Source organism: Symphalangus syndactylus, chromosome 16, assembly GCF_028878055.3.
Source record: "Symphalangus syndactylus isolate Jambi chromosome 16, NHGRI_mSymSyn1-v2.1_pri, whole genome shotgun sequence".
NCBI classification, from domain to species: domain Eukaryota; kingdom Metazoa; phylum Chordata; class Mammalia; order Primates; family Hylobatidae; genus Symphalangus; species Symphalangus syndactylus.
The window spans coordinates 105,908,386-106,052,564 of NC_072438.2; positions in this window are offsets into that span (position 1 = coordinate 105,908,386).

A 144,179-nucleotide genomic window follows, 5' to 3' on the forward strand; every position below is an offset into this window, starting at 1 on the left:
TTTTGATTGAGCCGTTCTGAAACACTCTTTCTGTAGAAACTGCAATTGGACATGCTAAGTGCTAAGAGGCCTACATTGGGAAAAAGAATATCTTCAAATAAAAACTACACAGATGCATTCTGTGAAACTTATTTCTGATCTGTAAATTCAGTTAACAGAGATAAAACATATTTTTGATTGAGCAGTTATGAAACAATCTTTTTGTAGAAAATGCAAGTGGAGATTCGGAGCGCTAAGAGGGTAATAGTGGAAAAAGGAATGTCTTCAAATATAAACTACACAGAATCATTCGGTGAAACTTGTTTTTGATCTGTGCATTCAGCTAACAGAGTTAAACCATACTTTTGATTGAGCAGATCTGAACACTCTTTCTGTTGAAAATGCAACTGGACATTTGGAGCGCTAAGAACGTAGTAGTGGAAAAAGGAATATATTCAAATATAAACTACACAGAAGCATTCTGTGAAACTGCTTTCTGATCTGAGCATTCAGCTAACAGAGTTAAACCATACTTTTGATTGAGCAGTTTTGAAACACTCTGTCTGTAGAAAATGCAACTGGACATTCGTAGCGCTAAGTGGGTAATAGTGGAAAAAAGAATATGTTCAAATATAAACTACACAGAAGCATTGTATGAAACTTCTTTCTGTTCTGTGCATTCAACTAACAGAGTTGAACCTTACTTTTGATTGAGCCTTTCTGAAACACTCTTTCTGTAGAAACTGCAATTGGACATTCTGAGCGCTAAGAGGCCTCTATTGGGAAAAATAATATCTTCAAATAAAAACTACACAGAAGCATTCTGTGAAACTTATTTCTGATATGTTCATTAAGCTAACAGAGTTAAACCATACTTTTGATTGCGCAGTTCTGAACACTCTTTCTGTAGAAAATGCAAGTGGACATTCGGAGCGCTAAGAGGTTAATATTGGAAAAAGGAATATATTCAAATATAAACTACACAGTAGCATTCTGTGAAAATTCTTTCTGTTCTGTGCATTCAACTAACAGAGTTGAACCTTACTTTTGATTGAGCCGTTCTGAAACACTCTTTCTGTAGAAACTGCAATTGGACATGCTGAGCGCTAAGAGGCCTATATTGGGAAAAAGAATATCTTCAAATAAAAACTACACAGATGCATTCTGTGAAACTTATTTCTGATCTGTAATTTCAGTTAACAGAGATAAAACATATTTTTGATTGAGCAGTTATGAAACACTCTTTTTGTAGAAAATGCAAGTGGAGATTCGGAGCGCTAAGAGGGTAATAGTGGAAAAAGGAATGTCTTCAAATATAAACGACACAGAATCATTCGGTGAAAATTCTTTCTGATCTGTGCATTCAGCTAACGGAGTTAAACCATACTTTTGATTGAGCAGATCTGAACACTCTTTCTGTAGAAAATGCAACTGGACATTTGGAGCGCTAAGAGCGTAGTAGTGGAAAAAGGAATATATTCAAATATAAACTACACAGAAGCTTTCTGTGAAACTTATTTCTGATCTGAGCATTCAGCTAACAGAATTAAACCATACTTTTGATTGAGCAGTTTTGAAACACTCTGTCTGTAGAAAATGCAACTGGACATTCGTACCGCTAAGTGGGTAATAGTGGAAAAAAGAATATGTTCAAATATAAACTACACAGAAGCATTGTATGAAACTCCTTTCTGTTCTGTGCATTCAACTAACAGAGTTGAACCTTACTTTTGATTGAGCCGTTCTGAAACACTCTTTCTGTAGAAACTGCAATTGGACATTCTGAGCGCTAAGAGGCCTATATTGGGAAAATGAATGTCTACAAATAAAAACTACACTGAAGATTTGTGTGAAACTTCTTTCTGTTCTGTTTGTTCAACTAAAATAGTTGAACCTTAGTTTTGATTGAGCCGTTCTGAAACACTCTTTCTGTAGAAAATGCAAGTGGAGATTCGGAGCGCTAAGAGGGTAATAGTGGAAAAAGGAATGTCTCCAAATATAAACTATACAGAATCATTCTGTGAAACTTCTTTGTGATCTGTGCATTCAGCTAACAGAGTTAAACCATACTTTTGATTGAGCAGATCTGAACACTCTTTCTGTAGAAAATGCAACTGGACATTTGGAGCGCTAAGAGAGTAGTAGTGGAAAAAGGAATATATTCAAATATAAACTACACAGAAGCATTCTGTGAAACTTCTTTCTGATCTGAGCATTCAGCTAACAGAATTAAACCATACTTTTGATTGAGCAGTTTTGAAACACTCTGTCTGTAGAAAATGCAACTGGACATTCGTAGCGCTAAGTGGGTAATAGTGGAAAAAAGAATATGTTCAAATATAAACTACACAGAAGCATTGTATGAAACTTCTTTCTGTTCTGTGCATTCAACTAACAGAGTTGAACCTTACTTTTGATTGAGCCTTTCTGAAACACTCTTTCTGTAGAAACTGCAATTGGACATTCTGAGCGCTAAGAGGCCTCTATTGGGAAAAATAATATCTTCAAATAAAAACTACACAGAAGCATTGTGTGAAACTTATTTCTGATATGTTCATTAAGCTAACAGAGTTAAACCATAGTTTTGATTGCGCAGTTCTGAACACTCTTTCTGTAGAAAATGCAAGTGGACATTCGGAGCGCTAAGAGGTTAATAGTGGAAAAAGGAATATATTCAAATATAAACTACACAGTAGCATTCTGTGAAAATTCTTTCTGTTCTGTGCATTCAACTAACAGAGTTGAACCTTACTTTTGATTGAGCCGTTCTGAAACACTCTTTCTGTAGAAACTGCAATTGGACATGCTAAGCGCTAAGAGGCCTACATTGGGAAAAAGAATATCTTCAAATAAAAACTACACAGATGCATTCTGTGAAACTTATTTCTGATCTGTAAATTCAGTTAACAGAGATAAAACATATTTTTGATTGAGCAGTTATGAAACACTCTTTTTGTAGAAAATGCAAGTGGAGATTCGGAGCGCTAAGAGGGTAATAGTGGAAAAAGGAATGTCTTCAAATATAAACTACACAGAATCATTCGGTGAAACTTCTTTCTGATCTGTGCATTCAGCTAACAGAGTTAAACCATACTTTTGATTGAGCAGATCTGAACACTCTTTCTGTTGAAAATGCAACTGGACATTTGGAGCGCTAAGAGCGTAGTAGTGGAAAAAGGAATATATTCAAATATAAACTACACCGAAGCATTCTGTGAAACTTCTTTCTGATCTGAGCATTCAGCTAACAGAGTTAAACCATACTTTTGATTGAGCAGTTTTGAAACACTCTGTCTGTAGAAAATGCAACTGGACATTCGTAGCGCTAAGTGGGTAATAGTGGAAAAAAGAATATGTTCAAATATAAACTACACAGAAGCATTGTATGAAACTTCTTTCTGTTCTGTGCATTCAACTAACAGAGTTGAACCTTACTTTTGATTGAGCCGTTCTGAAACACTCTTTCTGTAGAAACTGCAATTGGACATTCTGAGCGCTAAGAGGCCTATATTGGGAAAAAGAATGTCTACAAATAAAAACTACACAGAAGAATTGTGTGAAACTTCTTTCTGTTCTGTTTGTTCAACTAAAAGAGTTGAACCTTAGTTTTGATTGAGCCGTTCTGAAACACTCTTTCTGTAGAAAATGCAAGTGGAGATTCGGAGCGCTAAGAGGGTAATAGTGGAAAAAGGAATGTCTCCAAATATAAACTACACAGAATCATTCTGTGAAACTTCTTTCTGATCTGTGCATTCAGCTAACAGAGTTAAACCATACTTTTGATTGAGCAGATCTGAACACTCTTTCTGTAGAAAATGCAACTGGACATTTGGAGCACTAAGAGAGTAGTAGTGGAAAAAGGAATATATTCAAATATAAACTACACAGAAGCATTCTGTGAAACTTCTTTCTGATCTGAGCATTCAGCTAACAGATTTAAACCATACTTATGATTGAGCAGTTTTGAAACACTCTGTCTGTAGAAAATGCAACTGGACATACGTAGCGCTAAGTGGGTAATAGTGGAATAAAGAATATGTTCAAATATAAACTACACAGAAGCATTGTATGAAACTTCTTGCTGTTCTGTGCATTCAACTAACAGAGTTGAACCTTACATTTGATTGAGCCTTTCTGAAACACTCTTTCTGTAGAAAATGCAATTGGACATTCTGAGCGCTAAGAGGCCTATATTGGGAAAAATAATATCTTCAAATAAAAACTACACAGAAGCATTGTGTGAAACTTATTTCTGATATGTTCATTAAGCTAACAGAGTTAAACCATACTTTTGATTGTGCAGTTCTGAACACTCTTTCTGTAGAAAATGCAAGTGTACATTCGGAGCGCTAAGAGGGTAATAGTGGAAAAAGGAATATATTCAAATATAAACTACACAGTAGCATTCTGTGAAAATTCTTTCTGTTCTGTGCATTCAGCTAACAGAGTTGAACCTTACTTTTGATTGAGCCGTTCTGAAACACTCTTTCTGTAGAAACTGCAATTGGACATGCTAAGCGCTAAGAGGCCTACATTGGGAAAAAGAATATCTTCAAATAAAAACTACACAGATGCATTCTGTGAAACTTATTTCTGATCTGTAAATTCAGTTAACAGAGATAAAACATATTTTTGATTGAGCAGTTATGAAACACTCTTTTTGTAGAAAATGCAAGTGGAGATTCGGAGCGCTAAGAGGGTAATATTGGAAAAAGGAATGTCTTCAAATATAAACTACACAGAATCATTCGGTGAAACTTCTTTCTGATCTGTGCATTCAGCTAACAGAGTTAAAGCATACTTTTGATTGAGCAGATCTGAACACTCTTTCTGTTGAAAATGCAACTGGACATTTGGAGCGCTAAGAGCGTAGTAGTGGAAAAAGGAATATATTCAAATATAAACTACACAGAAGCATTCTGTGAAACTTCTTTCTGATCTGAGCATTCAGCTAACAGAGTTAAACCATACTTTTGATTGAGCAGTTTTGAAACACTCTGTCTGTAGAAAATGCAACTGGACATTCGTAGCGCTAAGTGGGTAATAGTGGAAAAAAGAATATGTTCAAATATAAACTACACAGAAGCATTGTATGAAACTTCTTTCTGTTCTGTGCATTCAACTAACAGAGTTGAACCTTACTTTTGATTGAGCCGTTCTGAAACACTCTTTCTGTAGAAACTGCAATTGGACATTCTGAGCGCTAAGAGGCCTATATTGGGAAAAAGAATGTCTACAAATAAAAACTACACAGAAGAATTGTGTGAAACTACTTTCCGTTCTGATTGTTCAACTAAAAGAGTTAAACCTTAGTTTTGATTGAGCCGTTCTGAAACACTCCTTCTGTAGAAAATGCAAGTGGATATTCGGAGCGCTAAGAAGGTAATAGTGGAAAAAGGAATGTCTCCAAATATAAACTACACAGAATCATTCTGTGAAACTTCTTTCTGATCTGTGCATTCAGCTAACAGAGTTAAACCATACTTTTGATTGAGCAGATCTGAACACTCTTTCTGTAGAAAATGCAACTGGACATTTGGAGCGCTAAGAGAGTAGTATTGGAAAAAGGAATATATTCAAATATAAACTACACAGAAGCATTCTGTGAAACTTCTTTCTGATCTGAGCATTCAGCTAACAGAGTTAAACCATACTTTTGATTGAGCAGTTTTGAAACACTCTGTCTGTAGAAAATGCAACTGGACATTCGTAGCGCTAAGTGGGTAATAGGGGAAAAAAGAATATGTTCAAATATAAACTACACAGAAGCATTGTATGAAACTTCTTTCTGTTCTGTGCATTCAACTAACAGAGTTGAACCTTACTTTTGACTGAGCCTTTCTGAAACACTCTTTCTGTAGAAACTGCAATTGGACATTCTGAGCACTAAGAGGCCTATATTCGGAAAAATAATATCTTCAAATAAAAACTACACAGAATCATTGTGTGAAACTTATTTCTGATATGTTCATTAAGCTAACAGAGTTAAACCATACTTTTGATTGCGCAGTTCTGAACACTCTTTGTGTAGAAAATGCAAGTGGACATTCGGAGCGCTAAGAGGGTAATAGTGGAAAAAGGAATATATTCAAATATAAACTACACAGTAGCATTCTGTGAAAATTCTTTCTGTTCTGTGCATTCAACTAACAGAGTTGAACCTTACTTTTGATTGAGCCGTTCTGAAACACTCTTTCTGTAGAAACTGCAATTGGACATTCTGAGCGCTAAGAGGCCTATATTGGGAAAAAGAATGTCTACAAATAAAAACTACACAGAAGAATTGTGTGAAACTTCTTTCTGTTCTGTTTGTTCAACTAAAAGAGTTGAACCTTAGTTTTGATTGAGCCGTTCTGAAACACTCTTTCTGTAGAAAATGCAAGTGGAGATTCGGAGCGCTAAGAGGGTAATAGTGGAAAAAGGAATGTCTCCAAATATAAACTACACAGAATCATTCTGTGAAACTTCTTTCTGATCTGTGCATTCAGCTAACAGAGTTAAACCATACTTTTGATTGAGCAGATCTGAACACTCTTTCTGTAGAAAATGCAACTGGACATTTGGAGCGCTAAGAGAGTAGTAGTGGAAAAAGGAATATATTCAAATATAAACTACACAGAAGCATTCTGTGAAACTTCTTTCTGATCTGAGCATTCAGCTAACAGAGTTAAACCATACTTTTGATTGAGCAGTTTTGAAACACTCTGTCTGTAGAAAATGCAACTGGACATTCGTAGCGCTAAGTGGGTAATAGTGGAAAAAAGAATATGTTCAAATATAAACTACACAGAAGCATTGTATGAAACTTCTTTCTGTTCTGTGCATTCAACTAACAGAGTTGAACCTTACTTTTGATTGAGCCTTTCTGAAACACTCTTTCTGTAGAAACTGCAATTGGACATTCTGAGCGCTAAGAGGCCTCTATGGGGAAAAATAATATCTTCAAATAAAAACTACACAGAAGCATTGTGTGAAACTTATTTCTGATATGTTCATTAAGCTAACAGAGTTAAACCATACTTTTGATTGCGCAGTTCTGAACACTCTTTGTGTAGAAAATGCAAGTGGACATTCGGAGCGCTAAGAGGGTAATATTGGAAAAAGGAATATATTCAAATATAAACTACACAGTAGCATTCTGTGAAAATTCTTTCTGTTCTGTGCATTCAACTAACAGAGTTGAACCTTACTTTTGATTGAGCCGTTCTGAAACACTCTTTCTGTAGAAACTGCAATTGGACATGCTAAGCGCTAAGAGGCCTACATTGGGAAAAAGAATATCTTCAAATAAAAACTACACAGATGCATTCTGTGAAACTTATTTCTGATCTGTAAATTCAGTTAACAGAGATAAAACATATTTTTGATTGAGCAGTTATGAAACACTCTTTTTGTAGAAAATGCAAGTGGAGATTCGGAGCGCTAAGAGGGTAATAGTGGAAAAAGGAATGTCTTCAAATATAAACTACACAGAATCATTCGGTGAAACTTCTTTCTGATCTGTGCATTCAGCTAACAGAGTTAAACCATACTTTTGATTGAGCAGATCTGAACACTCTTTCTGTTGAAAATGCAACTGGACATTTGGAGCGCTAAGAGCGTAGTAGTGGAAAAAGGAATATATTCAAATATAAACTACACAGAAGCATTCTGTGAAACTGCTTTCTGATCTGAGCATTCAGCTAACAGAGTTAAACCATACTTTTGATTGAGCAGTTTTGAAACACTCTGTCTGTAGAAAATGCAACTGGACATTCGTAGCGCTAAGTGGGTAATAGTGGAAAAAAGAATATGTTCAAATATAAACTACACAGAAGCATTGTATGAAACTTCTTTCTGTTCTGTGCATTCAACTAACAGAGTTGAACCTTACTTTTGATTGAGCCTTTCTGAAACACTCTTTCTGTAGAAACTGCAATTGGACATTCTGAGCGCTAAGAGGCCTCTATTGGGAAAAATAATATCTTCAAATAAAAACTACACAGAAGCATTCTGTGAAACTTATTTCTGATATGTTCATTAAGCTAACAGAGTTAAACCATACTTTTGATTGCGCAGTTCTGAACACTCTTTCTGTAGAAAATGCAAGTGGACATTCGGAGCGCTAAGAGGTTAATATTGGAAAAAGGAATATATTAAAATATAAACTACACAGTAGCATTCTGTGAAAATTCTTTCTGTTCTGTGCATTCAACTAACAGAGTTGAACCTTACTTTTGATTGAGCCGTTCTGAAACACTCTTTCTGTAGAAACTGCAATTGGACATGCTGAGCGCTAAGAGGCCTATATTGGGAAAAAGAATATCTTCAAATAAAAACTACACAGATGCATTCTGTGAAACTTATTTCTGATCTGTAATTTCAGTTAACAGAGATAAAACATATTTTTGATTGAGCAGTTATGAAACACTCTTTTTGTAGAAAATGCAAGTGGAGATTCGGAGCGCTAAGAGGGTAATAGTGGAAAAAGGAATGTCTTCAAATATAAACTACACAGAATCATTCGGTGAAAATTCTTTCTGATCTGTGCATTCAGCTAACAGACTTAAACCATACTTTTGATTGAGCAGATCTGAACACTCTTTCTGTAGAAAATGCAACTGGACATTTGGAGCGCTAAGAGCGTAGTAGTGGAGAAAGGAATATATTCAAATATAAACTACACAGAAGCATTCTGTGAAACTTCTTTCTGATCTGAGCATTCAGCTAACAGAATTAAACCATACTTTTGATTGAGCAGTTTTGAAACACTCTGTCTGTAGAAAATGCAACTGGACATTCGTAGCGCTAAGTGGGTAATAGTGGAAAAAAGAATATGTTCAAATATAAACTACACAGAAGCATTGTATGAAACTTCTTTCTGTTCTGTGCATTCAACTAACAGAGTTGAACCTTACTTTTGATTGAGCCTTTCTGAAACACTCTTTCTGTAGAAACTGCAATTGGACATTCTGAGCGCTAAGAGGCCTCTATTGGGAAAAATAATATCTTCAAATAAAAACTACACAGAAGCATTGTGTGAAACTTATTTCTGATATGTTCATTAAGCTAACAGAGTTAAACCATACTTTTGATTGCGCAGTTCTGAACACTCTTTCTGTAGAAAATGCAAGTGGACATTCGGAGCGCTAATAGGGTAATAGTGGAAAAAGGAATATATTCAAATATAAACTACACAGTAGCATTCTGTGAAAATTCTTTCTGTTCTGTGCATTCAACTAACAGAGTTGAACCTTACTTTTGATTGAGCCGTTCTGAAACACTCTTTCTGTAGAAACTGCAATTGGACATGCTAAGCGCTAAGAGGCCTACATTGGGAAAAAGAATATCTTCAAATAAAAACTACACAGATGCATTCTGTGAAACTTATTTCTGATCTGTAAATTCAGTTAACAGAGATAAAACATATTTTTGATTGAGCAGTTATGAAACACTCTTTTTGTAGAAAATGCAAGTGGAGATTCGGAGCGCTAAGCGGGTAATAGTGGAAAAAGGAATGTCTTCAAATATAAACTACACAGAATCATTCGGTGAAACTTCTTTCTGATCTGTGCATTCAGCTAACAGAGTTAAACCATACTTTTGATTGAGCAGATCTGAACACTCTTTCTGTTGAAAATGCAACTGGACATTTGGAGCGCTAAGAGCGTAGTAGTGGAAAAAGGAATATATTCAAATATAAACTACACAGGAGCATTCTGTGAAACTTCTTTCTGATCTGAGCATACAGCTAACAGAGTTAAACTATACTTTTGATTGAGCAGTTTTGAAACACTCTGTCTGTAGAAAATGCAACTGGACATTCGTAGCGCTAAGTGGGTAATAGTGGAAAAGAGAATATGTTCAAATATAAACTACACAGAAGCATTGTATGAAACATCTTTCTGTTGTGTGCATTCAACTAACAGAGTTGAACCTTACATTTGATTGAGCCGTTCTGAAACACGCTTTCTGTAGAAACTGCAATTGGACATTCTGAGCGATAAGAGGCCTATATTGGGAAAAAGAATGTCTACAAATAAAAACTACACAGAAGAATTGTGTGAAACTTCTTTCTGTTCTGTTTGTTCAACTAAAAGAGTTGAACCTTAATTTTGATTGAGCCGTTCTGAAACACTCTTTCTGTAGAAAATGCAAGTGGAGATTCGGAGCGCTAAGAGAGTAATAGTGGAAAAAGGAATGTCTCCATATATAAACTACACAGAATCATTCTGTGAAACTTCTTTCTGATCTGTGCATTCAGCTAACAGAGTTAAACCATACTTTTGATTGAGCAGATCTGAACACTCTTTCTGTAGAAAATGCAACTGGACATTTGGAGCGCTAAGAGAGTAGTAGTGGAAAAAGGAATATATTCAAATATAAACTACACAGAAGCATTCTGTGAAACTTCTTTCTGATCTGAGCATTCAGCTAACAGAGTTAAACCATACTTTTGATTGAGCAGTTTTGAAACACTCTGTCTGTAGAAAATGCAACTGGACATTCGTAGCGCTAAGTGGGTAATAGGGGAAAAAAGAATATGTTCAAATATAAACTACACAGAAGCATTGTATGAAACTTCTTTCTGTTCTGTGCATTCAACTAACAGAGTTGAACCTTACTTTTGACTGAGCCTTTCTGAAACACTCTTTCTGTAGAAACTGCAATTGGACATTCTGAGCACTAAGAGGCCTATATTCGGAAAAATAATATCTTCAAATAAAAACTACACAGAAGCATTGTGTGAAACTTATTTCTGATATGTTCATTAAGCTAACAGAGTTAAACCATACTTTTGATTGCGCAGTTCTGAACACTCTTTGTGTAGAAAATGCAAGTGGACATTCGGAGCTCTAAGAGGGTAATAGTGGAAAAAGGAATATATTCAAATATAAACTGCACAGTAGCATTCTGTGAAAATTCTTTCTGTTCTGTGCATTCAACTAACAGAGTTGAACCTTACTTTTGATTGAGCCGTTCTGAAACACTCTTTCTGTAGAAACTGCAATTGGACATGCTAAGCGCTAAGAGGCCTACATTGGGAAAAAGAATATCTTCAAATAAAAACTACACAGATGCATTCTGTGAAACTTATTTCTGATCTGTAAATTCAGTTAACAGAGATAAAACATATTTTTGATTGAGCAGTTATGAAACACTCTTTTTGTAGAAAATGCAAGTGGAGATTCGGAGCGCTAAGAGGGTAATAGTGGAAAAAGGAATGTCTTCAAATATAAACTACACAGAATCATTCGGTGAAACTTGTTTTTGATCTGTGCATTCAGCTAACAGAGTTAAACCATACTTTTGATTGAGCAGATCTGAACACTCTTTCTGTTGAAAATGCAACTGGACATTTGGAGCGCTAAGAACGTAGTAGTGGAAAAAGGAATATATTCAAATATAAACTACACAGAAGCATTCTGTGAAACTGCTTTCTGATCTGAGCATTCAGCTAACAGAGTTAAACCATACTTTTGATTGAGCAGTTTTGAAACACTCTGTCTGTAGAAAATGCAACTGGACATTCGTAGCGCTAAGTGGGTAATAGTGGAAAAAAGAATATGTTCAAATATAAACTACACAGAAGCATTGTATGAAACTTCTTTCTGTTCTGTGCATTCAACTAACAGAGTTGAACCTTACTTTTGATTGAGCCTTTCTGAAACACTCTTTCTGTAGAAACTGCAATTGGACATTCTGAGCGCTAAGAGGCCTCTATTGGGAAAAATAATATCTTCAAATAAAAACTACACAGAAGCATTCTGTGAAACTTATTTCTGATATGTTCATTAAGCTAACAGAGTTAAACCATACTTTTGATTGCGCAGTTCTGAACACTCTTTCTGTAGAAAATGCAAGTGGACATTCGGAGCGCTAAGAGGTTAATATTGGAAAAAGGAATATATTCAAATATAAACTACACAGTAGCATTCTGTGAAAATTCTTTCTGTTCTGTGCATTCAACTAACAGAGTTGAACCTTACTTTTGATTGAGCCGTTCTGAAACACTCTTTCTGTAGAAACTGCAATTGGACATGCTGAGCGCTAAGAGGCCTATATTGGGAAAAAGAATATCTTCAAATAAAAACTACACAGATGCATTCTGTGAAACTTATTTCTGATCTGTAATTTCAGTTAACAGAGATAAAACATATTTTTGATTGAGCAGTTATGAAACACTCTTTTTGTAGAAAATGCAAGTGGAGATTCGGAGCGCTAAGAGGGTAATAGTGGAAAAAGGAATGTCTCCAAATATAAACTACACAGAATCATTCTGTGAAACTTCTTTCTGATCTGTGCATTCAGCTAACAGAGTTAAACCATACTTTTGATTGAGCAGATCTGAACACTCTTTCTGTAGAAAATGCAACTGGACATTTGGAGCGCTAAGAGAGTAGTAGTGGAAAAAGGAATATATTCAAATATAAACTACACAGAAGCATTCTGTGAAACTTCTTTCTGATCTGAGCATTCAGCTAACAGAGTTAAACCATACTTTTGATTGAGCAGTTTTGAAACACTCTGTCTGTAGAAAATGCAACTGGACATTCGTAGCGCTAAGTGGGTAATAGGGGAAAAAAGAATATGTTCAAATATAAACTACACAGAAGCATTGTATGAAACTTCTTTCTGTTCTGTGCATTCAACTAACAGAGTTGAACCTTACTTTTGACTGAGCCTTTCTGAAACACTCTTTCTGTAGAAACTGCAATTGGACATTCTGAGCACTAAGAGGTCTATATTCGGAAAAATAATATCGTCAAATAAAAACTACACAGAAGCATTGTGTGAAACTTATTTCTGATATGTTCATTAAGCTAACAGAGTTAAACCATACTTTTGATTGCGCAGTTCTGAACACTCTTTCTGTAGAAAATGCAAGTGGACATTCGGAGCGCTAAGAGGGTAATAGTGGAAAAGGGAATATATTCAAATATAAACTACACAGTAGCATTCTGTGAAAATTCTTTCTGTTCTGTGCATTCAACTAACAGAGTTGAACCTTACTTTTGATTGAGCCGTTCTGAAACACTCTTTCTGTAGAAACTGCAATTGGACATGCTAAGCGCTAAGAGGCCTACATTGGGAAAAAGAATATCTTCAAATAAAAACTACACAGATGCATTCTGTGAAACTTATTTCTGATCTGTAAATTCAGTTAACAGAGATAAAACATATTTTTGATTGAGCAGTTATGAAACACTCTTTTTGTAGAAAATGCAAGTGGAAATTCGGAGCGCTAAGAGGGTAATAGTGGAAAAAGGAATGTCTTCAAATATAAACTACACAGAATCATTCGGTGAAACTTCTTTCTGATCTGTGCATTCAGCTAACAGAGTTAAACCATACTTTTGATTGAGCAGATCTGAACACTCTTTCTGTTGAAAATGCAACTGGACATTTGGAGCGCTAAGAGAGTAGTAGTGGAAAAAGGAATATATTCAAATATAAACTACACAGAAGCATTCTGTGAAACTGCTTTCTGATCTGAGCATTCAGCTAACAGAGTTAAACCATACTTTTGATTGAGCAGTTTTGAAACACTCTGTCTGCAGAAAATGCAACTGGACATTCGTAGCGCTAAGTGGGTAATAGTGGAAAAAAGAATATGTTCAAATATGAACTACACAGAAGCATTGTATGAAACTTCTTTCTGTTCTGTGCATTCAACTAACAGAGTTGAACCTTACTTTTGATTGAGCCTTTCTGAAACACTCTTTCTGGAGAAACTGCAATTGGACATTCTGAGCGCTAAGAGGCCTCTATTGGGAAAAATAATATCTTCAAATAAAAACTACACAGAAGCATTGTGTGAAACTTTTTTCTGATATGTTCATTAAGCTAACAGAGTTAAACCATACTGTTGATTGCGCAGTTCTGAACACTCTTTCTGTAGAAAATGCAAGTGGACATTCAGAGCGCTAAGAGGGTAATAGTGAAAAAAGGAATATATTCAAATATAAACTACACAGTAGCATTCTGTGAAAATTCTTTCTGTTCTGTGCATTCAACTAACAGAGTTGAACCTTACTTTTGATTGAGCCATTCTGAAACACTCTTTCTGTAGAAACTGCAATTGGACATGCTAAGCGCTAAGAGGCCTACATTGGGAAAAAGAATATCTTCAAATAAAAACTACACAGATGCATTCTGTGAAACTTATTTCTGATCTGTAAATTCAGTTAACAGAGATAAAACATATTTTTGATTGAGCAGTTATGAAACACTCTTTTTGTAGAAAATGCAAGTGGAGATTCGGAGCGCTAAGAGGGTAATAGTGGAAAAAGGAATGTCTTCAAATATAAACTACACAGAATCATTCGGTGAAACTTGTTTTTGATCTGTGCATTCAGCTAACAGAGTTAAACCATACTTTTGATTGAGCAGATCTGAACACTCTTTCTGTTGAAAATGCAACTGGACATTTGGAGCGCTAAGAACGTAGTAGTGGAAAAAGGAATATATTCAAATATAAACTACACAGAAGCATTCTGTGAAACTGCTTTCTGATCTGAGCATTCAGCTAACAGAGTTAAACCATACTTTTGATTGAGCAGTTTTGAAACACTCTGTCTGTAGAAAATGCAACTGGACATTCGTAGCGCTAAGTGGGTAATAGTGGAAAAAAGAATATGTTCAAATATAAACTACACAGAAGCATTGTATGAAACTTCTTTCTGTTCTGTGCATTCAACTAACAGAGTTGAACCTTACTTTTGATTGAGCCTTTCTGAAACACTCTTTCTGTAGAAACTGCAATTGGACATTCTGAGCGCTAAGAGGCCTCTATTGGGAAAAATAATATCTTCAAATAAAAACTACACAGAAGCATTCTGTGAAACTTATTTCTGATATGTTCATTAAGCTAACAGAGTTAAACCATACTTTTGATTGCGCAGTTCTGAACACTCTTTCTGTAAAAAATGCAAGTGGACATTCGGAGCGCTAAGAGGTTAATATTGGAAAAAGGAATATATTCAAATATAAACTACACAGTAGCATTCTGTGAAAATTCTTTCTGTTCTGTGCATTCAACTAACAGAGTTGAACCTTACTTTTGATTGAGCCGTTCTGAAACACTCTTTCTGTAGAAACTGCAATTGGACATGCTGAGCGCTAAGAGGCCTATATTGGGAAAAAGAATATCTTCAAATAAAAACTACACAGATGCATTCTGTGAAACTTATTTCTGATCTGTAATTTCAGTTAACAGAGATAAAACATATTTTTGATTGAGCAGTTATGAAACACTCTTTTTGTAGAAAATGCAAGTGGAGATTCGGAGCGCTAAGAGGGTAATAGTGGAAAAAGGAATGTCTCCAAATATAAACTACACAGAATCATTCTGTGAAACTTCTTTCTGATCTGTGCATTCAGCTAACAGAGTTAAACCATACTTTTGATTGAGCAGATCTGAACACTCTTTCTGTAGAAAATGCAACTGGACATTTGGAGCGCTAAGAGAGTAGTAGTGGAAAAAGGAATATATTCAAATATAAACTACACAGAAGCATTTTGTGAAACTTCTTTCTGATCTGAGCATTCAGCTAACAGAGTTAAACCATACTTTTGATTGAGCAGTTTTGAAACACTCTGTCTGTAGAAAATGCAACTGGACATTCGTAGCGCTAAGTGGGTAATAGGGGAAAAAAGAATATGTTCAAATATAAACTACACAGAAGCATTGTATGAAACTTCTTTCTGTTCTGTGCATTCAACTAACAGAGTTGAACCTTACTTTTGACTGAGCCTTTCTGAAACACTCTTTCTGTAGAAACTGCAATTGGACATTCTGAGCACTAAGAGGCTTATATTCGGAAAAATAATATCGTCAAATAAAAACTACACAGAAGCATTGTGTGAAACTTATTTCTGATATGTTCATTAAGCTAACAGAGTTAAACCATACTTTTGATTGCGCAGTTCTGAACACTCTTTCTGTAGAAAATGCAAGTGGACATTCGGAGCGCTAAGAGGGTAATAGTGGAAAAGGGAATATATTCAAATATAAACTACACAGTAGCATTCTGTGAAAATTCTTTCTGTTCTGTGCATTCAACTAACAGAGTTGAACCTTACTTTTGATTGAGCCGTTCTGAAACACTCTTTCTGTAGAAACTGCAATTGGACATGCTAAGCGCTAAGAGGCCTACATTGGGAAAAAGAATATCTTCAAATAAAAACTACACAGATGCATTCTGTGAAACTTATTTCTGATCTGTAAATTCAGTTAACAGAGATAAAACATATTTTTGATTGAGCAGTTATGAAACACTCTTTTTGTAGAAAATGCAAGTGGAAATTCGGAGCGCTAAGAGGGTAATAGTGGAAAAAGGAATGTCTTCAAATATAAACTACACAGAATCATTCGGTGAAACTTCTTTCTGATCTGTGCATTCAGCTAACAGAGTTAAACCATACTTTTGATTGAGCAGATCTGAACACTCTTTCTGTTGAAAATGCAACTGGACATTTGGAGCGCTAAGAGAGTAGTAGTGGAAAAAGGAATATATTCAAATATAAACTACACAGAAGCATTCTGTGAAACTGCTTTCTGATCTGAGCATTCAGCTAACAGAGTTAAACCATACTTTTGATTGAGCAGTTTTGAAACACTCTGTCTGCAGAAAATGCAACTGGACATTCGTAGCGCTAAGTGGGTAATAGTGGAAAAAAGAATATGTTCAAATATGAACTACACAGAAGCATTGTATGAAACTTCTTTCTGTTCTGTGCATTCAACTAACAGAGTTGAACCTTACTTTTGATTGAGCCTTTCTGAAACACTCTTTCTGGAGAAACTGCAATTGGACATTCTGAGCGCTAAGAGGCCTCTATTGGGAAAAATAATATCTTCAAATAAAAACTACACAGAAGCATTGTGTGAAACTTTTTTCTGATATGTTCATTAAGCTAACAGAGTTAAACCATACTGTTGATTGCGCAGTTCTGAACACTCTTTCTGTAGAAAATGCAAGTGGACATTCAGAGCGCTAAGAGGGTAATAGTGAAAAAAGGAATATATTCAAATATAAACTACACAGTAGCATTCTGTGAAAATTCTTTCTGTTCTGTGCATTCAACTAACAGAGTTGAACCTTACTTTTGATTGAGCCATTCTGAAACACTCTTTCTGTAGAAACTGCAATTGGACATGCTAAGCGCTAAGAGGCCTACATTGGGAAAAAGAATATCTTCAAATAAAAACTACACAGATGCATTCTGTGAAACTTATTTCTGATCTGTAAATTCAGTTAACAGAGATAAAACATATTTTTGATTGAGCAGTTATGAAACACTCTTTTTGTAGAAAATGCAAGTGGAGGTTCGGAGCGCTAAGAGGGTAATAGTGGAAAAAGGAATGTCTTCAAATATAAACTACACAGAATCATTCGGTGAAACTTCTTTCTGATCTGTGCATTCAGCTAACAGAGTTAAACCATACTTTTGATTGAGCAGATCTGAACACTCTTTCTGTTGAAAATGCAACTGGACATTTGGAGCGCTAAGAGCGTAGTAGTGGAAAAAGGAATATATTCAAATATAAACTACACAGAAGCATTCTGTGAAACTTCTTTCTGATCTGAGCATTCAGCTAACAGAGTTAAACCATACTTTTGATTGAGCAGTTTTGAAACACTCTGTCTGTAGAAAATGCAACTGGACATTCGTAGCGCTAAGTGGGTAATAGTGGAAAAAAGAATATGTTCAAATATAAACTACACAGAAGCATTGTATGAAACTTCTTTCTGTTCTGTGCATTCAACTAACAGAGTTGAACCTTACTTTTGATTGAGCCGTTCTGAAACACTCTTTCTGTAGAAACTGCAATTGAACATTCTGAGCGCTAAGAGGCCTATATTGGGAAAAAGAATGTCTACAAATAAAAACTACACAGAAGAATTGTGTGAAACTTCTTTCTGTTCTGTTTGTTCAACTAAAAGAGTTGAACCTTAGTTTTGATTGAGCCGTTCTGAAACACTCTTTCTGTAGAAAATGCAAGTGGAGATTCGGAGCGCTAAGAGGGTGATAGTGGAAAAAGGAATGTCTCCAAATATAAACTACACAGAATCATTCTGTGAAACTTCTTTCTGATCTGTGCATTCAGCTAACAGAGTTAAACCATACTTTTGATTGAGCAGATCTGAACACTCTTTCTGTAGAAAATGCAACTGGACATTTGGAGCGCTAAGAGAGTAGTAGTGGAAAAAGTAATATATTCAAATATAAACTACACAGAAGCATTCTGTGAAACTTCTTTCTGATCTGAGCATTCAGCTAACAGAGTTAAACCATACTTTTGATTGAGCAGATTTGAAACACTCTGTCTGTAGAAAATGCAACTGGACATTCGTAGCGCTAAGTGGGTAACAGGGGAAAAAGAATATGTTCAAATATAAACTACACAGAAGCATTGTATGAAACTTCTTTCTGTTCTGTGCATTCAACTAACAGAGTTGAACCTTACTTTTGAATGAGCCTTTCTGAAACACTCTTTCTGTAGAAACTGCAATTGGACATTCTGAGCGCTAAGAGGCCTATATTGGGAAAAATGATATCTTCAAATAAAAACTACACAGAAGCATTGTGTGAAACTTATTTCTGATATGTTCATTAAGCTAACAGAGTTAAACCATACTTTTAATTGCGCAGTTCTGAACACTCTTTCTGTAGAAAATGCAAGTGGACATTCGGAGCGCTAAGAGGGTAATAGTGGAAAAAGGAATATATTCAAATATAAACTACACAGTAGCATTCTGTGAAAATTCTTTCTGTTCTGTGCATTCAACTAACAGAGTTGAACCTTACTTTTGATTGAGCCGTTCTGAAACACTCTTTCTGTAGAAACTGCAATTGGACATGCTAAGCGCTAAGAGGCCTACAGTGGGAAAAAGAATATCTTCAAATAAAAACTACACAGATGCATTCTGTGAAACTTATTTCTGATCTGTAAATTCAGTTAACAGAGATAAAACATATTTTTGACTGAGCAGTTATGAAACACTCTTTTTGTAGAAAATGCAAGTGGAGATTCGGAGCGCTAAGAGGGTAATAGTGGAAAAAGGAATGTCTTCAAATATAAACTACACAGAATCATTCGGTGAAACTTCTTTCTGATCTGTGCATTCAGCTAACAGAGTTAAACCATACTTTTGATTGAGCAGATCTGAACACTCTTTCTGTTGAAAATGCAACTGGACATTTGGAGCGCTAAGAGCGTAGTAGTGGAAAAAGGAATATATTCAAATATAAACTACACAGAAGCATTCTGTGAAACTTCTTTCTGATCTGAGCATTCAGCTAACAGAGTTAAACCATACTTTTGATTGAGCAGTTTTGAAACACTCTGTCTGTAGAAAATGCAACTGGACATTCGTAGCGCTAAGTGGGTAATAGTGGAAAAAAGAATATGTTCAAATATAAACTACACAGAAGCATTGTATGAAACTTCTTTCTGTTCTGTGCATTCAACTAACAGAGTTGAACCTTACTTTTGATTGAGCCGTTCTGAAACACTCTTTCTGTAGAAACTGCAATTAGACATTCTGAGCGCTAAGAGGCCTATATTGGGAAAAAGAATGTCTACAAATAAAAACTACACAGAAGAATTGTGTGAAACTACTTTCTGTTCTGATTGTTCAACTAAAAGAGTTGAACCTTAGTTTTGATTGAGCCGTTCTGAAACACTCTTTCTGTAGAAAATGCAAGTGGAGATTCGGAGCGCTAAGAAGGTAATAGTGGAAAAAGGAATGTCTCCAAATATAAACTACACAGAATCATTCTGTGAAACTTCTTTCTGATCTGTGCATTCAGCTAACAGTGCTAAACCATACTTTTGATTGAGCAGATCTGAACACTCTTTCTGTAGAAAATGCAACTGGACATTTGGAGCGCTAAGAGAGTAGTAGTGGAAAAAGGAATATATTCAAATATAAACTACACAGAAGCATTCTGTGAAACTTCTTTCTGATCTGAGCATTCAGCTAACAGAGTTAAACCATACTTTTTATTGAGCAGTTTTGAAACACTCTGTCTGTAGAAAATGCAACTGGACATTCGTAGCGCTAAGTGGGTAAGAGGGAAAAAAGAATATGTTCAAATATAAACTACACAGAAGAATTGTATGAAACTTCTTTCTGTTCTGTGCATTCAACTAACAGAGTTGAACCTTACTTTTGAATGAGCCTTTCTGAAACACTCTTTCTGTAGAAACTGCAATTGGACATTCTGAGCGCTAAGAGGCATATATTGGGAAAAATGATATCTTCAAATAAAAACTACACAGAAGCATTGTGTGAAACTTATTTCTGATATGTTCATTAAGCTAACAGAGTTAAACCATACTTTTGATTGCGCAGTTCTGAACACTCTTTCTGTAGAAAATGCAAGTGGACATTCGGAGCGCTAAGAGGGTAATAGTGGAAAAAGGAATATATTCAAATATAAACTACACAGTAGCATTCTGTGAAAATTCTTTCTGTTCTGTGCATTCAACTAACAGAGTTGAACCTTACTTTTGATTGAGCCGTTCTGAAACACTCTTTCTGTAGAAACTGCAATTGGACATGCTAAGCGCTAAGAGGCCTACATTGGGAAAAAGAATATCTTCAAATAAAAACTACACAGATGCATTCTGTGAAACTTATTTCTGATCTGTAAATTCAGTTAACAGAGATAAAACATATTTTTGATTGAGCAGTTATGAAACACTCTTTTTGTAGAAAATGCAAGTGGAGATTCGGAGCGCTAAGAGGGTAATAGTGGAAAAAGGAATGTCTTCAAATATAAACTACACAGAATCATTCGGTGAAACTTCTTTCTGATCTGTGCATTCAGCTAACAGAGTTAAAGCATACTTTTGATTGAGCAGATCTGAACACTCTTTCTGTTGAAAATGCAACTGGACATTTGGAGCGCTAAGAGCGTAGTAGTGGAAAAAGTAATATATTCAAATATAAACTACACAGAAACATTCTGTGAAACTACTTTCTGATCTGAGCATTCAGCTAACAGAGTTAAACCATACTTTTGATTGAGCAGTTTTGAAACACTGTGTCTGTAGAAAATGCAACTGGACATTCGTAGCGCTAAGTGGGTAATAGTGGAAAAAAGAATATGTTCAAATATAAACTACACAGAAGCATTGTATGAAACTTCTTTATGTTCTGTGCATTCAACTAACAGAGTTGAACCTTACTTTTGATTGAGCCGTTCTGAAACACTCTTTCTGTAGAAACTGCAATTGGACATTCTGAGCGCTAAGAGGCCTATATTGGGAAAAAGAATGTCTACAAATAAAAACTACACAGAAGAATTGTGTGAAACTACTTTCTGTTCTGATTGTTCAACTAAAAGAGTTGAACCTTAGTTTTGATTGAGCCGTTCTGAAACACTCTTTCTGTAGAAAATGCAAGTGGAGATTCGGAGCGCTAAGAAGGTAATAGTGGAAAAAGGAATGTCTCCAAATATAAACTACACAGAATCATTCTGTGAAACGTCTTTCTGATCTGTGCATTCAGCTAACAGAGTTAAACCATACTTTTGATTGAGCAGATCTGAACACTCTTTCTGTAGAAAATGCAACTGGACATTTGGAGCGCTAAGAGAGTAGTAGTGGAAAAAGGAATATATTCAAATATAAACTACACAGAAGCATTCTGTGAAACTTCTTTCTGATCTGAGCATTCAGCTAACAGAGTTAAACCATACTTTTGATTGAGCAGTTTTGAAACACTCTGTCTGTAGAAAATGCAACTGGACATTCGTAGCGCTAAGTGGGTAATAGGGGAAAAAAGAATATGTTCAAATATAAACTACACAGAATCATTGTATGAAACTTCTTTCTGTTCTGTGCATTCAACTAACAGAGTTGAACCTTACTTTTGAATGAGCCTTTCTGAAACACTCTTTCTGTAGAAACTGCAATTGGACATTCTGAGCGCTAAGAGGCCTATATTGGGAAAAATAATATCTTCAAATAAAAACTACACAGAAGCATTGTGTGAAACTTATTTCTGATATGTTCATTAAGCTAACAGAGTTAAACCATACTTTTGATTGCGCAGTTCTGAACACTCTTTCTGTAGAAAATGCAAGTGGACATTCGGAGCGCTAAGAGGGTAATAGTGGAAAAAGGAATATATTCAAATATAAACTACACAGTAGCATTCTGTGAAAATTCTTTCTGTTCTGTGCATTCAACTAACAGAGTTGAACCTTACTTTTGATTGAGCCGTTCTGAAACACTCTTTCTGTAGAAACTGCAATTGGACATGCTAAGCGCTAAGAGGCCTACATTGGGAAAAAGAATATCTTCAAATAAAAACTACACAGATGCATTCTGTGAAACTTATTTCTGATCTGTAAATTCAGTTAACAGAGATAAAACATATTTTTGATTGAGCAGTTATGAAACACTCTTTTTGTAGAAAATGCAAGTGGAGATTCGGAGAGCTAAGAGGGTAATAGTGGAAAAAGGAATGTCTTCAAATATAAACTACACAGAATAATTCGGTGAAACTTCTTTCTGATCTGTGCATTCAGCTAACAGGGTTAAACCATACTTTTGATTGAGCAGATCTGAACACTCTTTCTGTTGAAAATGCAACTGGACATTTGGAGCGCTAAGAGCGTAGTAGTGGAAAAAGGAATATATTCAAATATAAACTACACAGAATCATTCTGTGAAACTGCTTTCTGATCTGAGCATTCAGCTAACAGAGTTAAACCATACTTTTGATTGAGCAGTTTTGAAACACTCTGTCTGTAGAAAATGCAACTGGACATTCGTAGCGCTAAGTGGGTAATAGTGGAAAAAAGAATATGTTCAAATATAAACTACACAGAAGCATTGTATGAAACTTCTTTCTGTTCTGTGCATTCAACTAACAGAGTTGAACCTTACTTTTGATTGAGCCTTTCTGAAACACTCTTTCTGTAGAAACTGCAATTGGACATTCTGAGCGCTAAGAGGCCTCTATTGGGAAAAATAATATCTTCAAATAAAAACTACACAGAAGCATTGTGTGAAACTTATTTCTGATATGTTCATTAAGCTAACAGAGTTAAACCATACTTTTGATTGCGCAGTTCTGAACACTCTTTCTGTAGAAAATGCAAGTGGACATTCGGAGCGCTAAGAGGGTAATAGTGGAAAAAGGAATATATTCAAATATAAACTACACAGTAGCATTCTGTGAAAATTCTTTCTGCTCTGTGCATTCAACTAACAGAGTTGAACCTTACTTTTGATTGAGCTGTTCTGAAACACTCTTTCTGTAGAAACTGCAATTGGACATGCTAAGCGCTAAGAGGCCTACATTGGGAAAAAGAATATCTTCAAATAAAAACTACACAGATGCATTCTGTGAAACTTATTTCTGATCTGTAAATTCAGTTAACAGAGATAAAACATATTTTTGATTGAGCAGTTATGAAACACTCTTTTTGTAGAAAATGCAAGTGGAGATTCGGAGCGCTAAGAGGGTAATAGTGGAAAAAGGAATGTCTTCAAATATAAACTACACAGAATCATTCGGTGAAACTTCTTTCTGATCTGTGCATTCAGCTAACAGAGTTAAAGCATACTTTTGATTGAGCAGATCTGAACACTCTTTCTGTTGAAAATGCAACTGGACAGTTGGAGCGCTAAGAGCGTAGTAGTGGAAAAAGGAATATATTCAAATATAAACTACACAGAAGCATTCTGTGAAACTTCTTTCTGATCTGAGCATTCAGCTAACAGAGTTAAACCATACTTTTGATTGAGCAGTTTTGAAACACTCTGTCTGTAGAAAATGCAACTGGACATTCGTAGCGCTAAGTGGGTAATAGTGGAAAAAAGAATATGTTCAAATATAAACTACACAGAAGCATTGTATGAAACTTCTTTCTGTTCTGTGCATTCAACTAACAGAGTTGAACCTTACTTTTGATTGAGCCGTTCTGAAACACTCTTTCTGTAGAAACTGCAATTAGACATTCTGAGCGCTAAGAGGCCTATATTGGGAAAAAGAATGTCTACAAATAAAAACTACACAGAAGAATTGTGTGAAATTACTTTCTGTTCTGATTGTTCAACTAAAAGAGTTGAACCTTAGTTTTGATTGAGCCGTTCTGAAACACTCTTTCTGTAGAAAATGCAAGTTGAGATTCGGAGCGCTAAGAAGGTAATAGTGGAAAAAGGAATGTCTCCAAATATAAACTACACAGAATCATTCTGTGAAACTTCTTTCTGATCTGTGCATTCAGCTAACAGAGTTAAACCATACTTTTGATTGAGCAGATCTGAACACTCTTTCTGTAGAAAATGCAACTGGACATTTGGAGCGCTAAGAGAGTAGTAGTGGAAAAAGTAATATATTCAAATATAAACTACACAGAAGCATTCTGTGAAACTTCTTTCTGATCTGAGCATTCAGCTAACAGAGTTAAACCATACTTTTGATTGAGCAGATTTGAAACACTCTGTCTGTAGAAAATGCAACTGGACATTCGTAGCGCTAAGTGGGTAACAGGGGAAAAAGAATATGTTCAAATATAAACTACACAGAAGCATTGTATGAAACTTCTTTCTGTTCTGTGCATTCAACTAACAGAGTTGAACCTTACTTTTGAATGAGCCTTTCTGAAACACTCTTTCTGTAGAAACTGCAATTGGACATTCTGAGCGCTAAGAGGCCTATATTGGGAAAAATGATATCTTCAAATAAAAACTACACAGAAGCATTGTGTGAAACTTATTTCTGATATGTTCATTAAGCTAACAGAGTTAAACCATACTTTTAATTGCGCAGTTCTGAACACTCTTTCTGTAGAAAATGCAAGTGGACATTCGGAGCGCTAAGAGGGTAATAGTGGAAAAAGGAATATATTCAAATATAAACTACACAGTAGCATTCTGTGAAAATTCTTTCTGTTCTGTGCATTCAACTAACAGAGTTGAACCTTACTTTTGATTGAGCCGTTCTGAAACACTCTTTCTGTAGAAACTGCAATTGGACATGCTAAGCGCTAAGAGGCCTACAGTGGGAAAAAGAATATCTTCAAATAAAAACTACACAGATGCATTCTGTGAAACTTATTTCTGATCTGTAAATTCAGTTAACAGAGATAAAACATATTTTTGATTGAGCAGTTATGAAACACTCTTTTTGTAGAAAATGCAAGTGGAGATTCGGAGCGCTAAGAGGGTAATAGTGGAAAAAGGAATGTCTTCAAATATAAACTACACAGAATCATTCGGTGAAACTTCTTTCTGATCTGTGCATTCAGCTAACAGAGTTAAACCATACTTTTGATTGAGCAGATCTGAACACTCTTTCTGTTGAAAATGCAACTGGACATTTGGAGCGCTAAGAGCGTAGTAGTGGAAAAAGGAATATATTCAAATATAAACTACACAGAAGCATTCTGTGAAACTTCTTTCTGATCTGAGCATTCAGCTAACAGAGTTAAACCATACTTTTGATTGAGCAGTTTTGAAACACTCTGTCTGTAGAAAATGCAACTGGACATTCGTAGCGCTAAGTGGGTAATAGTGGAAAAAAGAATATGTTCAAATATAAACTACACAGAAGCATTGTATGAAACTTCTTTCTGTTCTGTGCATTCAACTAACAGAGTTGAACCTTACTTTTGATTGAGCCGTTCTGAAACACTCTTTCTGTAGAAACTGCAATTAGACATTCTGAGCGCTAAGAGGCCTATATTGGGAAAAAGAATGTCTACAAATAAAAACTACACAGAAGAATTGTGTGAAACTACTTTCTGTTCTGATTGTTCAACTAAAAGAGTTGAACCTTAGTTTTGATTGAGCCGTTCTGAAACACTCTTTCTGTAGAAAATGCAAGTGGAGATTCGGAGCGCTAAGAAGGTAATAGTGGAAAAAGGAATGTCTCCAAATATAAACTACACAGAATCATTCTGTGAAACTTCTTTCTGATCTGTGCATTCAGCTAACAGTGCTAAACCATACTTTTGATTGAGCAGATCTGAACACTCTTTCTGTAGAAAATGCAACTGGACATTTGGAGCGCTAAGAGAGTAGTAGTGGAAAAAGGAATATATTCAAATATAAACTACACAGAAGCATTCTGTGAAACTTCTTTCTGATCTGAGCATTCAGCTAACAGAGTTAAACCATACTTTTGATTGAGCAGTTTTGAAACACTCTGTCTGTAGAAAATGCAACTGGACATTCGTAGCGCTAAGTGGGTAACAGGGGAAAAAAGAATATGTTCAAATATAAACTACACAGAAGCATTGTATGAAACTTCTTTCTGTTCTGTGCATTCAACTAACAGAGTTGAACCTTACTTTTGAATGAGCCTTTCAGAAACACTCTTTCTGTAGAAACTGCAATTGGACATTCTGAGCGCTAAGAGGCATATATTGGGAAAAATGATATCTTCAAATAAAAACTACACAGAAGCATTGTGTGAAACTTATTTCTGATATGTTCATTAAGCTAACAGAGTTAAACCATACTTTTGATTGCGCAGTTCTGAACACTCTTTCTGTAGAAAATGCAAGTGGACATTCGGAGCGCTAAGAGGGTAATAGTGGAAAAAGGAATATATTCAAATATAAACTACACAGTAGCATTCTGTGAAAATTCTTTCTGTTCTGTGCATTCAACTAACAGAGTTGAACCTTACTTTTGATTGAGCTGTTCTGAAACACTCTTTCTGTAGAAACTGCAATTGGACATGCTAAGCGCTAAGAGGCCTACATTGGGAAAAAGAATATCTTCAAATAAAAACTACACAGATGCATTCTGTGAAACTTATTTCTGATCTGTAAATTCAGTTAACAGAGATAAAACATATTTTTGATTGAGCAGTTATGAAACACTCTTTTGGTAGAAAATGCAAGTGGAGATTCGGAGCGCTAAGAGGGTAATAGTGGAAAAAGGAATGTCTTCAAATATAAACTACACAGAATCATTCGGTGAAACTTCCTTCTGATCTGTGCATTCAGCTAACAGAGTTAAACCATACTTTTGATTGAGCAGATCTGAACACTCTTTCTGTTGAAAATGCAACTGGACATTTGAGCGCTAAGAGCGTAGTAGTGGAAAAAGGAATATATTCAAATATAAACTACACAGAAGCATTCTGTGAAACTTCTTTCTGATCTGAGGATTCAGCTAACAGAGTTAAACCATACTTTTGATTGAGCAGTTTTGAAACACTCTGTCTGTAGAAAATGCAACTGGACATTCGTAGCGCTAAGTGGGTAATAGTGGAAAAAAGAATATGTTCAAATATAAACTACACAGAAGCATTGTATGAAACTTCTTTCTGTTCTGTGCATTCAACTAACAGAGTTGAACCTTACTTTTGATTGAGCCGTTCTGAAACACTCTTTCTGTAGAAACTGCAATTAGACATTCTGAGCGCTAAGAGGCCTATTTTGGGAAAAAGAATGTCTACAAATAAAAACTACACAGAAGAATTGTGTGAAACTACTTTCTGTTCTGATTGTTCAACTAAAAGAGTTGAACCTTAGTTTTGATTGAGCCGTTCTGAAACACTCTTTCTGTAGAAAATGCAAGTGGAGATTCGGAGCGCTAAGAAGGTAATAGTGGAAAAAGGAATGTCTCCAAATATAAACTACACAGAATCATTCTGTGAAACTTCTTTCTTATCTGTGCATTCAGCTAACAGAGTTAAACCATACTTTTGATTGAGCAGATCTGAACACTCTTTCTGTAGAAAATGCAACTGGACATTTGGAGCGCTAAGAGAGTAGTAGTGGAAAAAGGAATATATTCAAATATAAACTACACAGAAGCATTCTGTGAAACTTCTTTCTGATCTGAGCATTCAGCTAACAGAGTTAAACCATACTTTTGATTGAGCAGTTTTGAAACACTCTGTCTGTAGAAAATGCAACTGGACATTCGTAGCGCTAAGTGGGTAAGAGGGGAAAAAAGAATATGTTCAAATATAAACTACACAGAAGCATTGTATGAAACTTCTTTCTGTTCTGTGCATTCAACTAACAGAGTTGAACCTTACTTTTGACTGAGCCTTTCTGAAACACTCTTTCTGTAGAAACTGCAATTGGACATTCTGAGCGCTAAGAGGCCTATATTGGGAAAAATAATATCTTCAAATAAAAACTACACAGAAGCATTGTGTGAAACTTATTTCTGATATGTTCATTAAGCTAACAGAGTTAAACCATACTTTTGATTGCGCAGTTCTGAACACTCTTTCTGTAGAAAATGCAAGTGGACATTCGGAGCGCTAAGAGGGTAATAGTGGAAAAAGGAATATATTCAAATATAAACTACACAGTAGCATTCTGTGAAAATTCTTTCTGTTCTGTGCATTCAACTAACAGAGTTGAACCTTACTTTTGATTGAGCCGTTCTGAAACACTCTTTCTGTAGAAACTGCAATTGGACATGCTAAGCGCTAAGAGGCCTACATTGGGAAAAAGAATATCTTCAAATAAAAACTACACAGATGCATTCTGTGAAACTTATTTCTGATCTGTAAATTCAGTTAACAGAGATAAAACATATTTTTGATTGAGCAGTTATGAAACACTCTTTTTGTAGAAAATGCAAGTGGAGATTCGGAGAGCTAAGAGGGTAATAGTGGAAAAAGGAATGTCTTCAAATATAAACTACACAGAATAATTCGGTGAAACTTCTTTCTGATCTGTGCATTCAGCTAACAGGGTTAAACCATACTTTTGATTGAGCAGATCTGAACACTCTTTCTGTTGAAAATGCAACTGGACATTTGGAGCGCTAAGAGCGTAGTAGTGGAAAAAGGAATATATTCAAATATAAACTACACAGAATCATTCTGTGAAACTGCTTTCTGATCTGAGCATTCAGCTAACAGAGTTAAACCATACTTTTGATTGAGCAGTTTTGAAACACTCTGTCTGTAGAAAATGCAACTGGACATTCGTAGCGCTAAGTGGGTAATAGTGGAAAAAAGAATATGTTCAAATATAAACTACACAGAAGCATTGTATGAAACTACTTTCTGTTCTGTGCATTCAACTAACAGAGTTGAACCTTACTTTTGATTGAGCCTTTCTGAAACACTCTTTCTGTAGAAACTGCAATTGGACATTCTGAGCGCTAAGAGGCCTCTATTGGGAAAAATAATATCTTCAAATAAAAACTACACAGAAGCATTGTGTGAAACTTATTTCTGATATGTTCATTAAGCTAACAGAGTTAAACCATACTTTTGATTGCGCAGTTCTGAACACTCTTTCTGTAGAAAATGCAAGTGGACATTCGGAGCGCTAAGAGGGTAATAGTGGAAAAAGGAATATATTCAAATATAAACTACACAGTAGCATTCTGTGAAAATTCTTTCTGTTCTGTGCATTCAACTAACAGAGTTGAACCTTACTTTTGATTGAGCTGTTCTGAAACACTCTTTCTGTAGAAACTGCAATTGGACATGCTAAGCGCTAAGAGGCCTACATTGGGAAAAAGAATATCTTCAAATAAAAACTACACAGATGCATTCTGTGAAACTTATTTCTGATCTGTAAATTCAGTTAACAGAGATAAAACATATTTTTGATTGAGCAGTTATGAAACACTCTTTTTGTAGAAAATGCAAGTGGAGATTCGGAGCGCTAAGAGGGTAATAGTGGAAAAAGGAATGTCTTCAAATATAAACTACACAGAATCATTCGGTGAAACTTCTTTCTGATCTGTGCATTCAGCTAACAGAGTTAAAGCATACTTTTGATTGAGCAGATCTGAACACTCTTTCTGTTGAAAATGCAACTGGGCAGTTGGAGCGCTAAGAGCGTAGTAGTGGAAAAAGGAATATATTCAAATATAAACTACACAGAAGCATTCTGTGAAACTTCTTTCTGATCTGAGCATTCAGCTAACAGAGTTAAACCATACTTTTGATTGAGCAGTTTTGAAACACTCTGTCTGTAGAAAATGCAACTGGACATTCGTAGCGCTAAGTGGGTAATAGTGGAAAAAAGAATATGTTCAAATATAAACTACACAGAAGCATTGTATGAAACTTCTTTCTGTTCTGTGCATTCAACTAACAGAGTTGAACCTTACTTTTGATTGAGCCGTTCTGAAACACTCTTTCTGTAGAAACTGCAATTAGACATTCTGAGCGCTAAGAGGCCTATATTGGGAAAAGAATGTCTAAAAATAAAAACTACACAGAAGAATTGTGTGAAATTACTTTCTGTTCTGATTGTTCAACTAAAAGAGTTGAACCTTAGTTTTGATTGAGCCGTTCTGAAACACTCTTTCTGTAGAAAATGCAAGTGGAGATTCGGAGCGCTAAGAAGGTAATAGTGGAAAAAGGAATGTCTCCAAATATAAACTACACAGAATCATTCTGTGAAACTTCTTTCTGATCTGTGCATTCAGCTAACAGAGTTAAACCATACTTTTGATTGAGCAGATCTGAACACTCTTTCTGTAGAAAATGCAACTGGACATTTGGAGCGCTAAGAGAGTAGTAGTGGAAAAAGTAATATATTCAAATATAAACTACACAGAAGCATTCTGTGAAACTTCTTTCTGATCTGAGCATTCAGCTAACAGAGTTAAACCATACTTTTGATTGAGCAGATTTGAAACACTCTGTCTGTAGAAAATGCAACTGGACATTCGTAGCGCTAAGTGGGTAACAGGGGAAAAAGAATATGTTCAAATATAAACTACACAGAAGCATTGTATGAAACTTCTTTCTGTTCTGTGCATTCAACTAACAGAGTTGAACCTTACTTTTGAATGAGCCTTTCTGAAACACTCTTTCTGTAGAAACTGCAATTGGACATTCTGAGCGCTAAGAGGCCTATATTGGGAAAAATGATATCTTCAAATAAAAACTACACAGAAGCATTGTGTGAAACTTATTTCTGATATGTTCATTAAGCTAACAGAGTTAAACCATACTTTTAATTGCGCAGTTCTGAACACTCTTTCTGTAGAAAATGCAAGTGGACATTCGGAGCGCTAAGAGGGTAATAGTGGAAAAAGGAATATATTCAAATATAAACTACACAGTAGCATTCTGTGAAAATTCTTTCTGTTCTGTGCATTCAACTAACAGAGTTGAACCTTACTTTTGATTGAGCCGTTCTGAAACACTCTTTCTGTAGAAACTGCAATTGGACATGCTAAGCGCTAAGAGGCCTACAGTGGGAAAAAGAATATCTTCAAATAAAAACTACACAGATGCATTCTGTGAAACTTATTTCTGATCTGTAAATTCAGTTAACAGAGATAAAACATATTTTTGATTGAGCAGTTATGAAACACTCTTTTTGTAGAAAATGCAAGTGGAGATTCGGAGCGCTAAGAGGGTAATAGTGGAAAAAGGAATGTCTTCAAATATAAACTACACAGAATCATTCGGTGAAAGTTCTTTCTGATCTGTGCATTCAGCTAACAGAGTTAAACCATACTTTTGATTGAGCAGATCTGAACACTCTTTCTGTTGAAAATGCAACTGGACATTTGGAGCGCTAAGAGCGTAGTAGTGGAAAAAGGAATATATTCAAATATAAACTACACAGAAGCATTCTGTGAAACTTCTTTCTGATCTGAGCATTCAGCTAACAGAGTTAAACCATACTTTTGATTGAGCAGTTTTGAAACACTCTGTCTGTAGAAAATGCAACTGGACATTCGTAGCGCTAAGTGGGTAATAGTGGAAAAAAGAATATGTTCAAATATAAACTACACAGAAGCATTGTATGAAACTTCTTTCTGTTCTGTGCATTCAACTAACAGAGTTGAACCTTACTTTTGATTGAGCCGTTCTGAAACACTCTTTCTGTAGAAACTGCAATTAGACATTCTGAGCGCTAAGAGGCCTATAATGGGAAAAAGAATGTCTACAAATAAAAACTACACAGAAGAATTGTGTGAAACTACTTTCTGTTCTGATTGTTCAACTAAAAGAGTTGAACCTTAGTTTTGATTGAGCCGTTCTGAAACACTCTTTCTGTAGAAAATGCAAGTGGAGATTCGGAGCGCTAAGAAGGTAATAGTGGAAAAAGGAATGTCTCCAAATATAAACTACACAGAATCATTCTGTGAAACTTCTTTCTGATCTGTGCATTCAGCTAACAGTGCTAAACCATACTTTTGATTGAGCAGATCTGAACACTCTTTCTGTAGAAAATGCAACTGGACATTTGGAGCGCTAAGAGAGTAGTAGTGGAAAAAGGAATATATTCAAATATAAACTACACAGAAGCATTCTGTGAAACTTCTTTCTGATCTGAGCATTCAGCTAACAGAGTTAAACCATACTTTTGATTGAGCAGTTTTGAAACACTCTGTCTGTAGAAAATGCAACTGGACATTCGTAGCGCTAAGTGGGTAACAGGGGAAAAAAGAATATGTTCAAATATAAACTACACAGAAGCATTGTATGAAACTTCTTTCTGTTCTGTGCATTCAACTAACAGAGTTGAACCTTACTTTTGAATGAGCCTTTCAGAAACACTCTTTCTGTAGAAACTGCAATTGGACATTCTGAGCGCTAAGAGGCATATATTGGGAAAAATGATATCTTCAAATAAAAACTACACAGAAGCATTGTGTGAAACTTATTTCTGATATGTTCATTAAGCTAACAGAGTTAAACCATACTTTTGATTGCGCAGTTCTGAACACTCTTTCTGTAGAAAATGCAAGTGGACATTCGGAGCGCTAAGAGGGTAATAGTGGAAAAAGGAATATATTCAAATATAAACTACACAGTAGCATTCTGTGAAAATTCTTTCTGTTCTGTGCATTCAACTAACAGAGTTGAACCTTACTTTTGATTGAGCTGTTCTGAAACACTCTTTCTGTAGAAACTGCAATTGGACATGCTAAGCGCTAAGAGGCCTACATTGGGAAAAAGAATATCTTCAAATAAAAACTACACAGATGCATTCTGTGAAACTTATTTCTGATCTGTAAATTCAGTTAACAGAGATAAAACATATTTTTGATTGAGCAGTTATGAAACACTCTTTTGGTAGAAAATGCAAGTGGAGATTCGGAGCGCTAAGAGGGTAATAGTGGAAAAAGGAATGTCTTCAAATATAAACTACACAGAATCATTCGGTGAAACTTCTTTCTGATCTGTGCATTCAGCTAACAGAGTTAAACCATACTTTTGATTGAGCAGATCTGAACACTCTTTCTGTTGAAAATGCAACTGGACAGTTGGAGCGCTAAGAGCGTAGTAGTGGAAAAAGGAATATATTCAAATATAAACTACACAGAAGCATTCTGTGAAACTTCTTTCTGATCTGAGCATTCAGCTAACAGAGTTAAACCATACTTTTAATTGAGCAGTTTTGAAACACTCTGTCTGTAGAAAATGCAACTGGACATTCGTAGCGCTAAGTGGGTAATAGTGGAAAAAAGAATATGTTCAAATATAAACTACACAGAAGCATTGTATGAAACTTCTTTCTGTTCTGTGCATTCAACTAACAGAGTTGAACCTTACTTTTGATTGAGCCGTTCTGAAACACTCTTTCTGTAGAAACTGCAATTAGACATTCTGAGCGCTAAGAGGCCTATATTGGGAAAAAGAATGTCTACAAATAAAAACTACACAGAAGAATTGTGTGAAACTACTTTCTGTTCTGATTGTTCAACTAAAAGAGTTGAACCTTAGTTTTGATTGAGCCGTTCTGAAACACTCTTTCTGTAGAAAATGCAAGTGGAGATTCGGAGCGCTATGAAGGTAATAGTGGAAAAAGGAATGTCTCCAAATATAAACTACACAGAATCATTCTGTGAAACTTCTTTCTGATCTGTGCATTCAGCTAACAGAGTTAAACCATACTTTTGATTGAGCAGATCTGAACACTCTTTCTGTAGAAAATGCAACTGGACATTTGGAGCGCTAAGAGAGTAGTAGTGGAAAAAGTAATATATTCAAATATAAACTACACAGAAGCATTCTGTGAAACTTCTTTCTGATCTGAGCATTCAGCTAACAGAGTTAAACCATACTTTTGATTGAGCAGATTTGAAACACTCTGTCTGTAGAAAATGCAACTGGACATTCGTAGCGCTAAGTGGGTAACAGGGGAAAAAGAATATGTTCAAATATAAACTACACAGAAGCATTGTATGAAACTTCTTTCTGTTCTGTGCATTCAACTAACAGAGTTGAACCTTACTTTTGAATGAGCCTTTCTGAAACACTCTTTCTGTAGAAACTGCAATTGGACATTCTGAGCGCTAAGAGGCCTATATTGGGAAAAATGATATCTTCAAATAAAAACTACACAGAAGCATTGTGTGAAACTTATTTCTGATATGTTCATTAAGCTAACAGAGTTAAACCATACTTTTAATTGCGCAGTTCTGAACACTCTTTCTGTAGAAAATGCAAGTGGACATTCGGAGCGCTAAGAGGGTAATAGTGGAAAAAGGAATATATTCAAATATAAACTACACAGTAGCATTCTGTGAAAATTCTTTCTGTTCTGTGCATTCAACTAACAGAGTTGAACCTTACTTTTGATTGAGCCGTTCTGAAACACTCTTTCTGTAGAAACTGCAATTGGACATGCTAAGCGCTAAGAGGCCTACAGTGGGAAAAAGAATATCTTCAAATAAAAACTACACAGATGCATTCTGTGAAACTTATTTCTGATCTGTAAATTCAGTTAACAGAGATAAAACATATTTTTGATTGAGCAGTTATGAAACACTCTTTTTGTAGAAAATGCAAGTGGAGATTCGGAGCGCTAAGAGGGTAATAGTGGAAAAAGGAATGTCTTCAAATATAAACTACACAGAATCATTCGGTGAAACTTCTTTCTGATCTGTGCATTCAGCTAACAGAGTTAAAACATACTTTTGATTGAGCAGATCTGAACACTCTTTCTGTTGAAAATGCAACTGGACATTTGGAGCGCTAAGAGCGTAGTAGTGGAAAAAGGAATATATTCAAATATAAACTACACAGAAGCATTCTGTGAAACTTCTTTCTGATCTGAGCATTCAGCTAACAGAGTTAAACCATACTTTTGATTGAGCAGTTTTGAAACACTCTGTCTGTAGATAATGCAACTGGACATTCGTAGCGCTAAGTGGGTAATAGTGGAAAAAAGAATATGTTCAAATATAAACTACACAGAAGCATTGTATGAAACTTCTTTCTGTTCTGTGCATTCAACTAACAGAGTTGAACCTTACTTTTGATTGAGCCGTTCTGAAACACTCTTTCTGTAGAAACTGCAATTAGACATTCTGAGCGCTAAGAGGCCTATATTGGGAAAAAGAATGTCTACAAATAAAAACTACACAGAAGAATTGTGTGAAACTACTTTCTGTTCTGATTGTTCAACTAAAAGAGTTGAACCTTAGTTTTGATTGAGCCGTTCTGAAACACTCTTTCTGTAGAAAATGCAAGTGGAGATTCGGAGCGCTAAGAAGGTAATAGTGGAAAAAGGAATGTCTCCAAATATAAACTACACAGAATCATTCTGTGAAACTTCTTTCTGATCTGTGCATTCAGCTAACAGTGCTAAACCATACTTTTGATTGAGCAGATCTGAACACTCTTTCTGTAGAAAATGCAACTGGACATTTGGAGCGCTAAGAGAGTAGTAGTGGAAAAAGGAATATATTCAAATATAAACTACACAGAAGCATTCTGTGAAACTTCTTTCTGATCTGAGCATTCAGCTAACAGAGTTAAACCATACTTTTGATTGAGCAGTTTTGAAACACTCTGTCTGTAGAAAATGCAACTGGACATTCGTAGCGCTAAGTGGGTAACAGGGGAAAAAAGAATATGTTCAAATATAAACTACACAGAAGCATTGTATGAAACTTCTTTCTGTTCTGTGCATTCAACTAACAGAGTTGAACCTTACTTTTGAATGAGCCTTTCAGAAACACTCTTTCTGTAGAAACTGCAATTGGACATTCTGAGCGCTAAGAGGCATATATTGGGAAAAATGATATCTTCAAATAAAAACTACACAGAAGCATTGTGTGAAACTTATTTCTGATATGTTCATTAAGCTAACAGAGTTAAACCATACTTTTGATTGCGCAGTTCTGAACACTCTTTCTGTAGAAAATGCAAGTGGACATTCGGAGCGATAAGAGGGTAATAGTGGAAAAAGGAATATATTCAAATATAAACTACACAGTAGCATTCTGTGAAAATTCTTTCTGTTCTGCGCATTCAACTAACAGAGTTGAACCTTACTTTTGATTGAGCCGTTCTGAAACACTCTTTCTGTAGAAACTGCAATTGGACATGCTAAGCGCTAAGAGGCCTACATTGGGAAAAAGAATATCTTCAAATAAAAACTACACAGATGCATTCTGTGAAACTTATTTCTGATCTGTAAATTCAGTTAACAGAGATAAAACATATTTTTGATTGAGCAGTTATGAAACACTCTTTTTGTAGAAAATGCAAGTGGAGATTCGGAGCGCTAAGAGGGTAATAGTGGAAAAAGGAATGTCTTCAAATATAAACTACACAGAATCATTCGGTGAAACTTCTTTCTGATCTGTGCATTCAGATAACAGGGTTAAACCATACTTTTGATTGAGCAGATCTGAACACTCTTTCTGTTGAAAATGCAACTGGACATTTGGAGCGCTAAGTGGGTAATAGTGGAAAAAAGAATATGTTCAAATATAAACTACACAGAAGCATTGTATGAAACTTCTTTCTGTTCTGTGCATTCAACTAACAGAGTTGAACCTTACTTTTGATTGAGCCTTTCTGAAACACTCTTTCTGTAGAAACTGCAATTGGACATTCTGAGCGCTAAGAGGCGTCTATTGGGAAAAATAATATCTTCAAATAAAAACTACACAGAAGCATTGTGTGAAACTTATTTCTGATATGTTCATTAAGCTAACAGAGTTAAACCATACTTTTGATTGCGCAGTTCTGAACACTCTTTCTGTAGAAAATGCAAGTGGACATTCGGAGCGCTAAGAGGGTAATAGTGGAAAAAGGAATATATTCAAATATAAACTACACAGTAGCATTCTGTGAAAATTCTTTCTGTTCTGTGCATTCACCTAACAGAGTTGAACCTTACTTTTGATTGAGCCGTTCTGAAACACTCTTTCTGTAGAAACTGCAATTGGACATGCTAAGCGCTAAGAGGCCTACATTGGGAAAAAGAATATCTTCAAATAAAAACTACACAGATGCATTCTGTGAAACCTATTTCTGATCTGTAAATTCAGTTAACAGAGATAAAACATATTTTTGATTGAGCAGTTATGAAACACTCTTTTTGTAGAAAATGCAAGTGGAGATTCGGAGCGCTAAGAGGGTAATAGTGGAAAAAGGAATGTCTTCAAATATAAACTACACAGAATCATTCGGTGAAACTTCTTTCTGATCTGTGCATTCAGCTAACAGAGTTAAAGCATACTTTTGATTGAGCAGATCTGAACACTCTTTCTGTTGAAAATGCAACTGGACATTTGGAGCGCTAAGAGCGTAGTAGTGGAAAAAGGAATATATTCAAATATAAACTACACAGAAGCATTCTGTGAAACTTCTTTCTGATCTGAGCATTCAGCTAACAGAGTTAAACCATACTTTTGATTGAGCAGTTTTGAAACACTCTGTCTGTAGAAAATGCAACTGGACATTCGTAGCGCTAAGTGGGTAATAGTGGGAAAAAGAATATGTTCAAATATAAACTACACAGAAACATTGTATGAAACTTCTTTCTGTTCTGTGCATTCAACTAACAGAGTTGAACCTTACTTTTGATTGAGCCGTTCTGAAACACTCTTTCTGTAGAAACTGCAATTGGACATTCTGAGCGCTAAGAGGCCTATATTGGGAAAAAGAATGTCTACAAATAAAAACTACACAGAAGAATTGTGTGAAACTACTTTCTGTTCTGATTGTTCAACTAAAAGAGTTGAACCTTAGTTTTGATTGAGCCGTTCTGAAACACTCCTTCTGTAGAAAATGCAAGTGGAGATTCGGAGTGCTAAGTAGGTAATAGTGGAAAAAGGAATGTCTCCAAATATAAACTACACAGAATCATTCTGTGAAACTTCTTTCTGATCTGTGCATTCGGCTAACAGAGTTAAACCATACTTTTGATTGAGCAGATCTGAACACTCTTTCTGTAGAAAATGCAACTGGACATTTGGAGCGCTAAGAGAGTAGTAGTGGAAAAAGGAATATATTCAAATATAAACTACACAGAAGCATACTGTGAAACTTCTTTCTGATCTGAACATTCAGCTAACAGAGTTAAACCATACTTTTGATTGAGCAGTTTTGAAACACTCTGTCTGTAGAAAATGCAACTGGACATTCGTAGTGCTATGTGGGTAATAGGGGAAAAAAGAATATGTTCAAATATAAACTACACAGAAGCATTGTATGAAACTTCTTTCTGTTCTGTGCATTCAACTAACAGAGTTGAACCTTACTTTTGACTGAGCCTTTCTGAAACACTCTTTCTGTAGAAACTGCAATTGGACATTCTGAGCGCTAAGAGGCCTATATTGGGAAAAATAATATCTTCAAATAAAAACTACACAGAAGCATTGTGTGAAACTTATTTCTGATATGTTCATTAAGCTAACAGAGTTAAACCATACTTTTGATTGCGCAGTTCTGAACACTCTTTCTGTAGAAAATGCAAGTGGACATTCGGAGCGCTAAGAGGGTAATAGTGGAAAAAGGAATATATTCAAATATAAACTACACAGTAGCATTCTGTGAAAATACTTTCTGTTCTGTGCATTCAACTAACAGAGTTGAACCTTACTTTTGATTGAGCCGTTCTGAAACACTCTTTCTGTAGAAACTGCAATTGGACATGCTAAGCGCTAAGAGGCCTACATTGGGAAAAAGAATATCTTCAAATAAAAATTACACAGATGCATTCTGTGAAACTTATTTCTGATCTGTAAATTCAGTTAACAGAGATAAAACATATTTTTGATTGAGCAGTTATGAAACACTCTTTTTGTAGAAAATGCAAGTGGAGATTCGGAGCGCTAAGAGGGTAATAGTGGAAAAAGTAATGTCTTCAAATATAAACTACACAAAATCATTCGGTGAAACTTCTTTCTGATCTGTGCATTCAGCTAACAGAGTTAAAACATACTTTTGATTGAGCAGATCTGAACACTCTTTCTGTTGAAAATGCAACTGGACATTTGGAGCGCTAAGAGCGTAGTAGTGGAAAAAGGAATATATTCAAATATAAACTACACAGAAGCATTCTGTGAAACTTCTTTCTGATCTGAGCATTCAGCTAACAGAGTTAAACCATACTTTTGATTGAGCAGTTTTGAAACACTCTGTCTGTAGAAAATGCAACTGGACATTCGTAGCGCTAAGTGGGTAATAGTGGAAAAAAGAATATGTTCAAATATAAACTACACAGAAACATTGTATGAAACTTCTTTCTGTTCTGTGCATTCAACTAACAGAGTTGAACCTTACTTTTGATTGAGCCGTTCTGAAACACTCTTTCTGTAGAAACTGCAATTGGACATTCTGAGCGCTAAGAGGCCTATATTGGGAAAAAGAATGTCTACAAATAAAAACTACACAGAAGAATTGTGTGAAACTACTTTCTGTTCTGATTGTTCAACTAAAAGAGTTGAACCTTAGTTTTGATTGAGCCGTTCTGAAACACTCCTTCTGTAGAAAATGCAAGTGGAGATTCGGAGCGCTAAGAAGGTTATAGTGGAAAAAGGAATGTCTCCAAATATAAACTACACAGAATCATTCTGTGAAACTTCTTTCTGATCTGTGCATTCAGCTAACAGAGTTAAACCATACTTTTGATTGAGCAGATCTGAACACTCTTTCTGTAGAAAATGCAACTGGACATTTGGAGCGCTAAGAGAGTAGTAGTGGAAAAAGGAATATATTCAAATATAAACTACACAGAAGCATACTGTGAAACTGCTTTCTGATCTGAACATTCAGCTAACAGAGTTAAACCATACTTTTGATTGAGCAGTTTTGAAACACTCTGTCTGTAGAAAATGCAACTGGACATTCGTAGCGCTAAGTGGGTAATAGGGGAGAAAAGAATATGTTCAAATATAAACTACACAGAAGCATTGTATGAAACTTCTTTCTGTTCTGTGCATTCAACTAACAGAGTTGAACCTTACTTTTGACTGAGCCTTTCTGAAACACTCTTTCTGTAGAAACTGCAATTGGACATTCTGAGCGCTAAGAGGCCTATATTGGGAAAAATAATATCTTCAAATAAAAACTACACAGAAGCATTGTGTGAAACTTATTTCTGATATGTTCATTAAGCTAACAGAGTTAAACCATACTTTTGATTGCGCAGTTCTGAACACTCTTTCTGTAGAAAATGCAAGTGGACATTCGGAGCGCTAAGAGGGTAATAGTGGAAAAAGGAATATATTCAAATATAAACTACACAGTAGCATTCTGTGAAAATTCTTTCTGTTCTGTGCATTCAACTAACAGAGTTGAACCTTACTTTTGATTGAGCCGTTCTGAAACACTCTTTCTGTAGAAACTGCAATTGGACATGCTAAGCGCTAAGAGGCCTACATTGGGAAAAAGAATATCTTCAAATAAAAACTACACAGATGCATTCTGTGAAACTTATTTCTGATCTGTAAATTCAGTTAACAGAGATAAAACATATTTTTGATTGAGCAGTTATGAAACACTCTTTTTGTAGAAAATGCAAGTGGAGATTCGGAGCGCTAAGAGGGTAATAGTAGAAAAAGGAATGTCTTCAAATATAAACTACACAGAATCATTCGGTGAAACTTCTTCCTGATCTGTGCATTCAGCTAACAGAGTTAAACCATACTTTTGATTGAGCAGATCTGAACACTCTTTCTGTTGAAAATGCAACTGGACATTTGGAGCGCTAAGAGCGTAGTAGTGGAAAAAGGAATATATTCAAATATAAACTACACAGAAGCATTCTGTGAAACTTCTTTCTGATCTGAGCATTCAGCTAACAGAATTAAACCATACTTATGATTGAGCAGTTTTGAAACACTCTGTCTGTAGAAAATGCAACTGGACATTCGTAGCGCTAAGTCGGTAATAGTGGAAAAATAATATGTTCAAAGATAAACTACACAGAAGCATTGTATGAAACTTCTTGCTGTTCTGTGCATTCAACTAACAGAGTTGAACCTTACATTTGATTGAGCCTTTCTGAAACACTCTTTCTGTAGAAACTGCAATTGGACATTCTGAGCGCTAAGAGGCCTATATTGGGAAAAATAATATCTTCAAATAAAAACTACACAGAAGCATTGTGTGAAACTTATTTCTGATATGTTCATTAAGCTAACAGAGTTAAACCATACATTTGATTGAGCAGATCTGAACACTCTTTCTGTTGAAAATGCAACTGGACATTTGGAGCGCTAAGAGCGTAGTAGTGGAAAAAGGAATATATTCAAATATAAACTACACAGAAGCATTCTGTGAAACTTCTTTCTGATCTGAGCATACAGCTAACACAGTTAAACCATACTTTTGATTGAGCAGTTTTGAAACACTCTGTCTGTAGAAAATGCAACTGGACATTCGTAGCGCTAAGTGGGTAATAGTGGAAAAGAGAATATGTTCAAATATAAACTACACAGAAGCATTGTATGAAACTTCTTTCTGTTCTGTGCATTCAACTAACAGAGTTGAACCTTACTTTTGATTGAGCCGTTCTGAAACACTCTTTCTGTAGAAACTGCAATTGGACATTCTGAGCGCTAAGAGGCCTATATTGGGAAAAAGAATGTCTACAAATAAAAACTACACAGAAGAATTGTGTGAAACTTCTTTCTGTTCTGTTTGTTCAACTAAAAGAGTTGAATCTTACTTTTGATTGGGCCGTTCTGAAACACTCTTTCTGTAGAAAATGCAAGTGGAGATTCGGAGCGCTAAGAGAGTAATAGTGGAAAAAGAAATGTCTCCAAATATAAACTACACAGAATCATTCTGTGAAACTTCTTTCTGATCTCTGCATTCAGCTAACAGAGTTAAACCATACTTTTGATTGAGCAGATCTGAACACTCTTTCTGTTGAAAATGCAACTGGACATTTGGAGCGCTAAGAGCGTAGTAGTGGAAAAAGGAATATATTCAAATATAAACTACACAGAAGCATTCTGTGAAACTTCTTTCTGATCTGAGCATTCAGCTAACAGAGTTAAACCATACTTTTGATTGAGCAGTTTTGAAACACTCTGTCTGTAGAAAATGCAACTGGACATTCGTAGCGCTAAGTGGGTAATAGTGGAAAAAAGAATATGTTCAAATATAAACTACACAGAAGCATTGTATGAAACTTCTTTCTGTTCTGTGCATTCAACTAACAGAGTTGAACCTTACTTTTGATTGAGCCGTTCTGAAACACTCTTTCTGTAGAAACTGCAATTGGACATTCTGAGCGCTAAGAGGCCTATATTGGGAAAAAGAATGTCTACAAATAAAAACTACACAGAAGAATTGTGTGAAACTACTTTCTGTTCTGATTGTTCAACTAAAAGAGTTGAACCTTAGTTTTGATTGAGCCGTTCTGAAACACTCCTTCTGTAGAAAATGCAAGTGGAGATTCGGAGCGCTAAGTAGGTAATAGTGGAAAAAGGAATGTCTCCAAATATAAACTACACAGAATCATTCTGTGAAACTTCTTTCTGATCTGTGCATTCAGCTAACAGAGTTAAACCATACTTTTGATTGAGCAGATCTGAACACTCTTTCTGTGGAAAATGCAACTGGACATTTGGAGCGCTAAGAGAGTAGTAGTGGAAAAAGGAATATATTCAAATATAAACTACACAGAAGCATACTGTGAAACTTCCTTCTGATCTGAACATTCAGCTAACAGAGTTAAACCATACTTTTGATTGAGCAGTTTTGAAACACTCTGTCTGTAGAAAATGCAACTGGACATTCGTAGCGCTAAGTGGGTAATGGGGAAAAAAGAATATGTTCAAATATAAACTACACAGAAGCATTGTATGAAACATCTTTCTGTTCTGTGCATTCAACTAACAGAGTTGAACCTTACTTTTGACTGAGCCTTTCTGAAACACTCTTTCTGTAGAAACTGCAATTGGACATTCTGAGCGCTAAGAGGCCTATATTGGGAAAAATAATATCTTCAAATAAAAACTACACAGAAGCATTGTGTGAAACTTATTTCTGATATGTTCATTAAGCTAACAGAGTAAAACCATACTTTTGATTGCGCAGTTCTGAACACTCTTTCTGTAGAAAATGCAAGTGGACATTCGGAGCGCTAAGAGGGTAATAGTGGAAAAAGGAATATATTCAAATATAAACTACACAGTAGCATTCTGTGAAAATTCTTTCTGTTCTGTGCATTCAACTAACAGAGTTGAACCTTACTTTTGATTGAGCCGTTCTGAAACACTCTTTCTGTAGAAACTGCAATTGGACATGCTAAGCGCTAAGAGGCCTACATTGGGAAAAAGAATATCTTCAAATAAAAATTACACAGATGCATTCTGTGAAACTTATTTCTGATCTGTAATTTCAGTTAACAGAGATAAAACATATTTTTGATTGAGCAGTTATGAAACACTCTTTTTGTAGAAAATGCAAGTGGAGATTCGGAGCGCTAAGAGGGTAATAGTGGAAAAAGTAATGTCTTCAAATATAAACTACACAAAATCATTCGGTGAAACTTCTTTCTGATCTGTGCATTCAGCTAACAGAGTTAAACCATACTTTTGATTGAGCAGATCTGAACACTCTTTCTGTTGAAAATGCAACTGGACATTTGGAGCGCTAAGAGCGTAGTAGTGGAAAAAGGAATATATTCAAATATAAACTACACAGAAGCATTCTGTGAAACTTCTTTCTGATCTGAGCATTGAGCTAACAGAGTTAAACCATACATTTGATTGAGCAGTTTTGAAACACTCTGTCTGTAGAAAATGCAACTGGACATTCGTAGCGCTAAGTGGGTAATAGGGGAAAAAAGAATATGTTCAAATATAAACTACACAGAAGCATTGTATGAAACCTCTTTCTGTTCTGTGCATTCAACTAACAGAGTTGAACCTTACTTTTGACTGAGCCTTTCTGAAACACTCTTTCTGTAGAAACTGCAATTGGACATTCTGAGCGCTAAGAGGCCTATATTGGGAAAAATAATATCTTCAAATAAAAACTACACAGAAGCATTGTGTGAAACTTATTTCTGATATGTTCATTAAGCTAACAGAGTTAAACCATACTTTTGATTGCGCAGTTCTGAACACCCTTTCTGTAGAAAATGCAAGTGGACATTCGTAGCGCTAAGAGGGTAATAGTGGAGAAAGGAATATATCCAAATATAAACTACACAGTAGCATTATGTGAAAATTCTTTCTGTTCTGTGCATTCAACTAACAGAGTTGAACCTTACTTTTGATTGAGCCGTTCTGAAACACTCTTTCTGTAGAAACTGCAATTGGACATGCTAAGCGCTAAGAGGCCTACATTGGGAAAAATAATATCTTCAAATAAAAACTACACAGATGCATTCTGTGAAACTTATTTCTGATCTGTAAATTCAGTTAACAGTGATAAAACATATTTTTGATTGAGCAGTTATGAAACACTCTTTTTGTAGAAAATGCAAGTGGAGATTCGGAGCGCTAAGGGGGTAATAGTGGAAAAAGGAATGTCTTCAAATATAAACTACACAGAATCATTCGGTGAAACTTGTTTCTGATCTGTGCATTCAGCTAACAGAGTTAAACCATACTTTTGATTGAGCAGATCTGAACACTCTTTCTGTTGAAAATGCAACTGGACATTTGGAGCGCTAAGAGCGTAGTAGTGGAAAAAGGAATATATTCAAATATAAACTACACAGAAGCATTCTGTGAAACTTCTTTCTGATCTGAGCATTCAGCTAACAGAGTTAAACCATACTTTTGATTGAGCAGTTTTGAAACACTCTGTCTGTAGAAAATGCAACTGGACATTCGTAGCGCTAAGTGGGTAATAGTGGAAAAAAGAATATGTTCAAATATAAACTACACAGAAACATTGTATGAAACTTCTTTCTGTTCTGTGCATTCAACTAACAGAGTTGAACCTTACTTTTGATTGAGCCGTTCTGAAACACTCTTTCTGTAGAAACCGCAATTGGACATTCTGAGCGCTAAGAGGCCTATATTGGGAAAAAGAATGTCTACAAATAAAAACTACACAGAAGAATTGTGTGAAACTACTTTCTGTTCTGATTGTTCAACTAAAAGAGTTGAACCTTAGTTTTGATTGAGCCGTTCTGAAACACTCCTTCTGTAGAAAATGCAAGTGGAGATTCGGAGCGCTAAGAAGGTTATAGTGGAAAAAGGAATGTCTCCAAATATAAACTACACAGAATAATTCTGTGAAACTTCTTTCTGATCTGTGCATTCAGCTAACAGAGTTAAACCATACTTTTGATTGAGCAGATCTGAACACTCTTTCTGTAGAAAATGCAACTGGACATTTGGAGCGCTAAGAGAGTAGTAGTGGAAAAAGGAATATATTCAAATATAAACTACACAGAAGCATACTGTGAAACTTCTTTCTGATCTGAACATTCAGCTAACAGAGTTAAACCATACTTTTGATTGAGCAGTTTTGAAACACTCTGTCTGTAGAAAATGCAACTGGACATTCGTAGCGCTAAGTGGGTAATAGGGGAGAAAAGAATATGTTCAAATATAAACTACACAGAAGCATTGTATGAAACTTCTTTCTGTTCTGTGCATTCAACTAACAGAGTTGAACCTTACTTTTGACTGAGCCTTTCTGAAACACTCTTTCTGTAGAAACTGCAATTGGACATTCTGAGCGCTAAGAGGCCTATATTGGGAAAAATAATATCTTCAAATAAAAACTACACAGAAGCATTGTGTGAAACTTATTTCTGATATGTTCATTAAGCTAACAGAGTTAAACCATACTTTTGATTGCGCAGTTCTGAACACTCTTTCTGTAGAAAATGCAAGTGGACATTCGGAGCGCTAAGAGGGTAATAGTGGAAAAAGGAATATATTCAAATATAAACTACACAGTAGCATTCTGTGAAAATTCTTTCTGTTCTGTGCATTCAACTAACAGAGTTGAACCTTACTTTTGATTGAGCCGTTCTGAAACACTCTTTCTGTAGAAACTGCAATTGGACATGCTAAGCGCTAAGAGGCCTACATTTTGAAAAAGAATATCTTCAAATAAAAACTACACAGATGCATTCTGTGAAACTTATTTCTGATCTGTAAATTCAGTTAACAGAGATAAAACATATTTTTGATTGAGCAGTTATGAAACACTCTTTTTGTAGAAAATGCAAGTGGAGATTCGGAGCGCTAAGAGGGTAATAGTAGAAAAAGGAATGTCTTCAAATATAAACTACACAGAATCATTCGGTGAAACTTCTTTCTGATCTGTGCATTCAGCTAACAGAGTTAAACCATACTTTTGATTGAGCAGATCTGAACACTCTTTCTGTTGAAAATGCAACTGGACATTTGGAGCGCTAAGAGCGTAGTAGTGGAAAAAGGAATATATTCAAATATAAACTACACAGAAGCATTCTGTGAAACTTCTTTCTGATCTGAGCATTCAGCTAACAGAGTTAAACCATACTTATGATTGAGCAGTTTTGAAACACTCTGTCTGTAGAAAATGCAACTGGACATTCGTAGCGCTAAGTGGGTAATAGTGGAAAAATAATATGTTCAAATATAAACTACACAGAAGCATTGTATGAAACTTCTTGCTGTTCTGTGCATTCAACTAACAGAGTTGAACCTTACATTTGATTGAGCCTTTCTGAAACACTCTTTCTGTAGAAACTGCAATTGGACATTCTGAGCGCTAAGAGTCCTATATTGGGAAAAATAATATCTTCAAATAAAAACTACACAGAAGCATTGTGTGAAACTTATTTCTGATATGTTCATTAAGCTAACAGAGTTAAACCATACATTTGATTGAGCAGATCTGAACACTCTTTCTGTTGAAAATGCAACTGGACATTTGGAGCGCTAAGAGCGTAGTAGTGGAAAAAGGAATATATTCAAATATAAACTACACAGAAGCATTCTGTGAAACTTCTTTCTGATCTGAGCATACAGCTAACACAGTTAAACCATTCTTTTGATTGAGCAGTTTTGAAACACTCTGTCTGTAGAAAATGCAACTGGACATTCGTAGCGCTAAGTGGGTAATAGTGGAAAAGAGAATATGTTCAAATATAAACTACACAGAAGCATTGTATGAAACTTCTTTCTGTTCTGTGCATTCAACTAACAGAGTTGAACCTTACTTTTGATTGAGCCGTTCTGAAACACTCTTTCTGTAGAAACTGCAATTGGACATTCTGAGCGCTAAGAGGCCTATATTGGGTAAAAGAATGTCTACAAATAAAAACTACACAGAAGAATTGTGTGAAACTTCTTTCTGTTCTGTTTGTTCAACTAAAAGAGTTGAATCTTACTTTTGATTGGGCCGTTCTGAAACACTCTTTCTGTAGAAAATGCAAGTGGAGATTCGGAGCGCTAAGAGAGTAATAGTGGAAAAAGAAATGTCTCCAAATATAAACTACACAGAATCATTCTGTGAAACTTCTTTCTGATCTGTGCATTCAGCTAACAGAGTTAAACCATACTTTTGATTGAGCAGATCTGAACACTCTTTCTGTTGAAAATGCAACTGGACATTTGGAGCGCTAAGAGCGTAGTAGTGGAAAAAGGAATATATTCAAATATAAACTACACAGAAGCATTCTGTGAAACTTCTTTCTGATCTGAGCATTCAGCTAACAGAGTTAAACCATACTTTTGATTGAGCAGTTTTGAAACACTCTGTCTGTAGAAAATGCAACTGGACATTCGTAGCGCTAAGTGGGTAATAGTGGAAAAAAGAATATGTTCAAATATAAACTACACAGAAGCATTGTATGAAACTTCTTTCTGTTCTGTGCATTCAACTAACAGAGTTGAACCTTACTTTTGATTGAGCCGTTCTGAAACACTCTTTCTGTAGAAACTGCAATTGGACATTCTGAGCGCTAAGAGGCCTATATTGGGAAAAAGAATGTCTACAAATAAAAACTACACAGAAGAATTGTGTGAAACTACTTTCTGTTCTGATTGTTCAACTAAAAGAGTTGAACCTTAGTTTTGATTGAGCCGTTCTGAAACAGTCTTTCTGTAGAAAATGCAAGTGGAGATTCGGAGCGCTAAGAAGGTAATAGTGGAAAAAGGAATGTCTCCAAATATAAACTACACAGAATCATTCTGTGAAACTTCTTTCTGATCTGTGCATTCAGCTAACAGAGTTAAACCATACTTTTGATTGAGCAGATCTGAACAATCTTTCTGTAGAAAATGCAACTGGACCTTTGGAGCGCTAAGATAGTAGTAGTGGAAAAAGGAATATATTCAAATATAAACTACACAGAAGCATTCTGTGAAACTTCTTTCTGATCTGAGCATTCAGCTAACAGAGTTAAACCATACTTTTGATTGAGCAGTTTTGAAACACTCTGTCTGTAGAAAATGCAACTGGACATTCGTAGCGCTAAGTGGGTAATAGTGGAAAAAAGAATATGTTCAAATATAAACTACACAGAAGCATTGTATGAAACTACTTTCTGTTCTGTGCATTCAACTAACAGAGTTGAACCTTACATTTGATTGAGCCTTTCTGAAACACTCTTTCTGTAGAAACTGCCATTGGACATTCTGAGCGCTAAGAGGCCTATATTGGGAAAAATAATATCTTCAAATAAAAACTACACAGAAGCATTGTGTGAAACTTATTTCTGATATGTTCATTAAGCTAACAGAGTTAAACCATACTTTTGATTGCGCAGTTCTGAACACTCTTTCTGTAGAAAATGCAAGTGGACATTCGGAGCGCTAAGAGGGTAATAGTGGAAAAAGGAATATATTCAAATATAAACTACACAGTAGCATTCTGTGAAAATTCTTTCTGTTCTGTGCATTCAACTAACAGAGTTGAACCTTACTTTTGATTGAGCCGTTCTGAAACACTCTTTCTGTAGAAACTGCAATTGGACATGCTAAGCGCTAAGAGGCCTACATTGGGAAAAAGAATATCTTCAAATAAAAATTACACAGATGCATTCTGTGAAACTTATTTCTGATCTGTAAATTCAGTTAACAGAGATAAAACATATTTTTGATTGAGCAGTTATGAAACACTCTTTTTGTAGAAAATGCAAGTGGAGATTCGGAGCGCTAAGAGGGTAATAGTGGAAAAAGGAATGTCTTCAAATATAAACTACACAGAATCATTCGGTGAAACTTCTTTCTGATCTGTGCATTCAGCTAACAGAGTTAAACCATACTTTTGATTGAGCAGATCTGAACACTCTTTCTGTTGAAAATGCAACTGGACATTTGGAGCGCTAAGAGCGTAGTAGTGGAAAAAGGAATATATTCAAATATAAACTACACAGAAGCATTCTGTGAAACTTCTTTCTGATCTGAGCATTGAGCTAACAGAGTTAAAACATACTTTTGATTGAGCAGTTTTGAAACACTCTGTCTGTAGAAAATGCAACTGGACATTCGTAGCGCTAAGTGGGTAATAGTGGAAAAAAGAATATGTTCAAATATAAACTACACAGAAGCATTGTATGAAACTTCTTTCTGTTCTGTGCATTCAACTAACAGAGTTGAACCTTACTTTTGATTGAGCCGTTCTGAAACACTCTTTCTGTAGAAACTGCAATTGGACATTCTGAGCGCTAAGAGGCCTCTATTGGGAAAAATAATATCTTCAAATAAAAACTACACAGAAGCATTGTGTGAAACTTATTTCTGATATGTTCATTAAGCTAACAGAGTTAAACCATACTTTTGATTGCGCAGTTCTGAACACCCTTTCTGTAGAAAATGCAAGTGGACATTCGTAGCGCTAAGAGGGTAATAGTGGAGAAAGGAATATATCCAAATATAAACTACACAGTAGCATTATGTGAAAATTCTTTCTGTTCTGTGCATTCAACTAACAGAGTTGAACCTTACTTTTGATTGAGCCGTTCTGAAACACTCTTTCTGTAGAAACTGCAATTGGACATGCTAAGCGCTAAGAGGCCTACATTGGGAAAAAGAATATCTTCAAATAAAAACTACACAGATGCATTCTGTGAAACTTATTTCTGATCTGTAAATTCAGTTAACAGAGATAAAACATATTTTTGATTGAGCAGTTATGAAACACTCTTTTTGTAGAAAATGCAAGTGGAGATTCGGAGCGCTAAGAGGGTAATAGTGGAAAAAGGAATGTCTTCAAATATAAACTACACAGAATCATTCGGTGAAACTTCTTTCTGATCTGTGCATTCAGCTAACAGAGTTAAAGCATACTTTTGATTGAGCAGATCTGAACACTCTTTCTGTTGTAAATGCAACTGGACATTTGGAGCGCTAAGAGCGTAGTAGTGGAAAAAGGAATATATTCAAATATAAACTACACAGAAGCATTCTGTGAAACTTCTTTCTGATCTGAGCATTCAGCTAACAGAGTTAAACCATACGTTTGATTGAGCAGTTTTGAAACACTCTGTCTGTAGAAAATGCAACTGGACATTCGTAGCGCTAAGTGGGTAATAGTGGATAAAAGAATATGTTCAAATATAAACTACACAGAAACATTGTATGAAACTTCTTTCTGTTCTGTGCATTCAACTAACAGAGTTGAACCTTACTTTTGATTGAGCCGTTCTGAAACACTCTTTCTGTAGAAACTGCAATTGGACATTCTGAGCGCTAAGAGGCCTATATTGGGAAAAAGTATGTCTACAAATAAAAACTACACAGAAGAATTGTGTGAAACTACTATCTGTTCTGATTGTTCAACTAAAAGAGTTGAACCTTAGTTTTGATTGAGCCGTTCTGAAACACTCCTTCTGTAGAAAATGCAAGTGGAGATTCGGAGCGCTAACAGGGTAATAGTGGAAAAAGGAATGTCTCCAAATATAAACTACACAGAATCATTCTGTGAAACTTCTTTCTGATCTGTGCATTCAGCTAACAGAGTTAAACTATACTTTTGATTGAGCAGATCTGAACACTCTTTCTGTAGAAAATGCAACTGGACATTTGGAGCGCTAAGAGAGTAGTAGTGGAAAAAGGAATATATTCAAATATAAACTACACAGAAGCATACTGTGAAACTTCTTTCTGATCTGAACATTCAGCTAATAGATTTAAACCATACTTTTGATTGAGCAGTTTTGAAACACTCTGTCTGTAGAAAATGCAACTGGACATTCGTAGCGCTAAGTGGGTAATAGGGGAAAAAAGAATATGTTCAAATATAAACTACACAGAAGCATTGTATGAAACTTCTTTCTGTTCTGTGCATTCAACTAACAGAGTTGAACCTTACTTTTGACTGAGCCTTTCTGAAACACTCTTTCTGTAGAAACTGCAATTGGACATTCTGAGCGCTAAGAGGCCTATATTGGGAAAAATAATATCTTCAAATAAAAACTACACAGAAGCATTGTGTGAAACTTATTTCTGATATGTTCATTAAGCTAACAGAGTTAAACCATACTTTTGATTGCGCAGTTCTGAACACTCTTTGTGTAGAAAATGCAAGTGGACATTCGGAGCGCTAAGAGGGTAATAGTGGAAAAAGGAATATATTCAAATATATACTACACAGTAGCATTCTGTGAAAATTCTTTCTGTTCTTGCATTCAACTAACAGAGTTGAACCTTACTTTTGATTGAGCCGTTCTGAAACACTCTTTCTGTAGAAACTGCAATTGGACATGCTAAGCGCTAAGAGGCATACATTGGGAAAAAGAATATCTTCAAATAAAAACTACACAGATGCATTCTGTGAAACTTATTTCTGATCTGTAAATTCAGTTAACAGAGATAAAACATATTTTTGATTGAGCAGTTATGAAACACTCTTTTTGTAGAAAATGCAAGTCGAGAGTCGGAGCGCTAAGAGAGTAATAGTGGAAAAAGGAATGTCTTCAAATATAAACTACACAGAATCATTCGGTGAAACTTCTTTCTGATCTGTGCATTCAGCTAACAGAGTTAAACCATACTTTTGATTGAGCAGATCTGAACACTCTTTCTGTTGAAAATGCAACTGGACATTTGGAGCGCTAAGAGCGTAGTAGTGGAAAAAGGAATATATTCAAATATAAACTACACAGAAGCATTCTGTGAAACTGCTTTCTGATCTGAGCATTCAGCTAACAGAGTTAAACCATACTTTTGATTGAGCAGTTTTGAAACACTCTGTCTGTAGAAAATGCAACTGGACATTCGTAGCGCTAAGTGGGTAATAGTGGAAAAAAGAATATGTTCAAATATCAACTACACAGAAGCATTGTATGAAACTTCTTTCTGTTCTGTGCATTCAACTAACAGAGTTGAACCTTACTTTTGATTGAGCCTTTCTGAAACACTCTTTCTGTAGAAACTGCAATTGGACATTCTGAGCGCTAAGAGGCCTCTATTGGGAAAAATAATATCTTCAAATAAAAACTACACAGAAGCATTGTGTGAAACTTATTTCTGATATGTTCATTAAGCTAACAGAGTTAAACCATACATTTGATTGCGCAGTTCTGAACACCCTTTCTGTAGAAAATGCAAGTGGACATTCGTAGCGCTAAGAGGGTAATAGTGGAGAAAGGAATATATCCAAATATAAACTACACAGTAGCATTATGTGAAAATTCTTTCTGTTCTGTGCATTCAACTAATAGAGTTGAACCTTACTTTTGATTGAGCCGTTCTGAAACACTCTTTCTGTAGAAACTGCAATTGGACATGCTAAGCGCTAAGAGGCCTACATTGGGAAAAAGAATATCTTCAAATAAAAACTACACAGATGCATTCTGTGAAACTTATTTCTGATCTGTAAATTCAGTTAACAGAGATAAAACATATTTTTGATTGAGTAGTTATGAAACACTCTTTTTGTAGAAAATGCAAGTGGAGATTCGGAGCGCTAAGAGGGTAATAGTGGAAAAAGGAATGTCTTCAAATATAAACTACACAGAATCATTCGGTGAAACTTCTTTCTGATCTGTGCATTCAGCTAACAGAGTTAAACCATACTTTTGATTGAGCAGATCTGAACACTCTTTCTGTTGAAAATGCAACTGGACATTTGGAGCGCTAAGAGCGTAGTAGTGGAAAAAGGAATATATTCAAATATAAACTACACAGAAGCATTCGGTGAAACTTCTTTCTGATCTTAGCATTCAGCTAACAGAGTTAAACCATACTTATGATTGAGCAGTTTTGAAACACTCTGTCTGTAGAAAATGCAACTGGACATTCGTAGCGCTAAGTGGGTAATAGTGGAAAAATAATATGTTCAAATATAAACTACACAGAAGCATTGTATGAAACTTCTTGCTGTTCTGTGCATTCAACTAACAGAGTTGAACCTTACATTTGATTGAGCCTTTCTGAAACACTCTTTCTGTAGAAACTGCAATTGGACATTCTGAGCGCTAAGAGGCCTATATTGGGAAAAATAATATCTTCAAATAAAAACTACACAGAAGCATTGTGTGAAACTTATTTCTGATATGTTCATTAAGCTAACAGAGTTAAACCATACTTTTGATTGAGCAGATCTGAACACTCTTTCTGTTGAAAATGCAACTGGACATTTGGAGCGCTAAGAGCGTAGTAGTGGAAAAAGGAATATATTCAAATATAAACTACACAGAAGCATTCTGTGAAACTTCTTTCTGATCTGAGCATACAGCAAACACAGTTAAACCATACTTTTGATTGAGCAGTTTTGAAACACTCTGTCTGTAGAAAATGCAACTGGACATTCGTAGCGCTAAGTGGGTAATAGTGGAAAAGAGAATATGTTCAAATATAAACTACACAGAAGCATTGTATGAAACTTCTTTCTGTTCTGTGCATTCAACTAACAGAGTTGAACCTTACTTTTGATTGAGCCGTTCTGAAACACTCTTTCTGTAGAAACTGCAATTGGACATTCTGAGCGCTAAGAGGCCTATATTGGGAAAAAGAATGTCTACAAATAAAAACTACACAGAAGAATTGTGTGAAACTTCTTTCTGTTCTGTTTGTTCAACTAAAAGAGTTGAACCTTAATTTTGATTGAGCCGTTCTGAAACACTCTTTCTGTAGAAAATGCAAGTGGAGATTCGGAGCGCTAAGAGAGTAATAGTGGAAAAAGGAATGTCTCCAAATATAAACTACACAGAATCATTCTGTGAAACTTCTTTCTGATCTGTGTATTCAGCTAACAGAGTTAAACCATACTTTTGATTGAGCAGATCTGAACACTCTTTCTGTTGAAAATGCAACTGGACATTTGGAGCGCTAAGAGCGTAGTAGTGGAAAAAGGAATATATTCAAATATAAACTACACAGAAGCATTCTGTGAAACTTCTTTCTGATCTGAGCATTCAGCTAACAGAGTTAAACCATACTTTTGATTGAGCAGTTTTGAAACACTCTGTCTGTAGAAAATGCAACTGGACATTCGTAGCGCTAAGTGGGTAATAGTGGAAAAAAGAATATGTTCAAATATAAACTACACAGAAGCATTGTATGAAACTTCTTTCTGTTCTGTGCATTCAACTAACAGAGTTGAACCTTCCTTTTGATTGAGCCGTTCTGAAACACTCTTTCTGTAGAAACTGCAATTAGACATTCTGAGCGCTAAGAGGCCTATATTGGGAAAAAGAATGTCTACAAATAAAAACTACACAGAAGAATTGTGTGAAACTACTTTCTGTTCTGATTGTTCAACTAAAAGAGTTGAACCTTAGTTTTGATTGAGCCGTTCTGAAACAGTCTTTCTGTAGAAAATGCAAGTGGATATTCGGAGCGCTAAGAAGGTAATAGTGGAAAAAGGAATGTCTCCAAATATAAACTACACAGAATCATTCTGTGAAACTTCTTTCTGATCTGTGCATTCAGCTAACAGAGTTAAACCATACTTTTGATTGAGCAGATCTGAACAATCTTTCTGTAGGAAATGCAACTGGACATTTGGAGCGCTAAGAGAGTAGTAGTGGAAAAAGGAATATATTCAAATATAAACTACACAGAAGCATTCTGTGAAACTTCTTTCTGATCTGAGCATTCAGCTAACAGAGTTAAACCATACTTTTGATTGAGCAGTTTTGAAACACTCTGTCTGTAGAAAATGCAACTGGACATTCGTAGCGCTAAGTGGGTAATAGGGGAAAAAAGAATATGTTCAAATATAAACTACACAGAAGCATTGTATGAAACTTCTTTCTGTTCTGTGCATTCAACTAACAGAGTTGAACCTTACTTTTGACTGAGCCTTTCTGAAACACTCTTTCTGTAGAAACTGCAATTGGACATTCTGAGCGCTAAGAGGACTATATTTGGAAAAATGATATCTTCAAATAAAAACTACACAGAAGCATTGTGTGAAACTTATTTCTGATATGTTCATTAAGCTAACAGAGTTAAACCATACTTTTGATTGCGCAGTTCTGAACACTCTTTCTGTAGAAAATGCAAGTGGACATTCGGAGCGCTAAGAGGGTAATAGTGGAAAAAGGAATATATTCAAATATAAACTACACAGTAGCATTCTGTGAAAATTCTTTCTGTTCTGTGCATTCAACTAACAGAGTTGAACCTTACTTTTGATTGAGCCGTTCTGAAACACTCTTTCTGTAGAAACTGCAATTGGACATGCTAAGCGCTAAGAGGCCTACATTGGGAAAAAGAATATCTTCAAATAAAAACTACACAGATGCATTCTGTGAAACTTATTTCTGATCTGTATATTCAGTTAACAGAGATAAAACATATTTTTGATTGAGCAGTTATGAAACACTCTATTTGTAGAAAATGCAAGTGGAGATTCGGAGCGCTAAGAGGGTAATAGTGGAAAAAGGAATGTCTTCAAATATAAACTACACAGAATCATTCGGTGAAACTTCTTTCTGATCTGTGCATTCAGCTAACAGAGTTAAACCCTACTTTTGATTGAGCAGATCTGAACACTCTTTCTGTTGAAAATGCAACTGGACATTTGGAGCGCTAAGACCGTAGTAGTGGAAAAAGGAATATATTCAAATATAAACTACACAGAAGCATTCTGTGAAACTTCTTTCTGATCTGAGCATTCAGCTAACAGAGTTAAACCATACTTTTGATTGAGCAGTTTTGAAACACTCTGTCTGTAGAAAATGCAACTGGACATTCGTAGCGCTAAGTGGGTAATAGTGGAAAAAAGAATATGTTCAAATATAAACTACACAGAAACATTGTATGAAACTTCTTTCTGTTCTGTGCATTCAACTAACAGAGTTGAACCTTTCTTTTGATTGAGCCGTTCTGAAACACTCTTTCTGTAGAAACTGCAATTGGACATTCTGAGCGCTAAGAGGCCTATATTGGGAAAAAGAATGTCTACAAATAAAAACTACACAGAAGAATTGTGTGAAACTACTTTCTGTTCTGATTGTTCAACTAAAAGAGTTGAACCTTAGTTTTGATTGAGCCGTTCTGAAACACTCCTTCTGTAGAAAATGCAAGTGGAGATTCGGAGCGCTAAGAAGGTAATAGTGGAAAAAGGAATGTCTCCAAATATAAACTACACAGAATCATTCTGTGAAACTTCTTTCTGATCTGTGCATTCAGCTAACAGAGTTAAACCATACTTTTGATTGAGCAGATCTGAACACTCTTTCTGTAGAAAATGCAACTGGACATTTGGAGCGCTAAGAGAGTAGTAGTGGAAAAAGGAATATATTCAAATATAAACTACACAGAAGCATACTGTGAAACTTCTTTCTGATCTGAACATTCAGCTAACAGAGTTAAACCATACTTTTGATTGAGCAGTTTTGAAACACTCTGTCTGTAGAAAATGCAACTGGACATTCGTAGCGCTAAGTGGGTAATAGGGGAAAAAAGAATATGTTCAAATATAAACTACACAGAAGCATTGTATGAAACTTCTTTCTGTTCTGTGCATTCAACTAACAGAGTTGAACCTTACTTTTGACTGAGCCTTTCTGAAACACTCTTTCTGTAGAAACTGCAATTGGACATTCTGAGCGCTAAGAGGCCTATACTGGGAAAAATAATATCTTCAAATAAAAACTACACAGAAGCATTGTGTGAAACTTATTTCTGATATGTTCATTAAGCTAACAGAGTTAAACCATACTTTTGATTGCGCAGTTCTGAACACTCTTTCTGTAGAAAATGCAAGTGGACATTCGGAGCGCTAAGAAGGTAATAGTGGAAAAAGGAATATATTCAAATATAAACTACACAGTAGCATTCTGTGAAAATACTTTCTGTTCTGTGCATTCAACTAACAGAGTTGAACCTTACTTTTGATTGAGCCGTTCTGAAACACTGTTTCTGTAGAAACTGCAATTGGACATGCTAAGCGCTAAGAGGCCTACATTGGGAAAAAGAATATCTTCAAATAAAAACTACACAGATGCATTCTGTGAAACTTATTTCTGATCTGTAAATTCAGTTAACAGAGATAAAACATATTTTTGATTGAGCAGTTATGAAACACTCTTTTTGTAGAAAATGCAAGTGGAGATTCGGAGCGCTAAGAGGGTAATAGTGGAAAAAGGAATGTCTTCAAATATAAACTACACAGAATCATTCGGTGAAACTTCTTTCTGATCTGTGCATTCAGCTAACAGAGTTAAAGCATACTTTTGATTGAGCAGATCTGAACACTCTTTCTGTTGAAAATGCAACTGGACATTTGGAGCGCTAAGAGCGTAGTAGTGGAAAAAGGAATATATTCAAATATAAACTACACAGAAGCATTCTGTGAAACTTCTTTCTGATCTGAGCATTCAGCTCACAGAGTTAAACCATACTTTTGATTGAGCAGTTTTGAAACACTCTGTCTGTAGAAAATGCAACTGGACATTCGTAGCGCTAAGTGGGTAATAGTGGAAAAAAGAATATGTTCAAATATAAACTACACAGAAACATTGTATGAAACTTCTTTCTGTTCTGTGCATTCAACTAACAGAGTTGAACCTTTCTTTTGATTGAGCCGTTCTGAAACACTCTTTCTGTAGAAACTGCAATTGGACATTCTGAGCGCTAAGAGGCCTATATTGGGAAAAAGAATGTCTACAAATAAAAACTACACAGAAGAATTGTGTGAAACTACTTTCTGTTCTGATTGTTCAACTAAAAGAGTTGAACCTTAGTTTTGATTGAGCCGTTCTGAAACACTCCTTCTGTAGAAAATGCAAGTGGAGATTCGGAGCGCTAAGAAGGTAATAGTGGAAAAAGGAATGTCTCCAAATATAAACTACACAGAATCATTCTGTGAAACTTCTTTCTGATCTGTGCATTCAGCTAACAGAGTTAAACCATACTTTTGATTGAGCAGATCTGAACACTCTTTCTGTAGAAAATGCAACTGGACATTTGGAGCGCTAAGAGAGTAGTAGTGGAAAAAGGAATATATTCAAATATAAACTACACAGAATCATACTGTGAAACTTCTTTCTGATCTGAACATTCAGCTAACAGAGTTAAACCATACTTTTGATTGAGCAGTTTTGAAACACTCTGTCTGTAGAAAATGCAACTGGACATTCGTAGCGCTAAGTGGGTAATAGGGGAAAAAAGAATATGTTCAAATATAAACTACACAGAAGCATTGTATGAAACTTCTTTCTGTTCTGTGCATTCAACTAACAGAGTTGAACCTTACTTTTGACTGAGCCTTTCTGAAACACTCTTTCTGTAGAAACTGCAATTGGACATTCTGAGCGCTAAGAGGCCTATATTGGGAAAAATAATATCTTCAAATAAAAACTACACAGAAGCATTGTGTGAAACTTATTTCTGATATGTTCATTAAGCTAACAGAGTTAAACCATACTTTTGATTGCGCAGTTCTGAACACTCTTTCTGTAGAAAATGCAAGTGGACATTCGGAGCGCTAAGAAGGTAATAGTGGAAAAAGGAATATATTCAAATATAAACTACACAGTAGCATTCTGTGAAAATTCTTTCTGTTCTGTGCATTCAACTAACAGAGTTGAACCTTACTTTTGATTGAGCCGTTCTGAAACACTGTTTCTGTAGAAACTGCAATTGGACATGCTAAGCGCTAAGAGGCCTACATTGGGAAAAAGAATATCTTCAAATAAAAACTACACAGATGCATTCTGTGAAACTTATTTCTGATCTGTAAATTCAGTTAACAGAGATAAAACATATTTTTGATTGAGCAGTTATGAAACACTCTTTTTGTAGAAAATGCAAGTGGAGATTCGGAGCACTAAGAGGGTAATAGTGGAAAAAGGAATGTCTTCAAATATAAACTACACAGAATCATTCGGTGAAACTTCTTTCTGATCTGTGCATTCAGCTAACAGAGTTAAAGCATACTTTTGATTGAGCAGATCTGAACACTCTTTCTGTTGAAAATGCAACTGGACATTTGGAGCGCTAAGAGCGTAGTAGTGGAAAAAGGAATATATTCAAATATAAACTACACAGAAGCATTCTGTGAAACTTCTTTCTGATCTGAGCATTCAGCTCACAGAGTTAAACCATACTTTTGATTGAGCAGTTTTGAAACACTCTGTCTGTAGAAAATGCAACTGGACATTCGTAGCGCTAAGTGGGTAATAGTGGAAAAAAGAATATGTTCAAATATAAACTACACAGAAGCATTGTATGAAACTTCTTTCTGTTCTGTGCATTCAACTAACAGAGTTGAACCTTACTTTTGATTGAGCCGTTCTGAAACACTCTTTCTGTAGAAACTTCAATTGGACATTCTGAGCGCTAAGAGGCCTATATTGGGAAAAAGAATGTCTACAAATAAAAACTACACAGATGAATTGTGTGAAACTACTTTCTGTTCTGATTGTTCAACTAAAAGAGTTGAACCTTAGTTTTGATTGAGCCGTTCCGAAACACTCCTTCTGTAGAAAATGCAAGTGGAGATTCGGAGCGCTAAGAAGGTAATAGTGGAAAAAGGAATGTCTCCAAATATAAATTACACAGAATCATTCTGTGAAACTTCTTTCTGATCTGTGCATTCAGCTAACAGAGTTAAACCATACTTTTGATTGAGCAGATCTGAACACTCTTTCTGTAGAAAATGCAACTGGACATTTGGAGCGCTAAGAGAGTAGTAGTGGAAAAAGGAATATATTCAAATATAAACTACACAGAAGCATACTGTGAAACTTCTTTCTGATCTGAACATTCAGCTAACAGAGTTAAACCATACTTTTGATTGAGCAGTTTTGAAACACTCTGTCTGTAGAAAATGCAACTGGACATTCGTAGCGCTAAGTGGGTAATAGGGGAAAAAAGAATATGTTCAAATATAAACTACACAGAAGCATTGTATGAAACTTCTTTCTGTTCTGTGCATTCAACTAACAGAGTTGAACCTTACTTTTGACTGAGCCTTTCTGAAACACTCTTTCTGTAGAAACTGCAATTGGACATTCTGAGCGCTAAGAGGCCTATATTGGGAAAAATAATATCTTCAAATAAAAACTACACAGAAGCATTGTGTGAAACTTATTTCTGATATGTTCATTAAGCTAACAGAGTTAAACCATACTTTTGATTGCGCAGTTCTGAACACTCTTTGTGTAGAAAATGCAAGTGGACATTCGGAGCGCTAAGAGGGTAATAGTGGAAAAAGGAATATATTCAAATATAAACTACACAGTAGCATTCTGTGAAAATTCTTTCTGTTCTGTGCATTCAACTAACAGAGTTGAACCTTACTTTTGATTGAGCCGTTCTGAAACACTCTTTCTGTAGAAACTGCAATTGGACATGCTAAGCGCTAAGAGGCCTACATTGGGAAAAAGAATATCTTCAAATAAAAACTACACAGATGCATTCTGTGAAACTTATTTCTGATCTGTAAATTCAGTTAACAGAGATAAAACATATTTTTGATTGAGCAGTTATGAAACACTCTTTTTGTAGAAAATGCAAGTGGAGATTCGGAGCGCTAAGAGGGTAATAGTGGAAAAAGGAATGTCTTCAAATATAAACTACACAGAATCATTCGGTGAAACTTCTTTCTGATCTGTGCATTCAGCTAACAGAGTTAAACCATACTTTTGATTGAGCAGATCTGAACACTCTTTCTGTTGAAAATGCAACTGGACATTTGGAGCGCTAAGAGCGTAGTAGTGGAAAAAGGAATATATTCAAATATAAACTACACAGAAGCATTCTGTGAAACTTCTTTCTGATCTGAGCATTCAGCTAACAGAGTTAAACCATACTTTTGATTGAGCAGTTTTGAAACACTCTGTCTGTAGAAAATGCAACTGGACATTCGTAGCGCTAAGTGGGTAATAGTGGAAAAAAGAATATGTTCAAATATAAACTACACAGAAGCATTGTATGAAACTTCTTTCTGTTCTGTGCATTCAACTAACAGAGTTGAACCTTACTTTTGATTGAGCCTTTCTGAAACACTCTTTCTCTAGAAACTGCAATTGGACATTCTGAGCGCTAAGAGGCCTCTATTGGGAAAAATAATATCTTCAAATAAAAACTACACAGAAGCATTGTGTGAAACTTATTTCTGATATGTTCATTAAGCTAACAGAGTTAAACCATACTTTTGATTGCGCAGTTCTGAACACCCTTTCTGTAGAAAATGCAAGTGGACATTCGTAGCGCTAAGAGGGTAATAGTGGAGAAAGGAATATATTCAAATATAAACTACACAGTAGCATTATGTGAAAATTCTTTCTGTTCTGTGCATTCAACTAACAGAGTTGAACCTTACTTTTGATTGAGCCGTTCTGAAACACTCTTTCTGTAGAAACTGCAATTGGACATGCTAAGCGCTAAGAGGCCTACATTGGGAAAAAGAATATCTTCAAATAAAAACTACACAGATGCATTCTGTGAAACATATTTCTGATCTGTAAATTCAGTTAACAGAGATAAAACATATTTTTGATTGAGCAGTTATGAAACACTCTTTTTGTAGAAAATGCAAGTGGAGATTCGGAGCGCTAAGAGGGTAATAGTGGAAAAAGGAATGTCTTCAAATATAAACTACACAGAATCATTCGGTGAAACTTCTTTCTGATCTGTGCATTCAGCTAACAGAGTTAAAGCATACTTTTGATTGAGCAGATCTGAACACTCTTTCTGTTGAAAATGCAACTGGACATTTGGAGCGCTAAGAGCGTAGTAGTGGAAAAAGGAATATATTCAAATATAAACTACACAGAAGCATTCTGTGAAACTTCTTTCTGATCTGAGCATTCAGCTCACAGAGTTAAACCATACTTTTGATTGAGCAGTTTTGAAACACTCTGTCTGTAGAAAATGCAACTGGACATTCGTAGCGCTAAGTGGGTAATAGTGGAAAAAAGAATATGTTCAAATATAAACTACACAGAAGCATTGTATGAAACTTCTTTCTGTTCTGTGCATTCAACTAACAGAGTTGAACCTTACTTTTGATTGAGCCGTTCTGAAACACTCTTTCTGTAGAAACTTCAATTGGACATTCTGAGCGCTAAGAGGCCTATATTGGGAAAAAGAATGTCTACAAATAAAAACTACACAGATGAATTGTGTGAAACTACTTTCTGTTCTGATTGTTCAACTAAAAGAGTTGAACCTTAGTTTTGATTGAGCCGTTCCGAAACACTCCTTCTGTAGAAAATGCAAGTGGAGATTCGGAGCGCTAAGAAGGTAATAGTGGAAAAAGGAATGTCTCCAAATATAAACTACACAGAATCATTCTGTGAAACTTCTTTCTGATCTGTTCATTCAGCTAACAGAGTTAAACCATACTTTTGATTGAGCAGATCTGAACACTCTTTCTGTAGAAAATGCAACTGGACATTTGGAGCGCTAAGAGAGTAGTAGTGGAAAAAGGAATATATTCAAATATAAACTACACAGAAGCATACTGTGAAACTTCTTTCTGATCTGAACATTCAGCTAACAGAGTTAAACCATACTTTTGATTGAGCAGTTTTGAAACACTCTGTCTGTAGAAAATGCAACTGGACATTCGTAGCGCTAAGTGGGTAATAGGGGAAAAAAGAATATGTTCAAATATAAACTACACAGAAGCATTGTATGAAACTTCTTTCTGTTCTGTGCATTCAACTAACAGAGTTGAACCTTACTTTTGACTGAGCCTTTCTGAAACACTCTTTCTGTAGAAACTGCAATTGGACATTCTGAGCGCTAAGAGGCCTATATTGGGAAAAATAATATCTTCAAATAAAAACTACACAGAAGCATTGTGTGAAACTTATTTCTGATATGTTCATTAAGCTAACAGAGTTAAACCATACTTTTGATTGCGCAGTTCTGAACACTCTTTGTGTAGAAAATGCAAGTGGACATTCGGAGCGCTAAGAGGGTAATAGTGGAAAAAGGAATATATTCAAATATAAACTACACAGTAGCATTCTGTGAAAATTCTTTCTGTTCTGTGCATTCAACTAACAGAGTTGAACCTTACTTATGATTGAGCCGTTCTGAAACACTCTTTCTGTAGAAACTGCAATTGGACATGCTAAGCGCTAAGAGGCCTACATTGGGAAAAAGAATATCTTCAAATAAAAACTACACAGATGCATTCTGTGAAACTTATTTCTGATCTGTAAATTCAGTTAACAGAGATAAAACATATTTTTGATTGAGCAGTTATGAAACACTCTTTTTGTAGAAAATGCAAGTGGAGATTCGGAGCGCTAAGAGGGTAATAGTGGAAAAAGGAATGTCTTCAAATATAAACTACACAGAATCATTCGGTGAAACTTCTTTCTGATCTGTGCATTCAGCTAACAGAGTTAAACCATACTTTTGATTGAGCAGATCTGAACACTCTTTCTGTTGAAAATGCAACTGGACATTTGGAGCGCTAAGAGCGTAGTAGTGGAAAAAGGAATATATTCAAATATAAACTACACAGAAGCATTCTGTGAAACTTCTTTCTGATCTGAGCATTCAGCTAACAGAGTTAAACCATACTTTTGATTGAGCAGTTTTGAAACACTCTGTCTGTAGAAAATGCAACTGGACATTCGTAGCGCTAAGTGGGTAATAGTGGAAAAAAGAATATGTTCAAATATAAACTACACAGAAGCATTGTATGAAACTTCTTTCTGTTCTGTGCATTCAACTAACAGAGTTGAACCTTACTTTTGATTGAGCCTTTCTGAAACACTCTTTCTCTAGAAACTGCAATTGGACATTCTGAGCGCTAAGAGGCCTCTATTGGGAAAAATAATATCTTCAAATAAAAACTACACAGAAGCATTGTGTGAAACTTATTTCTGATATGTTCATTAAGCTAACAGAGTTAAACCATACTTTTGATTGCGCAGTTCTGAACACCTTTTCTGTAGAAAATGCAAGTGGACATTCGTAGCGCTAAGAGGGTAATAGTGGAGAAAGGAATATATTCAAATATAAACTACACAGTAGCATTATGTGAAAATTCTTTCTGTTCTGTGCATTCAACTAACAGAGTTGAACCTTACTTTTGATTGAGCCGTTCTGAAACACTCTTTCTGTAGAAACTGCAATTGGATATGCTAAGCGCTAAGAGGCCTACATTGGGAAAAAGAATATCTTCAAATAAAAACTACACAGATGCATTCTGTGAAACTTATTTCTGATCTGTAAATTCAGTTAACAGAGATAAAACATATTTTTGATTGAGCAGTTATGAAACACTCTTTTTGTAGAAAATGCAAGTGGAGATTCGGAGCGCTAAGAGGGTAATAGTGGAAAAAGGAATGTCTTCAAATATAAACTACACAGAATCATTCGGTGAAACTTCTTTCTGATCTGTGCATTCAGCTAACAGAGTTAAACCATACTTTTGATTGAGCAGATCTGAACACTCTTTCTGTAGAAAATGCAACTGGACATTTGGAGCGCTAAGAGCGTAGTAGTGGAAAAAGGAATATATTCAAATATAAACTACACAGAAGCATTCTGTGAAACTTCTTTCTGATCTGAGCATTCAGCTAACAGAGTTAAACCATACTTTTGATTGAGCAGTTTTGAAACACTCTGTCTGTAGAAAATGCAACCGGACATTCGTAGCGCTAAGTGGGTAATAGTGGAAAAAAGAATATGTTCAAATATAAACTACACAGAAGCATTGTATGAAACTTCTTTCTGTTCTGTGCATTCAACTAACAGAGTTGAACCTTACTTTTGATTGAGCCGTTCTGAAACACTCTTTCTGTAGAAACTGCAATTTGACATTCTGAGCGCTAAGAGGCCTATATTGGGAAAAAGAATGTCTACAAATAAAAACTAAACAGAAGAATTGTGTGAAACTTCTTTCTGTTCTGTTTGTTCAACTAAAAGATTTGAACCTTAGTTTTGATTGAGCCGTTCTGAAACACTCTTTCTGTAGAAAATGCAAGTGGAGATTCGGAGCGCTAAGAGGGTAATAGTGGAAAAAGGAATGTCTCCAAATATAAACTACACAGAATCATTCTGTGAAACTTCTTTCTGATCTGTGCATCCAGCTAACAGAGTTAAACCATAATTTTGATTGAGCAGATCTGAACACTCTTTCTGTAGAAAATGCAACTGGACATTTGGAGCGCTAAGAGAGTAGTAGTGGAAAAAGGAATATATTCAAATATAAACTACACAGTAGCATTCTGTGAAACTTCTTTCTGATCTGAGCATTCAGCTAACAGAGTTAAACCATACTTTTGATTGAGCAGTTTTGAAACACTCTGTCTGTAGAAAATGCAACTGGACATTCGTAGCGCTAAGTGGGTAATAGGGGAAAAAAGAATATGTTCAAATATAAACTACACAGAAGCATTGTATGAAACTTCTTTCTGTTCTGTGCATTCAACTAACAGAGTTGAACCTTACTTTTGACTGAGCCTTTCTGAAACACTCTTTCTGTAGAAACTGCAATTGGACATTCTGAGCGCTAAGAGGCCTATATTGGGAAAAATGATATCTTCAAATAAAAACTACACAGAAGCATTGTGTGAAACTTATTTCTGATATGTTCATTAAGCTAACAGAGTTAAACCATACTTTTGATTGCGCAGTTCTGAACACTCTTTCTGTAGAAAATGCAAGTGGACATTCGGAGCGCTAAGAGGGTAATAGTGGAAAAAGGAATATATTCAAATATAAACTACACAGTAGCATTCTGTGAAAATTCTTTCTGTTCTGTGCATTCAACTAACAGAGTTGAACCTTACTTTTGATTGAGCCGTTCTGAAACACTCTTTCTGTAGAAACTGAAATTGGACATGCTAAGCGCTAAGAGGCCTACATTGGGAAAAAGAATATCTTCAAATAAAAACTACACAGATGCATTCTGTGAAACTTATTTCTGATCTGTATATTCAGTTAACAGAGATAAAACATATTTTTGATTGAGCAGTTATGAAACACTCTATTTGTAGAAAATGCAAGTGGAGATTCGGAGCGCTAAGGGGGTAATAGTGGAAAAAGGAATGTCTTCAAATATAAACTACACAGAATCATTCGGTGAAACTTCTTTCTGATCTGTGCATTCAGCTAACAGAGTTAAACCCTACTTTTGATTGAGCAGATCTGAACACTCTTTCTGTTGAAAATGCAACTGGACATTTGGAGCGCTAAGACCGTAGTAGTGGAAAAAGGAATATATTCAAATATAAACTACACAGAAGCATTCTGTGAAACTTCTTTCTGATCTGAGCATTCAGCTAACAGAGTTAAACCATACTTTTGATTGAGCAGTTTTGAAACACTCTGTCTGTAGAAAATGCAACTGGACATTCGTAGCGCTAAGTGGGTAATAGTGGAAAAAAGAATATGTTCAAATATAAACTACACAGAAACATTGTATGAAACTTCTTTCTGTTCTGTGCATTCAACTAACAGAGTTGAACCTTACTTTTGATTGAGCCGTTCTGAAACACTCTTTCTTTAGAAACTGCAATTGGACATTCTGAGCGCTAAGAGGCCTATATTGGGAAAAAGAATGTCTACAAATAAAAACTACACAGAAGAATTGTGTGAAACTACTTTCTGTACTGATTGTTCAACTAAAAGAGTTGAACCTTAGTTTTGATTGAGCCGTTCTGAAACACTCCTTCTGTAGAAAATGCAAGTGGAGATTCGGAGCGCTAAGAAGGTAATAGTGGAAAAAGGAATGTCTCCAAATATAAACTACACAGAATCATTCTGTGAAACTTCTTTCTGATCTGTGCATTCAGCTAACAGAGTTAAACCATACTTTTGATTGAGCACATCTGAACACTCTTTCTGTAGAAAATGCAACTGGACATTTGGAGCGCTAAGAGAGTAGTAGTGGAAAAAGGAATATATTCACATATAAACTACACAGAAGCATACTGTGAAACTTCTTTCTGATCTGAACATTCAGCTAACAGAGTTAAACCATACTTTTGATTGAGCAGTTTTGAAACACTCTGTCTGTAGAAAATGCAACTGGACATTCGTAGCGCTAAGTGGGTAATAGGGGAAAAAAGAATATGTTCAAATATAAACTACACAGAAGCATTGTATGAAACTTCTTTCTGTTCTGTGCATTCAACTAACAGAGTTGAACCTTACTTTTGACTGAGCCTTTCTGAAACACTCTTTCTGTAGAAACTGCAATTGGACATTCTGAGCGCTAAGAGGCCTATATTGGGAAAAATAATATCTTCAAATAAAAACTACACAGAAGCATTGTGTGAAATTTATTTCTGATATGTTCATTAAGCTAACAGAGTTAAACCATACTTTTGATTGCGCAGTTCTGAACACTCTTTCTGTAGAAAATGCAAGTGGACATTCGGAGCGCTAAGAAGGTAATAGTGGAAAAAGGAATATATTCAAATATAAACTACACAGTAGCATTCTGTGAAAATTCTTTCTGTTCTGTGCATTCAACTAACAGAGTTGAACCTTACTTTTGATTGAGCCGTTCTGAAACACTCTTTCTGTAGAAACTGCAATTGGACATGCTAAGCGCTAAGAGGCCTACATTGGGAAAAAGAATATCTTCAAATAAAAACTACACAGATGCATTCTGTGAAACTTATTTCTGATCTGTAAATTCAGTTAACAGAGATAAAACATATTTTTGATTGAGCAGTTATGAAACACTCTTTTTGTAGAAAATGCAAGTGGAGATTCGGAGCGCTAAGAGGGTAATAGTGGAAAAAGGAATGTCTTCAAATATAAACTACACAGAATCATTCGGTGAAACTTCTTTCTGATCTGTGCATTCAGCTAACAGAGTTAAAGCATACTTTTGATTGAGCAGATCTGAACACTCTTTCTGTTGAAAATGCAACTGGACATTTGGAGCGCTAAGAGCGTAGTAGTGGAAAAAGGAATATATTCAAATATAAACTACAGAGAAGCATTCTGTGAAACTTCTTTCTGATCTGAGCATTCAGCTAACAGAGTTAAACCATACTTTTGATTGAGCAGTTTTGAAACACTCTGTCTGTAGAAAATGCAACTGGACATTCGTAGCGCTAAGTGGGTAATAGTGGAAAAAAGAATATGTTCAAATATAAACTACACAGAAACATTGTATGAAACTTCTTTCTGTTCTGTGCATTCAACTAACAGAGTTGAACCTTACTTTTGATTGAGCCGTTCTGAAACACTCTTTCTGTAGAAACTTCAATTGGACATTCTGAGCGCTAAGAGGCCTATATTGGGAAAAAGAATGTCTACAAATAAAAACTACACAGATGAATTGTGTGAAACTACTTTCTGTTCTGATTGTTCAACTAAAAGAGTTGAACCTTAGTTTTGATTGAGCCGTTCTGAAACACTCCTTCTGTAGAAAATGCAAGTGGAGATTCGGAGCGCTAAGAAGGTAATAGTGGAAAAAGGAATGTCTCCAAATATAAACTACACAGAATCATTCTGTGAAACTTCTTTCTGATCTGTGCATTCAGCTAACAGAGTTAAACCATACTTTTGATTGAGCAGATCTGAACACTCTTTCTGTAGAAAATGCAACTGGACATTTGGAGCGCTAAGAGAGTAGTAGTGGAAAAAGGAATATATTCAAATATAAACTACACAGAAGCATACTGTGAAACTTCTTTCTGATCTGAACATTCAGCTAACAGAGTTAAACCATACTTTTGATTGAGCAGTTTTGAAACACTCTGTCTGTAGAAAATGCAACTGGACATTCGTAGCGCTAAGTGGGTAATAGGCGAAAAAAGAATATGTTCAAATATAAACTACACAGAAGCATTGTATGAAACTTCTTTCTGTTCTGTGCATTCAACTAACAGAGTTGAACCTTACTTTTGACTGAGCCTTTCTGAAACACTCTTTCTGTAGAAACTGCAATTGGACATTCTGAGCGCTAAGAGGCCTATATTGGGAAAAATAATATCTTCAAATAAAAACTACACAGAAGCATTGTGTGAAACTTATTTCTGATATGTTCATTAAGCTAACAGAGTTAAACCATACTTTTGATTGCGCAGTTCTGAACACTCTTTCTGTAGAAAATGCAAGTGAACATTCGGAGCGCTAAGAAGGTAATGGTGGAAAAAGGAATATATTCAAATATAAACTACACAGTAGCATTCTGTGAAAATTCTTTCTGTTCTGTGCATTCAACTAACAGAGTTGAACCTTACTTTTGATTGAGCCGTTCTGAAACACTCTTTCTGTAGAAACTGCAATTGGACATGCTAAGCGCTAAGAGGCCTACATTGGGAAAAAGAATATCTTCAAATAAAAACTACACAGATGCATTCTGTGAAACTTATTTCTGATCTGTAAATTCAGTTAACAGAGATAAAACATATTTTTGATTGAGCAGTTATGAAACACTCTTTTTGTAGAAAATGCAAGTGGAGATTCGGAGCGCTAAGAGGGTAATAGTGGAAAAAGGAATGTCTTCAAATATAAACTACACAGAATCATTCGGTGAAACTTCTTTCTGATCTGTGCATTCAGCTAACAGAGTTAAAGCATACTTTTGATTGAGCAGATCTGAACACTCTTTCTGTTGAAAATGCAACTGGACATTTGGAGCGCTAAGAGCGTAGTAGTGGAAAAAGGAATATATTCAAATATAAACTACACAGAAGCATTCTGTGAAACTTCTTTCTGATCTGAGCATTCAGCTAACAGAGTTAAACCATACTTTTGATTGAGCAGTTTTGAAACACTCTGTCTGTAGAAAATGCAACTGGACATTCGTAGCGCTAAGTGGGTAATAGTGGAAAAAAGAATATGTTCAAATATAAACTACACAGAAACATTGTATGAAACTTCTTTCTGTTCTGTGCATTCAACTAACAGAGTTGAACCTTACTTTTGATTGAGCCGTTCTGAAACACTCTTTCTGTAGAAACTTCAATTGGACATTCTGAGCGCTAAGAGGCCTATATTGGGAAAAAGAATGTCTACAAATAAAAACTACACAGATGAATTGTGTGAAACTACTTTCTGTTCTGATTGTTCAACTAAAAGAGTTGAACCTTAGTTTTGATTGAGCCGTTCCGAAACACTCCTTCTGTAGAAAATGCAAGTGGAGATTCGGAGCGCTAAGAAGGTAATAGTGGAAAAAGGAATGTCTCCAAATATAAACTACACAGAAACATTCTGTGAAACTTCTTTCTGATCTGTGCATTCAGCTAACAGAGTTAAACCATACTTTTGATTGAGCAGATCTGAACACTCTTTCTGTAGAAAATGCAACTGGACATTTGGAGCGCTAAGAGAGTAGTAGTGGAAAAAGGAATATATTCAAATATAAACTACACAGAAGCATACTGTGAAACTTCTTTCTGATCTGAACATTCAGCTAACAGAGTTAAACCATACTGTTGATTGAGCAGTTTTGAAACACTCTGTCTGTAGAAAATGCAACTGGACATTCGTAGCGCTAAGTGGGTAATAGGGGAAAAAAGAATATGTTCAAATATAAACTACACAGAAGCATTGTATGAAACTTCTTTCTGTTCTGTGCATTCAACTAACAGAGTTGAACCTTACTTTTGACTGAGCCTTTCTGAAACACTCTTTCTGTAGAAACTGCAATTGGACATTCTGAGCGCTAAGAGGCCTATATTGGGAAAAATAATATCTTCAAATAAAAACTACACAGAAGCATTGTGTGAAACTTATTTCTGATATGTTCATTAAGCTAACAGAGTTAAACCATACTTTTGATTGCGCAGTTCTGAACACTCTTTCTGTAGAAAATGCAAGTGGACATTCGGAGCGCTAAGAGGGTAATAGTGGAAAAAGGAATATATTCAAATATAAACTACACAGTAGCATTCTGTGAAAATTCTTTCTGTTCTGTGCATTCAACTAACAGAGTTGAACCTTACTTTTGATTGAGCCGTTCTTAAACACTCTTTCTGTAGAAACTGCAATTGGACATGCTAAGCGCTAAGAGGCCTACATTGGGAAAAAGAATATCTTCAAATAAAAACTACACAGATGCATTCTGTGAAACTTATTTCTGATCTGTAAATTCAGTTAAGAGAGATAAAACATATTTTTGATTGAGCAGTTATGAAACACTCTTTTGTAGAAAATGCAAGTGGAGATTCGGAGCGCTAATAGGGTAATAGTGGAAAAAGGAATGTCTTCAAATATAAACTACACAGAATCATTCGGTGAAACTTCTTTCTGATCTGTGCATTCAGCTAACAGAGTTAAACCATACTTTTGATTGAGCAGATCTGAACACTCTTTCTGTTGAAAATGCAACTGGACATTTGGAGCGCTAAGAGCGTAGTATTGGAAAAAGGAATATATTCAAATATAAACTACACAGAAGCATTCTGTGAAACTTCTTTCTGATCTGAGCATTCAGCTAACAGAGTTAAACCATACTTTTGATTGAGCAGTTTTGAAACACTCTGTCTGTAGAAAATGCAACTGGACATTCGTAGCGCTAAGTGGGTAATAGTGGAAAAAAGAATATGTTCAAATATAAACTACACAGAAGCATTGTATGAAACTTCTTTCTGTTCTGTGCATTCAACTAACAGAGTTGAACCTTACTTTTGATTGAGCCTTTCTGAAACACTCTTTCTGTAGAAACTGCAATTGGACATTCTGAGCGCTAAGAGGCCTATATTGGGAAAAAAAATATCTTCAAATAAAAACTACACAGAAGCATTGTGTGAAACATATTTCTGATATGTTCATTAAGCTAACAGAGTTAAACCATACTTTTGATTGCGCAGTTCTGAACACTCTATCTGTAGAAAATGCAAGTGGACATTCGGAGCGCTAAGAGGGTAATAGTGGAAAAAGGAATATATTCAAATATAAACTACACAGTAGCATTCTGTGAAAATTCTTTCTGTTCTGTGCATTCAACTAACAGAGTTGAACCTTACTTTTGATTGAGCCGTTCTGAAACACTCTTTCTGTAGAAACTGCAATTGGACATGCTAAGCGCTAAGAGGCCTACATTGGGAAAAAGAATATCTTCAAATAAAAACTACACAGATGCATTCTGTGAAACTTATTTCTGATCTGTAAATTCAGTTAACAGAGATAAAACATATTTTTGATTGAGCAGTTATGAAACACTCTTTTTGTAGAAAATGCAAGTGGAGATTCGGAGCGCTAAGAGGGTAATAGTAGAAAAAGGAATGTCTTCAAATATAAACTACACAGAATCATTCGGTGAAACTTCTTTCTGATCTGTGCATTCAGCTAACAGAGTTAAAGCATACTTTTGATTGAGCCGATCTGAACACTCTTTCTGTTGAAAATGCAACTGGACATTTGGAGCGCTAAGAGCGTAGTAGTGGAAAAAGGAATATATTCAAATATAAACTACACAGAAGCATTCTGTGAAACTTCTTTCTGATCTGAGCATTCAGCTAACAGAGTTAAACCATAATTTTGATTGAGCAGATTTGAAACACTCTGTCTGTAGAAAATGCAACTGGACATTCGTAGCGCTAAGTGGGTAATAGTGGAAAAAAGTATAAGTTCAAATATAAACTACACAGAAGCATTGTATGAAACTTTTTCTGTTCTGTGCATTCAACTAACAGAGTTGAACCTTACTTTTGATTGAGCCGTTCTGAAACACTCTTTCTGTAGAAACTGCAATTGGACATTCTGAGCGCTAAGAGGCCTATATTGGGAAAAAGAATGTCTACAAATAAAAACTACACAGAAGAATTGTGTGAAACTTCTTTCTGTTCTGTTTGTTCAACTAAAAGAGTTGAACCTTAGTTTTGATTGAGCCGTTCTGAAACACTCTTTCTGTAGAAAATGCAAGTGGAGATTCGGAGCACTAAGAGGGTAATAGTGGAAAAAGGAATGTCTCCAAATATAAACTACACAGAATCATTCTGTGAAACTTCTTTCTGATCTGAGTATTCAGCTAACAGAGTTAAACCATACTTTTGATTGAGCAGATCTGAACACTCTTTCTGTAGAAAATGCAACTGGACATTTGGAGCGCTAAGAGAGTAGTAGTGGAAAAAGGAATATATTCAAATATTAACTACACAGAAGCATTCTGTGAAACTTCTTTCTGATCTGAGCATTCAGCTAACAGAGTTAAACCATACTTTTGATTGAGCAGTTTTGAAACACTCTGTCTGTAGAAAATGCAACTGGACATTCGTAGCGCTAAGTGGGTAATAGTGGAAAAAAGAATATGTTCAAATATAAACTACACAGAAACATTGTATGAAACTTCTTTCTGTTCTGTGCATTCAACTAACAGAGTTGAACCTTACTTTTGATTGAGCCGTTCTGAAACACTCTTTCTGTAGAAACTTCAATTGGACATTCTGAGCGCTAAGAGGCCTATATTGGGAAAAAGAATGTCTACAAATAAAAACTACACAGATGAATTGTGTGAAACTACTTTCTGTTCTGATTGTTCAACTAACAGAGTTGAACCTTACTTTTGATTGAGCCTTTCTGAAACACTCTTTCTGTAGAAACTGCAATTGGACATTCTGAGCGCTAAGAGGCCTCTATTGGGAAAAAAAATATCTTCAAATAAAAACTACACAGAAGCATTGTGTGAAACTTATTTCTGATATGTTCATTAAGCTAACAGAGTTAAACCATACTTTTGATTGCGCAGTTCTGAACACCCTTTCTGTAGAAAATGCAAGTGGACATTCGTAGCGCTAAGAGGGTAATAGTGGAGAAAGGAATATATTCAAATATAAACTACACAGTAGCATTCTGTGAAAATTCTTTCTGTTCTGTGCATTCAACTAACAGAGTTGAACCTTACTTTTGATTGAGCCGTTCTGAAACACTCTTTCTGTAGAAACTGCAATTGGACATGCTAAGCGCTAAGAGGCCTACATTGGGAAAAAGAATATCTTCAAATAAAAACTACACAGATGCATTCTGTGAAACTTATTTCTGATCTGTAAATTCAGTTAACAGAGATAAAACATATTTTTGATTGAGCAGTTATGAAACACTCTTTTTGTAGAAAATGCAAGTGGAGATTCGGAGCGCTAAGAGGGTAATAGTAGAAAAAGGAATGTCTTCAAATATAAACTACACAGAATCATTCGGTGAAACTTCTTTCTGATCTGTGCATTCGGCTAACAGAGTTAAACCTTACTTTTGATTGAGCAGATCTGAACACTCTTTCTGTAGAAAATGCAACTGGACATTTGGAGCGCTAAGAGAGTAGTAGTGGAAAAAGGAATATATTCAAATATAAACTACACAGAAGCATACTGTGAAACTTCTTTCTGATCTGAACATTCAGCTAACAGAGTTAAACCATACTGTTGATTGAGCAGTTTTGAAACACTCTGTCTGTAGAAAATGCAACTGGACATTCGTAGCGCTAAGTGGGTAATAGGGGAAAAAAGAATATGTTCAAATATAAACTACACAGAAGCATTGTATGAAACTTCTTTCTGTTCTGTGCATTCAACTAACAGAGTTGTACCTTACTTTTGACTGAGCCTTTCTGAAACACTCTTTCTGTAGAAACTGCAATTGGACATTCTGAGCGCTAAGAGGCCTATATTGGGAAAAATAATATCTTCAAATAAAAACTACACAGAAGCATTGTGTGAAACTTATTTCTGATATGTTCATTAAGCTAACAGAGTTAAACCATACTTTTGATTGCGCAGTTCTGAACACTCTTTCTGTAGAAAATGCAAGTGGACATTCGGAGCGCTAAGAGGGTAATAGTGGAAAAAGGAATATATTCAAATATAAACTACACAGTAGCATTCTGTGAAAATTCTTTCTGTTCTGTGCATTCAACTAACAGAGTTGAACCTTACTTTTGATTGAGCCGTTCTTAAACACTCTTTCTGTAGAAACTGCAATTGGACATGCTAAGCGCTAAGAGGCCTACATTGGGAAAAAGAATATCTTCAAATAAAAACTACACAGATGCATTCTGTGAAACTTATTTCTGATCTGTAAATTCAGTTAAGAGAGATAAAACATATTTTTGATTGAGCAGTTATGAAACACTCTTTTGTAGAAAATGCAAGTGGAGATTCGGAGCGCTAAGAGGGTAATAGTGGAAAAAGGAATGTCTTCAAATATAAACTACACAGAATCATTCGGTGAAACTTCTTTCTGATCTGTGCATTCAGCTAACAGAGTTAAACCATACTTTTGATTGAGCAGATCTGAACACTCTTTCTGTTGAAAATGCAACTGGACATTTGGAGCGCTAAGAGCGTAGTAGTGGAAAAAGGAATATATTCAAATATAAACTACACAGAAGCATTCTGTGAAACTTCTTTCTGATCTGAGCATTCAGCTAACAGAGTTAAACCATACTTTTGATTGAGCAGTTTTGAAACACTCTGTCTGTAGAAAATGCAACTGGACATTCGTAGCGCTAAGTGGGTAATAGTGGAAAAAAGAATATGTTCAAATATAAACTACACAGAAGCATTGTATGAAACTTCTTTCTGTTCTGTGCATTCAACTAACAGAGTTGAACCTTACTTTTGATTGAGCCTTTCTGAAACACTCTTTCTGTAGAAACTGCAATTGGACATTCTGAGCGCTAAGAGGCCTATATTGGGAAAAAAAATATCTTCAAATAAAAACTACACAGAAGCATTGTGTGAAACATATTTCTGATATGTTCATTAAGCTAACAGAGTTAAACCATACTTTTGATTGCGCAGTTCTGAACACTCTATCTGTAGAAAATGCAAGTGGACATTCGGAGCGCTAAGAGGGTAATAGTGGAAAAAGGAATATATTCAAATATAAACTACACAGTAGCATTCTGTGAAAATTCTTTCTGTTCTGTGCATTCAACTAACAGAGTTGAACCTTACTTTTGATTGAGCCGTTCTGAAACACTCTTTCTGTAGAAACTGCAATTGGACATGCTAAGCGCTAAGAGGCCTACATTGGGAAAAAGAATATCTTCAAATAAAAACTACACAGATGCATTCTGTGAAACTTATTTCTGATCTGTAAATTCAGTTAACAGAGATAAAACATATTTTTGATTGAGCAGTTATGAAACACTCTTTTTGTAGAAAATGCAAGTGGAGATTCGGAGCGCTAAGAGGGTAATAGTAGAAAAAGGAATGTCTTCAAATATAAACTACACAGAATCATTCGGTGAAACTTCTTTCTGATCTGTGCATTCAGCTAACAGAGTTAAAGCATACTTTTGATTGAGCCGATCTGAACACTCTTTCTGTTGAAAATGCAACTGGACATTTGGAGCGCTAAGAGCGTAGTAGTGGAAAAAGGAATATATTCAAATATAAACTACACAGAAGCATTCTGTGAAACTTCTTTCTGATCTGAGCATTCAGCTAACAGAGTTAAACCATAATTTTGATTGAGCAGATTTGAAACACTCTGTCTGTAGAAAATGCAACTGGACATTCGTAGCGCTAAGTGGGTAATAGTGGAAAAAAGTATAAGTTCAAATATAAACTACACAGAAGCATTGTATGAAACTTTTTCTGTTCTGTGCATTCAACTAACAGAGTTGAACCTTACTTTTGATTGAGCCGTTCTGAAACACTCTTTCTGTAGAAACTGCAATTGGACATTCTGAGCGCTAAGAGGCCTATATTGGGAAAAAGAATGTCTACAAATAAAAACTACACAGAAGAATTGTGTGAAACTTCTTTCTGTTCTGTTTGTTCAACTAAAAGAGTTGAACCTTAGTTTTGATTGAGCCGTTCTGAAACACTCTTTCTGTAGAAAATGCAAGTGGAGATTCGGAGCACTAAGAGGGTAATAGTGGAAAAAGGAATGTCTCCAAATATAAACTACACAGAATCATTCTGTGAAACTTCTTTCTGATCTGAGTATTCAGCTAACAGAGTTAAACCATACTTTTGATTGAGCAGATCTGAACACTCTTTCTGTAGAAAATGCAACTGGACATTTGGAGCGCTAAGAGAGTAGTAGTGGAAAAAGGAATATATTCAAATATTAACTACACAGAAGCATTCTGTGAAACTTCTTTCTGATCTGAGCATTCAGCTAACAGAGTTAAACCATACTTTTGATTGAGCAGTTTTGAAACACTCTGTCTGTAGAAAATGCAACTGGACATTCGTAGCGCTAAGTGGGTAATAGTGGAAAAAAGAATATGTTCAAATATAAACTACACAGAAACATTGTATGAAACTTCTTTCTGTTCTGTGCATTCAACTAACAGAGTTGAACCTTACTTTTGATTGAGCCGTTCTGAAACACTCTTTCTGTAGAAACTTCAATTGGACATTCTGAGCGCTAAGAGGCCTATATTGGGAAAAAGAATGTCTACAAATAAAAACTACACAGATGAATTGTGTGAAACTACTTTCTTTTCTGATTGTTCAACTAAAAGAGTTGAACCTTAGTTTTGATTGAGCCGTTCTGAAACACTCCTTCTGTAGAAAATGCAAGTGGAGATTCGGAGCGCTAAGAAGGTAATAGTGGAAAAAGGAATGTCTCCAAATATAAACTACACAGAAACATTCTGTGAAACTTCTTTCTGATCTGTGCATTCGGCTAACAGAGTTAAACCATACTTTTGATTGAGCAGATCTGAACACTCTTTCTGTAGAAAATGCAACTGGACATTTGGAGCGCTAAGAGAGTAGTAGTGGAAAAAGGAATATATTCAAATATAAACTACACAGAAGCATACTGTGAAACTTCTTTCTGATCTGAACATTCAGCTAACAGAGTTAAACCATACTGTTGATTGAGCAGTTTTGAAACACTCTGTCTGTAGAAAATGCAACTGGACATTCGTAGCGCTAAGTGGGTAATAGGGGAAAAAAGAATATGTTCAAATATAAACTACACAGAAGCATTGTATGAAACTTCTTTCTGTTCTGTGCATTCAACTAACAGAGTTGAACCTTACTTTTGACTGAGCCTTTCTGAAACACTCTTTCTGTAGAAACTGCAATTGGACATTCTGAGCGCTAAGAGGCCTATATTGGGAAAAATAATATCTTCAAATAAAAACTACACAGAAGCATTGTGTGAAACTTATTTCTGATATGTTCATTAAGCTAACAGAGTTAAACCATACTTTTGATTGCGCAGTTCTGAACACTCTTTCTGTAGAAAATGCAAGTGGACATTCGGAGCGCTAAGAGGGTAATAGTGGAAAAAGGAATATATTCAAATATAAACTACACAGTAGCATTCTGTGAAAATTCTTTCTGTTCTGTGCATTCAACTAACAGAGTTGAACCTTACTTTTGATTGAGCCGTTCTGAAACACTCTTTCTGTAGAAACTGCAATTGGACATGCTAAGCGCTAAGAGGCCTACATTGGGAAAAAGAATATCTTCAAATAAAAACTACACAGATGCATTCTGTGAAACTTATTTCTGATCTGTAAATTCAGTTAACAGAGATAAAACATATTTTTGATTGAGCAGTTATGAAACACTCTTTTTGTAGAAAATGCAAGTGGAGATTCGGAGCGCTAAGAAGGTAATAGTGGAAAAAGGAATGTCTTCAAATATAAACTACACAGAATCATTCGGTGAAACTTCTTTCTGATCTGTGCATTCAGCTAACAGAGTTAAACCATACTTTTGATTGAGCAGATCTGAACACTCTTTCTGTTGAAAATGCAACTGGACATTTGGAGCGCTAAGAGCGTAGTAGTGGAAAAAGGAATATATTCAAATATAAACTACACAGAAGCATTCTGTGAAACTTCTTTCTGATCTGAGCATTCAGCTAACAGAGTTAAACCATACTTTTGATTGAGCAGTTTTGAAACACTCTGTCTGTAGAAAATGCAACTGGACATTCGTAGCGCTAAGTGGGTAATAGTGGAAAAAAGAATATGTTCAAATATAAACTACACAGAAGCATTGTATGAAACTTCTTTCTGTTCTGTGCATTCAACTAACAGAGTTGAACCTTACTTTTGATTGAGCCTTTCTGAAACACTCTTTCTGTAGAAACTGCAATTGGACATTCTGAGCGCTAAGAGGCCTCTATTGGGAAAAAAAATATCTTCAAATAAAAACTACACAGAAGCATTGTGTGAAACTTATTTCTGATATGTTCATTAAGCTAACAGAGTTAAACCATACTTTTGATTGCGCAGTTCTGAACACCCTTTCTGTAGAAAATGCAAGTGGACATTCGTAGCGCTAAGAGGGTAATAGTGGAGAAAGGAATATATTCAAATATAAACTACACAGTAGCATTCTGTGAAAATTCTTTCTGTTCTGTGCATTCAACTAACAGAGTTGAACCTTACTTTTGATTGAGCCGTTCTGAAACACTCTTTCTGTAGAAACTGCAATTGGACATGCTAAGCGCTAAGAGGCCTACATTGGGAAAAAGAATATCTTCAAATAAAAACTACACAGATGCATTCTGTGAAACTTATTTCTGATCTGTAAATTCAGTTAACAGAGATAAAACATATTTTTGATTGAGCAGTTATGAAACACTCTTTTTGTAGAAAATGCAAGTGGAGATTCGGAGCGCTAAGAGGGTAATAGTAGAAAAAGGAATGTCTTCAAATATAAACTACACAGAATCATTCGGTGAAACTTCTTTCTGATCTGTGCATTCAGCTAACAGAGTTAAAGCATACTTTTGATTGAGCCGATCTGAACACTCTTTCTGTTGAAAATGCAACTGGACATTTGGAGCGCTAAGAGCGTAGTAGTGGAAAAAGGAATATATTCAAATATAAACTACACAGAAGCATTCTGTGAAACTTCTTTCTGATCTGAGCATTCAGCTAACAGAGTTAAACCATACTTTTGATTGAGCAGTTTTGAAACACTCTGTCTGTAGAAAATGCAACTGGACATTCGTAGCGCTAAGTGGGTAATAGTGGAAAAAAGAATATGTTCAAATATAAACTACACAGAAGCATTGTATGAAACTTGTTTCTGTTCTGTGCATTCAACTAACAGAGTTGAACCTTACTTTTGATTGAGCCGTTCTGAAACACTCTTTCTGTAGAAACTGCAATTGGACATTCTGAGCGCTAAGAGGCCTTTATTGGGAAAAATAATATCTTCAAATAAAAACTACACAGAAGCATTGTGTGAAACTTATTTCTGATATGTTCATTAAGCTAACAGAGTTAAACCATACTTTTGATTGCGCAGTTCTGAACACTCTTTCTGTAGAAAATGCAAGTGGACATTCGGAGCGCTAAGAGGGTAATAGTGGAAAAAGGAATATATTCAAATATAAACTACACAGTAGCATTCTGTGAAAATTCTTTCTGATCTGTGCATTCAGCTAACAGAGTTAAACCATACTTTTGATTGAGCAGATCTGAACACTCTTTCTGTTGAAAATGCAACTTTACATTTGGAGCGCTAAGAGCGTAGTAGTGGAAAAAGGAATATATTCAAATATAAACTACACAGAAGCATTCTGTGAAACTTCTTTCTGATCTGAGCATTCAGCTAACAGAGTTAAACCATACTTATGATTGAGCAGTTTTGAAACACTCTGTCTGTAGAAAATGCAACTGGACATTCGTAGCGCTAAGTGGGTAATAGTGGAAAAATAATATGTTCAAATATAAACTACACAGAAGCATTGTATGAAACTTCTTGCTGTTCTGTGCATTCAACTAACAGAGTTGAACCTTACATTTGATTGAGCCTTTCTGAAACACTCTTTCTGTAGAAACTGCAATTGGACATTCTGAGCGCTAAGAAGCCTTTATTGGGAAAAATAATATCTTCAAATAAAAACTACACAGAAGCATTGTGTGAAACTTATTTCTGATATGTTCATTAAGCTAACAGAGTTAAACCATACTTTTGATTGCGCAGTTCTGAACACTCTTTCTGTAGAAAATGCAAGTGGACATTCGGAGCGCTAAGAGGGTAATAGTGGAAAAAGGAATATATTCAAATATAAACTACACAGTAGCATTCTGTGAAAATTCTTTCTGTTCTGTGCATTCAACTAACAGAGTTGAACCTTACTTTTGATTGAGCCGTTCTGAAACACTCTTTCTGTAGAAACTGCAATTGGACATGCTAAGCGCTAAGAGGCCTACATTGGGAAAAAGAATATCTTCAAATAAAAACTACACAGATGCATTCTGTGAAACTTATTTCTGATCTGTAAATTCAGTTAACAGAGATAAAACATATTTTTGATTGAGCAGTTATGAAACACTCTTTTGTAGAAAATGCAAGTGGAGATTCGGAGCGCTAAGAAGGTAATAGTGGAAAAAGGAATGTCTTCAAATATAAACTACACAGAATCATTCTGTGAAACTTCTTTCTGATCTGTGCATTCAGCTAACAGAGTTAAACCATACTTTTGATTGAGCAGATCTGAACACTCTTTCTGTTGAAAATGCAACTGGACATTTGGAGCGCTAAGAGCGTAGTAGTGGAAAAAGGAATATATTCAAATATAAACTACACAGAAGCATTCTGTGAAACTTCTTTCTGATCTGAGCATTCAGCTAACAGAGTTAAACCATACTTTTGATTGAGCAGTTTTGAAACACTCTGTCTGTAGAAAATGCAACTGGACATTCGTAGCGCTAAGTGGGTAATAGTGGAAAAAAGAATATGTTCAAATATAAACTACACAGAAGCATTGTATGAAACTTCTTTCTGTTCTGTGCATTCAACTAACAGAGTTGAACCTTACTTTTGATTGAGCCGTTCTGAAACACTCTTTCTGTAGAAACTGCAATTGGACATGCTAAGCGCTAAGAGGCCTACATTGGGAAAAAGAATATCTTCAAATAAAAACTACACAGATGCATTCTGTGAAACTTATTTCTGATCTGTAAATTCAGTTAACAGAGATAAAACATATTTTTGATTGAGCAGTTATGAAACACTCTTTTTGTAGAAAATGCAAGTGGAGATTCGGAGCGCTAAGAGGGTAATAGTAGAAAAAGGAATGTCTTCAAATATAAACTACACAGAATCATTCGGTGAAACTTCTTTCTGATCTGTGCATTCAGCTAACAGAGTTAAAGCATACTTTTGATTGAGCCGATCTGAACACTCTTTCTGTTGAAAATGCAACTGGACATTTGGAGCGCTAAGAGCGTAGTAGTGGAAAAAGGAATATATTCAAATATAAACTACACAGAAGCATTCTGTGAAACTTCTTTCTGATCTGAGCATTCAGCTAACAGAGTTAAACCATAATTTTGATTGAGCAGATTTGAAACACTCTGTCTGTAGAAAATGCAACTGGACATTCGTAGCGCTAAGTGGGTAATAGTGGAAAAAAGTATATGTTCAAATATAAACTACACAGAAGCATTGTATGAAACTTTTTCTGTTCTGTGCATTCAACTAACAGAGTTGAACCTTACTTTTGATTGAGCCGTTCTGAAACACTCTTTCTGTAGAAACTGCAATTGGACATTCTGAGCGCTAAGAGGCCTATATTGGGAAAAAGAATGTCTACAAATAAAAACTACACAGAAGAATTGTGTGAAACTTCTTTCTGTTCTGTTTGTTCAACTAAAAGAGTTGAACCTTAGTTTTGATTGAGCCGTTCTGAAACACTCTTTCTGTAGAAAATGCAAGTGGAGATTCGGAGCACTAAGAGGGTAATAGTGGAAAAAGGAATGTCTCCAAATATAAACTACACAGAATCATTCTGTGAAACTTCTTTCTGATCTGAGTATTCAGCTAACAGAGTTAAACCATACTTTTGATTGAGCAGATCTGAACACTCTTTCTGTAGAAAATGCAACTGGACATTTGGAGCGCTAAGAGAGTAGTAGTGGAAAAAGGAATATATTCAAATATAAACTACACAGAAGCATTCTGTGAAACTTCTTTCTGATCTGAGCATTCAGCTAACAGAGTTAAACCATACTTTTGATTGAGCAGTTTTGAAACACTCTGTCTGTAGAAAATGCAACTGGACATTCGTAGCGCTAAGTGGGTAATAGTGGAAAAAAGAATATGTTCAAATATAAACTACACAGAAGCATTGTATGAAACTTCTTACTGTTCTGTGCATTCAACTAACAGAGTTGAACCTTACTTTTGATTGAGCCTTTCTGAAACACTCTTTCTGTAGAAACTGCAATTGGACATTCTGAGCGCTAAGAGGCCTATACCGGGAAAAATAATATCTTCAAATAAAAACTACACAGAAGCATTGTGTGAAACTTATTTCTGATATGTTCATTAAGCTAACAGAGTTAAACCATACTTTTGATTGCGCAGTTCTGAACACTCTTTCTGTAGAAAATGCAAGTGGACATTCGGAGCGCTAAGAGGGTAATAGTGGAAAAAGGAATATATTCAAATATAATCTACACAGTAGCATTCTGTGAAAATTCTTTCTGTTCTGTGCATTCAACTAACAGAGTTGAACCTTACTTTTGATTGAGCCGTTCTGAAACACTCTTTCTGTAGAAACTGCAATTGGACATGCTAAGCGCTAAGAGGCCTACATTGGGAAAAAAATATCTTCAAATAAAAACTACACAGATGCATTCTGTGAAACTTATTTCTGATCTGTAAATTCAGTTAACAGAGATAAAACATATTTTTGATTGAGCAGTTATGAAACACTCTTTTTGTAGAAAATGCAAGTGGAGATTCGGAGCGCTAAGAGGGTAATAGTGGAAAAAGGAATGTCTTCAAATATAAACTACACAGAATCATTCGGTGAAACTTCTTTCTGATCTGTGCATTCAGCTAACAGAGTTAAAACATACTTTTGATTGAGCAGATCTGAACACTCTTTCTGTTGAAAATGCAACTGGACATTTGTAGCGCTAAGAGCGTAGTAGTGGAAAAAGGAATATATTCAAATATAAACTACACAGAAGCATTCTGTGAAACTTCTTTCTGATCTGAGCATTCAGCTAACAGAGTTAAACCATACTTTTGATTGAGCAGTTTTGAAACACTCTGTCTGTAGAAAATGCAACTGGACATTCGTAGCGCTAAGTGGGTAATAGTGGAAAAAAGAATATGTTCAAATATAAACTACACAGAAGCATTGTATGAAACTTGTTTCTGTTCTGTGCATTCAACTAACAGAGTTGAACCTTACTTTTGATTGAGCCGTTCTGAAACACTCTTTCTGTAGAAACTGCAATTGGACATTCTGAGCGCTAAGAGGCCTATATTGGGAAAAAGAATGTCTACAAATAAAAACTACACAGAAGAATTGTGTGAAACTACTTTCTGTTCTGATTGTTCAACTAAAAGAGTTGAACCTTAGTTTTGATTGAGCCGTTCTGAAACACTCTTTCTGTAGAAAATGCAAGTGGAGATTCGGAGCGCTAAGAAGGTAATAGTGGAAAAAGGAATGTCTCCAAATATAAACTACACAGAATCATTCTGTGAAACTTCTTTCTGATCTGTGCATTCAGCTAACAGAGTTAAACCATACTTTTGATTGAGCAGATCTGAACACTCTTTCTGTAGAAAATGCAACTGGACATTTGGAGCGCTAAGAGAGTAGTAGTGGAAAAAGGAATATATACAAATATAAACTACACAGAAGCATTCTGTGAAACTTCTTTCTGATCTGAGCATTCAGATAACAGAATTAAACCATACTTTTGATTGAGCAGTTTTGAAACACTCTGTCTGTAGAAAATGCAACTGGACATTCGTAGCGCTAAGTGGGTAATAGTGGAAAAAAGAATATGTTCAAATATAAACTACACAGAAGCATTGTATGAAACTTCTTTCTGTTCTGTGCATTCAACTAACAGAGTTGAACTTTACTTTTGATTGAGCCTTTCTGAAACACTCTTTCTGTAGAAACTGCAATTGGACATTCTGAGCGCTAAGAGGCCTCTATTGGGAAAAATAAAATCTTCAAATAAAAACTACACAGAAGCATTGTGTGAAACTTATTTCTGATATGTTCATTAAGCTAACAGAGTTTAACCATACTTTTGATTGCGCAGTTCTGAAAACTCTTTCTGAAGAAAATGCAAGTGGACATTCGGAGCGCTAAGAGGGTAATAGTGGAAAAAGGAATATATTCAAATATAAACTACACAGTAGCATTCTGTGAAAATTCTTTCTGTTCTGTGCATTCAACTAACAGAGTTGAACCTTACTTTTGATTGAGCCGTTCTGAAACACTCTTTCTGTAGAAACTGCAGTTGGACATGCTAAGCGCTAAGAGGCCTACATTGGGAAAAAGAATATCTTCAAATAAAAACTACACAGATGCATTCTGTGAAACTTATTTCTGATCTGTAAATTCAGTTAACAGAGATAAAACATATTTTTGATTGAGCAGTTATGAAACACTCTTTTTGTAGAAAATGCAAGTGGAGATTCGGAGCGCTAAGAGGGTAATAGTGGAAAAAGGAATGTCTTCAAATATAAACTACACAGAATCATTCGGTGAAACTTCTTTCTGATCTGTGCATTCAGCTAACAGAGTTAAAACATACTTTTGATTGAGCAGATCTGAACACTCTTTCTGTTGAAAATGCAACTGGACATTTGTAGCGCTAAGAGCGTAGTAGTGGAAAAAGGAATATATTCAAATATAAACTACACAGAAGCATTCTGTGAAACTTCTTTCTGATCTGAGCATTCAGCTAACAGAGTTAAACCATACTTTTGATTGAGCAGTTTTGAAACACTCTGTCTGTAGAAAATGCAACTGGACATTCGTAGCGCTAAGTGGGTAATAGTGGAAAAAAGAATATGTTCAAATATAAACTACACAGAAGCATTGTATGAAACTTGTTTCTGTTCTGTGCATTCAACTAACAGAGTTGAACCTTACTTTTGATTGAGCCGTTCTGAAACACTCTTTCTGTAGAAACTGCAATTGGACATTCTGAGCGCTAAGAGGCCTATATTGGGAAAAAGAATGTCTACAAATAAAAACTACACAGAAGAATTGTGTGAAACTACTTTCTGTTCTGATTGTTCAACTAAAAGAGTTGAACCTTAGTTTTGATTGAGCCGTTCTGAAACACTCTTTCTGTAGAAAATGCAAGTGGAGATTCGGAGCGCTAAGAAGGTAATAGTGGAAAAAGGAATGTCTCCAAATATAAACTACACAGAATCATTCTGTGAAACTTCTTTCTGATCTGTGCATTCAGCTAACAGAGTTAAACCATACTTTTGATTGAGCAGATCTGAACACTCTTTCTGTAGAAAATGCAACTGGACATTTGGAGCGCTAAGAGAGTAGTAGTGGAAAAAGGAATATATACAAATATAAACTACACAGAAGCATTCTGTGAAACTTCTTTCTGATCTGAGCATTCAGATAACAGAATTAAACCATACTTTTGATTGAGCAGTTTTGAAACACTCTGTCTGTAGAAAATGCAACTGGACATTCGTAGCGCTAAGTGGGTAATAGTGGAAAAAAGAATATGTTCAAATATAAACTACACAGAAGCATTGTATGAAACTTCTTTCTGTTCTGTGCATTCAACTAACAGAGTTGAACTTTACTTTTGATTGAGCCTTTCTGAAACACTCTTTCTGTAGAAACTGCAATTGGACATTCTGAGCGCTAAGAGGCCTCTATTGGGAAAAATAAAATCTTCAAATAAAAACTACACAGAAGCATTGTGTGAAACTTATTTCTGATATGTTCATTAAGCTAACAGAGTTTAACCATACTTTTGATTGCGCAGTTCTGAAAACTCTTTCTGAAGAAAATGCAAGTGGACATTCGGAGCGCTAAGAGGGTAATAGTGGAAAAAGGAATATATTCAAATATAAACTACACAGTAGCATTCTGTGAAAATTCTTTCTGTTCTGTGCATTCAACTAACAGAGTTGAACCTTACTTTTGATTGAGCCGTTCTGAAACACTCTTTCTGTAGAAACTGCAGTTGGACATGCTAAGCGCTAAGAGGCCTACATTGGGAAAAAGAATATCTTCAAATAAAAACTACACAGATGCATTCTGTGAAACTTATTTCTGATCTGTAAATTCAGTTAACAGAGATAAAACATATTTTTGATTGAGCAGTTATGAAACACTCTTTTTGTAGAAAATGCAAGTGGAGATTCGGAGCGCTAAGAGGGTAATAGTAGAAAAAGGAATGTCTTCAAATATAAACTACACAGAATCATTCGGTGAAACTTCTTTCTGATCTGTGCATTCAGCTAACAGAGTTAAACCATACTTTTGATTGAGCAGATCTGAACACTCTTTCTGTTGAAAATGCAACTGGACATTTGGAGCGCTAAGAGCGTAGTAGTGGAAAAAGGAATATATTCAAATATAAACTACACAGAAGCATTCTGTGAAACTTCTTTCTGATCTGAGCATTCAGCCAACAGAGTTAAACCATACTTTTGATTGAGCAGTTTTGAAACACTCTGTCTGTAGAAAATGCAACTGGACATTCGTAGCGCTAAGTGGGTAATAGTGGAAAAATAATATGTTCAAATATAAACTACACAGAAGCATTGTATGAAACTTCTTTCTGTTCTGTGCATTCAACTAACAGAGTTGAACCTTACATTTGATTGAGCCTTTCTGAAACACTCTTTCTGTAGAAACTGCAATTGGACATTCTGAGCGCTAAGAGGCCTATATTGGGAAAAATAATATCTTCAAATAAAAACTACACAGAAGCATTGTGTGAAACATATTTCTGATATATTCATTAAGCTAACAGAGTTAAACCATACTTTTTATTGAGCAGATGTTAACACTCTTTCTGTTGAAAATGCAACTGGACATTTGGAGCGCTAAGAGCGTAGTAGTGGAAAAAGGAATATATTCAAATATAAACTACACAGAAGCATTCTGTGAAACTTCTTTCTGATCTGAGCATACAGCTAACACAGTTAAACCATCCTTTTGATTGAGCAGTTTTGAAACACTCTGTCTGTAGAAAATGCAACTGGACATTCGTAGCGCTAAGTGGGTAATAGTGGAAAAGAGAATATGTTCAAATATAAACTACACAGAAGCATTGTATGAAACTTCTTTCTGTTCTGTGCATTCAACTAACAGAGTTGAACCTTACTTTTGATTGAGCCGTTCTGAAACACTCTTTCTGTAGAAACTGCAATTGGACATTCTGAGCGCTAAGAGGCCTATATTGGGAAAAAGAATGTCTACAAATAAAAACTACACAGAAGAATTGTGTGAAACTTCTCTCTGTTCTGTTTGTTCAACTAACAGAGTTGAACCTTAATTTTGATTGAGCCGTTCTGAAACACTCTTTCTGTAGAAAATGCAAGTGGAGATTCGGAGCGCTAAGAGAGTAATAGTGGAAAAAGGAATGTCTCCAAATATAAACTACACAGAATCATTCTGTGAAACTTCTTTCTGATCTGTGCATTCAGCTAACAGAGTTAAACCATACTTTTGATTGAGCAGATCTGAACACTCTTTCTGTAGAAAATGCAACTGGACATTTGGAGCGCTAAGAGCGCAGTAGTGGAAAAAGGAATATATTCAAATATAAACTTCACAAAAGCATTCTGTGAAACTTCTTTCTGATCTGAGCATTCAGCTAACAGAGTTAAACCATACTTATGATTGAGCAGTTTTGAAACACTCTGTCTGTAGAAAATGCAACTGGACATTCGTAGCGCTAAGTGGGTAATAGTGGAAAAATAATATGTTCAAATATAAACTACACAGAAGCATTGTATGAAACTTCTTGCTGTTCTGTGCATTCAACTAACAGAGTTGAACCTTACATTTGATTGAGCCTTTCTGAAACACTCTTTCTGTAGAAACTGCAATTGGACATTCTGAGCGCTAAGAGGCCTATATTGGGAAAAATAATATCTTCAAATAAAAACTACACAGAAGCATTGTGTGAAACTTATTTCTGATATGTTCATTAAGCTAACAGAGTTAAACCATACTTTTGATTGCGCAGTTCTGAACACTCTTTCTGTAGAAAATGCAAGTGGACATTTGGAGCGCTAAGAGGGTAATAGTGGAAAAAGGAATATATTCAAATATAAACTACACAGTAGCATTCTGTGAAAATTCTTTCTGTTCTGTGCATTCAACTAACAGAGTTGAACCTTACTTTTGATTGAGCCGTTCTGAAACACTCTTTCTGTAGAAACTGCAATTGGACATGCTAAGCGCTAAGAGGCCTACATTGGGAAAAAGAATATCTTCAAATAAAAACTACACAGATGCATTCTGTGAAACTTATTTCTGATCTGTAAATTCAGTTAACAGAGATAAAACATATTTTTGATTGAGCAGTTATGAAACACTCTTTTGTAGAAAATGCAAGTGGAGATTCGGAGCGCTAAGAGGGTAATAGTGGAAAAAGGAATGTCTTCAAATATAAACTACACAGAATCATTCGGTGAAACTTCTTTCTGATCTGTGCATTCAGCTAACAGAGTTAAACCATACTTTTGATTGAGCAGATCTGAACACTCTTTCTGTTGAAAATGCAACTGGACATTTGGAGCGCTAAGAGCGTAGTAGTGGAAAAAGGAATATATTCAAATATAAACTACACAGAAGCATTCTGTGAAACTTCTTTCTGATCTGAGCATTCAGCTAACAGAGTTAAACCATACTTATGATTGAGCAGTTTTGAAACACTCTGTCTGTAGAAAATGCAACTGGACATTCGTAGCGCTAAGTGGGTAATAGTGGAAAAATAATATGTTCAAATATAAACTACACAGAAGCATTGTATGAAACTTCTTTCTGTTCTGTGCATTCAACTAACAGAGTTGAACCTTACATTTGATTGAGCCTTTCTGAAACACTCTTTCTGTAGAAACTGCAATTGGACATTCTGAGCGCTAAGAGGCCTATATTGGGAAAAATAATATCTTCAAATAAAAACTACACAGAAGCATTGTGTGAAACATATTTCTGATATATTCATTAAGCTAACAGAGTTAAACCATACTTTTGATTGAGCAGATGTGAACACTCTTTCTGTTGAAAATGCAACTGGACATTTGGAGCGCTAAGAGCGTAGTAGTGGAAAAAGGAATATATTCAAATATAAACTACACAGAAGCATTCTGTGAAACTTCTTTCTGATCTGAGCATACAGCTAACACAGTTAAACCATCCTTTTGATTGAGCAGTTTTGAAACACTCTGTCTGTAGAAAATGCAACTGGACATTCGTAGCGCTAAGTGGGTAATAGTGGAAAAGAGAATATGTTCAAATATAAACTACACAGAAGCATTGTATGAAACTTCTTTCTGTTCTGTGCATTCAACTAACAGAGTTGAACCTTACTTTTGATTGAGCCGTTCTGAAACACTCTTTCTGTAGAAACTGCAATTGGACATTCTGAGCGCTAAGAGGCCTATATTGGGAAAAAGAATGTCTACAAATAAAAAGTACACAGAAGAATTGTGTGAAACTTCTTTCTGTTCTGTTTGTTCAACTAACAGAGTTGAACCTTAATTTTGATTGAGCCGTTCTGAAACACTCTTTCTGTAGAAAATGCAAGTGGAGATTCGGAGCGCTAAGAGAGTAATAGTGGAAAAAGGAATGTCTCCAAATATAAACTACACAGAATCATTCTGTGAAACTTCTTTCTGATCTGTGCATTCAGCTAACAGAGTTAAACCATACTTTTGATTGAGCAGATCTGAACACTCTTTCTGTAGAAAATGCAACTGGATATTTGGAGCGCTAAGAGAGTAGTATTGGAAAAAGGAATATATTCAAATATAAACTACACAGAAGCATTCTGTGAAACTTCTTTCTGATCTGAGCATTCAGCTAACAGAGTTAAACCATACTTATGATTGAGCAGTTTTGAAACACTCTGTCTGTAGAAAATGCAACTGGACATTCGTAGCGCTAAGTGGGTAATAGTGGAAAAATAATATGTTCAAATATAAACTACACAGAAGCATTGTATGAAACTTCTTGCTGTTCTGTGCATTCAACTAACATAGTTGAACCTTACATTTGATTGAGCCTTTCTGAAACACTCTTTCTGTAGAAACTGCAATTGGACATTCTGAGCGCTAAGAGGCCTATATTGGGAAAAATAATATCTTCAAATAAAAACTACACAGAAGCATTGTGTGAAACATATTTCTGATATATTCATTAAGCTAACAGAGTTAAACCATACTTTTGATTGAGCAGATGTGAACACTCTTTCTGTTGAAAATGCAACTGGACATTTGGAGCGCTAAGAGCGTAGTAGTGGAAAAAGGAATATATTCAAATATAAACTACACAGAAGCATTCTGTGAAACTTCTTTCTGATCTGAGCATACAGCTAACACAGTTAAACCATACTTTTGATTGAGCAGTTTTGAAACACTCTGTCTGTAGAAAATGCAACTGGACATTCGTAGCGCTAAGTGGGTAATAGTGGAAAAGAGAATATGTTCAAATATAAACTACACAGAAGCATTGTATGAAACTTCTTTCTGTTCTGTGCATTCAACTAACAGAGTTGAACCTTACTTTTGATTGAGCCGTTCTGAAGCACTCTTTCTGTAGAAACTGCAATTGGACATTCTGAGCGCTAAGAGGCCTATATTGGGAAAAAGAATGTCTACAAATAAAAACTACACAGAAGAATTGTGTGAAACTTCTTTCTGTTCTGTTTGTTCAACTAACAGAGTTGAACCTTAATTTTGATTGAGCCGTTCTGAAACACTCTTTCTGTAGAAAATGCAAGTGGAGATTCGGAGCGCTAAGAGAGTAATAGTGGAAAAAGGAATGTCTCCAAATATAAACTACACAGAATCATTCTGTGAAACTTCTTTCTGATCTGTGCATTCAGCTAACAGAGTTAAACCATACTTTTGATTGAGCAGATCTGAACACTCTTTCTGTAGAAAATGCAACTGGACATTTGGAGCGCTAAGAGAGTAGTAGTGGAAAAAGGAATATATTCAAATATAAACTACACAGAAGCATTCTGTGAAACTTCTTTCTGATCTGAGCATTCAGCTAACAGAGTTAAACCATACTTTTGATTGAGCAGTTTTGAAACACTCTGTCTGTAGAAAATGCAACTGGACATTCGTAGCGCTAAGTGGGTAATAGGGGAAAAAAGAATATGTTCAAATATAAACTACACAGAAGCATTGTATGAAACTTCTTTCTGTTCTGTGCATTCAACTAACAGAGTTGAACCTTACTTTTGACTGAGCCTTTCTGAAACACTCTTTCTGTAGAAACTGCAATTGGACATTCTGAGCGCTAAGAGGCCTATATTGGGAAAAATAATATCTTCAAATAAAAACTACACAGAAGCATTGTGTGAAACTTATTTCTGATATGTTCATTAAGCTAACAGAGTTAAACCATACTTTTGATTGCGCAGTTCTGAACACTCTTTCTGTAGAAAATGCAAGTGGACATTCGGAGCGCTAAGAGGGTAATAGTGGAAAAAGGAATATATTCAAATATAAACTACACAGTAGCATTCTGTGAAAATTCTTTCTGTTCTGTGCATTCAACTAACAGAGTTGAACCTTACTTTTGATTGAGCCGTTCTGAAACACTCTTTTTGTAGAAAATGCAATTGGACATGCTAAGCGCTAAGAGGCCTACATTGGGAAAAAGAATATCTTCAAATAAAAACTACACAGATGCATTCTGTGAAACTTATTTCTGATCTGTAAATTCAGTTAACAGAGATAAAACATATTTTTGATTGAGCAGTTATGAAACACTCTTTTTGTAGAAAATGCAAGTGGAGATTCGGAGCGCTAAGAAGGTAATAGTGGAAAAAGGAATGTCTTCAAATATAAACTACACAGAATCATTCGGTGAAACTTCTTTCTGATCTGTGCATTCAGCTAACAGAGTGAAACCATACTTTTGATTGAGCAGATCTGAACACTCTTTCTGTAGAAAATGCAACTGGACATTTGGAGCGCTAAGAGAGTAGTAGTGGAAAAAGGAATATATTCAAATATAAACTACACAGAAGCATTCTGTGAAACTTCTTTCTGATCTGAGCATTCAGCTAACAGAGTTAAACCATAATTTTGATTGAGCAGTTTTGAAACACTCTGTCTGTAGAAAATGCAACTGGACATTCGTAGCGCTAAGTGGGTAATAGTGGAAAAAAGAATATGTTCAAATATAAACTACACAGAAGCATTGTATGAAACTTCTTTCTGTTCTGTGCATTCAACTAACAGAGTTGAACCTTACTTTTGATTGAGCCTTTCTGAAACACTCTTTCTGTAGAAACTGCAATTGGACATTCTGAGCGCTAAGAGGCCTCTATTGGGAAAAATAAAATCTTCAAATAAAAACTACACAGAAGCATTGTGTGAAACTTATTTCTGATATGTTCATTAAGCTAACAGAGTTAAACCATACTTTTGATTGCGCAGTTCTGAAAACTCTTTCTGTAGAAAATGCAAGTGGACATTCGGAGCGCTAAGAGGGTAATAGTGGAAAAAGGAATATATTCAAATATAAACTACACAGTAGCATTCTGTGAAAATTCTTTCTGTTCTGTGCATTCAACTAACAGAGTTGAACCTTACTTTTGATTGAGCCGTTCTGAAACACTCTTTCTGTAGAAACTGCAGTTGGACATGCTAAGCGCTAAGAGGCCTACATTGGGAAAAAGAATATCTTCAAATAAAAACTACACAGATGCATTCTGTGAAACTTATTTCTGATCTGTAAATTCAGTTAACAGAGATAAAACATATTTTTGATTGAGCAGTTATGAAACACTCTTTTTGTAGAAAATGCAAGTGGAGATTCGGAGCGCTAAGAGGGTAATAGTGGAAAAAGGAATGTCTCCAAATATAAACTACACAGAATCATTCTGTGAAACTTCTTTCTGATCTGTGCATTCAGCTAACAGAGTTAAACCATACTTTTGATTGAGCAGATCTGAACACTCTTTCTGTAGAAAATGCAACTGGACATTTGGAGCGCTAAGAGAGTAGTAGTGGAAAAAGGAATATATTCAAATATAAACTACACAGAAGCATTCTGTGAAACTTCTTTCTGATCTGAGCATTCAGCTAACAGAGTTAAACCATACTTTTGATTGAGCAGTTTTGAAACACTCTGTCTGTAGAAAATGCAACTGGACATTCGTAGCGCTAAGTGGGTAATAGTGGAAAAAAGAATATGTTCAAATATAAACTAAACAGAAGCATTGTATGAAACTTCTTTCTGTTCTGTGCATTCAACTAACAGAGTTGAACCTTACTTTTGATTGAGCCTTTCTGAAACACTCTTTCTGTAGAAACTGCAATTGGACATTCTGAGCGCTAAGAGGCCTCTATTGGGAAAAATAAAATCTTCAAATAAAAACTACACAGAAGCATTGTGTGAAACTTATTTCTGATATGTTCATTAAGCTAACAGAGTTAAACCATACTTTTGATTGCGCAGTTCTGAAAACTCTTTCTGTAGAAAATGCAAATGGACATTCGGAGCGCAAAGAGGGTAATAGTGCAAAAAGGAATATATTCAAATATAAACTACACAGTAGCATTCTGTGAAAATTCTTTCTGTTCTGTGCATTCAACTAACAGAGTTGAACCTTACTTTTGATTGAGCCGTTCTGAAACACTCTTTCTGTAGAAACTGCAGTTGGACATGCTAAGCGCTAAGAGGCCTACATTGGGAAAAAGAATATCTTCAAATAAAAACTACACAGATGCATTCTGTGAAACTTATTTCTGATCTGTAAATTCAGTTAACAGAGATAAAACATATTTTTGATTGAGCAGTTATGAAACACTCTTTTTGTAGAAAATGCAAGTGGAGATTCGGAGCGCTAAGAGGGTAATAGTAGAAAAAGGAATGTCTTCAAATATAAACTACACAGAATCATTCGGTGAAACTTCTTTCTGATCTGTGCATTCAGCTAACAGAGTTAAACCATACTTTTGATTGAGCAGATCTGAACACTCTTTCTGTTGAAAATGCAACTGGACATTTGGAGCGCTAAGAGCGTAGTAGTGGAAAAAGGAATATATTCAAATATAAACTACACAGAAGCATTCTGTGAAACTTCTTTCTGATCTGAGCATTCAGCTAACAGAGTTAAACCATACTTATGATTGAGCAGTTTTGAAACACTCTGTCTGTAGAAAATGCAACTGGACATTCGTAGCGCTAAGTGGGTAATAGTGGAAAAATAATATGTTCAAATATAAACTACACAGAAGCATTGTATGAAACATCTTTCTGTTCTGTGCATTCAACTAACAGAGTTGAACCTTACATTTGATTGAGCCTTTCTGAAACACTCTTTCTGTAGAAACTGCAATTGGACATTCTGAGCGCTAAGAGGCCTATATTGGGAAAAATAATATCTTCAAATAAAAACTACACAGAAGCATTGTGTGAAACATATTTCTGATATGTTCATTAAGCTAACAGAGTTAAACCATACTTTTGATTGAGCAGATGTGAACACTCTTTCTGTTGAAAATGCAACTGGACATTTGGAGTGCTAAGAGCGTAGTAGTGGAAAAAGGAATATATTCAAATATAAACTACACAGAAGCATTCTGTGAAACTTCTTTCTGATCTGAGCATACAGCTAACACAGTTAAACCATACTTTTGATTGAGCAGTTTTGAAACACTCTGTCTGTAGAAAATGCAACTGGACATTCGTAGCGCTAAGTGGGTAATAGTGGAAAAGAGAATATGTTCAAATATAAACTACACAGAAGCATTGTATGAAACTTCTTTCTGTTCTGTGCATTCAACTAACAGAGTTGAACCTTACTTTTGATTGAGCCGTTCTGAAACACTCTTTCTGTAGAAACTGCAATTGGACATTCTGAGCGCTAAGAGGCCTATATTGCGAAAAAGAATGTCTACAAATAAAAACTACACAGAAGAATTGTGTGAAACTTCTTTCTGTTCTGTTTGTTCAACTAAAAGAGTTGAACCTTAATGTTGATTGAGCCGTTCTGAAACACTCTTTCTGTAGAAAATGCAAGTGGAGATTCGGAGCGCTAAGAGAGTAATAGTGGAAAAAGGAATGTCTCCAAATATAAACTACACAGAATCATTCTGTGAAATTTCTTTCTGATCTGTGCATTCAGCTAACAGAGTTAAACCATACTTTTGATTGAGCAGATCTGAACACTCTTTCTGTAGAAAATGCAACTGGACATTTGGAGCGCTAAGAGAGTAGTAGTGGAAAAAGGAATATATTCAAATATAAATTACACAGAAGCATTCTGTGAAACTTCTTTCTGATCTGAGCATTCAGCTAACAGAGTTAAACCATACTTATGATTGAGCAGTTTTGAAACACTCTGTCTGTAGAAAATGCAACTGGACATTCGTAGCGCTAAGTGGGTAATAGTGGAAAAATAATATGTTCAAATATAAACTACACAGAAGCATTGTATGAAACTTCTTGCTGTTCTGTGCATTCAACTAACAGAGTTGAACCTTACATTTGATTGAGCCTTTCTGAAACTCTCTTTCTGTAGAAACTGCAATTGGACATTCTGAGCGCTAAGAGGCCTACATTGGGAAAAATAATATCTTCAAATAAAAACTACACAGAAGCATTGTGTGAAACTTATTTCTGATATGTTCATTAAGCTAACAGAGTTAAACCATACTTTTGATTGCGCAGTTCTGAATACTCTTTCTGTAGAAAATGCAAGTGGACATTCGGAGCGCTAAGAGGGTAATAGTGGAAAAAGCAATATATTCAAATATAAACTACACAGTAGCATTCTGTGAAAATTCTTTCTGTTCTGTGCATTCAACAAACAGAGTTGAACCTTACTTTTGATTGAGCCGTTCTGAAACACTCTTTCTGTAGAAACTGCAATTGGACATGCTAAGCGCTAAGAGGCCTACATTGGGAAAAAGAATATCTTCAAATAAAAACTACACAGATGCATTCTGTGAAACTTATTTCTGATCTGTAAATTCAGTTAACAGAGATAAAACATATTTTTGATTGAGCAGTTATGAAACACTCTTTTGTAGAAAATGCAAGTGGAGATTCGGAGCGCTAAGAGGGTAATAGTGGAAAAAGGAATGTCTTCAAATATAAACTACACAGAATCATTCGGTGAAACTTCTTTCTGATCTGTGCATTCAGCTAACAGAGTTAAACCATACTTTTGATTGAGCAGATCTGAACACTCTTTCTGTAGAAAATGCAACTGGACATTTGGAGCGCTAAGAGCGTAGTAGTGGAAAAAGGAATATATTCAAATATAAACTACACAGAAGCATTCTGTGAAACTTCTTTCTGATCTGAGCATTCAGCTAACAGAGTTAAACCATAATTTTGATTGAGCAGTTTTGAAACACTCTGTCTGTAGAAAATGCAACTGGACATTCGTAGCGCTAAGTGGGTAATAGTGGAAAAAAGAATATGTTCAAATATAAACTACACAGAAGCATTGTATGAAACTTCTTTCTGTTCTGTGCATTCAACTAACAGAGTTGAAACTTACTTTTGATTGAGCCGTTCTGAAACACTCTTTCTGTAGAAACTGCAATTGGACATTCTGAGCGCTAAGAGGCCTATATTGGGAAAAAGAATGTCTACAAATAAAAACTACACAGAAGAATTGTGTGAAACTACTTTCTGTTCTGTTTGTTCAACTAAAAGAGTTGAACCTTAGTTTTGATTGAGCCGTTCTGAAACACTCTTTCTGTAGAAAATGCAAGTGGAGATTCGGAGCGCTAAGAAGGTAATAGTGGAAAAAGGAATGTCTCCAAATATAAACTACACAGAATCATTCTGTGAAACTTCTTTCTGATCTGTGCATTCAGCTAACAGAGTTAAACCATACTTTTGATTGAGCAGATCTGAACACTCTTTCTGTTGAAAATGCAACTGGACATTTGGAGCGCTAAGAGCGTAGTAGTGGAAAAAGGAATATATTCAAATATAAACTACACAGAAGCATTCTGTGAAACTTCTTTCTGATCTGAGCATTCAGCTAACAGAGTTAAACCATACTTTTGATTGCGCAGTTCTGAACACTCTTTCTGTAGAAAATGCAAGTGGACATTCGGAGCGCTAAGAGGGTAATAGTGGAAAAAGGAATATATTCAAATATAAACTACACAGTAGCATTCTGTGAAAATTCTTTCTGTTCTGTGCATTCAACTAACAGAGTTGAACCTTACTTTTGATTGAGCCGTTCTGAAACACTCTTTCTGTAGAAAATGCAATTGGACATGCTAAGCGCTAAGAGGCCTACATTGGGAAAAAGAATATCTTCAAATAAAAACTACACAGATGCATTCTGTGAAACTTATTTCTGATCTGTAAATTCAGTTAACAGAGATAAAACATATTTTTGATTGAGCAGTTATGAAACACTCTTTTTGTAGAAAATGCAAGTGGAGATTCGGAGCGCTAAGAGGGTAATAGTGGAAAAAGGAATGTCTTCAAATATAAACTACACAGAATCATTCGGTGAAACTTCTTTCTGATCTGTGCATTCAGCTAACAGAGTTAAACCATACTTTTGATTGAGCAGATCTGAACACTCTTTCTGTAGAAAATGCAACTGGACATTTGGAGCGCTAAGAGCGTAGTAGTGGAAAAAGGAATATATTCAAATATAAACTACACAGAAGCATTCTGTGAAACTTCTTTCTGATCTGAGCATTCAGCTAACAGAGTTAAACCATAATTTTGATTGAGCAGTTTTGAAACACTCTGTCTGTAGAAAATGCAACTGGACATTCGTAGCGCTAAGTGGGTAATAGTGGAAAAAAGAATATGTTCAAATATAAACTACACAGAAGCATTGTATGAAACTTCTTTCTGTTCTGTGCATTCAACTAACAGAGTTGAAACTTACTTTTGATTGAGCCGTTCTGAAACACTCTTTCTGTAGAAACTGCAATTGGACATTCTGAGCGCTAAGAGGCCTATATTGGGAAAAAGAATGTCTACAAATAAAAACTACACAGAAGAATTGTGTGAAACTACTTTCTGTTCTGTTTGTTCAACTAAAAGAGTTGAACCTTAGTTTTGATTGAGCCGTTCTGAAACACTCTTTCTGTAGAAAATGCAAGTGGAGATTCGGAGCGCTAAGAAGGTAATAGTGGAAAAAGGAATGTCTCCAAATATAAACTACACAGAATCATTCTGTGAAACTTCTTTCTGATCTGTGCATTCAGCTAACAGAGTTAAACCATACTTTTGATTGAGCAGATCTGAACACTCTTTCTGTTGAAAATGCAACTGGACATTTGGAGCGCTAAGAGCGTAGTAGTGGAAAAAGGAATATATTCAAATATAAACTACACAGAAGCATTCTGTGAAACTTCTTTCTGATCTGAGCATTCAGCTAACAGAGTTAAACCATACTTTTGATTGCGCAGTTCTGAACACTCTTTCTGTAGAAAATGCAAGTGGACATTCGGAGCGCTAAGAGGGTAATAGTGGAAAAAGGAATATATTCAAATATAAACTACACAGTAGCATTCTGTGAAAATTCTTTCTGTTCTGTGCATTCAACTAACAGAGTTGAACCTTACTTTTGATTGAGCCGTTCTGAAACACTCTTTCTGTAGAAAATGCAATTGGACATGCTAAGCGCTAAGAGGCCTACATTGGGAAAAAGAATATCTTCAAATAAAAACTACACAGATGCATTCTGTGAAACTTATTTCTGATCTGTAAATTCAGTTAACAGAGATAAAACATATTTTTGATTGAGCAGTTATGAAACACTCTTTTTGTAGAAAATGCAAGTGGAGATTCGGAGCGCTAAGAAGGTAATAGTGGAAAAAGGAATGTCTTCAAATATAAACTACACAGAATCATTCGGTGAAACTTCTTTCTGATCTGTGCATTCAGCTAACAGAGTGAAACCATACTTTTGATTGAGCAGATCTGAACACTCTTTCTGTAGAAAATGCAACTGGACATTTGGAGCGCTAAGAGAGTAGTAGTGGAAAAAGGAATATATTCAAATATAAACTACACAGAAGCATTCTGTGAAACTTCTTTCTGATCTGAGCATTCAGCTAACAGAGTTAAACCATAATTTTGATTGAGCAGTTTTGAAACACTCTGTCTGTAGAAAATGCAACTGGACATTCGTAGCGCTAAGTGGGTAATAGTGGAAAAAAGAATATGTTCAAATATAAACTACACAGAAGCATTGTATGAAACTTCTTTCTGTCCTGTGCATTCAACTAACAGAGTTGAACCTTACTTTTGATTGAGCCTTTCTGAAACACTCTTTCTGTAGAAACTGCAATTGGACATTCTGAGCGCTAAGAGGCCTCTATTGGGAAAAATAAAATCTTCAAATAAAAACTACACAGAAGCATTGTGTGAAACTTATTTCTGATATGTTCATTAAGCTAACAGAGTTAAACCATACTTTTGATTGCGCAGTTCTGAAAACTCTTTCTGTAGAAAATGCAAGTGGACATTCGGAGCGCAAAGAGGGTAATAGTGCAAAAAGGAATATATTCAAATATAAACTACACAGTAGCATTCTGTGAAAATTCTTTCTGTTCTGTGCATTCAACTAACAGAGTTGAACCTTACTTTTGATTGAGCCGTTCTGAAACACTCTTTCTGTAGAAACTGCAGTTGGACATGCTAAGCGCTAAGAGGCCTACATTGGGAAAAAGAATATCTTCAAATAAAAACTACACAGATGCATTCTGTGAAACTTATTTCTGATCTGTAAATTCAGTTAACAGAGATAAAACATATTTTTGATTGAGCAGTTATGAAACACACTTTTTGTAGAAAATGCAAGTGGAGATTCGGAGCGCTAAGAGGGTAATAGTAGAAAAAGGAATGTCTTCAAATATAAACTACACAGAATCATTCGGTGAAACTTCTTTCTGATCTGTGCATTCAGCTAACAGAGTTAAACCATACTTTTGATTGAGCAGATCTGAACACTCTTTCTGTTGAAAATGCAACTGGACATTTGGAGCGCTAAGAGCGTAGTAGTGGAAAAAGGAATATATTCAAATATAAACTACACAGAAGCATTCTGTGAAACTTCTTTCTGATCTGAGCATTCAGCTAACAGAGTTAAACCATACTTATGATTGAGCAGTTTTGAAACACTCTGTCTGTAGAAAATTCAACTGGACATTCGTAGCGCTAAGTGGGTAATAGTGGAAAAATAATATGTTCAAATATAAACTACACAGAAGCATTGTATGAAACATCTTTCTGTTCTGTGCATTCAACTAACAGAGTTGAACCTTACATTTGATTGAGCCTTTCTGAAACACTCTTTCTGTAGAAACTGCAATTGGACATTCTGAGCGCTAAGAGGCCTATATTGGGAAAAATAATATCTTCAAATAAAAACTACACAGAAGCATTGTGTGAAACATATTTCTGATATGTTCATTAAGCTAACAGAGTTAAACCATACTTTTGATTGAGCAGATGTGAACACTCTTTCTGTTGAAAATGCAACTGGACATTTGGAGTGCTAAGAGCGTAGTAGTGGAAAAAGGAATATATTCAAATATAAACTACACAGAAGCATTCTGTGAAACTTCTTTCTGATCTGAGCATACAGCTAACACAGTTAAACCATACTTTTGATTGAGCAGTTTTGAAACACTCTGTCTGTAGAAAATGCAACTGGACATTCGTAGCGCTAAGTGGGTAATAGTGGAAAAGAGAATATGTTCAAATATAAACTACACAGAAGCATTGTATGAAACTTCTTTCTGTTCTGTGCATTCAACTAACAGAGTTGAACCTTACTTTTGATTGAGCCGTTCTGAAACACTCTTTCTGTAGAAACTGCAATTGGACATTCTGAGCGCTAAGAGGCCTATATTGCGAAAAAGAATGTCTACAAATAAAAACTACACAGAAGAATTGTGTGAAACTTCTTTCTGTTCTGTTTGTTCAACTAAAAGAGTTGAACCTTAATGTTGATTGAGCCGTTCTGAAACACTCTTTCTGTAGAAAATGCAAGTGGAGATTCGGAGCGCTAAGAGAGTAATAGTGGAAAAAGGAATGTCTCCAAATATAAACTACACAGAATCATTCTGTGAAACTTCTTTCTGATCTGTGCATTCAGCTAACAGAGTTAAACCATACTTTTGATTGAGCAGATCTGAACACTCTTTCTGTAGAAAATGCAACTGGACATTTGGAGCGCTAAGAGAGTAGTAGTGGAAAAAGGAATATATTCAAATATAAATTACACAGAAGCATTCTGTGAAACTTCTTTCTGATCTGAGCATTCAGCTAACAGAGTTAAACCATACTTATGATTGAGCAGTTTTGAAACACTCTGTCTGTAGAAAATGCAACTGGACATTCGTAGCGCTAAGTGGGTAATAGTGGAAAAATAATATGTTCAAATATAAACTACACAGAAGCATTATATGAAACTTCTTGCTGTTCTGTGCATTCAACTAACAGAGTTGAACCTTACATTTGATTGAGCCTTTCTGAAACTCTCTTTCTGTAGAAACTGCAATTGGACATTCTGAGCGCTAAGAGGCCTACATTGGGAAAAATAATATCTTCAAATAAAAACTACACAGAAGCATTGTGTGAAACTTATTTCTGATATGTTCATTAAGCTAACAGAGTTAAACCATACTTTTGATTGCGCAGTTCTGAATACTCTTTCTGTAGAAAATGCAAGTGGACATTCGGAGCGCTAAGAGGGTAATAGTGGAAAAAGCAATATATTCAAATATAAACTACACAGTAGCATTCTGTGAAAATTCTTTCTGTTCTGTGCATTCAACAAACAGAGTTGAACCTTACTTTTGATTGAGCCGTTCTGAAACACTCTTTCTGTAGAAACTGCAATTGGACATGCTAAGCGCTAAGAGGCCTACATTGGGAAAAAGAATATCTTCAAATAAAAACTACACAGATGCATTCTGTGAAACTTATTTCTGATCTGTAAATTCAGTTAACAGAGATAAAACATATTTTTGATTGAGCAGTTATGAAACACTCTTTTGTAGAAAATGCAAGTGGAGATTCGGAGCGCTAAGAGAGTAATAGTGGAAAAAGGAATGTCTTCAAATATAAACTACACAGAATCATTCGGTGAAACTTCTTTCTGATCTGTGCATTCAGCTAACAGAGTTAAACCATACTTTTGATTGAGCAGATCTGAACACTCTTTCTGTAGAAAATGCAACTGGACATTTGGAGCGCTAAGAGCGTAGTAGTGGAAAAAGGAATATATTCAAATATAAACTACACAGAAGCATTCTGTGAAACTTCTTTCTGATCTGAGCATTCAGCTAACAGAGTTAAACCATAATTTTGATTGAGCAGTTTTGAAACACTCTGTCTGTAGAAAATGCAACTGGACATTCGTAGCGCTAAGTGGGTAATAGTGGAAAAAAGAATATGTTCAAATATAAACTACACAGAAGCATTGTATGAAACTTATTTCTGTTCTGTGCATTCAACTAACAGAGTTGAACCTTACTTTTGATTGAGCCGTTCTGAAACACTCTTTCTGTAGAAACTGCAATTGGACATTCTGAGCGCTAAGAGGCCTATATTGGGAAAAAGAATGTCTACAAATAAAAACTACACAGAAGAATTGTGTGAAACTACTTTCTATTCTGTTTGTTCAACTAAAAGAGTTGAACCTTAGTTTTGATTGAGCCGTTCTGAAACACTCTTTCTGTAGAAAATGCAAGTGGAGATTCGGAGCGCTAAGAAGGTAATAGTGGAAAAAGGAATGTCTCCAAATATAAACTACACAGAATCATTCTGTGAAACTTCTTTCTGATCTGTGCATTCAGCTAACAGAGTTAAACCATACTTTTGATTGAGCAGATCTGAACACTCTTTCTGTAGAAAATGCAACTGGACATTTGGAGCGCTAAGAGCGTAGTAGTGGAAAAAGGAATATATTCAAATATAAACTACACAGAAGCATTCTGTGAAACTTCTTTCTGATCTGAGCATTCAGCTAACAGAGTTAAACCATACTTTTGATTGAGCAGTTTTGAAACACTCTGTAGAAAATGCAACTGGACATTCGTAGCGCTAAGTGGGTAATAGTGGAAAAAAGAATATGTTCAAATATAAACTACACAGAAGCATTGTATGAAACTTCTTTCTGTTCTGTGCATTCAACTAACAGAGTTGAACCTTACTTTTGATTGAGCCGTTCTGAAACACTCTTTCTGTAGAAACTGCAATTGGACATTCTGAGCGCTAAGAGGCCTATATTGGGAAAAAGAATGTCTACAATTAAAAACTACACAGAAGAATTGTGTGAAACTACTTTCTGTTCTGATTGTTCAACTAAAAGAGTTGAACCTTAGTTTTGATTGAGCCGTTCTGAAACACTCTTTCTGTAGAAAATGCAAGTGGAGATTCGGAGCGCTAAGAAGGTAATAGTGGAAAAAGGAATGTCTCCAAATATAAACTACACAGAATCATTCTGTGAAACTTCTTTCTGATCTGTGCATTCAGCTAACAGAGTTAAACCATACTTTTGATTGAGCAGATCTGAACACTCTTTCTGTAGAAAATGCAACTGGACATTTGGAGCGCTAAGAGAGTAGTAGTGGAAAAAGGAATATATTCAAATATAAACTACACAGAAGCATTCTGTGAAACTTCTTTCTGATCTGAGCATTCAGCTAACAGAGTTAAACCATACTTTTGATTGAGCAGTTTTGAAACACTCTGTCTGTAGAAAATGCAACTGGACATTCGTAGCGCTAAGTGGGTAATAGGGGAAAAAAGAATATGTTCAAATATAAACTACACAGAAGCATTGTATGAAACTTCTTTCTGTTCTGTGCATTCAACTAACAGAGTTGAACCTTACTTTTGACTGAGCCTTTCTGAAACACTCTTTCTGTAGAAACTGCAATTGGACATTCTGAGCGCTAAGAGGCCTATATTGGGAAAAATAATATCTTCAAATAAAAACTACACAGAAGCATTGTGTGAAACTTATTTCTGATATGTTCATTAAGCTAACAGAGTTAAACCATACTTTTGATTGCGCAGTTCTGAACACTCTTTCTGTAGAAAATGCAAGTGGACATTCGGAGCGCTAAGAGGGTAATAGTGGAAAAAGGAATATATTCAAATATAAACTACACAGTAGCATTCTGTGAAAATTCTTTCTGTTCTGTGCATTCAACTAACAGAGTTGAACCTTACTTTTGATTGAGCCGTTCTGAAACACTCTTTCTGTAGAAAATGCAATTGGACATGCTAAGCGCTAAGAGGCCTACATTGGGAAAAAGAATATCTTCAAATAAAAACTACACAGATGCATTCTGTGAAACTTATTTCTGATCTGTAAATTCAGTTAACAGAGATAAAACATATTTTTGATTGAGCAGTTATGAAACACTCTTTTTGTAGAAAATGCAAGTGGAGATTCGGAGCGCTAAGAAGGTAATAGTGGAAAATGGAATGTCTTCAAATATAAACTACACAGAATCATTCGGTGAAACTTCTTTCTGATCTGTGCATTCAGCTAACAGAGTGAAACCATACTTTTGATTGAGCAGATCTGAACACTCTTTCTGTAGAAAATGCAACTGGACATTTGGAGCGCTAAGAGAGTAGTAGTGGAAAAAGGAATATATTCAAATATAAACTACACAGAAGCATTCTGTGAAACTTCTTTCTGATCTGAGCATTCAGCTAACAGAGTTAAACCATAATTTTGATTGAGCAGTTTTGAAACACTCTGTCTGTAGAAAATGCAACTGGACATTCGTAGCGCTAAGTGGGTAATAGTGGAAAAAAGAATATGTTCAAATATAAACTACACAGAAGCATTGTATGAAACTTCTTTCTGTCCTGTGCATTCAACTAACAGAGTTGAACCTTACTTTTGATTGAGCCTTTCTGAAACACTCTTTCTGTAGAAACTGCAATTGGACATTCTGAGCGCTAAGAGGCCTCTATTGGGAAAAATAAAATCTTCAAATAAAAACTACACAGAAGCATTGTGTGAAACTTATTTCTGATATGTTCATTAAGCTAACAGAGTTAAACCATACTTTTGATTGCGCAGTTCTGAAAACTCTTTCTGTAGAAAATGCAAGTGTACATTCGGAGCGCAAAGAGGGTAATAGTGCAAAAAGGAATATATTCAAATATAAACTACACAGTAGCATTCTGTGAAAATTCTTTCTGTTCTGTGCATTCAACTAACAGAGTTGAACCTTACTTTTGATTGAGCCGTTCTGAAACACTCTTTCTGTAGAAACTGCAGTTGGACATGCTAAGCGCTAAGAGGCCTACATTGGGAAAAAGAATATCTTCAAATAAAAACTACACAGATGCATTCTGTGAAACTTATTTCTGATCTGTAAATTCAGTTAACAGAGATAAAACATATTTTTGATTGAGCAGTTATGAAACACTCTTTTTGTAGAAAATGCAAGTGGAGATTCGGAGCGCTAAGAGGGTAATAGTAGAAAAAGGAATGTCTTCAAATATAAACTACACAGAATCATTCGGTGAAACTTCTTTCTGATCTGTGCATTCAGCTAACAGAGTTAAACCATACTTTTGATTGAGCAGATCTGAACACTCTTTCTGTTGAAAATGCAACTGGACATTTGGAGCGCTAAGAGCGTAGTAGTGGAAAAAGGAATATATTCAAATATAAACTACACAGAAGCATTCTGTGAAACTTCTTTCTGATCTGAGCATTCAGCTAACAGAGTTAAACCATACTTATGATTGAGCAGTTTTGAAACACTCTGTCTGTAGAAAATGCAACTGGACATTCGTAGCGCTAAGTGGGTAATAGTGGAAAAATAATATGTTCAAATATAAACTACACAGAAGCATTGTATGAAACATCTTTCTGTTCTGTGCATTCAACTAACAGAGTTGAACCTTACATTTGATTGAGCCTTTCTGAAACACTCTTTCTGTAGAAACTGCAATTGGACATTCTGAGCGCTAAGAGGCCTATATTGGGAAAAATAATATCTTCAAATAAAAACTACACAGAAGCATTGTGTGAAACATATTTCTGATATGTTCATTAAGCTAACAGAGTTAAACCATACTTTTGATTGAGCAGATGTGAACACTCTTTCTGTTGAAAATGCAACTGGACATTTGGAGTGCTAAGAGCGTAGTAGTGGAAAAAGGAATATATTCAAATATAAACTACACAGAAGCATTCTGTGAAACTTCTTTCTGATCTGAGCATACAGCTAACACAGTTAAACCATACTTTTGATTGAGCAGTTTTGAAACACTCTGTCTGTAGAAAATGCAACTGGACATTCGTAGCGCTAAGTGGGTAATAGTGGAAAAGAGAATATGTTCAAATATAAACTACACAGAAGCATTGTATGAAACTTCTTTCTGTTCTGTGCATTCAACTAACAGAGTTGAACCTTACTTTTGATTGAGCCGTTCTGAAACACTCTTTCTGTAGAAACTGCAATTGGACATTCTGAGCGCTAAGAGGCCTATATTGGGAAAAAGAATGTCTACAAATAAAAACTACACAGAAGAATTGTGTGAAACTTCTTTCTGTTCTGTTTGTTCAACTAAAAGAGTTGAACCTTAATGTTGATTGAGCCGTTCTGAAACACTCTTTCTGTAGAAAATGCAAGTGGAGATTCGGAGCGCTAAGAGAGTAATAGTGGAAAAAGGAATGTCTCCAAATATAAACTACACAGAATCATTCTGTGAAACTTCTTTCTGATCTGTGCATTCAGCTAACAGAGTTAAACCATACTTTTGATTGAGCAGATCTGAACACTCTTTCTGTAGAAAATGCAACTGGACATTTGGAGCGCTAAGAGAGTAGTAGTGGAAAAAGGAATATATTCAAATATAAATTACACAGAAGCATTCTGTGAAACTTCTTTCTGATCTGAGCATTCAGCTAACAGAGTTAAACCATACTTATGATTGAGCAGTTTTGAAACACTCTGTCTGTAGAAAATGCAACTGGACATTCGTAGCGCTAAGTGGGTAATAGTGGAAAAATAATATGTTCAAATATAAACTACACAGAAGCATTGTATGAAACTTCTTGCTGTTCTGTGCATTCAACTAACAGAGTTGAACCTTACATTTGATTGAGCCTTTCTGAAACTCTCTTTCTGTAGAAACTGCAATTGGACATTCTGAGCGCTAAGAGGCCTACATTGGGAAAAATAATATCTTCAAATAAAAACTACACAGAAGCATTGTGTGAAACTTATTTCTGATATGTTCATTAAGCTAACAGAGTTAAACCATACTTTTGATTGCGCAGTTCTGAACACTCTTTCTGTAGAAAATGCAAGTGGACATTCGGAGCGCTAAGAGGGTAATAGTGGAAAAAGCAATATATTCAAATATAAACTACACAGTAGCATTCTGTGAAAATTCTTTCTGTTCTGTGCATTCAACAAACAGAGTTGAACCTTACTTTTGATTGAGCCGTTCTGAAACACTCTTTCTGTAGAAACTGCAATTGGACATGCTAAGCGCTAAGAGGCCTACATTGGGAAAAAGAATATCTTCAAATAAAAACTACACAGATGCATTCTGTGAAACTTATTTCTGATCTGTAAATTCAGTTGACAGAGATAAAACATATTTTTGATTGAGCAGTTATGAAACACTCTTTTGTAGAAAATGCAAGTGGAGATTCGGAGCGCTAAGAGGGTAATAGTGGAAAAAGGAATGTCTTCAAATATAAACTACACAGAATCATTCGGTGAAACTTCTTTCTGATCTGTGCATTCAGCTAACAGAGTTAAACCATACTTTTGATTGAGCAGATCTGAACACTCTTTCTGTAGAAAATGCAACTGGACATTTGGAGCGCTAAGAGCGTAGTAGTGGAAAAAGGAATATATTCAAATATAAACTACACAGAAGCATTCTGTGAAACTTCTTTCTGATCTGAGCATTCAGCTAACAGAGTTAAACCATAATTTTGATTGAGCAGTTTTGAAACACTCTGTCTGTAGAAAATGCAACTGGACATTCGTAGCGCTAAGTGGTTAATAGTGGAAAAAAGAATATGTTCAAATATAAACTACACAGAAGCATTGTATGAAACTTCTTTCTGTTCTGTGCATTCAACTAACAGAGTTGAACCTTACTTTTGATTGAGCCGTTCTGAAACACTCTTTCTGTAGAAACTGCAATTGGACATTCTGAGCGCTAAGAGGCCTATATTGGGAAAAAGAATGTCTACAAATAAAAACTACACAGAAGAATTGTGTGAAACTACTTTCTGTTCTGTTTGTTCAACTAAAAGAGTTGAACCTTAGTTTTGATTGAGCCGTTCTGAAACACTCTTTCTGTAGAAAATGCAAGTGGAGATTCGGAGCGCTAAGAAGGTAATAGTGGAAAAAGGAATGTCTCCAAATATAAACTACACAGAATCATTCTGTGAAACTTCTTTCTGATCTGTGCATTCAGCTAACAGAGTTAAACCATACTTTTGATTGAGCAGATCTGAACACTCTTTCTGTAGAAAATGCAACTGGACATTTGGAGCGCTAAGAGAGTAGTAGTGGAAAAAGGAATATATTCAAATATAAACTACACAGAAGCATTCTGTGAAAGTTCTTTCTGATCTGAGCATTCAGCTAACAGAGTTAAACCATACTTTTGATTGAGCAGTTTTGAAACACTCTGTCTGTAGAAAATGCAACTGGACATTCGTAGCGCTAAGTGGGTAATAGGGGAAAAAAGAATATGTTCAAATATAAACTACACAGAAGCATTGTATGAAACTTCTTTCTGTTCTGTGCATTCAACTAACAGAGTTGAACCTTACTTTTGATTGAGCCTTTCTGAAACACTCTTTCTGTAGAAACTGAAATTGGACATTCTGAGCGCTAAGAGGCCTCTATTGGGAAAAATAAAATCTTCAAATAAAAACTACACAGAAGCATTGTGTGAAACTTATTTCTGATATGTTCATTAAGCTAACAGAGTTAAACCATACTTTTGATTGCGCAGTTCTGAAAACTCTTTCTGTAGAAAATGCAAGTGGACATTCGGAGCGCTAAGAGGGTAATAGTGGAAAAAGGAATATATTCAAATATAAACTACACAGTAGCATTCTGTGAAAATTCTTTCTGTTCTGTGCATTCAACTAACAGAGTTGAACCTTACTTTTGCTTGAGCCGTTCTGAAACACTCTTTCTGTAGAAACTGCAGTTGGACATGCTAAGCGCTAAGAGGCCTACATTGGGAAAAAGAATATCTTCAAATAAAAACTACACAGATGCATTCTGTGAAACTTATTTCTGATCTGTAAATTCAGTTAACAGAGATAAAACATATTTTTGATTGAGCAGTTATGAAACACTCTTTTTGTAGAAAATGCAAGTGGAGATTCGGAGCGCTAAGAGGGTAATAGTAGAAAAAGGAATGTCTTCAAATATAAACTACACAGAATCATTCGGTGAAACTTCTTTCTGATCTGTGCATTCAGCTAACAGAGTTAAACCATACTTTTGATTGAGCAGATCTGAACACTCTTTCTGTTGAAAATGCAACTGGACATTTGGAGCGCTAAGAGCGTAGTAGTGGAAAAAGGAATATATTCAAATATAAACTACACAGAAGCATTCTGTGAAACTTCTTTCTGATCTGAGCATACAGCTAACACAGTTAAACCATACTTTTGATTGAGCAGTTTTGAAAAACTCTGTCTGTAGAAAATGCAACTGGACATTCGTAGCGCTAAGTGGGTAATAGTGGAAAAGAGAATATGTTCAAATATAAACTACACAGAAGCATTGTATGAAACTTCTTTCTGTTCTGTGCATTCAACTAACAGAGTTGAACCTTACTTTTGATTGAGCCGTTCTGAAACACTCTTTCTGTAGAAACTGCAATTGGACATTCTGAGCGCTAAGAGGCCTATATTGGGAAAAATAATATCTTCAAATAAAAACTACACAGAAGAATTGTGTGAAACTTCTTTCTGTTCTGTTTGTTCAACTAAAAGAGTTGAACCTTAATTTTGATTGAGCCGTTCTGAAACACTCTTTCTGTAGAAAATTCAAGTGGAGATTCGGAGCACTAAGAGAGTAATAGTGGAAAAAGGAATGTCTCCAAATATAAACTACACAGAATCATTCTGTGAAACTTCTTTCTGATCTGTGCATTCAGCTAACAGAGTTAAACCATACTTTTGATTGAGCAGATCTGAACACTCTTTCTGTAGAAAATGCAACTGGACATTTGGAGCGCTAAGAGAGTAGTAGTGGAAAAAGGAATATATTCAAATATAAACTACACAGAAGCATTCTGTGAAACTTCTTTCTGATCTGTGCATTCAGCTAACAGAGTTAAACCATACTTTTGATTGAGCAGATCTGAACACTCTTTCTGTTGAAAATGCAACTGGACATTTGGAGCGCTAAGAGCGTAGTAGTGGAAAAAGGAATATATTCAAATATAAACTACACAGAAGCATTCTGTGAAACTTCTTTCTGATCTGAGCATTCAGCTAACAGAGTTAAACCATACTTTTGATTGAGCAGTTTTGAAACACTCTGTCTGTAGAAAATGCAACTGGACATTCGTAGCGCTAAGAGGCTAATAGTGGAAAAAAGAATATGTTCAAATATAAACTACACAGAAGCATTGTATGAAACTTCTTTCTGTTCTGTGCATTCAACTAACAGAGTTGAACCTTACTTTTGATTGAGCCTTTCTGAAACACTCTTTCTGAAGAAACTGCAATTGGACATTCTGAGCGCTAAGAGGCCTATATTGGGAAAAAAAATATCTTCAAATAAAAACTACACAGAAGCATTGTGTGAAACTTATTTCTGATATGTTCATTAAGCTAACAGAGTTAAACCATACTTTTGATTGCGCAGTTCTGAACACTCTTTCTGTAGAAAATGCAAGTGGACATTCGGAGCGCTAAGAGGGTAATAGTGGAAAAAGGAATATATTCAAATATAAACTACACAGTAGCATTCTGTGAAAATTCTTTCTGTTCTGTGCATTCAACTAACAGAGTTGAACCTTACTTTTGATTGAGCCGTTCTGAAACAATCTTTCTGTAGAAAATGCAATTGGACATGCTAAGCGCTAAGAGGCCTACATTGGGAAAAAGAATATCTTCAAATAAAAACTACACAGATGCATTCTGTGAAACTTATTTCTGATCTGTAAATTCAGTTAACAGAGATAAAACATATTTTTGATTGAGCAGTTATGAAACACTCTTTTTGTAGAAAATGCAAGTGGAGATTCGGAGCGCTAAGAAGGTAATAGTGGAAAAAGGAATGTCTTCAAATATAAACTACACAGAATCATTCGGTGAAACTTCTTTCTGATCTGTGCATTCAGCTAACAGAGTGAAACCATACTTTTGATTGAGCAGATCTGAACACTCTTTCTGTAGAAAAGGCAACTGGACATTTGTAGCGCTAAGAGAGTAGTAGTGGAAAAAGGAATATATTCAAATATAAACTACACAGAAGCATTCTGTGAAACTTCTTTCTGATCTGAGCATTCAGCTAACAGAGTTAAACCATAATTTTGATTGAGCAGTTTTGAAACACTCTGTCTGTAGAAAATGCAACTGGACATTCGTAGCGCTAAGTGGGTAATAGTATAAAAAAGAATATGTTCAAATATAAACTACACAGAAGCATTGTATGAAACTTCTTTCTGTCCTGTGCATTCAACTAACAGAGTTGAACCTTACTTTTGATTGAGCCTTTCTGAAACACTCTTTCTGTAGAAACTGCAATTGGACATTCTGAGCACTAAGAGGCCTCTATTGGGAAAAATAAAATCTTCAAATAAAAACTACACAGAAGCATTGTGTGAAACTTATTTCTGATATGTTCATTAAGCTAACAGAGTTAAACCATACTTTTGATTGCGCAGTTCTGAAAACTCTTTCTGTAGAAAATGCAAGTGGACATTCGGAGCGCTAAGAGGGTAATAGTGGAAAAAGGAATATATTCAAATATAAACTACACAGTAGCATTCTGTGAAAATTCTTTCTGTTCTGTGCATTCAACTAACAGAGTTGAACCTTACTTTTGATTGAGCCGTTCTGAAACACTCTTTCTGTAGAAACTGCAGTTGGACATGCTAAGCGCTAAGAGGCCTACATTGGGAAAAAGAATATCTTCAAATAAAAACTACACAGATGCATTCTGTGAAACTTATTTCTGATCTGTAAATTCAGTTAACAGAGATAAAACATATTTTTGATTGAGCAGTTATGAAACACTCTTTTTGTAGAAAATGCAAGTGGAGATTCGGAGCGCTAAGAGGGTAATAGTGGAAAAAGGAATGTCTCCAAATATAAACTACACAGAATCATTCTGTGAAACTTCTTTCTGATCTGTGCATTCAGCTAACAGAGTTAAACCATACTTTTGATTGAGCAGATCTGAACACTCTTTCTGTAGAAAATGCAACTGGACATTTGGAGCGCTAAGAGAGTAGTAGTGGAAAAAGGAATATATTCAAATATAAACTACACAGAAGCATTCTGTGAAACTTCTTTCTGATCTGAGCATTCAGCTAACAGAGTTAAACCATACTTTTGATTGAGCAGTTTTGAAACACTCTGTCTGTAGAAAATGCAACTGGACATTCGTAGCGCTAAGTGGGTAATAGTGGAAAAAAGAATATGTTCAAATATAAACTACACAGAAGCATTGTATGAAACTTCTTTCTGTTCTGTGCATTCAACTAACAGAGTTGAACCTTACTTTTGATTGAGCCTTTCTGAAACACTCTTTCTGTAGAAACTGCAATTGGACATTCTGAGCGCTAAGAGGCCTCTATTGGGAAAAATAAAATCTTCAAATAAAAACTACACAGAAGCATTGTGTGAAACTTATTTCTGATATGTTCATTAAGCTAACAGAGTTAAACCATACTTTTGATTGCGCAGTTCTGAAAACTCTTTCTGTAGAAAATGCAAGTGTACATTCGGAGCGCAAAGAGGGTAATAGTGCAAAAAGGAATATATTCAAATATAAACTACACAGTAGCATTCTGTGAAAATTCTTTCTGTTCTGTGCATTCAACTAACAGAGTTGAACCTTACTTTTGATTGAGCCGTTCTGAAACACTCTTTCTGTAGAAACTGCAGTTGGACATGCTAAGCGCTAAGAGGCCTACATTGGGAAAAAGAATATCTTCAAATAAAAACTACACAGATGCATTCTGTGAAACTTATTTCTGATCTGTAAATTCAGTTAACAGAGATAAAACATATTTTTGATTGAGCAGTTATGAAACACTCTTTTTGTAGAAAATGCAAGTGGAGATTCGGAGCGCTAAGAGGGTAATAGTAGAAAAAGGAATGTCTTCAAATATAAACTACACAGAATCATTCGGTGAAACTTCTTTCTGATCTGTGCATTCAGCTAACAGAGTTAAACCATACTTTTGATTGAGCAGATCTGAACACTCTTTCTGTTGAAAATGCAACTGGACATTTGGAGCGCTAAGAGCGTAGTAGTGGAAAAAGGAATATATTCAAATATAAACTACACAGAAGCATTCTGTGAAACTTCTTTCTGATCTGAGCATTCAGCTAACAGAGTTAAACCATACTTATGATTGAGCAGTTTTGAAACACTCTGTCTGTAGAAAATGCAACTGGACATTCGTAGCGCTAAGTGGGTAATAGTGGAAAAATAATATGTTCAAATATAAACTACACAGAAGCATTGTATGAAACATCTTTCTGTTCTGTGCATTCAACTAACAGAGTTGAACCTTACATTTGATTGAGCCTTTCTGAAACACTCTTTCTGTAGAAACTGCAATTGGACATTCTGAGCGCTAAGAGGCCTATATTGGGAAAAATAATATCTTCAAATAAAAACTACACAGAAGCATTGTGTGAAACATATTTCTGATATGTTCATTAAGCTAACAGAGTTAAACCATACTTTTGATTGAGCAGATGTGAACACTCTTTCTGTTGAAAATGCAACTGGACATTTGGAGTGCTAAGAGCGTAGTAGTGGAAAAAGGAATATATTCAAATATAAACTACACAGAAGCATTCTGTGAAACTTCTTTCTGATCTGAGCATACAGCTAACACAGTTAAACCATACTTTTGATTGAGCAGTTTTGAAACACTCTGTCTGTAGAAAATGCAACTGGACATTCGTAGCGCTAAGTGGGTAATAGTGGAAAAGAGAATATGTTCAAATATAAACTACACAGAAGCATTGTATGAAACTTCTTTCTGTTCTGTGCATTCAACTAACAGAGTTGAACCTTACTTTTGATTGAGCCGTTCTGAAACACTCTTTCTGTAGAAACTGCAATTGGACATTCTGAGCGCTAAGAGGCCTATATTGGGAAAAAGAATGTCTACAAATAAAAACTACACAGAAGAATTGTGTGAAACTTCTTTCTGTTCTGTTTGTTCAACTAAAAGAGTTGAACCTTAATGTTGATTGAGCCGTTCTGAAACACTCTTTCTGTAGAAAATGCAAGTGGAGATTCGGAGCGCTAAGAGAGTAATAGTGGAAAAAGGAATGTCTCCAAATATAAACTACACAGAATCATTCTGTGAAACTTCTTTCTGATCTGTGCATTCAGCTAACAGAGTTAAACCATACTTTTGATTGAGCAGATCTGAACACTCTTTCTGTAGAAAATGCAACTGGACATTTGGAGCGCTAAGAGAGTAGTAGTGGAAAAAGGAATATATTCAAATATAAATTACACAGAAGCATTCTGTGAAACTTTTTTCTGATCTGAGCATTCAGCTAACAGAGTTAAACCATACTTATGATTGAGCAGTTTTGAAACACTCTGTCTGTAGAAAATGCAACTGGACATTCGTAGCGCTAAGTGGGTAATAGTGGAAAAATAATATGTTCAAATATAAACTACACAGAAGCATTGTATGAAACTTCTTGCTGTTCTGTGCATTCAACTAACAGAGTTGAACCTTACATTTGATTGAGCCTTTCTGAAACTCTCTTTCTGTAGAAACTGCAATTGGACATTCTGAGCGCTAAGAGGCCTACATTGGGAAAAATAATATCTTCAAATAAAAACTACACAGAAGCATTGTGTGAAACTTATTTCTGATATGTTCATTAAGCTAACAGAGTTAAACCATACTTTTGATTGCGCAGTTCTGAACACTCTTTCTGTAGAAAATGCAAGTGGACATTCGGAGCGCTAAGAGGGTAATAGTGGAAAAAGCAATATATTCAAATATAAACTACACAGTAGCATTCTGTGAAAATTCTTTCTGTTCTGTGCATTCAACAAACAGAGTTGAACCTTACTTTTGATTGAGCCGTTCTGAAACACTCTTTCTGTAGAAACTGCAATTGGACATGCTAAGCGCTAAGAGGCCTACATTGGGAAAAAGAATATCTTCAAATAAAAACTACACAGATGCATTCTGTGAAACTTATTTCTGATCTGTAAATTCAGTTGACAGAGATAAAACATATTTTTGATTGAGCAGTTATGAAACACTCTTTTGTAGAAAATGCAAGTGGAGATTCGGAGCGCTAAGAGGGTAATAGTGGAAAAAGGAATGTCTTCAAATATAAACTACACAGAATCATTCGGTGAAACTTCTTTCTGATCTGTGCATTCAGCTAACAGAGTTAAACCATACTTTTGATTGAGCAGATCTGAACACTCTTTCTGTAGAAAATGCAACTGGACATTTGGAGCGCTAAGAGCGTAGTAGTGGAAAAAGGAATATATTCAAATATAAACTACACAGAAGCATTCTGTGAAACTTCTTTCTGATCTGAGCATTCAGCTAACAGAGTTAAACCATAATTTTGATTGAGCAGTTTTGAAACACTCTGTCTGTAGAAAATGCAACTGGACATTCGTAGCGCTAAGTGGGTAATAGTGGAAAAAAGAATATGTTCAAATATAAACTACACAGAAGCATTGTATGAAACTTCTTTCTGTTCTGTGCATTCAACTAACAGAGTTGAACCTTACTTTTGATTGAGCCGTTCTGAAACACTCTTTCTGTAGAAACTGCAATTGGACATTCTGAGCGCTAAGAGGCCTATATTGGGAAAAAGAATGTCTACAAATAAAAACTACACAGAAGAATTGTGTGAAACTACTTTCTGTTCTGTTTGTTCAACTAAAAGAGTTGAACCTTAGTTTTGATTGAGCCGTTCTGAAACACTCTTTCTGTAGAAAATGCAAGTGGAGATTCGGAGCGCTAAGAAGGTAATAGTGGAAAAAGGAATGTCTCCAAATATAAACTACACAGAATCATTCTGTGAAACTTCTTTCTGATCTGTGCATTCAGCTAACAGAGTTAAACCATACTTTTGATTGAGCAGATCTGAACACTCTTTCTGTTGAAAATGCAACTGGACATTTGGAGCGCTAAGAGCGTAGTAGTGGAAAAAGGAATATATTCAAATATAAACTACACAGAAGCATTCTGTGAAACTTCTTTCTGATCTGAGCATTCAGCTAACAGAGTTAAACCATACTTTTGATTGAGCAGTTTTGAAACACTCTGTCTGTAGAAAATGCAACTGGACATTCGTAGCGCTAAGAGGCTAATAGTGGAAAAAAGAATATGTTCAAATATAAACTACACAGAAGCATTGTATGAAACTTCTTTCTGTTCTGTGCATTCAACTAACAGAGTTGAACCTTACTTTTGATTGAGCCTTTCTGAAACACTCTTTCTGTAGAAACTGCAATTGGACATTCTGAGCGCTAAGAGGCCTATATTGGGAAAAAAAATATCTTCAAATAAAAACTACACAGAAGCATTGTGTGAAACTTATTTCTGATATGTTCATTAAGCTAACAGAGTTAAACCATACTTTTGATTGCGCAGTTCTGAACACTCTTTCTGTAGAAAATGCAAGTGGACATTCGGAGCGCTAAGAGGGTAATAGTGGAAAAAGGAATATATTCAAATATAAACTACACAGTAGCATTCTGTGAAAATTCTTTCTGTTCTGTGCATTCAACTAACAGAGTTGAACCTTACTTTTGATTGAGCCGTTCTGAAACAATCTTTCTGTAGAAAATGCAATTGGACATGCTAAGCGCTAAGAGGCCTACATTGGGAAAAAGAATATCTTCAAATAAAAACTACACAGATGCATTCTGTGAAACTTATTTCTGATCTGTAAATTCAGTTAACAGAGATAAAACATATTTTTGATTGAGCAGTTATGAAACACTCTTTTTGTAGAAAATGCAAGTGGAGATTCGGAGCGCTAAGAAGGTAATAGTGGAAAAAGGAATGTCTTCAAATATAAACTACACAGAATCATTCGGTGAAACTTCTTTCTGATCTGTGCATTCAGCTAACAGAGTGAAACCATACTTTTGATTGAGCAGATCTGAACACTCTTTCTGTAGAAAATGCAACTGGACATTTGTAGCGCTAAGAGAGTAGTAGTGGAAAAAGGAATATATTCAAATATAAACTACACAGAAGCATTCTGTGAAACTTCTTTCTGATCTGAGCATTCAGCTAACAGAGTTAAACCATAATTTTGATTGAGCAGTTTTGAAACACTCTGTCTGTAGAAAATGCAACTGGACATTCGTAGCGCTAAGTGGGTAATAGTATAAAAAAGAATATGTTCAAATATAAACTACACAGAAGCATTGTATGAAACTTCTTTCTGTCCTGTGCATTCAACTAACAGAGTTGAACCTTACTTTTGATTGAGCCTTTCTGAAACACTCTTTCTGTAGAAACTGCAATTGGACATTCTGAGCGCTAAGAGGCCTCTATTGGGAAAAATAAAATCTTCAAATAAAAACTACACAGAAGCATTGTGTGAAACTTATTTCTGATATGTTCATTAAGCTAACAGAGTTAAACCATACTTTTGATTGCGCAGTTCTGAAAACTCTTTCTGTAGAAAATGCAAGTGGACATTCGGAGCGCTAAGAGGGTAATAGTGGAAAAAGGAATATATTCAAATATAAACTACACAGTAGCATTCTGTGAAAATTCTTTCTGTTCTGTGCATTCAACTAACAGAGTTGAACCTTACTTTTGATTGAGCCGTTCTGAAACACTCTTTCTGTAGAAACTGCAGTTGGACATGCTAAGCGCTAAGAGGCCTACATTGGGAAAAAGAATATCTTCAAATAAAAACTACACAGATGCATTCTGTGAAACTTATTTCTGATCTGTAAATTCAGTTAACAGAGATAAAACATATTTTTGATTGAGCAGTTATGAAACACTCTTTTTGTAGAAAATGCAAGTGGAGATTCGGAGCGCTAAGAGGGTAATAGTGGAAAAAGGAATGTCTCCAAATATAAACTACACAGAATCATTCTGTGAAACTTCTTTCTGATCTGTGCATTCAGCTAACAGAGTTAAACCATACTTTTGATTGAGCAGATCTGAACACTCTTTCTGTAGAAAATGCAACTGGACATTTGGAGCGCTAAGAGAGAAGTAGTGGAAAAAGGAATATATTCAAATATAAACTACACAGAAGCATTCTGTGAAACTTCTTTCTGATCTGAGCATTCAGCTAACAGAGTTAAACCATACTTTTGATTGAGCAGTTTTGAAACACTCTGTCTGTAGAAAATGCAACTGGACATTCGTAGCGCTAAGTGGGTAATAGTGGAAAAAAGAATATGTTCAAATATAAACTACACAGAAGCATTGTATGAAACTTCTTTCTGTTCTGTGCATTCAACTAACAGAGTTGAACCTTACTTTTGATTGAGCCTTTCTGAAACACTCTTTCTGTAGAAACTGCAATTGGACATTCTGAGCGCTAAGAGGCCTCTATTGGGAAAAATAAAATCTTCAAATAAAAACTACACAGAAGCATTGTGTGAAACTTATTTCTGATATGTTCATTAAGCTAACAGAGTTAAACCATACTTTTGATTGCGCAGTTCTGAAAACTCTTTCTGTAGAAAATGCAAGTGGACATTCGGAGCGCAAAGAGGGTAATAGTGCAAAAAGGAATATATTCAAATATAAACTACACAGTAGCATTCTGTGAAAATTCTTTCTGTTCTGTGCATTCAACTAACAGAGTTGAACCTTACTTTTGATTGAGCCGTTCTGAAACACTCTTTCTGTAGAAACTGCAGTTGGACATGCTAAGCGCTAAGAGGCCTACATTGGGAAAAAGAATATCTTCAAATAAAAACTACACAGATGCATTCTGTGAAACTTATTTCTGATCTGTAAATTCAGTTAACAGAGATAAAACATATTTTTGATTGAGCAGTTATGAAACACTCTTTTTGTAGAAAATGCAAGTGGAGATTCGGAGCGCTAAGAGGGTAATAGTAGAAAAAGGAATGTCTTCAAATATAAACTACACAGAATCATTCGGTGAAACTTCTTTCTGATCTGTGCATTCAGCTAACAGAGTTAAACCATACTTTTGATTGAGCAGATCTGAACACTCTTTCTGTTGAAAATGCAACTGGACATTTGGAGCGCTAAGAGCGTAGTAGTGGAAAAAGGAATATATTCAAATATAAACTACACAGAAGCATTCTGTGAAACTTCTTTCTGATCTGAGCATTCAGCTAACAGAGTTAAACCATACTTATGATTGAGCAGTTTTGAAACACTCTGTCTGTAGAAAATGCAACTGGACATTCGTAGCGCTAAGTGGGTAATAGTGGAAAAATAATATGTTCAAATATAAACTACACAGAAGCATTGTATGAAACATCTTTCTGTTCTGTGCATTCAACTAACAGAGTTGAACCTTACATTTGATTGAGCCTTTCTGAAACACTCTTTCTGTAGAAACTGCAATTGGACATTCTGAGCGCTAAGAGGCCTATATTGGGAAAAATAATATCTTCAAATAAAAACTACACAGAAGCATTGTGTGAAACATATTTCTGATATGTTCATTAAGCTAACAGAGTTAAACCATACTTTTGATTGAGCAGATGTGAACACTCTTTCTGTTGAAAATGCAACTGGACATTTGGAGTGCTAAGAGCGTAGTAGTGGAAAAAGGAATATATTCAAATATAAACTACACAGAAGCATTCTGTGAAACTTCTTTCTGATCTGAGCATACAGCTAACACAGTTAAACCATACTTTTGATTGAGCAGTTTTGAAACACACTGTCTGTAGAAAATGCAACTGGACATTCGTAGCGCTAAGTGGGTAATAGTGGAAAAGAGAATATGTTCAAATATAAACTACACAGAAGCATTGTATGAAACTTCTTTCTGTTCTGTGCATTCAACTAACAGAGTTGAACCTTACTTTTGATTGAGCCGTTCTGAAACACTCTTTCTGTAGAAACTGCAATTGGACATTCTGAGCGCTAAGAGGCCTATATTGGGAAAAAGAATGTCTACAAATAAAAACTACACAGAAGAATTGTGTGAAACTTCTTTCTGTTCTGTTTGTTCAACTAAAAGAGTTGAACCTTAATGTTGATTGAGCCGTTCTGAAACACTCTTTCTGTAGAAAATGCAAGTGGAGATTCGGAGCGCTAAGAGAGTAATAGTGGAAAAAGGAATGTCTCCAAATATAAACTACACAGAATCATTCTGTGAAACTTCTTTCTGATCTGTGCATTCAGCTAACAGAGTTAAACCATACTTTTGATTGAGCAGATCTGAACACTCTTTCTGTAGAAAATGCAACTGGACATTTGGAGCGCTAAGAGAGTAGTAGTGGAAAAAGGAATATATTCAAATATAAATTACACAGAAGCATTCTGTGAAACTTCTTTCTGATCTGAGCATTCAGCTAACAGAGTTAAACCATACTTATGATTGAGCAGTTTTGAAACACTCTGTCTGTAGAAAATGCAACTGGACATTCGTAGCGCTAAGTGGGTAATAGTGGAAAAATAATATGTTCAAATATAAACTACACAGAAGCATTGTATGAAACTTCTTGCTGTTCTGTGCATTCAACTAACAGAGTTGAACCTTACATTTGATTGAGCCTTTCTGAAACTCTCTTTCTGTAGAAACTGCAATTGGACATTCTGAGCGCTAAGAGGCCTACATTGGGAAAAATAATATCTTCAAATAAAAACTACACAGAAGCATTGTGTGAAACTTATTTCTGATATGTTCATTAAGCTAACAGAGTTAAACCATACTTTTGATTGCGCAGTTCTGAACACTCTTTCTGTAGAAAATGCAAGTGGACATTCGGAGCGCTAAGAGGGTAATAGTGGAAAAAGCAATATATTCAAATATAAACTACACAGTAGCATTCTGTGAAAATTCTTTCTGTTCTGTGCATTCAACAAACAGAGTTGAACCTTACTTTTGATTGAGCCGTTCTGAAACACTCTTTCTGTAGAAACTGCAATTGGACATGCTAAGCGCTAAGAGGCCTACATTGGGAAAAAGAATATCTTCAAATAAAAACTACACAGATGCATTCTGTGAAACTTATTTCTGATCTGTAAATTCAGTTAACAGAGATAAAACATATTTTTGATTGAGCAGTTATGAAACACTCTTTTGTAGAAAATGCAAGTGGAGATTCGGAGCGCTAAGAGGGTAATAGTGGAAAAAGGAATGTCTTCAAATATAAACTACACAGAATCATTCGGTGAAACTTCTTTCTGATCTGTGCATTCAGCTAACAGAGTTAAACCATACTTTTGATTGAGCAGATCTGAACACTCTTTCTGTAGAAAATGCAACTGGACATTTGGAGCGCTAAGAGAGTAGTAGTGGAAAAAGGAATATATTCAAATATAAACTACACAGAAGCATTCTGTGAAACTTCTTTCTGATCTGAGCATTCAGCTAACAGAGTTAAACCATACTTTTGATTGAGCAGTTTTGAAACACTCTGTCTGTAGAAAATGCAACTGGACATTCGTAGCGCTAAGTGGGTAATAGGGGAAAAAAGAATATGTTCAAATATAAACTACACAGAAGCATTGTATGAAACTTCTTTCTGTTCTGTGCATTCAACTAACAGAGTTGAACCTTACTTTTGATTGAGCCTTTCTGACACACTCTTTCTGTAGAAACTGAAATTGGACATTCTGAGCGCTAAGAGGCCTCTATTGGGAAAAATAAAATCTTCAAATAAAAACTACACAGAAGCATTGTGTGAAACTTATTTCTGATATGTTCATTAAGCTAACAGAGTTAAACCATACTTTTGATTGCGCAGTTCTGAAAACTCTTTCTGTAGAAAATGCAAGTGGACATTCGGAGCGCTAAGAGGGTAATAGTGGAAAAAGGAATATATTCAAATATAAACTACACAGTAGCATTCTGTGAAAATCCTTTCTGTTCTGTGCATTCAACTAACAGAGTTGAACCTTACTTTTGCTTGAGCCGTTCTGAAACACTCTTTCTGTAGAAACTGCAGTTGGACATGCTAAGCGCTAAGAGGCCTACATTGGGAAAAAGAATATCTTCAAATAAAAACTACACAGATGCATTCTGTGAAACTTATTTCTGATCTGTAAATTCAGTTAACAGAGATAAAACATATTTTTGATTGAGCAGTTATGAAACACTCTTTTTGTAGAAAATGCAAGTGGAGATTCGGAGCGCTAAGAGGGTAATAGTAGAAAAAGGAATGTCTTCAAATATAAACTACACAGAATCATTCGGTGAAACTTCTTTCTGATCTGTGCATTCAGCTAACAGAGTTAAACCATACTTTTGATTGAGCAGATCTGAACACTCTTTCTGTTGAAAATGCAACTGGACATTTGGAGCGCTAAGAGCGTAGTAGTGGAAAAAGGAATATATTCAAATATAAACTACACAGAAGCATTCTGTGAAACTTCTTTCTGATCTGAGCATTCAGCTAACAGAGTTAAACCATACTTATGATTGAGCAGTTTTGAAACACTCCGTCTGTAGAAAATGCAACTGGACATTCGTAGCGCTAAGTGGGTAATAGTGGAAAAATAATATGTTCAAATATAAACTACACAGAAGCATTGTATGAAACTTCTTGCTGTTCTGTGCATTCAACTAACAAAGTTGAACCTTACATTTGATTGATCCTTTCTGAAACACTCTTTCTGTAGAAACTGCAATTGGACATTCTGAGCGCTAAGAGGCCTATATTGGGAAAAATAATATCTTCAATAAAAACTACACAGAAGCATTGTGTGAAACATATTTCTGATATGTTCATTAAGCTAACAGAGTTAAACCATACTTTTGATTGAGCAGATCTGAACACTCTTTCTGTTGAAAATGCAACTGGACATTTGGAGCGCTAAGAGCGTAGTCGTGGAAAAAGGAATATATTCAAATATAAACTACACAGAAGCATTCTGTGAAACTTCTTTCTGATCTGAGCATACAGCTAACACAGTTAAACCATACTTTTGATTGAGCAGTTTTGAAAAACTCTGTCTGTAGAAAATGCAACTGGACATTCGTAGCGCTAAGTGGGTAATAGTGGAAAAGAGAATATGTTCAAATATAAACTACACAGAAGCATTGTATGAAACTTCTCTCTGTTCTGTGCATTCAACTAACAGAGTTGAACCTTACTTTTGATTGAGCCGTTCTGAAACACTCTTTCTGTAGAAACTGCAATTGGACATTCTGAGCGCTAAGAGGCCTATATTGGGAAAAATAATATCTTCAAATAAAAACTACACAGAAGAATTGTGTGAAACTTCTTTCTGTTATGTTTGTTCAACTAAAAGAGTTGAACCTTAATTTTGATTGAGCCGTTCTGAAACACTCTTTCTGTAGAAAATGCAAGTGGAGATTCGGAGCACTAAGAGAGTAATAGTGGAAAAAGGAATGTCTCCAAATATAAACTACACAGAATCATTCTGTGAAACTTCTTTCTGATCTGTGCATTCAGCTAACAGAGTTAAACCATACTTTTGATTGAGCAGATCTGAACACTCTTTCTGTAGAAAATGCAACTGGACATTTGGAGCGCTAAGAGAGTAGTAGTGGAAAAAGGAATATATTCAAATATAAACTACACAGAAGCATTCTGTGAAACTTCTTTCTGATCTGTGCATTCAGCTAACAGAGTTAAACCATACTTTTGATTGAGCAGATCTGAACACTCTTTCTGTTGAAAATGCAACTGGACATTTGGAGCGCTAAGAGCGTAGTAGTGGAAAAAGGAATATATTCAAATATAAACTACACAGAAGCATTCTGTGAAACTTCTTTCTGATCTGAGCATTCAGCTAACAGAGTTAAACCATACTTTTGATTGAGCAGTTTTGAAACACTCTGTCTGTAGAAAATGCAACTGGACATTCGTAGCGCTAAGAGGCTAATAGTGGAAAAAAGAATATGTTCAAATATAAACTACACAGAAACATTGTATGAAACTTCTTTCTGTTCTGTGCATTCAACTAACAGAGTTGAACCTTACTTTTGATTGAGCCTTTCTGAAACACTCTTTCTGTAGAAACTGCAATTGGACATTCTGAGCGCTAAGAGGCCTATATTGGGAAAAAAAATATCTTCAAATAAAAACTACACAGAAGCATTGTGTGAAACTTATTTCTGATATGTTCATTAAGCTAACAGATTTAAACCATACTTTTGATTGCGCAGTTCTGAACACTCTTTCTGTAGAAAATGCAAGTGGACATTCGGAGCGCTAAGAGGGTAATAGTGGAAAAAGGAATATATTCAAATATAAACTACACAGTAGCATTCTGTGAAAATTCTTTCTGTTCTGTGCATTCAACTAACAGAGTTGAACCTTACTTTTGATTGAGCCGTTCTGAAACACTCTTTCTGTAGAAACTGCAATTGGACATGCTAAGCGCTAAGAGGCCTACATTGGGAAAAAGAATATCTTCAAATAAAAACTACACAGATGCATTCTGTGAAACTTATTTCTGATCTGTAAATTCAGTTAACAGAGATAAAACATATTTTTGATTGAGCAGTTATGAAACACTCTTTTTGTAGAAAATGCAAGTGGAGATTCGGAGCGCTAAGAGGGTAATAGTAGAAAAAGGAATGTCTTCAAATATAAACTACACAGAATCATTCCGTGAAACTTCTTTCTGATCTGTGCATTCAGCTAACAGAGTTAAACCATACTTTTGATTGAGCATATCTGAACACTCTTTCTGTAGAAAATGCAACTGGACATTTGGAGCGCTAAGAGTGTAGTAGTGGAAAAAGGAATATATTCAAATATAAACTACACAGAAGCATTCTGTGAAACTTCTTTCTGATCTGAGCATTCAGCTAACAGAGTTAAACCATACTTTTGATTGAGCAGTTTTGAAACACTCTGTCTGTAGAAAATGCAACCGGACATTCGTAGCGCTAAGTGGGTAATAGTGGAAAAAAGAATATGTTCAAATATAAACTACACAGAAGCATTGTATGAAACTTCTTTCTGTTCTGTGCATTCAACTAACAGAGTTCAACCTTACTTTTGATTGAGCCGTTCTGAAACACTCTTTCTGTAGAAACTGCAATTGGACATTCTGAGCGCTAAGAGGCCTATATTGGGAAAAAGAATGTCTACAAATAAAAACTACACAGAAGAATTGTGTGAAACTTCTTTCTGTTCTGTTTGTTCAACTAAAAGAGTTGAACCTTAGTTTTGATTGAGCCGTTCTGAAACACTCTTTCTGTAGAAAATGCAAGTGGAGATTCGGAGCGCTAAGAGGGTAATAGTGGAAAAAGAAATGTCTCCAAATATAAACTACACAGAATCATTCTGTGAAACTTCTTTCTGACCTTTGCATTCAGCTAACAGAGTTAAACCATACTTTTGATTGAGCAGATCTGAACACTCTTTCTGTAGAAAATACAACTGGACATTTGGAGCGCTAAGAGAGTAGTAGTGGAAAAAGGAATATATTCAAATATAAACTACACAGAAGCATTCTGTGAAACTTCTTTCTGATCTGAGCATTCAGCTAACAGAGTTAAACAATACTTTTGATTGAGCAGTTTTGAAACGCTCTGTCTGTAGAAAATGCAACTGGACATTCGTAGTGCTAAGTGGGTAATAGTGGAAAAAATAATATGTTCAAATATAAACTACACAGAAGCATTGTATGAAACTTCTTTCTGTTCTGTGCATTCAACTAACAGAGTTGAACCTTACTTTTGATTGAGCCTTTCTGAAACACTCTTTCTGTAGAAACTGCAATTGGACATTCTGAGCGCTAAGAGGCCTATATTGGGAAAAATAATATCTTCAAATAAAAACTACACAGAAGCATTGTGTGAAACTTATTTCTGATATGTTCATTAAGCTAACAGAGTTAAACCATACTTTTGATTGCGCAATTCTTAACACTCTTTCTGTAGAAAATGCAAGTGGACATTCGTAGCGCTAAGAGGGTAATAGTGGAGAAAGGAATATATTCAAATATAAACTACACAGTAGCATTATGTGAAAAATCTTTCTGTTCTGTGCATTCAACTAACAGAGTTGAACCTTACTTTTGATTGAGCCGTTCTGAAACTCTCTTTCTGTAGAAACTGCAATTGGACATTCTGAGCGCTAAGAGGCCTATATTGGGAAAATGAATGTCTACAAATAAAAACTACACAGAAGAATTGTGTGAAACTTCTTTCTGTTCTCTTTGTTCAACTAAAAGAGTTGAACCTTAGTTTTGATTGAGCCGTTCTGAAACACGCTTTCTGTAGAAAATGCAAGTGGAGATTCGGAGCGCTAAGAGGGTAATAGTGGAAAAAGGAATGTCTCCAAATATAAACTACACAGAATCATTCTGTGAAACTTCTTTCTGATCTGTGCATTCAGCTAACAGAGTTAAACCATACTTTTGATTGAGCAGATCTGAACACTCTTTCTGTTGAAAATGCAACTGGACATTTGGAGCGCTAAGAGAGTAGTAGTGGAAAAAGGAATATATTCAAATATAAACTACACAGAAGCATTCTGTGAAACTTCTTTCTGATCTGAGCATTCAGCTAACAGAGTTAAACCATACTTTTGATTGAGCAGATCTGAACACTCTTTCTGTAGAAAATGCAACTGGACATTTGGAGCGCTAAGAGCGTAGTAGTGGAAAAAGGAATATATTCAAATATAAACTACACAGAAGCATTCTGTGAAACTTCTTTCTGATCTGAGCATTCACCTAACAGAGTTAAACCATACTTTTGATTGAGCAGTTTTGAAACACTCTGTCTGTAGAAAATGCAACTGGACATTCGTAGCGCTAAGTGGGTAATTGTGGAAAAAAGAATATGTTCAAATATAAACTACACAGAAGCATTGTATGAAACTTCTTTCTGTTCTGTGCATGCAACTAACAGAGTTGAACCTTACTTTTGATTTAGCCGTTCTGAAACACTCTTTCTGTAGAAACTGCAATTGGACATTCTGAGCGCTAAGAGGCCTATATTGGGAAAAAGAATGTCTACAAATAAAAACTACACAGAAGAATTGTGTGAAACTTCTTTCTGTTCTGTTTGTTCAACTAAAAGAGTTGAACCTTAGTTTTGATTGAGCCGTTCTGAAACACACTTTCTGTAGAAAATGCAAGTGGAGATTCGGAGCGCTAAGAGGGTAATAGTGGAAAAAGGAATGTCTCCAAATATAAACTACACAGAATCATTCTGTGAAACTTCTTTCTGATCTGTGCATTCAGCTAACAGAGTTAAACCATACTTTTGATTGAGCAGATCTGAACACTCTTTCTGTAGAAAATGCAACTGGACATTTGGAGCGCTAAGAGAGTAGTAGTGGAAAAAGGAATATATTCAAATATAAACTACACAGAAGCATTCTGTGAAATTTCTTTCTGATCTGAGCATTCTGCTAACAGAGTTAAACCATACTTTTGATTGAGCAGTTTAGAAACACTCTGTCTGTAGAAAATGCAACTGGACATTCGTAGCGATAAGCGGGTAATAGTGGAAAAAAGATTATGTTCAAATATAAACTACACAGAAGCATTGTATGAAACTTCTTTCTGTTCTGTGCATTCAACTAACAGAGTTGAACCTTACTTTTGATTGAGCCGTTCTGAAACACTCTTTCTGTAGAAACTGCAATTGGACATTCTGAGCGCTAAGAGGCCTATATTGGGAAAAAGAATGTCTACAAATAAAAACTACACAGAAGAATTGTGTGAAACTTCTTTCTGTTCTGTTTGTTCAACTAAAAGAGTTGAACCTTAGTTTTGATTGAGCCGTTCTGAAACACTCTTTCTGTAGAAAATGCAAGTGGATATTCGGAGCGCTAAGAGGGTAATAGTGGAAAAAGGAATGTCTCCAAATATAAACTACACAGAATCATTCTGAGAAACTTCTTTCTGATCTGTGCATTCAGCTAACAGAGTTAAACCATACTTTTGATTGAGCAGATCTGAACACTCTTTCTGTAGAAAATGCAACTGGACATTTGGAGCGCTAAGAGAGTAGTAGTGGAAAAAGGAATATATTCAAATATAAACTACACAGAAGCATTCTGTGAAACTTCTTTCTGATCTGAGCATTCAGCTAACAGAGTTAAACCCTACTTTTGATTGAGCAGTTTTGAAACACTCTGTCTGTAGAAAATGCAACTGGACATTCGTAGCGCTAAGTGGGTAATAGTGGAAAAAATAATTTGTTCAAATATAAACTACACAGAAGCATTGTATGAAACTTCTTTCTGTTCTGTGCATTCAACTAACAGAGTTGAACCTTACATTTGATTGAGCCTTTCTGAAACACTCTTTCTGTAGAAACTTCAATTGGACATTCTGAGGGCTAAGAGGCCTCTATTGGGAAAAATAAAATCTTCAAATAAAAACTACACAGAAGCATTGTGTGAAACTTATTTCTGATATGTTCATTAAGCTAACAGAGTTAAACCATACTTTTGATTGCGCAGTTCTGAAAACTCTTTCTGTAGAAAATGCAAGTGGACATTCGGAGCGCTAAGAGGGTAATAGTGGAAAAAGGAATATATTCAAATATAAACTACACAGTAGCATTCTGTGAAAATTCTTTCTGTTCTGTGCATTCAACTAACAGAGTTGAACCTTACTTTTGATTGAGCCGTTCTGAAACACTCTTTCTGTAGAAACTGCAGTTGGACATGCTAAGCGCTAAGAGGCCTACATTGGGAAAAAGAATATCTTCAAATAAAAACTACACAGATGCATTCTGTGAAACTTATTTCTGATCTGTAAATTCAGTTAACAGAGATAAAACATATTTTTGATTGAGCAGTTATGAAACACTCTTTTTGTAGAAAATGCAAGTGGAGATTCGGAGCGCTAAGAGGGTAATAGTGGAAAAAGGAATGTCTCCAAATATAAACTACACAGAATCATTCTGTGAAACTTCTTTCTGATCTGTGCATTCAGCTAACAGAGTTAAACCATACTTTTGATTGAGCAGATCTGAACACTCTTTCTGTAGAAAATGCAACTGGACATTTGGAGCGCTAAGAGAGTAGTAGTGGAAAAAGGAATATATTCAAATATAAACTACACAGAAGCATTCTGTGAAACTTCTTTCTGATCTGAGCATTCAGCTAACAGAGTTAAACCATACTTTTGATTGAGCAGTTTTGAAACACTCTGTCTGTAGAAAATGCAACTGGACATTCGTAGCGCTAAGTGGGTAATAGTGGAAAAAAGAATATGTTCAAATATAAACTACACAGAAGCATTGTATGAAACTTCTTTCTGTTCTGTGCATTCAACTAACAGAGTTGAACCTTACTTTTGATTGAGCCTTTCTGAAACACTCTTTCTGTAGAAACTGCAATTGGACATTCTGAGCGCTAAGAGGCCTCTATTGGGAAAAATAAAATCTTCAAATAAAAACTACACAGAAGCATTGTGTGAAACTTATTTCTGATATGTTCATTAAGCTAACAGAGTTAAACCATACTTTTGATTGCGCAGTTCTGAAAACTCTTTCTGTAGAAAATGCAAGTGGACATTCGGAGCGCAAAGAGGGTAATAGTGCAAAAAGGAATATATACAAATATAAACTACACAGTAGCATTCTGTGAAAATTCTTTCTGTTCTGTGCATTCAACTAACAGAGTTGAACCTTACTTTTGATTGAGCCGTTCTGAAACACTCTTTCTGTAGAAACTGCAGTTGGACATGCTAAGCGCTAAGAGGCCTACATTGGGAAAAAGAATATCTTCAAATAAAAACTACACAGATGCATTCTGTGAAACTTATTTCTGATCTGTAAATTCAGTTAACAGAGATAAAACATATTTTTGATTGAGCAGTTATGAAACACTCTTTTTGTAGAAAATGCAAGTGGAGATTCGGAGCGCTAAGAGGGTAATAGTAGAAAAAGGAATGTCTTCAAATATAAACTACACAGAATCATTCGGTGAAACTTCTTTCTGATCTGTGCATTCAGCTAACAGAGTTAAACCATACTTTTGATTGAGCAGATCTGAACACTCTTTCTGTTGAAAATGCAACTGGACATTTGGAGCGCTAAGAGCGTAGTAGTGGAAAAAGGAATATATTCAAATATAAACTACACAGAAGCATTCTGTGAAACTTCTTTCTGATCTGAGCATTCAGCTAACAGAGTTAAACCATACTTATGATTGAGCAGTTTTGAAACACTCTGTCTGTAGAAAATGCAACTGGACATTCGTAGCGCTAAGTGGGTAATAGTGGAAAAATAATATGTTCAAATATAAACTACACAGAAGCATTGTATGAAACATCTTTCTGTTCTGTGCATTCAACTAACAGAGTTGAACCTTACATTTGATTGAGCCTTTCTGAAACACTCTTTCTGTAGAAACTGCAATTGGACATTCTGAGCGCTAAGAGGCCTATATTGGGAAAAATAATATCTTCAAATAAAAACTACACAGAAGCATTGTGTGAAACATATTTCTGATATGTTCATTAAGCTAACAGAGTTAAACCATACTTTTGATTGAGCAGATGTGAACACTCTTTCTGTTGAAAATGCAACTGGACATTTGGAGTGCTAAGAGCGTAGTAGTGGAAAAAGGAATATATTCAAATATAAACTACACAGAAGCATTCTGTGAAACTTCTTTCTGATCTGAGCATACAGCTAACACAGTTAAACCATACTTTTGATTGAGCAGTTTTGAAACACTCTGTCTGTAGAAAATGCAACTGGACATTCGTAGCGCTAAGTGGGTAATAGTGGAAAAGAGAATATGTTCAAATATAAACTACACAGAAGCATTGTATGAAACTTCTTTCTGTTCTGTGCATTCAACTAACAGAGTTGAACCTTACTTTTGATTGAGCCGTTCTGAAACACTCTTTCTGTAGAAACTGCAATTGGACATTCTGAGCGCTAAGAGGCCTATATTGGGAAAAAGAATGTCTACAAATAAAAACTACACAGAAGAATTGTGTGAAACTTCTTTCTGTTCTGTTTGTTCAACTAAAAGAGTTGAACCTTAATGTTGATTGAGCCGTTCTGAAACACTCTTTCTGTAGAAAATGCAAGTGGAGATTCGGAGCGCTAAGAGAGTAATAGTGGAAAAAGGAATGTCTCCAAATATAAACTACACAGAATCATTCTGTGAAACTTCTTTCTGATCTGTGCATTCAGCTAACAGAGTTAAACCATACTTTTGATTGAGCAGATCTGAACACTCTTTCTGTAGAAAATGCAACTGGACATTTGGAGCGCTAAGAGAGTAGTAGTGGAAAAAGGAATATATTCAAATATAAATTACACAGAAGCATTCTGTGAAACTTCTTTCTGATCTGAGCATTCAGCTAACAGAGTTAAACCATACTTATGATTGAGCAGTTTTGAAACACTCTGTCTGTAGAAAATGCAACTGGACATTCGTAGCGCTAAGTGGGTAATAGTGGAAAAATAATATGTTCAAATATAAACTACACAGAAGCATTGTATGAAACTTCTTGCTGTTCTGTGCATTCAACTAACAGAGTTGAACCTTACATTTGATTGAGCCTTTCTGAAACTCTCTTTCTGTAGAAACTGCAATTGGACATTCTGAGCGCTAAGAGGCCTACATTGGGAAAAATAATATCTTCAAATAAAAACTACACAGAAGCATTGTGTGAAACTTATTTCTGATATGTTCATTAAGCTAACAGAGTTAAACCATACTTTTGATTGCGCAGTTCTGAATACTCTTTCTGTAGAAAATGCAAGTGGACATTCGGAGCGCTAAGAGGGTAATAGTGGAAAAAGGAATATATTCAAATATAAACTACACAGTAGCATTCTGTGAAAATACTTTCTGTTCTGTGCATTCAACTAACAGAGTTGAACCTTACTTTTGATTGAGCCGTTCTGAAACACTCTTTCTGTAGAAACTGCAATTGCACATGCTAAGCGCTAAGATGCCTACATTGGGAAAAAGAATATCGTCAAATAAAAACTACACAGATGCATTCTGTGAAACTTATTTCTGATCTGTAAATTCAGTTAACAGAGATAAAACATATTTTTGATTGAGCAGTTATGAAACACTCTTTTTGTAGAAAATGCAAGTGGAGATTCGGAGCGCTAAGAGGGTAATAGTGGAAAAAGGAATGTCTTCAAATATAAACTACACAGAATCATTCGGTGAAACTTCTTTCTGATCTGTGCATTCAGCTAACAGAGTTAAACCATACTTTTGATTGAGCAGATCTGAACACTCTTTCTGTAGAAAATGCAACTGGACATTTGGAGCGCTAAGAGCGTAGTAGTGGAAAAAGGAATATATTCAAATATAAACTAAACAGAAGCATTCTGTGAAACTTCTTTCTGATCTGAGCATTCACCTAACAGAGTTAAACCATACTTTTGATTGAGCAGTTTTGAAACACTCTGTCTGTAGAAAATGCAACTGGACATTCGTAGCGCTAAGTGGGTAATAGTGGAAAAAAGAATATGTTCAAATATAAACTACACAGAAGCATTGTATGAAACTTCTTTCTGTTCTGTGCATGCAACTAACAGAGTTGAACCTTACTTTTGATTGAGCCGTTCTGACACACTCTTTCTGTAGAAACTGCAATTGGACATTCTGAGCGCTAAGAGGCCTATATTGGGAAAAAGAATGTCTACAAATAAAAACTACACAGAAGAATTGTGTGAAACTTCTTTCTGTTGTGTTTGTTCAACTAAAAGAGTTGAACCTTAGTTTTGATTGAGCCGTTCTGAAACACACTTTCTTTAGAAAATGCAAGTGGAGATTCGGAGCGCTAAGAGGGTAATAGTGGAAAAAGGAATGTCTCCAAATATAAACTACACAGAATCATTCTGTGAAACTTCTTTCTGATCTGTGCATTCAGCTAACAGAGTTAAACCATACTTTTGATTGAGCAGATCTGAACACTCTTTCTGTAGAAAATGCAACTGGACATTTGGAGCGCTAAGAGAGTAGTAGTGGAAAAAGGAATATATTCAAATATAAACTACACAGAAGCATTCTGTGAAACTTCTTTCTGATCTGAGCATTCAGCTAACAGAGTTAAACCATACTTTTGATTGAGCAGTTTTGAAACACTCTGTCTGTAGAAAATGCAAATGGACATTCGTAGCGCTAAGTGGGTAATAGTGGAAAAAAGAATATGTTCAAATATAAACTACACAGAAGCATTGTATGAAACTTCATTCTGTTCTGTGCATTCAACTAACAGAGTTGAACCTTACTTTTGATTGAGCCTTTCTGAAACACTCTTTCTGTAGAAACTGCAATTGGACATTCTGAGCGCTAAGAGGCCTATATTGGGAAAAATAATATCTTCAAATAAAAACTACACAGAAGCATTGTGTGAAACTTATTTCTGATATGTTCATTAAGCTAACAGAGTTAAACCATACTTTTGATTGCGCAGTTCTGAACACTCTTTCTGTAGAAAATGCAAGTGGACATTCGGAGCGCTAAGAGGGTAATAGTGGAAAAAGGAATATATTCAAATATAAAATACACAGTAGCATTCTGTGAAAATTCTTTCTGTTCTGTGCATTCAACTAACAGAGTTGAACCTTACTTTTGATTGAGCCGTTCTGAAACACTCTTTCTGTAGAAACTGCAATTGGACATGCTAAGCGCTAAGAGGCCTACATTGGGAAAAAGAATATCTTCAAATAAAAACTACACAGATGCATTCTGTGAAACTTATTTCTGATCTGAAAATTCAGTTAACAGAGATAAAACATATTTTTGATTGAGCAGTTATGAAACACTCTTTTTGTAGAAAATGCAAGTGGAGATTCGGAGCGCTAAGAGGGTAATAGTGGAAAAAGGAATGTCTTCAAATATAAACTACACAGAATCATTCGGTGAAACTTCTTTCTGATCTGTGCATTCAGCTAGTAGAGTTAAACCATACTTTTGATTGAGCAGATCTGAACACTCTTTCTGTTCAAAATTCAACTGGACATTTGGAGCGCTAAGAGCGTAGTAGTGGAAAAAGGAATATATTCAAATATAAACTACACAGAAGCATTCTGTGAAACTTCTTTCTGATCTGAGCATTCAGCTAACAGAGTTAAACCATACTTTTGATTGAGCAGTTTTGAAACACTCTGTCTGTAGAAAATGCAACTGGACATTCGTAGCGCTAAGCGGGTAATAGTGGAAAAAAGAATATGTTCAAATATAAACTACACAGAAACATTGTATGAAACTTCTTTCTGTTCTGTGCATTCAACTAACAGAGTTGAACCTTACTTTTGATTGAGCCGTTCTGAAACACTCTTTCTGTAGAAACTGCAATTGGACATTCTGAGCGCTAAGAGGCCTATATTGGGAAAAAGAATGTCTACAAATAAAAACTACACAGAAGAATTGTGTGAAACTTCTTTCTGTTCTGTTTGTTCAACTAAAAGAGTTGAACCTTAGTTTTGATTGAGCCGTTCTGAAACACTCTTTCTGTAGAAAATGCAAGTGGAGATTCGGAGCGCTAAGAGGGTAATAGTGGAAAAAGGAATGTCTCCAAATATAAACTACACAGAATCATTCTGTGAAACTTCTTTCTGATCTGTGCATTCAGCTAACAGAGTTAAACCATACTTTTGATTGAGCAGATCTGAACACTCTTTCTGTAGAAAATGCAACTGGACATTTGGAGCGCTAAGAGAGTAGTAGTGGAAAAAGGAATATATTCAAATATAAACTACACAGAAGCATTCTGTGAAACTTCTTTCTGATCTGAGCATTCAGCTAACAGAGTTAAACCATACTTTTGATTGCGCAGTTCTGAACACTCTTTCTGTAGAAAATGGAAGTGGACATTCGGAACGCTAAGAGGGTAATAGTGGAAAAAGGAATATATTCAAATATAAACTACACAGTTGCATTCTGTGAAAATTCTTTCTGTTCTGTGCATTCAACTAACAGAGTTGAACCTTACTTTTGATTGAGCCGTTCTGAAACACTCTTTCTGTAGAAACTGCAATTGGACATGCTAAGCGCTAAGAGGCCTACATTGGGAAAAAGAATATCTTCAATTAAAAACTACACAGATGCATTCTGTGAAACTTATTTCTGATCTGTAAATTCAGTTAACAGAGATAAAACATATTTTTGATTGAGCAGTTATGAAACACTCTTTTTGTAGAAAATGCAAGTGGAGATTCGGAGCGCTAGGAGGGTAATAGTGGAAAAAGGAATGTCTTCAAACATAAACTACACAGAATCATTCGGTGAAACTTCTTTCTGATCTGTGCATTCAGCTAACAGAGTTAAACCATACTTTTGATTGAGCAGATCTGAACACTCTTTCTGTTGAAAATGCAACTGGACATTTGGAGCGCTAAGAGCGTAGTAGTGGAAAATGGAATATATTCAAATATAAACTACACAGAAGCATTCTGTGAAACTTCTTTCTGATCTGAGCATTCAGCTAACAGAGTTAAACCATACTTTTGATTGAGCAGTTTTGAAACACTCTGTCTGTAGAAAATGCAACTGGACATTCGTAGCGCTAAGCGGGTAATAGTGGAAAAAAGAATATGTTCAAATATAAACTACACAGAAACATTGTATGAAACTTCTTTCTGTTCTGTGCATTCAACTAACAGAGTTGAACCTTACTTTTGATTGAGCCGTTCTGAAACACTCTTTCTGTAGAAACTGCAATTGGACATTCTGAGCGCTAAGAGGCCTATATTGGGAAAAAGAATGTCTACAAATAAAAACTACACAGAAGAATTGTGTGAAACTTCTTTCTGTTCTGTTTGTTCAACTAAAAGAGTTGAACCTTAGTTTTGATTGAGCCGTTCTGAAACACTCTTTCTGTAGAAAATGCAAGTGGAGATTCGGAGTGCTAAGAGGGTAATAGTGGAAAAAGGAATGTCTCCAAATATAAACTACACAGAATCATTCTGTGAAACTTCTTTCTGATCTGTGCATTCAGCTAACAGAGTTAAACCATACTTTTGATTGAGCAGATCTGAACACTCTTTCTGTAGAAAATGCAACTGGACATTTGGAGCGCTAAGAGAGTAGTAGTGGAAAAAGGAATATATTCAAATATAAACTACACAGAAGCATTCTGTGAAACTTCTTTCTGATCTGAGCATTCAGCTAACAGAGTTAAACCATACTTTTGATTGAGCAGTTTTGAAACACTCTGTCTGTAGAAAATGCAACTGGACATTCGTAGCGCTAAGCGGGTAATAGTGGAAAAAAGAATATGTTCAAATATAAACTACACAGAAACATTGTATGAAACTTCTTTCTGTTCTGTGCATTCAACTAACAGAGTTGAACCTTACTTTTTATTGAGCCGTTCTGAAACACTCTTTCTGTAGAAACTGCAATTGGACATTCTGAGCGCTAAGAGGCCTATATTGGGAAAAAGAATGTCTACAAATAAAAACTACACAGAAGAATTGTGTGAAACTTCTTTCTGTTCTGTTTGTTCAACTAAAAGAGTTGAACCTTAGTTTTGATTGAGCCGTTCTGAAACACTCTTTCTGTAGAAAATGCAAGTGGAGATTCGGAGCGCTAAGAGGGTAATAGTGGAAAAAGGAATGTCTCCAAATATAAACTACACAGAATCATTCTGTGAAACTTCTTTCTGATCTGTGCATTCAGCTAACAGAGTTAAACCATACTTTTGATTGAGCAGATCTGAACACTCTTTCTGTAGAAAATGCAACTGGACAATTGGAGCGCTAAGAGAGTAGTAGTGGAAAAAGGAATATATTCAAATATAAACTACACAGAAGCATTCTGTGAAACTTCTTTCTGATCTGAGCATTCAGCTAACAGAGTTAAACCATACTTTTGATTGCGCAGTTCTGAACACTCTTTCTGTAGAAAATGGAGGTGGACATTTGGAGCGCTAAGAGGGTAATAGTGGAAAAAGGAATACATTCAAATATAAACTACACAGTAGCATTCTGTGAAAATTCTTTCTGTTCTGTGCATTCAACTAACAGAGTTGAACCTTACTTTTGATTGAGCCGTTCTGAAACACTCTTTCTGTAGAAACTGCAATTGGACATGCTAAGCGGTAAGAGGCCTACATTGGGAAAAAGAATATCTTCAAATAAAAACTACACAGATGCATTCTGTGAAACTTATTTCTGATCTGTAAATTCAGTTAACAGAGATAAAACATATTTTTGATTGAGCAGTTATGAAACACTCTTTTTGTAGAAAATGCAAGTGGAGATTCGGAGCGCTAGGAGGGTAATAGTGGAAAAAGGAATGTCTTCAAACATAAACTACACAGAATCATTCGGTGAAACTTCTTTCTGATCTGTGCATTCAGCTAACAGAGTTAAACCATACTTTTGATTGAGCAGATCTGAACACTCTTTCTGTTGAAAATGCAACTGGACATTTGGAGCGCTAAGAGCGTAGTAGTGGAAAATGGAATATATTCAAATATAAACTACACAGAAGCATTCTATGAAACTTCTTTCTGATCTGAGCATTCAGCTAACAGAGTTAAACCATACTTTTGATTGAGCAGTTTTGAAACACTCTGTCTGTAGAAAATGCAACTGGACATTCGTAGCGCTAAGTGGGTAATAGTGGAAAAAAGAATATGTTCAAATATAAACTACACAGAAGCATTGTATGAAACTTCTTTCTGTTCTGTGCATTCAACTAACAGAGTTGAACCTTACTTTTGATTGAGCCTTTCTGAAACACTCTTTCTGTAGTAACTGCAATTGGACATTCTGAGCGCGAAGAGGCCTATATTGGGAAAAATAATATCTTCAAATAAAAACTACACAGAAGCATTGTGTGAAACTTATTTTTGATATGTTCATTAAGCTAACAGAGTTAAACCATACTTTTGACTGCGCAGTTCTGAACACTCTTTCTGTAGAAAATGGAAGTGGACATTCGGAGCGCTAAGAGGGTAATAGTGGAAAAAGGAATATATTCAAATATAAACTACACAGTAGCATTCTGTGATAATTCTTTCTGTTCTGTGCATTCAACTAACAGAGCTGAACCTTACTTTTGATTGAGCCGTTCTGAAACACTCTTTCTGTAGAAACTGCAATTGGACATGCTAAGCGCTAAGAGGCCTACATTGGGAAAAAGAATATCTTCAAATAAAAACCTCACAGATGCATTCTGTGAAACTTATTTCTGATCTGTAAATTCAGTTAACAGAGATAAAACATATTTTTGATTGAGCAGTTATGAAACACTCTTTTTGTAGAAAATGCAAGTGGAGATTTGGAGCGCTAAGAAGGTAATAGTGGAAAAAGGAATGTCTTCAAATATAAACTACACAGAATCATTCGGTGAAACTTCTTTCTGATCTGTGCATTCAGCTAACAGAGTTAAACCATACTTTTGATTGAGCAGATCTGAACACTCTTTCTGTTGAAAATGCAACTGGACATTTGGAGCGCTAAGAGCGTAGTAGAGGAAAAAGGAATATATTCAACTATAAACTACACAGAAGCATTCTGTGAAACTTCTTTCTGATCTGAGCATTCAGCTAACAGAGTTAAACCATACTTTTGATTGAGCAATTTTGAAACACTCTGTCTGTAGAAAATGCAACTGGACATTCGTAGCGCTAAGCGGGTAATAGTGGAAAAAAGAATATGTTCAAATATAAACGACACAGAAACATTGTATGAAACTTCTTTCTGTTCTGTGCATTCAACTAACAGAGTTGAACCTTACTTTTGATTGAGCCGTTCTGAAACACCCTTTCTGTAGAAACTGCAATTGGACATTCTGAGCGCTAAGAGGCCTATATTGGGAAAAAGAATGTCTACAAATAAAAACTACACAGAAGAATTGTGTGAAACTTCTTTCTGTTCTGTTTGTTCAACTAAAAGAGTTGAACCTTAGTTTTGATTGAGCCGTTCTGAAACACTCTTTCTGTAGAAAATGCAAGTGGAGATTCGGAGCGCTAAGAGGGTAATAGTGGAAAAAGGATTGTCTCCAAATATAAACTACACAGAATCATTCTGTGAAACTTCTTTCTGATCTGTGCATTCAGCTAACAGAGTTAAACCATACTTTTGATTGAGCAGATCTGAACACTCTTTCTGTAGAAAATGCAACTGGACATTTGGAGCGCTAAGAGAGTAGTAGTGGAAAAAGGAATATATTCAAATATAAACTACACAGAAGCATTCTGTGAAACTTCTTTCTGATCTGAGCATTCAGCTAACAGAGTTAAACCATACTTTTGATTGAGCAGTTTTGAAACACTCTGTCTGTAGAAAATGCAACCGGACATTCGTAGCGCTAAGTGGGTAATAGTGGAAAAAAAATATGTTCAAATATAAACTACACAGAAGCATCGTATGAAACTTCTTTCTGTTCTGTGCATTCAACTAACAGAGTTGAACCTTACTTTTGATTGAGCCTTTCTGAAACACTCTTTCTGTAGAAACTGCAATTGGACATTCTGAGCGCGAAGAGGCCTCTATTGGGAATAATAATATCTTCAAATAAAAACTACACAGAAGCATTGTGTGAAACTTATTTCTGATATGTTCATTAAGCTAACAGAGTTAAAGCATACTTTTGATTGCGCACTTCTGAACACTCTTTCTGTAGAAAATGGAAGTGGACATTCGGAGCGCTAAGAGGGTAATAGTGGAAAAAGTAATATATTCAAATATAAACTACACAGTAGCATTCTGTGAAAATTCTTTCTGTTCTGTGCATTCAACTAACAGAGTTGAACCTTACTTTTGATTGAGCCGTTCTGAAACACTCTTTCTGTAGAAACTGCAGTTGGACATGTTAAGCGCTAAGAGGCCTACATTGGGAAAAAGAATATCTTCAAATAAAAACTACACAGATGCATTCTGTGAAACTTATTTCTGATCTGTAAATTCAGTTAACAGAGATAAAACATATTTTTGATTGAGCAGTTATGAAACACTCTTTTTGTAGAAAATGCAAGTGGAGATTCGGAGCGCTAAGAGGGTAATAGTAGAAAAAGGAATGTCTTCAAATATAAACTACACAGAATCATTCGGTGAAACTTCTTTCTGATCTGTGCATTCAGCTAACAGAGTTAAACCATACTTTTGATTGAGCAGATCTGAACACTCTTTCTGTTGAAAATGCAACTGGACATTTGGAGCGCTAAGAGCGTAGTAGTGGAAAAAGGAATATATTCAAATATAAACTACACAGAAGCATTCTGTGAAACTTCTTTCTGATCTGAGCATTCAGCTAACAGAGTTAAACCATACTTATGATTGAGCAGTTTTGAAACACTCTGTCTGTAGAAAATGCAACTGGACATTCGTAGCGCTAAGTGGGTAATAGTGGAAAAATAATATGTTCAAATATAAACTACACAGAAGCATTGTATGAAACTTCTTGCTGTTCTGTGCATTCAACTAACAAAGTTGAACCTTACATTTGATTGAGCCTTTCTGAAACACTCTTTCTGTAGAAACTGCAATTGGACATTCTGAGTGCTAAGAGGCCTATATTGGGAAAAAAATATCTTCAAATAAAAACTACACAGAAGCATTGTGTGAAACATATTTCTGATATGTTCATTAAGCTAACAGAGTTAAACCATACTTTTGATTGAGCAGATCTGAACACTCTTTCTGTTGAAAATGCAACTGGACATTTGGAGCGCTAAGAGCGTAGTAGTGGAAAAAGGAATATATTCAAATATAAACTACACAGAAGCATTCTGTGAAACTTCTTTCTGATCTGAGCATACAGCTAACACAGTTAAACCATACTTTTGATTGAGCAGTTTTGAAAAACTCTGTCTGTAGAAAATGCAACTGGACATTCGTAGCGCTAAGTGGGTAATAGTGGAAAAGAGAATATGTTCAAATATAAACTACACAGAAGCATTGTATGAAACTTCTTTCTGTTCTGTGCATTCAACTAACAGAGTTGAACCTTACTTTTGATTGAGCCGTTCTGAAACACTCTTTCTGTAGAAACTGCAATTGGACATTCTGAGCGCTAAGAGGCCTATATTGGGAAAAATAATATCTTCAAATAAAAACTACACAGAAGAATTGTGTGAAACTTCTTTCTGTTCTGTTTGTTCAACTAAAAGAGTTGAACCTTAATTTTGATTGAGCCGTTCTGAAACACTCTTTCTGTAGAAAATGCAAGTGGAGATTCGGAGCGCTAAGAGAGTAATAGTGGAAAAAGGAATGTCTCCAAATATAAACTACACAGAATCATTCTGTGAAACTTCTTTCTGATCTGTGCATTCAGCTAACAGAGTTAAACCATACTTTTGATTGAGCAGATCTGAACACTCTTTCTGTAGAAAATGCAACTGGACATTTGGAGCGCTAAGAGAGTAGTAGTGGAAAAAGGAATATATTCAAATATAAACTACACAGAAGCATTCTGTGAAACTTCTTTCTGATCTGTGCATTCAGCTAACAGAGTTAAACCATACTTTTGATTGAGCAGATCTGAACACTCTTTCTGTTGAAAATGCAACTGGACATTTGGAGCGCTAAGAGCGTAGTAGTGGAAAAAGGAATATATTCAAATATAAACTACACAGAAGCATTCTGTGAAACTTCTTTCTGATCTGAGCATTCAGCTAACAGAGTTAAACCATACTTTTGATTGAGCAGTTTTGAAACACTCTGTCTGTAGAAAATGCAACTGGACATTCGTAGCGCTAAGTGGGTAATAATGGAAAAAAGAATATGTTCAAATATAAACTACACAGAAGCATTGTATGAAACTTCTTTCTGTTCTGTGCATGCAACTAACAGAGTTGAACCTTACTTTTGATTGAGCCGTTCTGACACACTCTTTCTGTAGAAACTGCAATTGGACATTCTGAGCGCTAAGAGGCCTATATTGGGAAAAAGAATGTCTACAAATAAAAACTACACAGAAGAATTGTGTGAAACTTCTTTCTGTTCTGTTTGTTCAACTAAAAGAGTTGAACCTTAGTTTTGATTGAGCCGTTCTGAAACACACTTTCTGTAGAAAATGCAAGTGGAGATTCGGAGCGCTAAGAGGGTAATAGTGGAAAAAGGAATGTCTCCAAATATAAACTACACAGAATCATTCTGTGAAACTTCTTTCTGATCTGTGCATTCAGCTAACAGAGTTAAACCATACTTTTGATTGAGCAGATCTGAACACTCTTTCTGTAGAAAATGCAACTGGACATTTGGAGCGCTAAGAGAGTAGTAGTGGAAAAAGGAATATATTCAAATATAAACTACACAGAAGCATTCTGTGAAACTTCTTTCTGATCTGAGCATTCAGCTAACAGAGTTAAACCATACTTTTGATTGAGCAGTTTTGAAACACTCTGTCTGTAGAAAATGCAACCGGACATTCGTAGCGCTAAGTGGGTAATAGTGGAAAAAAAATATGTTCAAATATAAACTACACAGAAGCATCGTATGAAACTTCTTTCTGTTCTGTGCATTCAACTAACAGAGTTGAACCTTACTTTTGATTGAGCCTTTCTGAAACACTCTTTCTGTAGAAACTGCAATTGGACATTCTGAGCGCGAAGAGGCCTCTATTGGGAATAATAATATCTTCAAATAAAAACTACACAGAAGCATTGTGTGAAACTTATTTCTGATATGTTCATTAAGCTAACAGAGTTAAAGCATACT